Raw genomic sequence first — 144,179 nt, 5'->3', positions numbered from 1 at the left:
TTGTTAAAATTCACATGTTATGTGAACCTTCTAGCTTTCTTTCTTTAACTCGGGGAAAGGATTAATTTATCCTGCTGGGATCATAATGAGCCCTGAAAGGATGAGGATGTAGAAAACGTGAATTGAAAAGGGGTAAAAAGGTGAAGAACAATGGCAGTCCTGAAGTCGAATGTTAAAAATATAGTCTGTGGATCACCTGGAATAGGTGCCTGGGTATGGGAAAGCCCAAATGAAAAAGCAGCTTCAAACTGAGGAGACTCAAAAGACATATCTGACCACAATTTTGATTTTTAGGCATCCAGATACCTTCCTGATTCTCTTTCTTTCTTATAGACCGCCTCCTCCCCAATTATCCAAATTAATTAATTTAAAAAAATTTAATGCATATGAGTTTTCTCCTTGAAGGTCAAGGCATTTTTCTCTTTCTTTCCTTCTTTTTTCCTTTCCCTTCCTTCGTTCCTTCGTTCCTTCCTTCCTTCCTTCCTTCCTTCCTTCCTTCCTTCTTCCTTCCTTCCTTCCTTCCTTCCTTCCTTCCTTTCCTTCCTTCCTTCCTTCCTTCCTTCCTTCCTCCCTCCCTCCCTTCCTTCCTTCCTTCCTTCCTTCCTTCCTTCCTTCTTCCTTCCTCCTTCCTTCCTTCTTCCTTCTTTCTTTCTTTCTTTCTTTCTTTCTTTCTTTCTTTCTTTCTTTCTTTCTTTCTCTTCTTTCTTTTCTTTCTTTCTTTCTTTCTTTCTTTCTTTCTTTCTTTCTTTCTTTCTTTCTTTCTTTCTTTCTTTCTTTCTTTCTTTCTTTCTTTCTTTCTTTCTTTCTTTCTTTCTTCCTTCCTTTCTTCCTTCCTTTCTTCCTTCCTTTCTTCCTTCCTTTCTTCCTTTCTTCCTTCTCTTCCTTTCTTCCTTTCTTCCTCTCTTCCTCTCTTCCTCTCTTCCTCTCTTCCTCTCTTCCTCTCTTCCTCTCTTTCTCTCTTTCTCTCCTTTCTCCTCTTCTCTCTCTTTCTCTCCTTCTCTCCTTCTCTCCCTTTCTCTCTCTTTTTCCCTTCCTTCCCTCTCTGCCTTCCTTCCTTTATCTCTCTCTTTCTTTCCTGAACATTTAGCCTGTATCACAAGATGTGATTATAAGACCTAAATTCAAAATCAGCCAAAGATACTTACTATGTGACCCTAAACAAATCTCTTAATCTCTGTTTCCTTCAGTTTCTTCTTCTATAATATTGGGGACATAATAACATCTCCCAGGAATATTTTGAGGATGAAATGAAATAATAATTTAAAAATGTTCAATCGATAAATAATTTTGACTACATCAAATTAAAAAGTTTTTGTATAAACAAAACAATGTAACTAAAATCAGAATGGAAGCAACAGATTGGGAAACAATCTTCATAAAAACCTCTGACAAAGGTTTATTTACTCAAATTTACAAAGAGCTAAATCAATTGTACAAAAATCAAGCCATTCTCCAATAGATAAATGGGCAAGGGACATGAATAGGCAGTTTTCAGATAAAGAAATCAAAACTATAATAAGCACATGAAAAAGTGTCCTAAATCTCTGATAATCAGAGAGATGGAAATCAAAACAACTCTGAGTTATCACCTCACACCTGGCAGATTGGCTATCAGGACAGCAAAGGAAAGCAATAAATATTGGAGGGGATGTGGCAAAATTGGGACATTAATGCATTGCTGGTGGAGTTGTGAATTGATCAACCATTCTGGAAGGCAATTTGGAACTATGCCCAAAGGGCTTTAAATCTTTGTCTGCCCTTTGATCCAGCCATAGCACTGCTGGGTTTGTACCCCAAAGAGATAGTAAGGAAAAAGACTTGTACAAGAATATTCATAGCTGTGTTCTTTGTGGTGGCCAAAAATTGGAAAATGAGGGATGCCCTTCAATTGGAGAATGGCTGAACAAATTGTGGTATATGTTGGTGATGGAATACTATTGTGCTAAAAGGAATAATAAAGTGGAGGAATTCCATGGAGACTGGAACAACCTCCAGGAAGTGATGCAGAGCGAGAGGAGCAGAACCAGGAAAACATTGTACACAGAGACTGATACACTGTGGTACAATCGAACGTAATGGACTTCTCCATTAGTGTCAATGCAATGTCCCTGAACAATCTGCAGGGATCTAGGAGAAAAAACATTATCCACAAGCAGAGGACAAACTATGGGAATAAAAACACCTATGAAAAGCAACTGCTTGACTACAGGGGTTGAGGGGATATGATTGAGGAGAATCTCTAAATGAACATCCTAATGCAAATACCAACAGCATGGAAATGTGTTCGAATCAAGGACACATGTGATACCCAGTGGAATCGTGCGTTGGCTAGGGGAGAGGTGGCGGGGGGGGGGGGGGGGGGAATGGGGGGGAGGGGAGGAAAAGAAAATGATCTTTGTTTCCAATGAATAATGTTTGGAAATGAACAAATAAAATAATGTTTAAAAGGAAAAAAAAAATTTTTAAATGCAAAAAAAATGTTACTTAGTAAACACTACATGATTTTAAGTTATTTTTATTACTTTTTTAAATAATAGCTTATTCTTCAATTGATTATTGATCTGTTTCATAAAATTGGTTTACTCAAAGGAAGAGGTGGGAGGATTGAGAGCATGGATAGAGAGAGGAAGCTAGAATGACTGAAATATATCTACATGTGTATATGTATGTGATGTATATACATGTGTGAAAGTCCTGCATTGAAGAATTCCAAGGTCTATATTTAACCTTACATGTCCTACTGAAGATTGGGGTATTTGTAGGAAAGTTAAGCTTTTTGTCTGCTGTAGCCTTTCTTTTCAACCTTATTTTATGTTAATCCTCTTCACTCACTCTATAATCCAAACAAAGTATCCTTTTTAGAAAAAGTTACACACAATATTCCCATCTCTGCATTCCATATCTTTGTGTCTCCTAAGACACTGGTTGTCTTCCAAGTCTGAAATGCATTACCTCTCTCCCTTCCTCCTTTACCTCAGCCTCTTAAAATGCCTAGTTTCCTTCAAAACTAGGTTCAAGAACCACTTCCTACAAAAAACCTTCTCTGATGCCCACAACTCCCAGGGTCACTCTTTCTTTTTTTTTAACCTTGTATTTATTTAATTAGCTGGCCCCTAACTTCTACAAGTCATCTGGTGGCAGGGCCCTCTATGAAAGGAGTGACTTCCTGGGAGCTCCTAATGAGTAGTTTCATTTTGCTGAATTTAGAAAGCTGAGTACTAATCAAGAGGCCATGAAGCACAATGCATATGTCTTCTTGAATCCTTACATGAATGAATATGTACTTGAAAACTGTATTTAGACAGTTGATAAATACCAACTAGGGTGGATTTATTCCCAAACTACTCAGGGTATTCTAGCTTAATAACTTCTTCTGATTCCTCAGTTTTAAAGAAATGAAGGTGTTGCTTTACTCATTTCCTAATCTCATCCAGGAACAGTTAATTTCTTTTAAAATTTAAATCCTGCCCTACAATTGAATAAAGTAAGGAAAGGAAAATACTCATATAAGATATGCAAAACCCAGGAAAGAAAAAGTCTCTCATTGGCCATCTCATTCTTCATTTTAAGTTAATCACCTCTGTGGCAAAGTGTGGGCATTATGGTTCATCTTTGGTCCTCTGGAATCCTGCTTTGTCACTGCACTGATCAGAGGAAAATATTATATTTTTCAAGGGCTATCCTCAGAATGTTCCTACGTGATAAAAATTAGTGAGAACTGTATTAGGTATTTGCCCTTTCGCAGGATCAGGGATCAGATCCTGCCTGATAGGAATTAATTGCATGTTGTCATATCTGAAAGAGATAATCACAAAGCAGTTGAGTCAAAAGTAAAATATACTTTACCTACTCCCAAATATTTACGGGAAATATATCCTTAGACTACATTTAATTCATTTTTCTGCTATGATAAAGAAGAAATGCTGCCAGATGGTATTTGTAGGTTTCTGTGTTAATGGGAGGTTATTGTACAGTAACATGATTACTAGCTTTATATAGTCTGAGGATCTAGGTTTGAATCCTAGTTCTTCTATTTACTAGATACATGAACTTGAGTCTCAGGTGCTTGTCTTGGGTCCAACTTTCTTATCTGTAAAATGAAGAGATTTAATCCAATGACTTTTAATATTCCTCCACCTCCCAACCTGTGTTAACAATTGAGAGGTGTTAAATAGAAAGAGTCTTGTGACTGAAATTCTTAACCTGTTATCTGCAAACCTTTTTTTTAATTTTAATTTCTTACCAGATTACATTTTGATTATTCATTTTCTGACATTTTGCAATCCATTTTCTCTCCCTCCTTTCTACCCATTCCCAAGAAGGTAGGTGATATGATAGAGATTATACATATTTCCTTGTGAATATATTAAAAAAAAACTTTTGACAACTGTATTTCAAAACAGTCATTTTCCCTTATATTCCAATGTACTTTATTTTATGCATTTAAGTTTAAAAAATATTATTCTGCAAAGGGGTTCAGAGGCTTTGTGGTAGCACCAAAAGGATCCATTACAGAAAAATCAAAGCAAAACAAAACAAAAACAAAAATGTTATTTTAAAAAAAAGACCTGCTCTACAATCACACTGGTTAATTTAATTTGGAATATATCACAAGGATTCAGTTATAAAATTAGAAGAGATTTTAGAGGCCATCTAGTCCAAAGCCCTTCCACAAAATCCTTGACAAAAAGGTCATGGAACCTTTGAATACCTCCAGCAACACATACGCCTATTTAGAATATGAGGTCTAATACTTTTTAAGTCTTTGATTCGTAAGGTGATTTCCTTTTTATGGGTTCTTTCAGGGTAGACTGGATATTGTATTAAATTTAAAGCTATCAGACTTAAATTCTTCTGTGATTTAGATATTTTTCTTTCATGCAGAAACTAATAAACAGGTGGACCTTTGAAGAAGCTAGTGCCAAGAAAAAAAGGGACAGTACCTGCTGGTTGTGACTAAAACAGAGACCTCCTGTTTCAAGTACTTCCCAGATAGCATGTGGGCTTTTTTCAATGCAAGACTCTGCTTTCAGCAAAATTGTTAATTATAGATCATAATAAGCTGTTAGGAGCAAAACACACACATAATTTGAAAGTGAAATGAGGCACAGTACATAGATAAAGCAATTGTTTGTTTAAGAGGTGATTAGCAGCAACAAAACAAGCAAACTGATACTTGAACCTGAAAGAAAAGACACACATTTGGAAATGTTTTACTATTTGGCTGCTTGTGCTTTGCAGCCTGTTGTAAAGGTAAGTGTGTGCTGTATATATGTCTGTTATATGCAGACTACTGAAAAAGTAAGCATTTCTGGTATATGATGGAAGGAAGGGCTATGCCATTTATTCTCTTCCTTCCCAACAAACTCCAGTGGCTCCCTTTTATCCTAATATCAGATATGATCTCTGACATTTAATGTTCTTCGCATTCTGTCTTCTTCCTATTTTTCTAGTATTCTTACAGTGGTCATTCTAGTCAAACTGACCTCATCACTATTTTGCACAAATGATGCTCCGTCTCTTCTCCATGACTGTGCTGACTGTCCATCATGGCTGGAACATTCTCCCTTATCACCTTTGCTTCATGGAATATCCTGATTTCTTTCAAGACTTAGCTCAATTACCACTTTGTTTATGAAACCTTTCCTGTACTTTCCTAGGTCCTCCAGTGATGGTGAACCTTTTAGAGACTGAGTGCCCAAACTGTAACCTCATGCCACATGGAATGCCCATTCCTTACCCCAGAGAGGAGAGGGAGGAAGTGTTCCCATTGGGCTGCTCAGTAGAGGTAAAGGGTGATGTGAAAAATGTCCTCAGGTATGGGGGGGGGAGAGGAGCAGCCCCCTCTGGCAGTTGTGTCATAGGTTTATCAACATGGTCTTAGGCTATTATGTCCCCAAACTACCTTGTATTTTTTTTAATTTTAACATAGATTCTGTATATTCTTCTCTCTCTCCCTCTCTCTCTCTCTCTCTCTCTCTTTCCCCCTATTAGAATGTAAGCTTTTAGAAGGTGGGGGACTGTTTCACTTTTATCTTTTTATCTCCAATTTAAGCCCGCTGCCTGACCCAAGGCACTTAATAAATTCTTACTGAGCGATTTTAGAACTAAGATGATATTAAAAGAATTGTCTGACAGCAGGCAAGAGGGAAGAAAGAGAAGTATCCTAGCTTCTTAAAAACACACACAACTGAGATTTAAATTGTTCTGAACTATGATAAATTATAAGCCTTTAAAACCACAGTAATCACTGAATGAACAAAACAGTTTGCCTTGGGTAATTATGCCTTTTTAGATTCCTTCATGTTCAAATTTCTTTTTTTAACCCTTCTTCCTAAATGTTATACTTTCATTGTGTGCTGTGTCAAAGAGTGTTAATCTCAATGTAGAAACATTGTGGTTATCTGCAAGCGGTGCTGAGCCCAGAAATCCTCCGTTCAGAAGAAAGTTAGACTAAAATTCCATTAACATTTTAAAATGACATTTTCTGACAACAGTCTCTAAGTAACCACTCAACAGCAGGCTTTGGGGATTGGACCATGATATTATATAGGAGTTCTACCTGAGTCGTCATTATTGTCTCAAGTCCTACCCTTAAATTTTATAGAGAAGGGAGGGCGTCTTGAATTTCTGTCATTTAATGATCAAGGACATACTTGCTGAGATAAATAACTTCATTCTTAGGACTGATTACATAGATCAAAATGGGAGGTTTGGTAAGCACCGAAGGTAATAGGAATAATAATCATAATGCATATTTATCTAGTGCTTTCCAATGACAAAGTACGTTGCTTAACAACACATTTGATTTCCACAACAACTTTTCAGGAAGGTAGAGCCTAATAATATTACCCCTCTTTTAGAGTTGAGAAAACTGAGCTTCAGGGAAGTTGAGTGATTGACTCAGGCCAACACAGTTGCTAAGTGAGTGGAACCAGGACTAGACCCCAAACATTTTCACCCCAAGCCTAGTTCTGAGGTTTTCTGCCTCTAAATCATGGTTCTTTCCCAACTAATCTCTAGTTTCCTTAACTATTATGCAATAATGCACTCAAAGTTCACATTCTACTTATCTGTTCAAATTAAGAGGTGAGGTCATTGGGATTTATCAATCACTATAGAAAAAGGCTAGGTTTCAAGCCCAAGGGCTATCTGACTTTCAGAGTTGTTCCCAGTATTGGGGGCAGAAGAGAAGAGGACAACTTCTGTTCTTTACTGTTAGTTTTGGAAAAGTCAGTACCTAAAGTCTTTATTCTATATCTTAAGTGACTTAAAAAACCCCCCAAAACAAACCCTTACCTTCTGTCTTAGAATCAATACTGTATGTTGGTTCTAAGGCAAAAGAGTAGTAGGGATAGGCAATGGGGGTTAAGTGACTTGCCCAGGGTCACACAGCCAGGAATTGCCTGAGACCAGAGTTGAACCTAGGACCTCCTATTTCCAGGATTGGTCCACAATCTATTGAACCACTTCACTGCCCCTTTATGTGATTTTTGTAGTCTGAGAATGTAAAGACAGCAGTCATTTTTAGCTCTAACTGCATGTCCCAGGTTTTTGTGTTGTCTCAATCAATAATGTCAGTAAATCATTTAAGAGCAGAACCCCCTGATTAGTAAGTAGAAAGTAAAGAAATAACAGTTAAGCAAAGCATCTAACTCTGTGGCCGTATCTGATAATGTATGTGACTTTCTGCCCTAGCAGTCTACTACTTCTCTGCCAAGAGGAAACTCATCTTAGGCACTCAATAAATATTTGTTGGTCAATGATGTTTCAATATTTGTTCTGTAGGGTTATTTTTAGTTCTATTTTTACATATCAAAATTCCAGGAATTGGTGGAAAAGAACCTATCGATGCAAAAATATTTAGAGCATCTCTTTTTCTTGTGGCAAAGAACTGGTAACTGAAGAGACGTCCATCGATGGGGGAATGGCCAAACAAGTTGTGGTACATGCACGTAATGGAATATTATTGTGCCATAAGAAATGACAATCAAGATGACACAAAAAAGCATGTAAAAATGTATATGAAGTGATGCAAAGTGAAGTGAATAGAATAAGGAGAACATCATACACAGTGACAGCAATAATGCATGATGATCAACTGTGAATGATTTAATTATTATCTATAAGGGTCCAGGACAACTCTAAGAGACTCATGACCAAAGAGGATATCTGCAGCCATAGAAGGAACAGATAGAGTCTAAATGCAAATTGAAATATAGCATTCTTTACTTTATTTCTTTCATGAATTTTTATCTAGTATGAGCAATATGTGTCTTGTTTAATGAGATGACGAACGTGGAAATATGTATTATATGATGTTATATGTATAACCAATATCATATCACCTGCCTTCTTGAGAAAGGGTGGGAGGGATAGAGAGAACATGGGTTGCGAAATATCATAAAACAGTGTGGAAAAGAAACTAGACTAACTAACTCTCAGCAGGAGGCATCTCTCTCCTTTGCTTCACCAAGCAATATTCCCTCTCTCCCCTCAACTCCTCCATACCCTACTACAAACCTCACATTATTCCCCATTTTTCCAATCCTCCATTTCCTTTCCCAATAAATACTACAACAGTCATAAAACAAATATTAAGAAATTGTATTGATATATAATATGAAAAAATAAAGTTTATAAATAAAAAAAATTCAAGGAATTAGAAAGTTTGAGGTGTTAAAGAGTCCCCTTCCTCTCCCTACACCTGTTCTGCTTGCTTCCCTCAGGGGCACTGAGGGTTGGTCTAGGTGTAGAAGTAGATGCAGTGCCAGACCTGGAGGCAGGAAGACTCATCTTGCTGAGTTCAAATCTGACCTCACATACTCACTAACTATGTGACCCTGGTCTGGTCACTTAACTCTGCTTGTTTTAATACTCTTATATATAAAATAAACTAGAAAAGGAAATGACAAAGCACGCCAGCATCTTTGCCAAGAAAACCCCAAAGGGGTCGACTACTGCACAACAGCAAGAGATAGAATTGCATGCTCTGGTTTGATTTAGAGTTGTAGCTGGGTCCTTCTAGGATTGACTTTCTGGTTATGTATTCTACTGGTGAGTATGTAGAACTCAGAGCCATTTTTTCCTTATCTCTAGATTGATTAACTAAAGAATATGAATAAGTATTGACTGCAACCTCGTAAGACACCTCCCAGCTGTACCAATTTGATCAGCAGTCTTCTAGGATTGACTATTGGCAGCTAGATGATGCAGTTGATAGAGTTCCAGGACTGGAGTCAGGAAGATCTGAGGCAAAATCTGGCCTCAGACACTTAATAGCTGTGTGACTCTGGGTAAGTCACTTAACCCTGCTTGCCTCAACTTCCCCTTTTGTTGAATGAGCTGGAGAAGGAAATAGCAAAGCACTCCAGTCTCTTTCCCAAGAAAACCACAAATTGGGTCATGAAGAGTCAGACAGCTGAAAAATGACTTGAACAACCTTCACACAAAAGTCAATAGACCTTTCTAATTCCTCTTGAATCAACAAAAAAGTCCTACTAAAAAAAAAGTTCTACTAAGTTTTTCTCTTCCTTTTCTGGGAAATAAAAGCATTTCGCTATTCTTACTTCAGAAAACTAGTCTTTCCAAGGGCTGCTTATTATGTTTCTCTAATGTTTGGCCTTGGACCTTGGAATTTATGGAGCTGTTTGGGAGCTGAGGACTTAAGGGAGAGCTAGCAGACTCCATACCTTTCTGTAACTTCCTTAGATGATGTAATGCTGCATCCCCTCCAAAGGGTTGTCTGTGGCTAAGTCTCATGCCAGTTGTAAATGGTACAACAGGCTAGGGGAATTAAAAATCCAAACCTATAACAATTGGAGCTGCAAATATATAGCCCCAGAGGCAAGGAGGGAGCTGAATGTAGTATTAGGGCGGCCAATAATCCTATAAACAGAATCAGGCCGTTAGCCATGGTTGTTAGTGATTGGATACCAGGTCACATGTGTTATTCACTCTAACTGGCCAGAAGTTCAATGATTATGATCTATAAAATAGACTGGGGGCAAGAAGAAGCACTAAAATTCTGAGGCCATTTATTCGACAGCAGACTTTTGTAGGTAGGTTCTTTGAGGGAGACTCATGAAAAAGTTTCCACTTACCTTGTGCTGGCTTCCAGGGGAACACTAATGAGTTTTTTTTTTCAAAAAGTTTTTAGAAAATTCATAGCAGATCTTGAATGTCTAAATTTATAGGACTGCCTATAACAGCGACTCTTGCATTTACATATGCAACAACTGGTTCTTATAATACTTCATCCATTTAACCACTTTCCAATAGTTTGTTTTAAAAAATCCATTCCTACTTCCACTTCTTCTCATTATTATTGAACACCTCACTGTGAGCATCTTGGAGACATCCAAGGGCTTCTGGGAAGGACAGAAAAACTGTAGGCCTGTCCACGGAGGAGTCCCCTGGCCCCAACCATTCATCTAGTGACCATGTGGGCCTGATAAACAATGTGAAGCTTCCCAGCTCTGTGGCTTTTGTGTTCATATGTGTGTTTCTCCCAGGACAGTTGCAAAAGACACCAAAACTTGTCTTCATTAGGGCTTGTCTGACTCATAACCCAATTAATGGTGTCAAGAAGTGAAACATAGTCCCAGAGCTCAGCTGCCTTTTGAAAGCAAGTCCCAACCTGTTTGGAGCAGTAACAAATGAGACACCAGAGAGGGCAACTCTGAATTCACTCGCCCATGCACATGCAAATGGGGATTTCAGAAAAGCAGCAGTGGGTGTGGGGGATGTCAGTTCTCATTTCTGAGGTGGGGTGACATGTTCTTGTTCATGAAAGCAGGAGGGATCAAAGTCACCCAGCAGACTGACTCTGCAGGAGTCTGCTGCTGCCCCTCTGGTCCTGCTGTATTTTGGGCTTGGACTTTTCTTGAACTTTTCCCGAACCAAAGATGTTAAAGCCTTGAGGACAGTAATCATTTATGTTCATCTCTTTGTCCCCTACATTGTTAGACCAGAATAGGTACTTTATACATATTTGTATTAAATAAGATGACAAAACTATTGGAAAATGGGAACTAAAATTTCTTTTGGGAGAGGTTATTGAACTTATTTGGACAGAAGATGAGATAGTTCTGTAACTTGGGATTGCTTGTTTTAATTGGATTTGATTATTATCATATTCCTCAACATCATCATTATTGTTAGTTTTATTGATGTGTTTTGTTCTGTATCACTATGATTTCTCCTTCCCTACTATAACTATGTCTATTAATGTACCCAAAGTTCACATTCTCTTATTTGATGAATTTAAGAAGTAATATAATAGATATTTATTAGTCTTTATTGTTGAATCTAAATTTCAAGAGCAAGGTAATGGTATCTAATTTCAGGGCATATTCTGGGGGTTATGGAAGAAAGAAAAGGAAACTTCTATTCATCTAGTATTATAAGATTTGGAAAGAATAGCAACTGAAGTCTTTATTCCACATCTTAAATGCCTTATTTAAAAGCTGTGGATGTAAAGACAACAATAATTTTTGGCTGTCAGTTGAACATTTCCTTGTAATAAAGAAAAACAGTTAAATAAAAATATCTCAAATGGGTGGAGCCAAGATGGTGAAGGGATAATAAACTGTGATGAGCTCCTGTCCATAAATACCTTTAAATAGATCTAGAAAATATATCAGATCTAATCCTGATGGGGAAAACCAGAAAATATCACAATCAGTCATTTGTCCAGGCTACCTCAGTATAAAGCAATATACAGGAAGACTTGTGGACACCGAGGATGAGTCAGGCTGGGAGCACACCCACCTGTGCAACACTCAAGACTGTGCACCATGTCCATTGGAGGTTTCAGACTTATACCTGGCACTGTGACAGGACAAATTTAAACTGGCACATTTATTGAGCAGTATTGAGTTCTGGGTCAAAAATCCAAGATAATCTAAGATGGATATCTGTGCAGGGGAGTGCATAGGGAGGTACTGGGCTGTATAAGGAGAAAGGAGTTAGTTTAGAAGTCACCAGCTTCAGCAGTGTGACCCAGACACCAATGTTTAGCCTAATCTGCAGATGGATAGCTAGGACAGGAGTCTAGACCAAAGGGAAGCCTATAGTTCTGTCAATGACCCATCAGAGCTTTCTAGCTATCTGTAGGGATAGAGTCCAATTGGTCTTTTCTTTCAGACTCAAATCTAAGTCAGGAACTTGTAGAACTTAGACCAAAAGGGCAGCAATCAGACTTTTCCCTGAATTAGACCATTTGAGGAGCACTGGAAGTTTGCAAGTCTCCAGTCTGTCTCTGAGATTCTGGATTAAGGCAACATTCAGTATCCTAAGAAAGCAACAACAGGATCAGTTCACACCTTCCCTTAAGAAGTGTTGCAGAACTCAGCCTTAATATCCACTTTGAAGTCAGTAAGTAGGCTGGAAGAAAGGAGGAACAAACAGACAAGAACTCCACCATAATGAACTATAACAGTAGTAGGAATTCTCAAAACCAAACCCAGAAAAAGAGAAGGGTTCTGAAAATACTTATAAGCAAAGTCTCAGAGAAAACCATAGCTTGGGCACAAATTCACCTAGGATTCCTAGAAGAGATGAAGCAGGAGTTAAAACAAATCAAAAAGGTTTTTATAAGTGGGAAAGAGAATATTTGAGGAAAAAGTTGGAAAAGAAATGAGAGCTATGGAAGACAGAATTGGAAAGGGAATTAACACATTGGCAAAAGAGGCTTAAAGCTTTGCCTAAGCAACAAACCCTTTGAAAATTAGAACTCATCAAATAGAAGTCAGGCACTCCACAAGAAATAAGAAATGTCAAACTAAGTTAAAAGACTGAAAAAAAGTAAAAAAAAAAGTTGAAGATATCTCATAGCAAAAAGAACTGACCTGGAAAATAGATTGAGGAGGAAAAAATCAAGAATTTTTGAACTATCTGAATCTCATGACCAAAACAATTTTTAAAAAAAGGCTAGTTGTTCATAGTTCAAGAAATCTTAAAAGAAAACTGCCTAGATCTCTTGGAACTACAGGATAAAGTGAAAATGGAAAGAATCTATAGATCATTTCCTGAAGAAGTTCTAAAAAGCAAACTCCTAGGAACTTCAAAGCCAAAATCCAGAGCCTTTTGATCAAAGAGAAGAAAACACTACAAATAGAAAGAATTCAAGTACCAAGGAGTTACAGTCAAAATCACACATGAGTTAGTGACCAGCACTATGGAAAGGAAAACTAAAGCAAGTTTTGGACTTTCTGCCAATCAGGTCTAACTAACAGTAGTTGGAATGTTAGAGAGAAGATATTGACAAGAATGACAGTTGGGGGGAGAGACAACTGGGAGTGGCAGTTGGTCTTGTGGAGGCACTCGCTTCCTGGTCCTGGAAATGGAAGGAGCCTCTCTCCCTGCCTCTGGATAGAAAAGCCTCTATTCCTGAATTTCCTACCTGTGTGCTCTACTTCGATGCCTGTGATCATGTAAATCAGACAGAAGGACTTAAGGGAAGCAGTTTGGACTGTAAGGCCAGTCTTTAGGGGTCTCAGCCTAAAGAGACAGGCTCAGCCAGCTCTGAAGTCAGAACTTTTCTTCCTCTTGCTATCTACTTCTAAGACGTTGAACTTAAGAAAGCTAGCATAGATTAACATGGACAGGAATAAAGAAACCCTCCACCAGCCTGTGAGGCCTGGCCTCAGTTCAAAAGCTGAGATAGACTCAACCCTCATCTAGGGAAATCCTTCTTCCCTCTTCCCTGATACCTCCCCAATACAAACTTGTTTTTAAAATTTATTTTTATTTAAATAATTGGCATCAGATAAGAGGATTATCATTTCAGGGGACATAGAGGGAGCTGAACCTCTGGATAGCCAGTCAACTATAAATGGTCCTTATTGGACCCCTGCTGGGTGACCTCAGTCTGAGGGGAGGCTTGTCCCTCAGGAGGGTCTGTTCTTCTCTGCTCTGGGGTATCTTCCACATCAATCCAATAGAGAAGATGTCACCTCAGGCCCATGTCTCAGGAACCCCATTTTTTAAAAATAGCCTCTCGGCAGGGGGCATCTCCTTTTACTTCACCGGCAACCATATTCCCTCTCTCCCTTCAACTCCTCCATTCCCTGTTACAAAACCTTCCATATTCCCTATTCTTCAATCCTACCCATTTCCACAATAAATATTACAGCACTATGGCAAAGGACATGGACTTACAGCTAAGAATGAGTTATCCAGCAAACCTGAGAATAATACTGGATGGAGGGAATGGGGGAAATGAATCTTTAAAGCAATAGAGAATTTTTAAGCATTTCTGATGAAAAGACCAAAGGTATAGAGAAACTTTGAAGTTCAAATATAGGAATGAAAAGAAACACAAAAAAGGTAAACATGAATGAACAACAATAAAGAACTTAAACAAAGGTTCTTTAAAGTTCACTTCTTCAACCAGAAAAGTAATAAAACATAGCACACCTGTGTATAACACACTAAAAGCTTGATTTCCATAAAAAGTATATCCTACCTAAAAGAAGCTAGAAGCAAAAGGGGAAATCTTTTGGCGTCTCCTCTGCCCCAAATACCATTTCTACAATTGTCAACTCATCCAGAAATAAGAAGTATCAAGTTTATTGGTCAAAGGAAGAGACTTTCTACAGTATCTGCTTCTGAGGAATGTAATGCAGAGGTACAAAATATCTTGAAATTCTCTTCAATTAAGCAGGAACATCAAGTTCCTGATCCAGTGACTAAGAAATGGAGTAAAATAGCCTTCAGAAAATTGCACAGTTATGGATTACATGGAATAAAGGATCCTGGTGAAAGAAAAGGCCATATGAAGAAGAGACATAGGACAAACAAGACAAGTTGATGGGAAATTTTATCAACTCCAAAACACTGAACAAGCTATGCATCATGAATTAATTGTTGAAGTCACTTGATTGTTGAAGTCACTTGATGATCTTCTAAACAAGCCTTTAAATTGATTCTCGTTGAAAATTCTATAACTTCTTTACATATTAAGATTTTAAATGAATATTGTATTGCTATACCTGCACAAATAAGTCTTGTATTTTGTAGTGTGAGGCATGTTTTTCACCATAGAGATTTAATTGAATAAATTGGTTGACCGAATAAAAAAAAAACCTAAGATGTTTTCATTCAACTATGAGATGACACTGATGTCCCTACTGATCCCTAGCAAGATCAAGTTTGGTAGAAATGGTTCAATTAAATAAAGTCTGAGAGTGGTTCTGCTCTGATGAGGTCTTAAGAATAGAGAGAGAATAGGAATTAATACATTATTGGGAGGAGTAAAGGAAAAGAAGATTAGGGGAAATTCTCCAATATAATCAGAGTATACAAGAAACTATCTATCCAAACAAAAAAAAAGGGGGGGGGTTGTGGGGACTGTAATTAACACTTGAATCTTACTCTCATCTGGACTGGTCAAAGGAAGAATTAACACATACACAAAGAGTTGGATATTATAAGGATGATATTGGAAATTAAGTCTTGTTACATTAGTTTAGAGATAAGAGTGAAGAAGCTGTCTTGAGAAAGAACTGGAATTTGAAACATCTGAGACAGTGTCGGTTTAAAATGTTGACAGTGTGTGTGGGAGGTATAATGGTTTTTCTGTGGCAGTTACTGTGGCTGTTGCTCTGAGGGAGTTGGCAATGGCTCTTTTGGAGTGCTGGGAGCAGGTGACATCTTTTCTCTTTTTCCTCACTGTCTGAGGTAAAAGGAAAGAAGGGAAAAACCTAAAGGAGCTAAGTGATTTCCTTTTCCAACTTGGGAAACACTAGTGACTATCTATTGCTGTTTCATAAATTGTTTTATCTCTGAGAAGACCAAAGAAAAATCTGGTCTTTGGTTTGGACTCTAGTCTGCTGAGGTTCAGAGTTCTAACTTTGTTCTTGCTGAGGCTCAGTCAGCTGGCTTTTGTTAGTTTTATAACTTGGAGATAAAGTTAAGAATTATATACTTCTTATAAGGGTAATAGTATTAGTTTATTGTAGAATAGGAAAAATTTGGGTAAGTTAGATCAGGAAGGATCAGTGTAGCCTGTGGAAACAGGAGAAGCAGTTCCTTGCAGCACCATGGAGTTTTATTTGAGTGGAGTTAGAATACCTTAGAGTTAGAAATCCTTTAAATCCTTCTATTCTCAATAAACAGTTTATTTTTGTATAACAAGAGTCTACTTAGGATCCTTGAGCCTGGCCCTGAAGAGAAGTTCACCTATGAGCTTCACTTCACTTATATAAACTGAAGATACTTTGTAAGCACAGCAAGCAGAGTATCTAAATCAGTTTATATCCATAATCAATTCATTGACATATCATTTTTACAATTTAGAAAACTATTTCACTCAATAGGGCAATAGGAGGGAAAGAGAAAAAGGTAAGAAGCAAAATTAGAGGAAAGATACATTAAGAGAATTAGTACTAAGCAAAATAAATTATAAGGATGTACAAAAACATAATATTTGTTTCAGGTGGCAAAGAACAGGAAGCTGCATGGGGGTTCCTATACATTATAAAATAGATGAACAAGTAATGGTATATAAATGCAATGAAATATTATGGTGTTAAAAGTCTTATCAGCATAATGAACCAGGATTCCAGAGGACTAATGAGAAAACAATCTAAGTACCTCCTGACAGAAAGGTGAAGGACTTAGAATGCAGAATGAGACATACCTTTTTAGGACATGAACAATTTAGAAATTTGTTTTAATCAATTAAACATGTTTTTAAAAGAGTGTACTTTTCATGTGTTCTCAGTGGTGGTGGAGAGTTGGGATAAAAGAGTGAGAATGTAGATTATTGGTTGATTAAAACAAAACATGTCTATGTTATATATTTGTATTCATAAATATTATAAAATATTTTAGAAATATAATGTTAATATAGAAAAATCATATTTTATGATAATTAAGATATAATGCATAATGATGTAAGATACATAAATATAAGATATATTAGAAAGTCTGGAAACTCTGACTAACACAATGAGCAAGCACAATTCCTGTGCTTATCCTGTGATAGAACATGATGCTCACTTCCTGATAGAGAGGTAACAGATCCAAAGTGTAGACTGAGACATTTTTATTAGACATAGCCAATGTAAAATTTTGTTTTGCTTGACTAAATATGTTCGTAACAGGATTTTAATTTTCTTTTTCAATGCGGGAAAATGCAGGAGAAGGAGAGTAGGAAGAAAAAACCTGATCTTTGAAAATGAAATGAAATTTGAAAAATAAAAAATACGTCATGAAAGAACTATATCTGGCTGGGTATATAATATTCTGCCCTATAATACTCTCCCAAAAGAAGGAAGGGATGTTTTGTAATAACTTCTCTGGGAACATTATTGGTTTTTCAGTTTCTCAGAGTTCACATTCTTTATAGTTTTAATCAATATACTTATTTTTTAAAAACTGAATAAAAAAGGTTTAAGAAATTCTTCTAGTGTTTGTCAATTAATTTATATCTCCTCTAGTTGAAAGATTATCACCAAATACTTAATTTTCCTGTTCTGTTACAGAGATTATTTATCTGTTTCAACTATGTGTGTGTTCTTTACATTGGAATGTGCTAGTAAAAAAGCTATCATTGGAAATAAGATGTCTAGTTCCTTCAAATTCCATAATTTTTTAGAAGTTACTTAGGCTAATTGAATTATTTTATTGGTTACTCAGAGGAATCCATCTTCAGATCTTTTTTTTTTTAAATCATCAGAAACAGCTTTCTTTTAATAAAGAAAACTGCTTAACAGTTTAAGCCAAGGTTGAGGTGAGAGAAAAGGGAAAAAATCAGAAACTATAATGTCATTTTTTTAAAGAGGCATTGAAAAAAACATCCCCAAACTTTCTCTAATCTTGACTTGTGTTCTGTAGTTAATATCCCTCCTGGAAATGGCTCCTAGAATCCTTAATATAACAGGTGGTCTGAAGCTCAGCTTTCTGTCTCACCCTGGCCAGACAGCAGCATCTCTGGGAGGGCGTGGTTCTCCGGGTAGAGCCTGAGATCCCTGTAGGCTGAGAGGGAAAGGGGGAGAGCTCCATTGTATCCCGCCATCACATCTGCAGAGTCTTAAGTTTTCCTCAGAGGCCTCTTTCCCTGGTGCTGACGAGGCCCAATCCTGTTTGGTTTATGGGCTCTTGACAAGATGACAGCCTATGGTGATGAGGGAGCCAGTTGAATACCCCAGACCCCCAGGGATCCCTTTCTTATGTTGCAGCCAAGTGCTGCTCAGTTGTGAGCTCAGGAAACAAAACATTCTTTGTTGCTTAAACTGAAATCATTCTCATGGCTGAGTGTTCTCCCAGTGGTCTTGTTATTAACAATACTTCCTCCTCCCCTTCCCCCACCACGGCCTCTCTCCCCACTTTTCATCTCCCCTTCCCCTGTAAATCCCTTCCACTCCTCCCAATTCCTTATTTCCTTGCTCTCTACGATTCCATCATGTTATACCTTTGAAGCCTAATGTAGCTAACAGGATCTAGGCAAACCTGTAGCCCTGGAAAGTCCCTGGGAATAACGAAAGGCTAAGCAAACAGACTTGGAAATATTTGGCATCTGTGGTTGCCATGAAAAATGTGGACATACTAAAGATTCTTGCAAACCACCAGTCTGAAATAGCATCCTGTCCACCTCACAAGCGAGGGAAACAAGCATTCAGCCTTTGGTGGATAATGAGTGATTCAGGGAGAACTTGGGAGATGCCAGTGGGGTGGATCTTTTCCCTCTGCCAAAGGACAGATTTATGAATCTGGAATATGCTCAGTGTCTCTCAAAGTAACTGATACATTGTTATTAATGATCATTATTTGTGGAGCACCCACAGTTTACGTGGGCCTTACCAGGTACTGAAGAAGGGATGTACTCCCTTGTCTTGAGGCCCTCAGCTGTAAATCAGACAGGAAAAACAACCCAGAGTTAAAAATACACCAGCTGGGAAAGTGGCGAAATCCCAGAGTGCCTGCTTGCAGTTGTGTTGGGGCCCAGGTGTCGGGGTAATTTGGAGGTAATTCTGGCATCAGTATTTCCCCAGTCACCCTGTGCATCTCTAATAAACAGGAATCGGAATGATTAAAAGCAGCGATGGGCCTGACTGCAGGAGGAGCTGAGTGGTGGGGCAGAAAGGGCACTGGCCTCAGGACAGAAGGCATGCCACATGTCATTTATTCAGCTTTCTGCTATCGATCATTGGGGGTGGGAGGGACAGGAATTGACTTTAGATCTATTGAGGTCTCACTTTCCTCCTCCTGTTCACCACACTGGGTGAGACTTAATAAATGACCATTATAAAGTCCAGGCATTCAGAAATGACTTGAAGAAAATGTAACGATGGTTGGGTAATGGGAGAGGGAGATTGTCTGTGTTAAGAAAACGTAAATGGACAGTTCTGAGCAACCGTGCAAAGAAGGCAAGGAATAACCTCTCGACTCAGGGGTTAAGTCATTTCAGAGAGAGGGGAGAAGGGAGAGGAGAGAAAGAGAGGGGATGAAAGAGGGTAAGAATAGGATGGAAAAGAGGAAAGGGAGAAGGGGGAAAAGAGGGAAGGCAAGAGGGAAATAGGGAAATGGGAATTAGAGTAAGGAAAGAGGGCAAAAGGTTAGTAATAGAGAGAGGGAGAAGGAGAAAGAGCAGGGATAAAGAGAATAGGGGAAATATGGAACAAGGTAGGGATAGAGGGAGGGAGAGGAGGGAAAGAGGAAAGAGAGGAGGTGGAGAAGAAAAGAGGAGGAAGTGAGGAATGAGAGAAAGGGGGGTAGAAAGAGAAAACATCCACACTAAATCAAGATGCTTGACAACCTGTGCCTACCATTACTGGGCAACATTAGGTCCTGTCTGTCTGAAAGCTGAGTGCTTCTCTGTTCTGTTCTTCTGGTGCCTCGTTTGGTTATTTACCCCAGCAGATTACCCAGGAGTATGAAACAGCATTCTTGATGGCTAAACTGAAGAGAGTAGCCCTGGGGGATGAGGCACCTTGTGTTGTAAATCAATCTTCCCCATACAGAAACTTCAGCAGTTAAACATTACAAGGTGAAGAGTTGCATCCCCTTGTGGGACATCCAGCAGTGATTACCATGTTAGCAGAGGATATTGTGTTTCTGTAAATGCTCTGAAGGAAGACAGGGATTTTCCTCTTGGGATTTTGTTTCCTGCCTACACAAGCACCTGTTAGTTAACCGGGAAGGTTCCTGCTTACATTCTGTGAATGTTCTGAGGGTGGCCAATTTAGGAAGACAAAGGGACAAATGCCTGGATTGAAAGGATTTCTTGGTAATTCTATTTCTTATTCAAACAACAAGACAACAATAAAACACTCTCCTTCAATAAATGGAGGACGGTTTGCAGTGCTTGAAATGAATCAGAGTCCTAGTATGGGGACTAATTATTTCTCCTCAATTTTATTTTCTTTGAGTATTCCTGAACTAAGGCAAGGTAGATTGCTCATCTCCACAGTACAGTGGAGTTACACCTGCAAGGAATCACTCTGTGCAACTGTGTTAATGAGCTGAGAGCACTGTGTGTCCCAAGATGATATCTTGAGAAAATACAGACTCGAAATGAGCAAATCAAGAGTTGATTTTCATTTTGTCTACCCTGAATTGTTAGTTTTCATTTTTGCTCAAGCCAAACCACAGGTAGTTTTGGTTTTATTTTCTGATGAATGGCCAATGGATTTGCTCAGTATTTTACATTTCCCAGGCTTGCCCTGTTCACTTGTGGGGCTCCAACTCTCAAAAAATAATTTCTGTTTCCCTCCTATATAATTCTTGCTTAGCTGCTTGGAATACCAGGGGGCCAAATAAAAGGCAGGCGGTGTTACCATTGCAGAAATCCATATAAAAGCTAATGATGTGGGAGCCTCCAAAGGTTTCAGAATCTGTGTTTAGTTTGGATGGGCATCCCTCAATTAAAATGCTTATCCAAAGCTCATCTACTAAGCACTTCACAAATCCCTTCTCACCAACTGACCCACTTGCTCTGTACTCATCAACCCCTATGTCCTTTAAAAGCTTTTTTTTTTTTCACTTTTCCACTGCATGATTTCTGCCTCTCTCAATTCAGCCAATGCTTTCTACAGATCTTCCAGGGCAAGGATTCTTAATCTATTTTTGTTTTTGTGTCTTGGAGTCCTCTGTCAATATGATAAAACCTATGAATCCCTTCTTAGAATAATTTTTAAAGGCAAAAGAATACACAGGAGGGCAAAGGAAGCAAATTATTTTTAAATGTACTTATCAACATGTTTTTCAAAGAAATTCAAGGACCCCAGGTTAAGAAATTCTCTTTAGAAGATCGGCCCTAACGTATGAGACTATTTTCTCTCTCTTTTATCTATAATCCATGCCTGGAATGATCATTTCACAGTCTCCAAGGGAGACTTTTCCCAAATCACAAAGGGAGACTGATATCTGTTGAAATCTCGTATGGAATGAGTGAATTTTTATATGCTCAGATCCAGTGCCTGATTGTGCTCCTTCATGAAGCCTTCTCTAAAAATAACAGAACAATCTCTTCTTAATTGGGTTCTTTATAGCAATTTCTTTGTAAATTTCCTATATGTACATCTTGTTTGGAGAGCACCCTAGGTCCTCATAGGCAATACCTGCTGACTAAGTTCTGTCAGTTTCTGCCATATTGGACAGGCTTCAAATAGGATCTGAATAATTGAATACATTTGTTGGTTTTGGGTCATACCTCAGAGGATGTAACAGAAACTTTCTTCCTGTATTTGAAAAATCACTTCTGAGGTCCAAGAAACCAGGAATAACCGATAGAAATTAGTGTTATTGGAGAGTCTTTCTTGTATCTGAGTTGAATTAGATGGCCATTGAAGTTGCTTCCAACTGAACATTCTAGTTCTATGATTTGCATTTATAAATACAGATAAGTTCATAACTAGTTTGTTAGATTCAAGGTGATTAATTCTTTGCTCCTGGTAACCCACAGTATAAAGGAAAGACAAAAAATGGTCCCTGGTTCTACGAAGCATCTTTAGCTTTCACAGTGATGGTACTAGGGTGTTGAAAAAAAGAGGCATAGGGCATTAGGAATCTTACAGGGTTTACACTATTTTTACATAACTTAACTCTTGGTATTCTACATGAGAGACCTTTGATGGCCATGAATTCAGATACTCTGGGAGGTAAGTGAATTACATAAACACCAATATTCTCATGATGAATGAAACTAGAAGGCAAAAGGAAGCTAAGGGAAAGAATCCTTGGAGAATCAGACAAAGGACTTGGTAGAATTTGTTTAATAACATGCCAAAACATAGCAACAATAAAAATGTTCAAAGGCCACTTGATCATCTTGCCAAATGACCACCTCAAAAATAATTGTACCCCATGCTTTAATATCCATCAGAGAGGATAAACTAAAGATAGAGAAAAATTTTCTTCAGAATATCACAAAATAATCAAATCAAGTTAACATATATTTAGAAACCTTATGATGCTGATACAAAAGTGTGCAAGGGGAGGACGGAGAAAAGTATGTTTGAAAATAGTTCTTTTTTAAGAAGTAAAAGAAACCAGAGCCTTGTTGTCTAGTGTGAAATCTCACCCTTGTGCCTAATAAATGAATTATTTAGCTTAGAAAAGAGTTAGAATGTAATAAGTTTGGCATATGATGAGTAGTACCAAACAATATTATAGAAAAATGAAAATAACTGTCATAAGATAAAAAAATGATCAATGAAGGAGGGGGAGTTTAATAGAATCTAAGTGAAAAAATTACTTATAGATTATGAAGTCATTTAGATGATTCTCTTTACAAATATTTTGCTGAGTATATCTAGAACCAATATTGATTCAAACTTGAAAAAAAACTAAGTGGCTAAAAAGTCTATAATCCAAAGATTCATGGTGAATGGCCAGATAAATTTGAGACAGATTCTTTAAATAGACATGAATTTGGGTACAAAATTATAAATATTCCTTAGTACTTCTCTTTAAATCCCACCCCTAGCTCCTGCCAAACAAACACATATATACATTTTAGCATAAATATCCTCTAGATGATGCTAAATAGTTGTCAATTTTGGAATATCACTGTCTTTGAAAAGTCAAAATTTCTATTGATCCAAAGAACATTAAGTATATTTAAGTGCTGTGTGCCAGGTGTTGGGGATACAAAAAAAGGAAAAAAAAACATAATTAATGCTCTTAAGGAGCTCACAGTCTAATGTGGGAAATAACAAATATGTGTAAACTATCTCTATATCTACATCTATGATAAATTGGAGACCATCAACAAAAAAGGAGGCACCAGCATTGAGGGAGATGAAGAAAGAGTTCTTTGTTACCTTCTTCTGAGAAACAATATTAAGTATTGGTTCTGAGACAGAAGTGCACTAAGGGCTAGGCATTTGGGGTTAAGAGATTTGCCCAGGGTCACTCAGCTGGGAAGTGCCTGAGGTCACATTTGAACTCAGGACCTCATATTTCTCAATCTACTGAGCCACTTAGCTGCACCCAAGAAAGTCTTCACGTTAAAAATGAGATTTTATCTAGGACTTGGAGGAAGCCAGAAAAATCAGGAGATGAAGATGAGGAAGGAGAATATTTCAGGCAGGGGAAAAGCCAGCAACAATGCCTAGTCTAGAAATTTAGTAGCCATATAGTCTATGTAAATAGATTGTAGTGTATTTCTATTATTGACCTATAACAAAAAATCCAATTCAATAAATATTAACTGGTATAAAAGATGCCATTGAGGAATATTATGATCTGAAAAGAAGTTGAGCCAATTATTCAGTTCTATAGTACAAATAAAGCTGGCTCAGAGGATGGAGTACCAGGTCTGTAGTTGGTAGGCCCTGGGTTCAAATCTTACTTCCTAGGTCTTATGGTGAAGGTGTGATTTAAGCTGAGTATTGAAGGAAGCTAAGAGTCAGGTAAGGAAGAACATAACAGGTATGGTGGGGACAATTAGTATAATGTATTGAGTTGGGAAGTAGAATGCCATGTTTGAGAATTAGCAAGTACTCCAGTGTATGGACTACTTCCATAGCCATAATCCACATCTTTGAAATCACAGAGCCATTGAAATATTAAAGTACTTTTTATTGGCACATTTGTCTCATTTGTTCTTTTAGATCATAAGTTCCTTGATGGTAGGGATATTAGCTTATTCTTCTTTGTATGTCCCTTAGACCCCCAAAACAGTATTTAATAAATGCATTTATTCATTCAACTAGTATTTATTAAGCACTAGATGCTGATAAAAGGTATGGGGGATTCAAAGATAAGGAGTGCCTATCTTCACTATCTTTACATTCTATTGTGGGAGGGGATAATGTCTGGTCTGACTATAATGTGGTGTATGTATATGAAGGGAACTAATATATGATATGCCTGGAAAGGTAGTTTAGAATCATTATTAGAGGCTTTAAATACTACAGGGAACAGTTTATATTGATCTGAGAGGCAAAAAGGAACCAAAGAATGTCAATGGTCAGACCTATATTTTAGTAAGTCATTTTGGCAACTGTGTGGACAATGGATTAGAGTGACCAGAGGAGACAAATTAAAACTATTTCAATACTTTGGATAACACCTGATGAAGGTTTGATTTAGGGTGGTGATCATGGGAGTGGAGAGAAAGGGATGGGTATAATAAATTGGAGATAAAATCTCTAAGACTTAGGAACCAATTGGATAATGGAATTGGGGCAGTTAGGGAAAGGAAAGAGATGAGAATGATTCTAAAAATGTTAGGAAAGGAGAGAAAGATAATGATAATTCATATTGGATATGTTGAGTTGGAGGTGCTTAGAAGATATCCATTGGTACTGTATCAATGGAGCTCAAGAATGATATTGGAGGGGCAGTTAGGTGGCTCAGTAGATAAAGAGCCAAGCCTGGAGATGGGAGGACATGGATTTAAATATGACTGCAGATACTGTAGCAGTGTGACCATAGACAGGTCACTTAACCCCAGTTGCCTAGCTCTTACCACTCTTCTGTCTTAGAACTGAAAGTAAAACAGGAAGTAAGAATTAATTAAAAAAATACTAGGACTGGATGTATCTATCTGGGAGTCATCAGCATAGACATAATAGCTGAATTATCCAAAAAAGAGTTGAGCTAAGATAGGAGAGAATGGGTTCAGGCCAGAGCATTAAGGGACACTTATAGTAAGAGATGGGACATGGATGAGACTGAGGAGTGGCCAAACAGGTAGGAAGAGAGCCAAGAAAAACTTATGACACAGATCTCTAGACAATAGAAAACATCTAGAAAAAGGAATTGCTCAACAGTGTCAAATGTAGCAGAGAGGTCAGAGGAGGATAAGGACTAAGAAAAGTCACTTGATTTGGCAATTAAGAAAGAGATCACTGGGAATCCTGGAGAGAGCAGTTTTAATTTGTAATGAAATCAGAAGCTAAATTGCAAGAAAAGTGAGAGGAAGGTAAGTGGGGATAGAGTAAAAAGGTTTTTTTTTTCTTCCTAAAAGCTTCTCTGAAAAAGAGAGAAATATAAGATATATTTATGGAATGATACGGTCTTGGGAATGATATGTATTTTAAAATTTTTATGATAGGAGAGACTTGGACATATTTGAAGGCAATAGGGAAAGAAGTAATAGAAAAGGCAAGACTCAAAATTAGAGGAGAGCAAAAGGATTAGCCAGTGACAGTGAGGGCTTAATTAAGATCAGATCAGATTAATTTGTAATGTCAACATATAAAGTACACATGGATGTATGATTTCCTTCAACACCCTTCAGCTGCATTTAAATAAGAGTAGAAAAAGCAGATGGTGAGGATAATCCAACACTAGAAATTTAGAAAAGTGGTGACAAGACAAGGGGCAAAGGATTTGAGGACAGAGAATAGTGTATAGTTGAACCAGTTAACTATAACATCCAGATGGAGAGGAGAGGAAAGGGAAGCCCGGACATGACTGATGTCCTGAGAAATCACACAGAGGAAGAAGTGGAGATCAGTGAATTTGTGTAAAAGAAGTGAGGCGTAAGGAGAGATGAAAGAGTAGATGCTGATGGTCAGAAGGACTAAAGATTTCTTGATCATTTGTGGTGAAGATAAAGAATGCATTGAACTGAATTGAATCTTTAATCTACTGAACACAGACAAAAGAACAATTGTGTCCCTCTCCAATCATCTGTTTTTGCCTCAGAGATGAGTAAGGAAATGAGAATTAGAACTGATTCAAACTTTTAGCTGGGCTCTAACATCAGCAGTTAGTGGCTTAGGACTAGAGAATCCTCTGACCTTTTCTTGTCTTTTCTGATTTAGTCATATCCTCCCCATAACTCTATTTACTCTTTTCAGCTGAGGCCCAAATACTTGGGTAAGATAGGCTCATGAAAGTAGGTAAAAGCCCTCCATAGGCCTAAAGTCAAAAGAACAACTTGCTTTTTAATCATCAGTCCCCCATCCCAGCTATGCCCTTAACTAGTTGGACATGCCCCTGGGAGCCACTTGGGCTTCATGTACACAGAGCTTGGCTCTGCTGGTGGCAATAGTTGTGCAGGTGGAAGTAATATTTCCCCTTAAGATGTTTCTAGGGACCAAGGAATTAGAGGAATCTAATTGCTCTTTATGTTTGCTAAGAAGAGTTCTTCTGAATTGAAATCAAGTACATTTAGAAAGCAGTCATCTGTTATCCTCTGTTTACAATAGTTGTATTAACTCTGCTCTCATAGCTTTAGGAACAAAATCTCAGAATTGATTTGGACTGGAACTCTATAGAAGAGAGCTTGGAGGTCAGGAAAACAGGACAGATTTGGTCCTACTTCTGACACTTGATGGAAAAATCCCCAACAAAACCCAACCTTGAATATTTTAAACTGACTAGTTAAGAATACAGGGTTTTTTCCGGAGGTATCTTAAGAGTAAATCTAGTATGATCAGCAATAAAATTCAACAGGATTAAACTCTATCATTGAGCATAATATGGCACATAATCCATGTTAGATCCTTAAATTATCCTCTTTGTGAACTGCCATTATTTACTTTAACCTGTAACAATACAGATGGATATACATGTATAAATCAACAAATAAAACCAGAACCAAAAGTTCATGCTGGTTCATCAACCAGTTACATTAGTTAATTGCCAGTGAATTAAAATTTTTTTTTTGAAAATTGAATTGAAATTTAATTGGCTTCCTTAGGATCTTATGTTTTTTTATCATATGCATTTAAACACATTATTCTGAGAAGGGATCCATGGACTTGACCCATCTTCTAAAGTGGTTCATGATGACACAAAAAAGTATTAAGAACCTCTGCCCTGGTGTGTTTTATTCTAGTTGGAGTCAGAAATAACACCAACTAATCAACGAAGGTTCTGTTGGGCATTGGTGGTAGGGGATTATAAGTACTTTTAATTTAAAAGAACCTCAAGAATCTGGGGTGACTGAGTGAATCAAACTAGTTAGAATCTTTGATTTTAGTCATTCATATATATCCTTCCCTTGGCTCACATGCAGCAGTGACAGGGACAGTAGGTTTCCTTTATGGAAATATCTACTTGGAGCATGTATTGAATTACATTCCCGAAACATTTTATTTGCCAACTAAGGAATTCATTCATGTTTTTCTTCCAGTCAGAACAAAATCACATAACTCTGAGGTTCAATTCTAAAATCTGACCTCTGACCCTTACAATTTGTGTGACCTTGGGCAGATATGTAATAACTGGGTCTTATTTTCTTCATATGTGAAATGAGAAGTTTGGACTATGTTTCTTCTAAAGTTTCTTTCAGCTCCAGATCTATGATCTTATGAATTTACATGCTAATGTGAGTTCTTACACATAAAATTTTATTTTCTTTGGAGAGGGAACTGAAACAAAAATTCTTTGGGAGTGAAAATTTGGACTTTCAAAGTACTTTAATAAAAGGAAATGATTTTTAATGCCACTAATATGCTTTGTAATGTTTAATGAAAGGATGAATGAATGAGAAAGCACTTATTAAACACTTTCTATATACCAAACATTAGGCAGATCGCTGGCAATATAAAAAGAATATTGCTAAAATCCCTGTTCTTAAGGTGCTCACATTCTAATTGAGGAAGGCAACACATATAGGAAGGTCCAAGTTCAGGGTTGATGGCAAGATACAGGGCTCAATAAGGGGCATTGGCAGGTCAAATAATAGTTCCTGAGAGTCAGTAGGATATAATTTCAGACAAGATGGTAAGATCTGATCATCCTCCATCTAGGTCTCTTAACATGAAAAAAAAGTACCCTCTAAAGACAAAAAGAAAACTATTCTCTGTGTCTCTCTTTGTCACTGTGTATGAAAATAGTAATATGACCTGTTGTTATGAAGAAATTTCTTTGAAAACTTTTGTTAAAAGAATAGTGATATCAAGAGGCATTTATATAGGGCTTTTTTCCTGAAGTGAATTATTAAATTTAACCACTATGTGTCTTGAAATTTGAAGTCTTCTATAGTAATCCTGTCTGAAGATGGTCTATTAATACTATCAATTTATATTTCATTTTCTATGTTCAGAAGATCTGAGCAATTCTATTCCAGAATTTCCTTCATGTTGGCTTTAAGGTTTTTTTGGTCCTATCCTATTTTTCTGGAAGACTTGTGATCTTCAGGTTGTCTCTATGTAACCTGTCTTTGAGATGAATATGTTTTGCTTGCATAGTGAGTATATTTTCTGTTAATATTATTACTATTATTGTTTTTTTTGTTCCTCCCAGTTTGTTCTTCATTTATATGCATTTTTGCTCCCAATTTATTGTTCTCTCTTTTGTTTCTTTGGTGAAATTTGTACTGCAAATTACAGTTTCTATTCTGTCATTATTTTTGCTGCATAGGACATAAATTCTGCTCTTGTAATTCTCATTTCTCTTTTAAACCACTCAGGAACCTAATCTTATGGTTCCATGTTCTTTTCAAATTCCACAGGGTCTGTCTCATCAAGTGTTAGATCATTTTTCTTTGTTTTGCAGTATTCATTCATAGATGCCTGAACATATTAAATCTGAAGACCACATTTCTTTCTCCTGTTAATGTTTCTTTGTTGATTTATCTACTTATGTTCACAGTCTTTGAGTTTTCTTTCTCCTGAGGTCTTTGGTAATTTTAGTCTTTTTTTCTCTTATTTTCTCTATTGTTCACTCTTTGTCTAACTTCCCTCTGATGGACGTTTCCTACAGAACTGAGTCTCAATATCTTGACCTCCTTCTATGTTTGGCATTTCACCATTTACTAGTCTAGGCCCTTGCCCCAAGTGACTTCTGTTTGAATGGGACTAGTGCTAGGATACTGAATACTTTCTCTGAATATAACTCTCATATACCATATCCTGACTCCAGTGTCTTCTCTTGCTACCTTGTCTTCAGTTCTCTAGCCTGCCAACAGTAGTTCAAAAATCTTACATGGTGATGCTAGAGGGCTAATTTTTGTAGTTTGGGTTTCCAAGGTTCTGGGAAGAAAGTGGAATGCAATGGGACCAAGTTTTGAGTTCTATTGCACATTTCCATATGCCTCCTCTCCTTTTACCCTCTGTTCCTGACTCTCCAGAAGAGATCTTTAGCAAAACAGAATAATGAACACTATGGTACTGGTTGTTTGACCCTAGAGAGGTGCAGTCTGGAAGGAGAGACCATGGAGTAGGATTTGGTTTTGTTGCAGCCTCTTGCCAGTAGCATAGGCCTTTTTTAGGATGGGAGGAGTGCTAAGTGAGCTCAGTATACATGCCATTTCATGGGTTTTTTGTTGTCTTATTTTAGCCTTCCTTTGGATTCCAGGTGTTCTAATTCAAGGAGATATAATTTATCTTTGATGCATAGTTTCTATTTTGGAGAGTTTGAAAGGTCAAGAGGAATAAGAGAAAATGTTTAATCCTTTAGCTTTATTATCAGGTTTATACAACAACTTTGTGTGGTAGATATTAAAACTAAAGTAACTATCCTTGTCCTCATTTTACAGATGAGGAAACTGAGACCAGAGAGTTTCAATGTCTTTTCCACAGATATACAGTCAATAAATAAGTATTTGAAGTTTCTCCTTATTCCAAGTTCAACCTTCTTTACAGGTACTAATTTTAAATAAACAAACTAAAACTTATCCATGTAATGAATATATATTCCACAATTAGAATGATTTTAGTATATGAAAACATAGGAAAAGAAGTCTCCCCACCCCTATGAAATGCTGAAAATGTTCTGTTAGAAGGTTCAAATATATTTTCAGGAGATGAGAGGAAATGGGTTATTTGGGAGAATGGCTCCTATTTGATTATCTTTGATCCCATAGGTATAATTTCATTAGATTATAGGATTTCCAGAAATCAATCAAGCACTTGTGTGGGTGGGGAAGAAAGAACCAAGACAAAATGAAGGATGTAGAGTGGGAGGAGTCTTGGACTAGGAGGTAGACAACTATGTTCAAGTTCCAAGTCTGGCAATGTACTTAGCCCTGTGGGGCCTTGTTTTCCTCATCTGTAAAGGGAGAGGCTTGGAATAGAGGATTTTTAAGGTCTCTTCCAGATCTTATAGTCACTGATTCTATAATTGAATATCAACCTAAAATTCATGACTTCTATATGTCTTCAGAACAATTAAAATAGACAGAAGTCTGGACTTTTGGCTTTAGTGACAAGACTCTGTTGTGAGATAGAAAACAAAAAGAAATATTTGAGTTTGAAAGTAAATGTGTGCTTCTTAGAAAATTTGAAATGTTTAGTTAATAGGGATTCCATAATATGTTAGGTACGATTAAAATTTCTCCCTTTATTGATGCATTTAGAATTTTCTCTAACCTATAGTCTCAGATAGTTATCTACACCTCTGAGGCATTGAGTAATTTGCCTATGGTCACACAACCAGTGTGTGTTGAAGGCAAAAAAAACCCAACAAAAAACCAAGGGTTTAATTAATCTAAGACCTATTTTCCATACACCATGCCATCAAATATAATAATATAAATATATGTATATATGATTTTACAGGTATAGGGAACTCTTTAGATCAGTGCAGGCTGATATTTTCTTTGTTACTTATATTTTAGAAATATATTTCTATTTGCCTAGAGCAATGGTGTCAAATAGAAACGAGGAGCCCTGAAAGCATACAGAAGGATTCCTATCTGTCACATACTGACTTAAAAAATCACATATTACCTATGTTCTGTTGTATTTTTATTTAGCAATTATATTTTAATATGGTTCTGGTTGCCCTGGGGAGTTTTAAGGATGAAATGAGGCCCAAGGACTTTGTGTTTGATGTCTGTGGCCTAGAACACTGAGAAGTTAAAATAACTTGCTCAATGTCACACAACCAATATTATTCTATTAATAACATATTGCCTCTCCTCAAGGAGCTGTCCATTGAATGCTGTCCAAGGAAACATTAGTTAAACACATATCAAATAAGCTTTATAGGAGTCTGAGCAGGGAAGAACCCAAGTTATTGAGTAATAGCATCACATATTTAGGTTGGGAAGAGAACTCAGAGGCCATCCATTTCTTTCTTTCTTTCTTTCTTTCTTTCTTTCTTTCTTTCTTTCTTTCTTTCTTTCTTTCTTTCTTTCTTTCTTTCTTTCTTTCTTTCTTTCTTTCTTTCTTTCTTTCCTTCCTTCCTTCCTTCCTTCCTTCCTTCCTTCCTTCCTTCCTTCCTTCCTTCCTTCCTTCCTTCCTTCCTTCCTTCCTTCCTTCCTTCCTTCCTTCCTTCCTTCCTTCCTTCCTTCCTTCCTTCCTTTCTTTCTTTCTTTCTTTCTTTCTTTCTTTCTTTCTTTCTTTCTTTCTTTCTTTCTTTCTTTCTTTCTTTCTTTCTTTCTTTCTTTCTTTCTTTCTTTCTTTCTTTCTTTCTTTCTTTCTTTCTTTCTTCTCTCTAGAGCTTAGCATAGTGTCTGGCACATAGTAGGGACTTAAAAAGTGTTTATTGACAGACAAATCCCTGTGCAAACATGGGCAAATCAGCCCCTCTTTTGTGGTCTTGGTTTTCCTATCTATAATAAAGGAATTGGTAAGTGTAACCTTTAACAAATGAAGAAACTGAGTGTCAATCAGGTTTGGTGACTTGTCTAAATTCACATGAATAGTAAATAGCAGAGCTGAGACTGTATGCACATTCTTAAAAAGTTTGAGTCTCATTGGAAGTCCCAAAAGTTTAGATTATGTGGTAAATGCAACACCTTTATATGTGGTATTTGGACTATTTCCATTAACTATTTTCCCCCATTCTCCTTGATCCAGACAAAAAGAACCAAACCCTCTTCTAAGAAATAATAATGATTTGAAGATTATTCATTTATAGTTGTGGGAGATGAGACATAATCATCAGAGAGTCTCTCAAAATGGAGGTCTAAGAAATGGGAATGTCACTTTCCTGGAATTTTTCAAAACCACTTTTGAAGTTTGGCTTCAAACAGTCACCCCAATCACACAAGGGATTGGTTAGCCCTTAGCTGGAAAAGAGCTCTGCCCAGAGCCACAGGATGCTGCCAGTAGCTGAGGAAGATTAGATCCATTTTTAGGAAATAGCCATCCCTGGCTCCTTTTCCATTGAAAATGAATTGCTGTCTTTGAACAAGTCTTCCTCCAGCCCTGCCTGTATTTTGTGGCCTGGCTTTACTTTAACCTACATGATGGCTTGAAAATCAGGGGCTGATAGGGTGTGAAATGTACACTTGCAGGCTGGTCGACAAACTGTGTGGTGCCAGGAACCCCCTAGGAACAGGTTGGCACTTTCATTACCCTGGAATCCTTAGTGACAATGGACTGGAAATTACTGATGGCTCAAATACAATAGCCTAGCCATCATGAGCAATTAAAGCACAGTGGTGTAATTGACCTGATTTGAGGATGCAGGGCAGCTGAGTACTTCTCCCTGGGGCTAGCTCTCCCACATGAGCAGAACAGATGGCCATCTGAAGGATTACAATAATAAGGGCAGCTGAGTGTTCAAGTGACCAGTTACTGTCTGAATAACTAAGGGGTTGAAGGCAGCCAGCTAAACCACAGATGGGCATGCAATCTGATTTTAACTGGGCCTCCCTTATGGTGCTCCAAAGCAGGGCTTCTTTAAGTGTGCTCTGTATATGCTTCAGTGAAGGTCCTAGAGTCTAGAGCTGAAAGAGGACTTAGATATCTTATGATATAAGCCCCTCATGTTAGAGATGTGGCAACTGAGGCCCACAGAGATCACCTAAGCAAGGCCAAACAGGTACTAACTAGGGGAAACAGAATTCAAATCCCAATCTTTTGAGTCTAGATTCATTGCTTTATTCACTATATCACACATTCAGCTCCCTTGACTTGGAAACAAAACAAAACATGTATCAGGTGCCTATTCTATTTGTGTCAAGCACTATGTTAAATGCTGGTGGATACAAACATGAAACATGTCAAGGTCCTTGAAATGAAGGAGCTTAAACTAGTAGAGAGTTGAGGCATGGTCTTAGAACTTAGTAACTTAGAATAAAAGTTAGGATATGATTAAGTTTATAGAATAAGACAATAGGAGTGGACTGAAAAAATTAAAGCTGATAGGATCACTTCTAACTTGAATGATCAGAGAAGGCAGAAAGATCTCATTCTTCTCTAATTTGAACTCAAAACTTTCTACCATGTCCCTAAAGTCTCTTCCTCCTTTAAGTTCACTTCAGCATTGGATTTCATATAATGGAAGCCCTTAGCCCCCTAAAGCCATGGAGGTAAACCTATGGCACATATGCCAGAGGAGGCACTCAGAGCCCTCTCTGTGGGCATCACCCTTGCCCCAGCACAGAGTCCACCAGAGTTTGTTACTAGAAAACCAGAGGGACATGGGGGCAGTCTGCTCCTCTCATCCTTTCCACACACACCTGAAGACATTTCTCACATGTCTAAAAAGTTTGCCATCACTGCCCTATAGTCTCAGCCCTTCTGGTTGGAAAGCTCCTCCCAGAACCGAGATAAAGTTTTTTTTTTAATTCTTTTTCAGTCTGCCCTCTGGACTATCTTGGCCATGCTCCCTATATTAAGTATCATTACTCCTCCACTTCTTTCCCATCTCCCCTGTTGGCTTTGTCTATTATTGTATCCTTCTGTTTATGTTTATTTTTACATTTCTAGCTTTTATCATAGTGTGTGGCATATAGTGAATACTTAATAAATGCTTCTTGACTGACTGGCAGACTGACTTAACATATTAGTTGGACCTTGAATGAAGAGATGAATTTCAGAAAGCAGAATTGAAGGATAGGGGAAGCCTGGCATATGGCAGGAGAAAGTGAAAGACTCAGAAGCTAGGAGTAGAAGGGAGAGATAGGGACTCTGTTAGTTTTACCAGAGTGTTGAAGGCATAAACATAAAAGAAAAGCAGAATTGTATTGTATTTTACTTGGTACTCAAAAGGAGAACTAAACAAAAAAGGTTTTTGAGCAGAAAGTAATTTCACTATGTCTCCAAGCGAGAAAGATTATTTTTCCAGTTTTGTGAAGGATGGATTAGAAAAGAAAGAGATTTGAGGCAAGAGGATCAATTAGGTAGCTAACAGGATGACTAGGGTGAGAAGTGATAGTCCTGATCATAATGCAATGGTTGCAGTGAGATTGTAAATTAGAAAAGGAGCTTCCTTATGAACCTATACAAATATATACTTCTATCTCAGTTTTCCCTTCCTCTCTCTCTGTGTTGTGAAATGACAAACATTCAAGAATGTCTTCACCTCTATAATGACCAGCTTAAGCACCACTTCCTCCCTCATCTCCCAGTTGAAAATTTCTTTTCTATCCCCAAATTTTCTTACTGTATTCATCTAATTTATACCTACATGACATTGCTTTTAATTCTACTTTTTTTTTGTGAGTCATATATTTCCCTATTACTAGAGGATAAAAATGGTTTTTAAAAAAATTTGTATATTCCCAGTACTTCATACATAGTAAATCTTTAATAAATAAAATCAAAATTTGGGAGAAGGGGAGATTCCTCCCCACCTTATGCTAAGAGGGAGTACATGGGATGGATAATTTCTAAGGTCCTTTGTCCTAATAATATGACCTAGGGATCCACTGTTCTCTGTTCTCTGTTCTAGTGCACCACTGTTCTGCAGGAACTATGAGTTTTAGACTTGCCTTATGGGCCAGGTTATTGGCGGATTTAGACATTAACTTACTGGCAAAACCACTGGAATTAGATATAAATTAATGGGGTAGAACCTGGTAGGCAAGTAAACTACTCCCAAGCTTGTGAGGCATTTTTGGAGCCTCATTAAATCTACCAGACTATTGTAGTGTATATCACTAACTGTAATGGATCAGTAATTTCCTGAATTTTCATACTTAGTGTTATTGACAAAATCAGCTAACCTCTACTCAGATAGGGATAGATATAGACAAAATACAAAGCAGAGCCAATTTTCACTGAGCATTTATCTTCCCTTTCATTGCTTCTTTTCCCCTTCTCATCCGTGTCTTTCTATTCCTATTATATAGGAACCAAATGCTGACAATTATAGACCCCACCAAATTGTGTTACCATTTGGGCGGCGATCTATGCTTCAAAAAGAACCTTCCTTATGCCTCTATGAGTAATTTCAGTCTTTAAGTACTATGATAATGGATATGAATGAATGAATCATAACACCAAAATAGAAACCAATGGGGTGAACTATTAGAGAATGGTTAAGTGAATTGTTGTGTTTGAATGTAATGGAGTATTGTGCCATAAGAAATTATGAAATAGACAGTTTTAGAGGAAACTTGGAAAACTTCTTTGAACTTACACAGAACAAAGTGAGAAGAGCTAGAAGAGTTTTTATATGATGATTATAAAATTATAGAGAAAAACAACTTTGAAAGAAAAAAAATTGGAAAAGAATTAGAGCCATGCCAGAAAATTATGACAAGAGAATAAATAGGTTTTTTAGGAGGTAAAAAATTATTGAAGAAAAGAACTTAAAAATCAGAATTGGCCAAATAGTAAAAGAGGTACAAAACTTCATTGAAGAAAATAAGCCCTTGAAAATAAGAATTGGTCAAGTAGAAGCTAATGTTTACATGAGACATCAAGAAAAAATAAAACAAAACTAAAAGGCTGAAAAAAGAAGAAAATATGAAATATTTTCAGAGGAAAAGTACTTGATGTGGAAAAGAGATTTATAAGATATAATTTAAAAGTTATTGGATTATCTGAAAGAAATGGACAGAAATAATTTTTATTTTTAAGAAAACTTTAATATGTGATATTTTAAGAAATTATAGTCACTTCAAGGGGTGTAGCCAAGATGGAAGAGTAAATCAGAGTAGCTCCAAATCACCAAAAGAATCCTATCCAGCCAATATTAAAATATTGCCACAAAATAAATACAGGAGTGAAAGAATCAACAATGAGACAAAGTGAAAAAAAAAAACTTTCAAGAAAAGAAAAACTCAGAAGGTAGGCAGAGAACATCTGGGGCACTGGGGTCAAAGGAGAGCAGAGCCAGCAAGAGGCTATAGCAAGGAGTGAAGAACAAGCCAAGAGTAAGCCACACCCCAACACCACATATCTGTTGTCCCAGGTTATGAGCCTAAGTCTAAGCCAACATTTAGATCTTGAGACCCTGACTAGGCAAATTATGGTACAAGGCAATCCACATCCCTTGAAATTTAAAACCTGTGGATAAGTCTAGAGCCCCAGCACAGGGCAGCATGGCCTGAAGTGGGCAGATCTGTGTGGGCCTACAGTGAAGCCAGGAATCCCAGTCTGGGCTTGGGATGAGGACACAGTTCACAATTTGGGGTGGGGGATAGTACTAAGAGGTGGCCTGTATTACTTTGCCTAAAGCTCAGGGTAGAGTTCCAGGATAGGGCAATCAAGAGTGTGTCTGATTAGAACAAGTACACAGTAAAACCAACAACTTATACCTAATCCTAAGACTACAATATAAGTAGCACCTGACTTGATCAAGATCGAAGTAAGACCAAAAGCTTATAGCCAAGTCTAAGGCAAGTCTTTGAGTTGTCAGAATCTCAAGGGTCAATTGAATAAGCAAGAGGAGGGGAGTTTCAGAGCTCTTAGTCCTCAGACAATCATATAATCCTCCAAGAACTAAAACTGGTAAAAACCTAGAAAATAAGCTGAGAATACCATCAAGGAAGGACTGAAGTTTAAGAGGGTACCCCAACTTCCCAGAAAACAGAGTCTACCTATAATTATATAAGAAAAAATGAGCAAACAAGCAAAAATCACTTAAATCTAAAGAATTTTTATGAAGACAAAGATCAAAGTACAGACATAGACAAGGACAGTGAAAGCAAAGAAGACACATGCAAAGTCCAAAAGAAAAATATGGATTGGTCACAGATTATGGAAGAGCTCAAAAAAGACTTCAAAATCCAATTAAGAGAGGCAGAGGAAAACTGGGAAAGCGAAATGAAAGTGATGTAAGAAGAAATGAGCCAATTGAAAAAAAAAAACTGACAGAGGAAAATCAGGTCTTAAAAATCAGAATTGACCATCTAGAAACTAATGATTTCATTAGAAATCAAGAAACAATAAAGCAGAAATGGAAAAAAAAACAGAGGAAAAGTGAAATATCTTATTGAAAAAACAAGTGACCTAGAAAGTAGATCTTGGAGAGACAATTTGAGAATTATTGGTCTCACTTGAAAGCCATGATCAAGAAAAAACCTTGGACAACATATTACAAGAAATTATCAAAGAAACTGCCCAGAAATCCTTGAATAAGTAAATAAAATAGAAATTGAAAGAATTCACAAATCACCTCCAGAAAAAAAATTCTCAAATGACAATTTCCAGGAGTTTAATAGCTAAATTTAAGAGCCACCAAGTCAAGGAGAAGAATATTTCAAGCAGTCAGAAAGAAACTATTCCAATACCATAGAACTACAACCAGAATCACACAGGACATAGTGGTTTCTACATTAAAGGATTGAAAAGTTTTGAATATGATATTCAGGAAGGTGAAAGTTTTGGATTTGCAAGCCAGAGTTATTTATCCAGAAAAAAAATGGGTATATTCTTTTAGGGGGAAAATGAACATTCAATAAGATAGAATATTTCCAAGCATTCCTGAGGAATAAACCAGACTTTAACAAAAAAAAAATTGAATCCCAAATGGGAGACCCAAAAAAAGCCCCAAAAGGTAAATAAAAAGAGAAAATTTAAGGGACTCATTCAGGTCAAAATGTTTATATGTCTACATGGAAAGAGGTAATCTGAAAATCTCAAAAATTACTCTTAGTAGAGAAGATAGAAGGGATTTACTGAGAAAGAGAGTGGAAAATGTAATCTGGTTATGATGATATTATGTATATGTAAATGTGATGATATAAAACAATATATATGCATGATATGATAAGTATGATATGAATTATATGCAAAAATGTAAAAGGGTGAAAGTAAGGGTTATACTGAGAGAAAAGGGAGGGGAGAGATAGAATGGGGTAAATTATATAACATAAAGAGACATGAAAATTATAATAGTGAGAGGAGATAAGGTGGTGACGGACAATGCTTAGACTTTACTATCATTGTATCTGGCTCGGATAGGGAAAAACAAGTATACTCAGTGGGGGTATAGAATTCTATCTTACCCTAAAGAGAAGTAAAAGGGGAATAAGACAAGGGAAGGGGGTGATAATTGGAGAGATGAAGAAGTGTGGAAGGGTGACAAAAAGCAAAATACTAGTGAGGAGGAACAGAGTAAAAGGGAATAGAATAGAGTCTAAAGAGGATAATATGATGGAGGGCAAAACACAGTTAGTAATCATAACATTCAATGCAAATGGGATAAACTCATCCATAAAATGGAAGTGGATAGCAGAGTGAATTAAAAAACAGAATTCTACTATAGGTTGCTTACAAGAAACACATTTGAGACAAGGTGACACACAGATTCAAGGTAAAAGACTGGAGCAGAATTTATTATGCATCATCTAAAGTAAAAACAAACAAACAAACAAAAAAAAACAGGAGTAGCAATCATGAAACCAGACAAAGCTAAAGTAGAAATTGATCAAATTAAAAGAGATAGGAAGGAAATTGCATTTTGCTAAAAGGTACTATAAACAATGAAGTAATATCATTACTAAACATTTATGACCAATCTCCACATAGATGCAAAAATATTAAATAAAATACTAGAAGAAAGACTACATCAAGATATCACAAGAATTATTCACTATGACCAGGTAGGATTTATACCAGGAATGCAAGGTTCATTTAGCATTAGGAAAACCATACCCATGATTAACCATATCAATGTCCAAACTAAGAGAAACCCCATTATTGTCTCGATAGATGCAGAAAAAGCCTTTGACAAAAATACAACATCCATTCCTATTAAAAATTCTAGAAAATATAGGAATAGAAGGGCCTTTCCTCAAAATAACACAGTATTTATGTAAAACCATCAGCAAGTATCATCTTCAAAGGGGATAAGTTAGGAGCCTTCCCAATAAGATCAGGAGTGAAGCAAGGAAGCCCATTATCACCACTATTATTTAATATTGTACTAGAAACTCTAGCTATAGCAAAGAAAAAGAAATCAAATGGATTAAAGTAGGCAGTGAGAAAACTAAACTATCACTCTTTGCAAATTATATGATGGTATACCTAGAGAACCTGAGAAAATCAACTAAAAATCTCATAGAAATAACTTTATCAAAGTTTCAGGATTCAAAATAAAGTCACATAAATCATCAGCATTTCTATTTATTTCAGCAGCAAGAATTAGAAAGTGAAACTCCATTTGAAATCACTCTTAGTAATATAAAATATTTGGGAATCTATCTGTCAAGACAAACTAAAGAATTATATAAACACAACTACAAAACACTTTTCACACAAATAAAACTAGATATAAACAATTGGAAAGAAACATTAATTGTTCATAGGCAGGACAAGATAATATAATAAAAATGACAATCCTACCTAAAATAATTTACTTATTCAGTGCCAGACCTATAAAACTCCTAAAAAACTTTTTGTATAGAATTAGAAAAAAATATAATGAAATTCATTTGTAAGAACAAAAGATTAAGAATATAAAGAGAACTAATGAGAATAGCTGTTCTAGTTTTTAAACTGTACTATAAAGCTGTAGGTATCAAAACAATATGGTACTGGCTAAGAGATAGAAGGGAGGATCAATGGAATAGATTTGGGGTAAATGTTCTCAACAAGATAGTGCTTGATAAACCCAAATATCCTACCTTTTAGGTCAAGAACTCAGTATTTGACAAAAACTGCTGGGAAAATTGGAAAACAGTATGGGATAGATTAATTTTGCATCAACATCTCACATCCTATACAAAGATAAATTCAGAATGGGTAAATGACTTAAATATAAAGAGAGAAATTATAAATAAATTGGGTGAACATAGAATAGTATATCTGTCAGCTCTATGGAAAGGAAAGAATTTAAGACCAAGCAAGAGAGAGAGAACATTATAAAATATGAAATTAATAATTTTGATTATATTAAATTAAAAAGGTTTTGTACAAACAAAACCAATGCAACCAAAATTAGAAGGGAGGCAAGAAGTTGGAAAATAATTTTTATAAGTAAAACAATAGACAAAAGAACAATTTCTTAAATTTATAAGGAGCTAAATCAATTGTACAAAAAAACACGCCATTTCCCCAATTGACAAATGGTTAAGGGACATGAATAGACAGTTGTCGCATGAAGAAATCAAAGCTATCAATAAACACATGAAAAAGTGTTCTAAATTTCTCATAATTAGAGGAATGCAAATCAAAACAATGCTGAGGTTCCATCTCATACCTAACAGATTGGCTAATATGGAAATAAAGGAAAATAATGAATGTTGGAGGGGTTGTGGCAAAAATGGGACACTGATTCATTGATAATAGAGTTGTGAATTGATTCATCCAATCTGGAAGGCAATCTATAACTATGCCCAAAGGGCTTTAAAATGTTTACCCTTTGATTTAGCAATACCACTACTAGGTTTGTATCCTAAAGAGATAATAATGAAAAAATTTTGTACAAAAATATTCATAGCTGTACTCTTTGTGGTGGCAAAAAATTGGAAAATGAGGGGATATCCCTTGACTAGGGAATGGCTGAACAAATTGTGGTATCTGATGGTGATGGAATATTATTGTGCTGAAAGGAATAATGAAGTGGAGGATTTCTATATGAAATGGAAGAACGTCCAGGAACTGATGCAGAGTGAAATGAGCAGAACCAAGAGAACATTATACACAGAAAGCAAAACATTGTGGAACAATACAATGTAATGGACTTTTGCTAATATAATACAATCCCAAGGGACTTGTGAGAATGAATGAAATCTACATCAAAAGAAAGAACTGTGGGAATAGAAATCCAGAAGAAAAATAAATGACTTATCATTCATTTATATGATTTGAGATTTTGGTTTTAATGATTGCTTTATTGCAAAAGTAAATAATATGGAAATAGGCAAAATTGCTAACATTTGTATAATCCAGTTGAAGTGCTTATTGGATCTGGGAGGGGGAGGGTAGAGGAGAAGGAAAGAAAATAAAATATGTAAACATTGAAAACTATCTAAAATTAAAAATTAATGAAAAATAAAGAAATTATAAAGGACATTTTTCAAGACATCTTAGAACCAGAGGGTGAAGAATTAAAAGAATTCATCATTCAACTCCTGAAAGAAATAAAAAAATGAAAAATCCCAGCATAATTATAGATGAAATCCAGAGCTCCCTGGTCAAGGGGGGGAAAAACACTGAAAGCAACCAGAAATAAATAATTTAAAAACTGTAGAGCCATAGTCCAGATCACATAAGATTTTTCAGGAAACACCATAAAGAAATAGAGAACTTGGAATATGATGTTCTGGAAAACAAAGTAGTTAGGATTCCAACCAAGACTAACCTTCCCAGCAAAATTGACATACTATAGGGGAAAACAGTCATTTAATTAAATATAATATTTTCAAGTATTTCTGATAAAGCCATAACTGAATAAAAACTTGATATTCAAACAGAAGACTCAAGATAAGCACAAAACTGAAAGCATAAATATGAAAGAGAAATTATATGGTACTGAATGAAACTAAACTATTTACATCCCCATATGGAAAGATTTAATTACCCTTCAGAATTTTATCATCATTAGGTTTGATATAGGGAATCTACTTAGAGAGCTTAAGTTGTGATTCTCTTATATTAGAATAAACTCAAAAGCAGAATATAAGGGTGATAAAGAGAGATACTCTAGGAGAGTGGAGAAGAAAGAAGGGGAAATGATCTCACGTAAATGGAGCATGTGATGAAGAAGAATTTTTACAATGGAGAAAAGAATAGGATTACAAGTGGCTAATATTGAACCTCATTCTGAATGAAACTTTCCATAGTAGGGAAGATTATACACACACATTATTGGTTACGGAAATTCGTCTTACCTAACAAATAAGTAAGAATGAAAAGAAGTTAAGAGAAAGGATAAGAGGGAGGAGAATAGTTTAAGGAAGAGCAGTAGTCTGAAGCAGAACAGATTCTTGAGGAGAGGACAGGGTGAAAAAGAGGTCAGATATAAAAGAATAGAATGGTAAGACATACACAGTAATGAAAACAGTAAATGTGAAAGGGATCAGCTCACCCACAAAATGGAAGGTGTTAGCAGAATAGATTAGAAATCAGAATACATTAATATGTTTTTTATAAGAAATATACTTGAAACATAAAAATACAGAGAGTTAAAATAAGGAACTAGAGCAGAATTCAATATGTTTCAGTTGAACTAGAAAAAGGAAGGGATAACAATCATGATCTCAGACAAAGCAAAATAAAATAGACCTAATTAAAAGAGATAATCAGGGAAATTACATTTTGTGAAAAGACACAATAGAAAATAAATTCATTTCAGTAGAGGTTAAGTGACCTGTCCAGAGAAACAAAAATAGTAAATTTTCAAGGCTGAATTTGAACTCAAATCTTCCTGACTCCAGGCCCATCACTTTACTATATCAGCTAGGAGGAGATGGCAAAATCTGAAGCAGGGAAGCAGAAAGGAAGGTTTAGAAGTAAGAGAGAATGGGAAGAACTGGCAATAACTGACAAATGCTTGTGTATAGAAGGTAGAGGAGGAATAAAATAACTTTAAAGTCTTTAACGACTTCATGACTGTATGGATAGATAGAAATAGAAATTTGGGTGAATATAATAATTTGAAGAGAAGAGAATGAATTAAATTAAAGAGAGATCTAAGTGGAGTTATCTACCAGGGAGCTGTCATAAGCCTGGGTAATATAGATCCAGTGTTAGAACCAGAAGATCTGATTCCTAGTTCTGTCACTTGGCTAGCTGAGTGACCGTGGTAAAATCACATTTCCCTGGATGTTAGTTTCCTCATCTATAAAATTAGGAGAGAGAATTAAATAATAGCGAAATTTCATTTTAGCTTTGACAGTCTGGGATTCAGTTGGTAATGTGTGAGTGTAGCTCCTGGAGAGAATTCTGGTGAAGGAAAGATAGCTTTGGAAATCACATGTGGAATAATTTGGTTTTATTTTCCTTTGGAATTTTGCCACAGAGAATATTCTAATATCTTTCTAGATATAGTTTCCTTTGAAGAATGTTTGGTAAACGTATCTTATTCATCCTTTTCCTGAATTCTTTGAAATCTCTTCTCTCAAAATCTAGTACATACATTAGATTATGCCTGGACTATCACCCCTATTTATTGAAAACTGAAAGATAAACATTCTTTTCCTTTTCCTCCGTTGCCCCATCCCTGTTCCCACTCCTACCCCCTTTGCTTTTCTTCTTTCCTTTTTAAAATTTAAATTAATTCATTTATTCAATTTAGAACATTGTCCTTGGTTAAAAGAATCATATTATTTCCCTCCCTCCTCCCCTGCCTTACCATACTTGACATACAATTTCACTGGGTATTACATGTGTGCTTGATCAAAACCTATTTCCATGTTGTTGGTGTTTGCATTAGGATATTCATTTAGAGTCTTCTTCCCCAACCATATCCCCTCAACCCATGTATTCAAGCAGTTGTTTTTCTTTAGTGTTTCTACTCCCATAGCTTTTTCTCTGAATGTGGACAGTATTTTTTCTTGTAGATCCCTCCAAGTTGTTCAGGATCACTGCATTGCCATTAATGGAGAAATCAATTACATTCTATTGTACCACAGTGTATCAGTCTCTGTTTACAATGTTCTTCTGGTTCTGCTCCTTTTACTCTGCATCAATTCCTGGAGGTCATTCCAGTTCCCAAGGAATTCCTGTAGTTTATTATTCTTTTGAGCACAATAGTATTCTATCACCTTGTTCAGCCATTCCCCAATTGGAGGGCATCCCCTCATTTCCAATTTCTTGCCACCACAAAGAGCACAGCTATGAATATTCTTGTACAAGTCTTTTTTTTTATTATCTCTTTGGGATACAAACCCAGCAGTGCTATGGCTGGATCAAAGGGCAGACAGTCTTTTAGCACCCTTTGGGAATAGTTCCAAATTGCCTTCCAGAATGGTTGGATTAATTCACAACTCCACCAGCAATGCATTACTGTCTCGATTTTGCCACATCTCCTCCAGCATTCATTATTTTCTGTTGCTGTCAAGTTAGGCAATCTGCTAGGTGTTGTAGTGATTAAAATAGTGGAAGACATAAATTGTGGCAGATAATAGAGTGGTTGTTAAAATTGTGACCACAGAAAATATGGTTTCAAGGCAGTGTCTTGTTTTAAAACAAATATAAGGGGAAAATTCCCAATTATTAAATATACCCAAGTCACCTGGGTTTTATAGAGATTTTAATTCATACAAATGAGGAATTAATGTAAGGGAGAATGTAGCAGTCCAGCCCATATGAATATTTAAGAGACAAGGATTGTGTGTGGGCACATGGCCATTCTGCGCATGGCAATGAACTCTGTTTCCAGCATGGCTAAGGTTAGGGCACGAAACCTGGCTTCCCTTTGTCTTACTCACCTGGAATAAAAACCCACCTTCACCATGTCATAATTTGCAATTATCCAATGGCAATACACTATATAACTCATCAATATGTATTGAGTACATTTGCGTATCAAAGAGATTAAAAAGGGAGCTTGTAGCCATCTTGATCCTTCTCTTGGAGATCTGACAGGATTGCTTAACACTGTCTTTCCACTTTTCTCTCCTCTCTATCTTTACCTGAAACCTGGCCTTCGGCCAGGTGTCTCTTTCTTTTCCAATGCTAATACCTAGTGCTCTCTAATTCTTCCTACTATTCTCTGTTCATTCTCCTAGCTAAGCTATATCATCCTCTGTCCAGTGAAGTGTTAAATTGGGATTTTTTTGGACGGGAATTAGCCTTTCTGAGACGTTCACTGATCTGGGCATGGCTGCGGCTCCATGATAATGAATAAGACCTGTTCTCTGACTCATTTCTGACATCTTGAACTTGGCTCCAACACATCCTTCGCGGAATCCAAAACTTCTATCCTTTTTCTATCTTCCTACCTTGTGGCTTCTTGCGGGTCAGGAAGCCACAGAGAGAGAGAAAAAAAGGAAATAATGAGAAAAAGATAGCTAGGCCAGCCCAGGTCCAAGCCCTAAGAGAAAGATCAGTCAGTCTTTTATCCACTCATGACAAGATTTGTCCAAGCAAGGATTCTAATGTTCAGAGAGACACCAGGTGCAATTCAGCTTTTCCCACTGACTGTTCTGAGAGAGACCTGAGAGAGACAGGGTCTCCTCAGAGGGACTTGCAGCGAGAGCGTTCTTTGAGAGAGACCTCCTGAGATTGTCCTCAGAGGGAGTTCCAGCAAGAGACTTGAGAGAGAGTCCTGAGACTGAGCTTTTCATCTCCTTTTAAAGGGAATTTTCTCCTATGTCTCCTCCCCTAAGTTCTCACATCTGCCAATCACCTTTATAGGTACTTAGCACCCTTTTGTATTAGATCTAAAAATAGGCACAGCTTAAGAACTTTTGCCTTACTATAAGTATGGGTTTAAGTATTTTTCATTGTTCAGCAAGGAGTTTCTTCCCCTAAAGCAGGCTTAAGTAGGGGTGGAGTAGAGGTCTCACATTCCTGATATAAGCTCCTTCATTGTTTAAATTGGGAATGGTCTTAACCAAACCTTATGAAGTAGGGTCTGAGAACTTTTAAGGTTCACAGTGTGAGGTGATACCTCAGAGTTGTTTTGATTTGCATCTCTCTGATTATTAGAAATTTAAAACACTTTTTCATGTGCTTATTAATAGTTTTGATTTCTTTAACTGAAAATTGTCTATTCATGTCCCTTGCCCATTTATCAATTTGAGAATGGCTTGATTTTTTGTACAATTGATTCAGCTCCTTATAAATTTGAGTAATTAGAACTTCGTCAGATGTTTTTGTTATGAAGATTGTTTCCCAATTTGTTGCTTCCCTTCTAATTTTGGTTGCATTGATTTTATTTGAACAAAAACCTTTTGATTTGATGTAATCAAAATGAATGATTTTATATTTTGTAATTTTTCCCAGCTCTTCCTTGGTTTTGAAGTCTTTCCTTTCCCAAAGGTGTTCAGCTAATTTGCTTATAGTTTCCTTCTTTATATTCACCCATTCTGTGTTTATTTTGGTGTAGGGTGTGAGATATTGATCCAAACCTAATCTCTCCCATACTGTTTTCCAGTTTTCCCAGCAGTTTTTATCAAATAGTGGATTTTTGTCCCAAAAGCTGGAATCTTTGGGCTTATCATAGACTGTATTGCTAAGGTCACTTACCCCAAGTCTATTCAACTGATCCTCCTTTCTGTCTCTTAGCCAATACCAAATTGTTTTAATTACCACTGATTTTTGGTATAGTTTGAGATCTGGGACTGCAAGTCCTCCTTCCTTCACATTTTTTCATTATTTCCCTGGATATCCTTGACCTTTTGTTCTTCCAAATTAACGTTGTTATGGTTTTTTCTCATTCAGTAAAAAAGTTTTTTGGTAGTTCAATCGGTATGGCACTAAATAGCTAAATTAATTTGGGTAGGATGGTCATTTTTATTATGTTAGCTCGTCCTATCCATGAGCAATCAATGTTTTTCCAATTGTTTAGATCTAGTTTTAATTGTGTGGAGAGTGTTTTGTAGTTGTGTTCATATAGTTCCTGTGTTTGTCTCAGCAGATAGATTCCTAAGTATTTTATGTTGTCAAGGGTGATTTTAAATGGAATTTCTCTTTCTAATTCTTGCTGCTGAGATGTGTTGGAGACATAAATGCTGATGACTTATGTGGGTTTATTTTGTATCCTGCAACTTTTGCTAAATTCGTTGATTATTTCGACTAGCTTTTTGGTTGATTCTCTAGGATTCTTTAAGTAGATCATCATATAATTTGCAAGAAGTGATAGCTTAGTCTCCTCATTGCCTGTTTTAATACCTTCAATTTCTTTTTCTTCTCTAATAGCTATAGCTAGTGTTTCTAGTACAATGTTAAATAATAGAGGTGATAATGGGCATCCCTGTTTCACTCCTGATCTTATTGGGAAGTCTTCTAGTTTATCCCCATTGCAGATGATGTTTGCTGATGGTTTTAGATATTTACTGTTTATTACTTTTAGCAAAGGCCCTTCTATTCCTATGCTTTCTAGCATTTTCAATAGGAATGGGTGTTGTATTTTATCAAAGGCTTTTTCTGCATCTATTGAGATAATCATGTGATTTTTGTCAGTTTGCTTGTTAATATGAGCAATTATGTGGATGGTTTTCCTAATATTGAACCATCCTTGCATTCCTGGTATGAATCCTACCTGGCCATAGTGAATAACTCTCGTGATCACCTGCTGGAGTCTTTTTGCTAGTATCCTATTTAAGATTTTTGCATCTATATTTATTAAGGATGATTGGTCTATAGTTTTTTTTTCTCTGTTTTTGACCTGCCTGGCTTTAGCTCCCGCTTGTATAGTTTTTCTTTCTCTTTCATCCTTGAGCTCCACTAGTTTCTCCTTTAGAAATTTGGATGCTATGCCATTTGGTGCATACATGTTGAGTACTGATATTTCCTCATTGTCTATACTGCCTTTTATCAGGATGTAATTACCTTCCCTATCTCTTTTAACTAGATCTATTTTTACTTCGGCTTTGTCAGATATCATGATTGTGACTCCTGCCTTCTTTTTATCAATTGATGCCTAATATATTTGGCTCCATCCTCTTACTTTTACACTATGCATATCTACCTTGCACTTGTGTGTTTATTGTAGACAGCATATGGTAGGGTTTTTAATTCTAATCCATTCTGCTATTCACTTGCATTTTATGGGTCAGTTCATTCCATTCACATTCAGAGTTCTGAATACCATCTGTGTATTTCCCAGCATTTTGATTTCCACTCCTAGTCCTTCCTTTTCTTCTTTCACTATTTCCTTCTACACCGATGTTTTGTTTTTAATCAGTCCCCCTAGTCCCCACCCTTATTTTACTTCCCTTTCTATCCCCCTCCCTTCTTATTCCCCCCTTATTTTCTTTATAGTCTTTTTAAACTACCCCCACCTTCTCCCTCTCTTTTACTGCTTCCCTCCCCACCAGTCTTTTTGTTACCCTTCTACTTCCCTATAGGGCACAAATCAATTGTCTGTCCCAATAGATTTGATTGTTCTTCCCTCTTTGAGTCAATTTTAATGCATGTAAGAGTTGAGTATTTCCTATCTCCAACCTCTTTACCCTTCTCCCCCTTCCTGCCATGAACTTCTTTATGATATATAAATTTACCTCCTTTTGTTTCTTTTCCCATTTCTTTTAGTATTAACCTCTTTTTTAGCTCTAATTATATATATATGCATATACACACACACATATATATGTATTTATGCATATATATTTATGTCTTGACATTTCATCCTATACAGTTTTTCACTGTTCCCTCTATGTGTAATTCTTCTAGCTGCCCAGGTAATAATAACAAAATTTTTAAACTCCTACCTTCCATCTTGGAGTCAATACTGTGTATTGGTTCCAAGGCAGAAGAGTGGTAAGGACTAGGACATGGGGGTCAAGTGACTTGCCCATGGTCACACAGTTGGGAAGTGTCTGAGGCCAGATTTGAACCCAGGACCTCCTGTCTCTAGGCCTCACTCTCAATTCACTGAGCCACCCAGCTGCCCCTGATAATAACAATTTTTAAGAGTTACCAATGACCTCTTTTCTTATAGGGATACATATCATTTTAACTTATTGGGTCTCTTAAAAAAGGTTTCTTTTTTATTTTGTTTTTGTTTTTCCCTCTTTTTAAATTACATTTAATGATTCTCTTGAAATCTGTGCTTGGGCATCAAATTTTCTGTTCAGGTCTGGTCTTTTCTTTACAAATGCTTGGAATTCTTCTATTTTGTTAAGTGACCAAACTTTACCCAGTAAGAATATAGTCAGTTTTGCTGGGTAATTGATTCTTGGTTCTGGACCTTTGGAATATTCTATTCCATGCCTTTCGGCCATTAAGTGTAGATGCAGCCAGATCCTGCTTTATTCTCACTGTGGTTCCATGGTATCTGAATGGCTTCTCCTTAGTAGCTTGCAATATTTTTTCCGTGGTCTGAACTATCAGTTCTTGAATTTGGCTATAACATTCCTGTGTGTTGTTAGTTGGGGATTAAGTACAGGACGTAATCTGTGGATTCTTTCAATTTCCACTTTTCCCTCTTGTTCTAGAATACCACAGCAGTTTTCTTTGATAATTTCCTGTAGTATTATGTCCAGGCTTTTTCTTTTGTCATGGTCTTTCGGTAGACCAATGATTATTAAGTTGTCTCTCCTGGAAAGATCTTCTAAATCTTCTGTTTTGTGAATGAGGTACTTCAAATATTTTCCTCAGTTATTTCATTCTTTTGATTTTGTTTAATAGTGTCCTGCTGCCTTGTGAAGTCACTTGTTTCTAGTTGTTTTATTCTGGTTTTTTAAAGTCTGGATTTCATCCCTGCATTTTTGGTCATCCTTCTCCTTCTGGTCTGATTTTCTTTGGAGGTCATCTTTCATTTTCTTTGCCTCATCTTTCATTTTCTTTGCCTCATCTTTCATTTTCTTTGCCTCATCTTTCATCCCCTTTCCCTCATTTCCAAGCTGATTAATCTTAGCTTTCAAGGCACTATTTTCTTATTCTAGTTCAAGTGCCTCTATTTTCAGATGACTCATCTTACTTTTTACATTCTTTTCCCAGTTGTCTCCAGCCTCTCTTAATTGTGTTTTGAATTGTATTTTGAGTTCTTCTAGAGCCTGTATCCAATTTTCTGGGGTTTCTGTTTTTTTGCTTGGTATTCCTTCATCCTTCTCTGTTCCATTTGCTCTTTGTTCATTGCCTGTATAGAAGCTGTTGGTTGTAATTTCTTTTTTCTTTTTCTGTTGTTTGCTCATATTTACCCCTTCTTTACTCCCTGCAGTTGTTCCTTGTTCTTCTCATTTTTTTTTTTTTGTGGTTTTGGGCTTTTCCTTCAGCCTTTACCCTTGGAGCTTTGTCAGAAAATCTCTCAGCACAGTCTTTGAGGGAGGGGTGTTGGAGCTTGAGCTTCCCTGCTCTCTGAAGGATTTAATAGGATTAATTCCAGCTGGGCTGAGTTGGATATGCCCTGAGGCCAAAACCTCGGGAAGGGGGGGGGGGAGGAATATGGAGTGTCTCCACTGCAGCAACTAGGCTTTCTGCTCTGTGCTCTGTGCTTCTTCTCTAACTGCTTCCCCCTGCTTGTGTTCGATGCTCTGAGCCTGGCACAGCTTTGCCAGAAAGGTAATCCCTCCAGACCAACAGCTTTGCCTGCCCAGAGGTTCCAGCTGCTCTGGCAGCTTAGCATTCCAGGTGGGGGATGGGTCCAAGGACCTTCCTTCTTCCTTCCCCTTAAACCTGAGTGTTCTCGAATTCTGACTGTTAGGGGTGTAACTTTTAAGTTGAGACCAGCAGGATGGTTCCTTGGCTCTGTCTTGTTGTAAGGTTTGATTTTCAGTCCCCTAGGATCATTTAGTTTGTAATTGCTAAGGAAGGGTTTTCAGAGATCTGTACTTTCACTGACTCTATGCTGCCATTTTGACTCTGGCTATCCTTTTCTTCTTTCTTCTTTTCTTCTTTATATAAAAAAATTCACACTGTCTTTTACTGGTAAAATAAATCAGTTTACATATGTCAATAGAAATTGAATCTATTTGCTTCACATCATTCCTAATTTGGCAACTAAATTTTCCCTATTATCCAGAGCCACGTGAATACCAGTTGTTTAATTGTTTCCTCTATGTTCTGAAGATCAAAATTATCATCTAGAGAAATAAGTTCCGAAAGGTTTCTCAAGTATAAAAATCGCTCATTGCTACTATATCTCACTTCTTTGTCAAATATGTGACTTGTTTTTTGAGCTAGTTTAGCATTTCTTCCCTCTGGTTGTATATTCTGTCCTATTCTTCCTCTACTATAATCCCTGAGTGCTTTATATCCCTTCTATGTCTCCTTTCATTGATTCTTCTCTGCATGTTCCTCATGTTTCTCCCCACCCCACCCACACCTCCTCACTTTTGGTTAATAGATTTCCTCATGTCAGAAATACTTGACAACAAACTCAAAGTCATATATTTCTACACATGAGTAAATTTATCCTCATGTCAACATCTCAAATTTTCTTTGTTGCCTGTGAATTTGTGTTTTTCTATATTGTCATCCAAATCCATGAATATAATTGCTGTCCTTTTCTTAATGATAACAGCTAATATTTTATATTGAACTTTTAGATTTCCAAAACACCTTACATATACTATTTACATTGGTTCTCACAATAACCCTGTGATAGGATTGATATTTTCAATCACCATTACAGATGGAAAAGCTGAGACAAACAGAGGTTGTGTCTTACCTAAGGTCATACAACTAATAAATCTCTAAGGTCAGATTTGAATCCAAATTTTCCTCATTCCAAGTCCAGTACTTCTATCCACTGGCACCACCTACCTCCTGCCTGTAAGATTTAAGAATACAGATTATAGATTTATGCTATTTTACTAAAGAAAACCTATATTTAATTTACATTTTAAAGGTGATTAAGCCTTTGAAAAAAAGGACCACAGAAGGATAGGACCAGAAATCAGGAAAGTTATGTCTTCATTTTCTCATCAGTCAAACGGCCTATATTAATATAATATTAGAATTAGGCCTGTCTACCACAAATGGTTGTATGAAGATAGAAATGAAGCTGATGTGAAAGTTTTCTTAAAGTAAGAGGAAGCACTATAAAATACATATTCACTATCACAAATGACAAAAATAATGGTAAAAAGCACTTCCTCCCTACCCTTCACCAAAGGACTGATGATGAAGTATGCAATTCACTTTGTTAGAGAGAGATGATCTAAATAGTGTATAGAGTGAGAAATAGCTTTTGGGATGTGACTAATGTGAGGATTTGTTTGGTTTGACTATGAGTATTTATTACCAGGATTTTCTTTTCCTTTTTCCTTCTCATGGGAGATAGAGTAGAAAGGAGAGAAAATAAATTCTTGATTTTTTTAAAATTAAAAAATAAGCATTTCTCTAGGTACTAAGTGAAAACTGTAATTTCAGAGGCAGCCTATTGTGTTGATCTCTTGTGAGAGGATATTACCATACATGTTCTTTGGAAAAGTTATATTGTTATATATCTTTGGAAAAGCCCAATTATTGAATTCAATCCTCCATATTGTGTACTATCTAGAGAATATCAGATATAGTAGAGGGTAATCAGCTGTCAACTTAAACTTATGCTATGCTTTAGTAATTTTTATTTTTTTTAATTAACAAATTTTGTTTTTATACCACCTTTACTTCCCAAATCATCCCTCAGCTGACCAGGCCATCCCCTATAAGAAAGAATAGAAAAGAAAAGAAAAAGAATACAATAAGATTAACCAATGTAGCCACTATGACATCAAATGCAATGATCCATAGTGTATAGAGTGATAGATAGTGATAGACCCCACTTCTGAAAAAAAAAAAAGAACAGAGTTTTCTCATCACTATTTTTGAGGCCACTTATAGTATATATATAATGTTGGTATTATTGTCCTTTCTGTTTGCATCATGATAATTAATGGGGATGTTGTTTTCCTAATTTTGTTTACTACACTTTATATCCATTCATATAAATCTTCCCATGCTTCTCTGTATATTTCATATCCACTCTTTCTTATAGTGCAAAAATATTCTGTTTAAATGATTAAAATGAATTTTGCCATTTCCCCCAATAAATGGGCACTGACTTTATTTCCAGTTGTTTGCTAGTATAAAAAATGCTGTTCTAAATAGTTCCTATAAATAATTCAAGAAAATCTTTCTTTTCCTTTGACCTTGGAGGTGTTAGTGATTTTTCAATGTTTTGTATATATTCTACAATTTACTTTTAAGGATGTCCATAGTGATGGCAAAGGAAATTTGTTCTTTCTGATAGCATTCATTGAGTGTATATAAAATCTCATTCTTAATAGTTGTGTTTGAGGAAGAATATATTTGGGCTTTGTTTTGTCATTTTGAAAATATTTAGTAGTTCAAAGTAGTTACTAATGGCAGCATTCACCACCTCCTGGTGTAGTTACAGGAAGTCAGAGTGAGTTGAACTATACATACAGTATTATGTTTCTGATTACTTATGAATGTTCAATAGAAGAGGCTAGATGAATGACTGAGAATCCTTTTATTTTTATACATTTTCTATAGGAGCTGCAACCTATGTTAACATGACATCAAAACAAATAATTTAGACCTCATCAATCAAGGTCTTGGAAAAAGTCAGCCAAACCAGGTTGGCGTCATGTAGAGAAACAGTTCATTGGTTAAATGGATTTTACCATGTTTTAATTGCTTGTTTTCATGATATGATTTTATGTATTAGAGAGGGAGAGACATTGAACATAAACAAGGAGGAAATGAAGATTTGTTGTTCCTTAAAACAGCATCTTTGTAATCAGAATGAAGCAGATGTCAGTTATTAATCATCAAATATTTATGATGTTTCTGTTATGTATAAGGCTCTATGTTAGAGGCTGAGCTGTCTACAAAGGAAGACTGTCTTAGGTATGATCAAAAAGCAAATTTACAAGGTGTTCTGAAGGAAATGGTTTTTTAGTTAGGCAAGTAATTATTCTAGTATTTAAACTACTTTTTATTACTTTTCTACATAAACATTTGTTGAGAGTCAAACATTTGGCATAATCTGCTGAGTGAAACTTATGAGCTAGCAGTGGAAATGGTAATAGATTTGGAGTTAGCCATATAGGTTCAAATCAGCATTGCCTCTTAAGATCTCCCTGACATTGGGCAAGCCACTAATATTTTTATTTTAAAATTTCAGTTTACATAATTGTAAAATTATGGGATTTGACTAGATGACCTTGAAGGTCCCTTTCAACTCTACATCTGTGATTTACTGGACTCATATTTACCACAGCACCTAACAACTCATCTTAAAATATCACATCACTTTAATATGAGCAACTGAAAAATTCTCTCTTTAACTTTCAGCAAGTCAACAATGCATTTCTTCAGTGGAAATACTTTTATTTGTGTTTAAAAATCAAATCATGGGACATATTTTGTCAGGAATTATGTGTCAAAAATAGATATCCATTTTTCTTTAAATATTTACCAACCCCAAAAGAGTTACAGATAATCTACTTCCCAGTACTACCACATATGCCTAACAAAGGGCTTATCTCTTAACAGGATGATTGTATTTCATACAATTTACTAGTATTTAACTTAGTAAACTTACTTTGGGAAACAGCTCTACTCTAAGAAACAGACCTGGCCCTTTAGGAGTATATGTTAGTTCAGGAGAGAAAATAAAGATATAATAAATAAAGTAAAGATAACTATAACAGTACTAGACAGTAAGTGATGGGTGCTAAAGGTTCAGGATAGACAATAAGAGCTAGAGGAATTTAGAAAAGAGACAAATCATTTCTGGCTGTTGTGGTCAGGAAGGGTTAGTTACACAAAGAATACTGGGATTTCAAGGATGGATATGATTAAGATAGGCAGAAAAAAGGTAGCTCACGCTGGAGGAATGAACATAGCCAAAACATCAAATCAGTCAATTTTCAAGCATTTATTAAATACCTACAATGTGCCAGGTATTGTTTTAGGTTCTAGGACTACAAAGACAACAATTAAATAATCCCTGTTACCCAAGACCTTACATTCTATCGAGGAAATAACATGCACACATTTAAGTATATATGAAAGAAAATCAAGCTATTTTTGTTAAGGAGTCAATAGCCACTGGAGGATGATGAACTCCCTTATATAGGGGGAATTTGAGGGAAATGGAGGATTCTAGGAGGAAAAGGTGAAGAAGGGTACATTCCAGGAAAGTGGGACAGCCTCTGTAAGAACAGAGTTGGAAGACAATTTCATGGATGAAGGACAACATGAAGCTGGTTTGGCTGGACAACAGAGAACATGAAGAATAGTAATCTATAGCAAGCCTGGAAAAGGTTAGAGACAGCATAAGGGCTGGCTCTTAGTGATTTGTGATAGCCAACAGGTAAATGTTTAGTGTGAATGTCTGCCTTTAAGAAACTAGCAAATGCTATAAATCTGGGTTTACTTTATTTTTTTCAGTGTCTAAACTTCAGAAAGTGATGTGGGAAATGTTAATAATGTAAATTAAGCTTAAAAGTGTGTTTGGTGTACATTTTTTGAGATCTGATCCTTAAACATTCACCTGCATACCCCTGGTTGGCTTCAACAAAAACACAGAAAAAGGAATTTACAAGGGTCTGGTGAGTAGATATTTCTAGCTGTAGACATGTAGGGCTGGACTTGGGCTGAGGGTGGTGATGTTAGGAAAGGACCAAGAAATCATCTCATTTGTTCATAGACGTAGAATTGAAAAACAATGTAGTCATTTAGTTCAATCCCAGGTTCTACACATAAGTGACTCAGACAAGATTTAAACACAAGTCCATTAACTTCACATCCAACTCACTTTCTACTCTACCACAATTCATAAGTATGCTTGTGCAGCAAATCATGAAAGAAGTATTGAAGGTCTGAACTATGGTTGTGGTACAGGGAATGGTCTGCTAGCTTTTCTCCATTCATGACTGTCAATCTCCTACCTGCATGCATTTTCATGAGTCTGTAATGTGTTCTCTCCTCACTTCTGCCTCTTAGAGTACCTGACTTCCTTCAAAGCACAGTCCAGGTGTCACTTCTAGCTTCTTTCCTGAATTGCTCTGCTGTAGGTGCCTTGAAATTATTTTGAATTCCTTCACACATATCTCATATTTACTTGTCTAGGTACAGATTATTTACCTTAGTACAGAGGTTGCTCAGAGACCACCTATGTATATTAACTTAGCTCTTGGTACACTAAATTGAGGACTTTGTCCAATGACTAAGCAGGTAGACTGTTAGAGCAGCTGAATCATACCATTCTTGACACTAGGGTAATAAAACAAACAAACAAACAAAACCAATCTAGAATACAGAGAGCCACTGTAGCTGAATGAGATGATTCATAGGTTATTTTTAAAGAAGGAAATAAAGGGATTGGCAGTTTGTTTTATCATGAGTACAAAGATAAGAAGAAACATCAATTCATGGGGCATTTGGTTGTCTCATATTATAGTGCTCATAAGTATTTGAAAAAGATGATCAACATTAAAATTATTATAACGTATTCCTCAATATAAGTGGCAAAAGACAAAGACATAGAGAAATTCTAGGAATTCAGTAAGATACTTTGAATTTCTGGAAAAATAGTGTTCAGAAGTAAGAAATGAGACTAAGACATATATAGAATACCCAGAAGTCTAATATCTAGATATTATGAAATTTCTCTTCAAGAAAGAAATTAGAATAAAAAATATATATACATATAAAATACATACATATACATATAAAATCAAACAAAGTAAGAATACAATTTATTGTAGTTTAACATACAAGAAATGACTGATTACTCTTAACTCTCTCCTTACCCTAACTTTTCTATATTTGTTAAAAATGCCATGATCTTTCTCATCACTTAGGTTTGTGATCTTTTAATCATCCTCAACTCTTTATTGTACATCACCCAACATGTCTAATCAGCTGTCAAATCTTGTTGATTCTACCTGTGCTACATCTTTCACATGTATCCTCTTCTCACTCTCCTTGTTCAAGCCCTTATCACTTGCACTAATGCAATAGACTTCTCATTGATCTCCTTGCCTAAATTTTCTCCACTCCTCAACTCATATTCCATGCAGTTGCCAAACTGATATTTTAAAAACAATGGTCTGCCAATGGCACTGTATAATAATAATAGCTAACACTTATGTAGTATTTAATATATTTCAGGCACTGTGTTAAGCACTTTACAATTATTATCTTCTTTGATCCTCACAACAGCCCCATGGGATAGATGCTATTATTACCTCTATTTTACAGATGAGAAAACTGAGGTTAAGTGACTTGTCCAGGGTCTCCAGCTAGTAAATGACCAAGACCAGATTTTAACTCAGGTCTTCTTAACTCTAGCCCAGAACTCCATTCACTATACCCTCTAGTTGATTAAGAATCTCCTATTATTTCAGGCTGAAATATATACCACTCTGTTTGGCATTTAAAGCACTTCAAAATTGGCTCCTACCTGTCTTTTAAAAAGTTATTTCACACTACACCTCCCTCCTGCACCTGGAGCTATAATCAAATTAGACTTTCATATTCCCTACACATTATACTTCATCTCCTATCTCTGAATCTTTACACTGGTATTTTACCATATCTGGAATTCATTTCTACCTCACCTCTGCCTCATAGAACTCTTTTATTTCTTTCAGATATGTTAAGTATCATTTCTCCATGAAGTCTTTGCTTATATAAGCTGCTAGGGCATTGACTCTCATGCTATGTTATATTTTATCACTACCTATTAAGTTATATTAATTTGCATTTTGGGGATCTATTCTATATGAAATTCCATTTGTTTTTATTGTCTTCCTCATTTGAATGGAAGTACTAGGTAAATATTATTTCATTCATTTTCTTCCCAGCATGCAATAATGATAATAGCTAATATTTATTATGTACTATAACAATTACATATTTTATAATAATAACTAGTATAGCACTCATGTTTACAAAATGCTTTAGATGTCATTTCATTTGATCCTTATTACAAAGTCTAATGGCAGGTGCTATTATTATCTCTTTTTTGCAGAGGAGGAGTTACTCATTTGGTAAGTATTCAAGGAAGGACTTGAATTCAGGACTTCTTTAAACACAAAAGCTAGAAAAGTCTGCAAATATTAAAAAAAATTATTATCACAGTCAAGGACAATGGAACTACCTGTACCATGCCTAGGTTTGCTCATTACCATTGGCAATACATTCCTTGAAGAAAGGGAAGTGCATTTCTTTAAAATGAGAAAAAAGCTAGATCAAGTATATGCTGAGAAGTGCGTATACCTGTATCATAAGTGACACAATTTTGAAGACATTAGGTGAATGAATCTTTAATTACCCAAAGGAGGATACATATAAATGATATGAATAAAAAACATAGAGCTTATTATAGAAAAAAAGCAGTTAAGAGAACATTAAAAACTTTTGTCCATGGAGTTTTTTTCCATTGATATACATTTTATAAGAATAATTTCCATTTAAATCATCCTTGATGATGGTATTTCAAGAAATAACCCCTCTTTGGAAAGCTATATATATTCCATCGAGAGCCATTATAGTTTTATCATTTTTTTAAAATTCCAATTAGAAGTTTTAGAGAATACAAGATCCCATTGTGTTTGTTGTTCATTGACTATAAAAAACATTTATTTCATAAAAGAGGAATGACACATTAAAGGTCCTCTTCCAACAAAGTATCTTCGCATGTAAATGTCAAAATAATAAAATATTTTTTGAATTATTTAACAATATAGAGATAAACATATTTGGTAATGCTCTGATCATTAATATCAAATGAGACATAAAATAACCGATACAAATAACTATCTGCTTTCCAATGGTGTTTACTGGTAACCTATATAAAATCCAGTGCAAAGCTCAAACCAAAGAGAGATTCCTCATAGACATCAAGGTCCTCCAATTGTTCTTATTTGTTGTTTACATTTTGCTGATTGCAGGAAGTCCAGTAAAATGCAGAGCTTCCTAAATGAGACCCATAATTGCCTGCCACATTTTGGCTTAAGTATTCACACAGGAAAAAGTAAGTAGATGAAGGATGTTTATGGATGGAGGCATTTGGTTGAGCTATTTACACACTATTCAACCACGTAGATCTCACATAGATACTACCAATGCCAAGAGCTGGACAAGAAATTGAAAAAGAGTAGGCGAGCAGGATGGAGCCTTTGGGAAATTGCAAAGTTACTTTGATGACTCCAAACTTCTTCCTGAAATAAAGACCCATATTTTTAACACTAGCAAAATCATAGCCCCGGATCACTTTTTCTGGTGATATATGGCTGTCAATCATGGAACATTGCAGTTTCTGAAGAAATAAGGTAGAAAATCACTCCAAAGGGAATGGATAACTAAGAAGTGAGTATGTCCATGTAGCAACATATTATAAACAAATAATTACAAAGGAAAAGTGGTACAAAGGATGACATTAAAAATCCTATGATTAAAAAAGTAAATGCAAAGTGAAGTAAGCAGGACTGGGAAAACATTGTACACACTAACAACAATAATAAATGATGATCAATTGTGATTTAATTATTTTCAGTAAGGCAAGGATCTAGGACAACTCCAAAAGATTCATGATGAAAAAGGATAGACTGAATGCAGATTGAAACATACCATTCACATAATTTACTTCATGAATTTTTCTCTAGTGTAAGCAAGGTATATCATATTTCATGACATGATCAACAGGGAAATATGTACTATATAATAATACATGTATGACCTATAATACATTATATGCCTTCTTGAATAGGGCTGGCAGAGAGAAGAAAAAAAAAGAATAGGACATAGATTTTTGAGTGTAACCAATGTGAAAATTTGTTTCTCTTGGATAAGCATATTTATTATAATTTATTATATATTTATAACCAGTCATATACATAATTTTATATAGTACATTTTACAATATGTATTAAATTCAAAATAAATGGTAACAAAAAAGGTAAATGGAACAGTCATAAAGATTAGTCATGGAGTCAGTTACATGCTGGGGTTTTTTGGGGGGGTATTTTCTTTTGCAACTTGGTTAATGAGAAAATGCTTTACATGAGTGCACATGTATAATTTATATTAAATTGCTTGCCTTCTCAAGGAGAGACGACAGAAGGGGAGGCAAGGAAGCAAATATATGGAACTCAAAATTTAAAAAATTAATGTTGAAAATTTTTGTTTACCTGTAATTGAGTAAATAAAAAGAAAAAGGGGGAAAATATAAGGAGAGTTCAGACCACTTAACAGCTTCTGAGAAAAAAAATCTCTCTCTTTTATCTCTTTTTCAGGTCAGTTGTTTCTCTGATGAGATATTTCATATTTTCTTCTATTTTTTCTTTCCTCTCACTTTGTTTTATTGTTTCTTGATGTCTCATGGAGTGATTAACTTCCATTTGCTCAATTATAATTTTAAGGAATTGTTGTTTTGGTAAGCTTTTATACCTCTTTTTCCCCATTTAGTCAATTCTGCTTTTTTAAAGAGTTATTTTTTAACCATGAATTTTTGTATTCTTTTTTTATTTCATCAATTCTAGTTTTTGTTCCTCTTTTACCAAATTGTTATTGTCTTTTCCTAGTTGTCTTTGTTCTGATTTTTTAATTTAATTTTTCCTCTTCCACTTTTATTTGACTTTGAAAATATTTTTCATTGTCTGGTTCTGAGTTTGTGACTTGAGCTTTCCTGTCACCATAGTAGGTTTTATGATTAGGTTCTCTTTTTTTTTTTGTCACTTGCTCATGTTATTTCTTGATTTTGAACTTTATGTTAAAGTTGGGCTCTGATGCCAGCATGGAGTGGGGTGAGAGGGGCAATTTTTTAAACTTCAGATTTTTTTTGACAGTTGTTTTTAAAGCTAGTTCTGGATGTTTGGAAGGTTTTTAGTGTTTCCAAGATGGTGTCATATGAGGGGAGGTGTGGTCATTGACCTCTTGGTCTGTATTCTTATTCAGGAAGGGCCCTCGATCCCTTGGTATTGCAATGAATACTGATATGAAGGGTCCTTTATCCTTTTGGACTAGAAGTGATACTGTTACTCAGGGTTCCTTGTGATCGTAAGCAATACTGCTTCTCATGACTCCTGTTTCCTCTTGACTAAAAGGGCTTCTCATTGACGTTAAAACTACCCAGACATGGTTATAGACAGTGTATTTGACAAATAGCCTCTGACAGTTCATTCAGTGCTAGTACAGGTGTCTCCTGTAATCTCTTTCTGACCAGTGTCATCTCTTTACTATCTGGCTTGAGAATTCCTGAAATCATTGTCTTTTCTGTCACCACCATCTAGTCCCACTCTATTGGTGTTACATTTATGTGGACTATGGGTCAGCCTTCACACCTGTGCCACAGATCTTTCCTTCCAACATTCTAATTTGACTTTGGTTGGAAGAACATCTCACTCTGACATTTTGTTGTCTCTGCCATTCCAGAATTCTATATGATCAATTATTTTAAAGTTATTAGGAGAAGAGTGTAGGGAGAAGTTGGCTGAGCACTTTCTGTACTCCTTCATCTTGATTTTGCTCCTGGAAATCCAGTTGTATGTACTTTTAATGAAAAAAAAATAATGGATATTAAGTATGTAATCTTCAGAGCGTTATTAGGTCTGTTCTTATGACTGTGTTATGAAGGATTTCAAACTCTTAGGCAGCAAGTATTATTACAAGTAAAGTCTTTCTTTATTCAGTTCTTCTAAGTGTTGGATGGCAATGCAAGTTTTAAAGTTTTTCTGAGATCAGCTCTGTTATGAGCTCTATTTTTCTGAATTTGGCATAAGCCAAAGCATGGTCTATTTATTGAGGTCACTTACTTGTGTCTTATGGTAATAAACTATAATTTACATTTCTGTCATATATATCATAACTAGGTAATATATGTGTGTCTCATAGTCTTCAAACAGTTTTAAAGGCCAAAATTTCTCATTTATTGAACTTTAAAGTGCTTATTATGTCAGTCACATACAGATTAATTCCGGGAAAACATTTTTTTTGCCATCTTTGCCCTGATTAGAGACACTTTCTCTGTGTGGTTGCTTTCTAAATATATCTCTCATAACTATCTTTGTTCCTGCCACTTTTCAGTTATGAAAGAGATACTTCCTTGCACTTAATTTACAATTGAGGGAACTAAGGCCAAGAGAGATGAAATGAATTGCACAAAGCTCCACAGCCACTTAATGGGAGAACTAAGATTAGAACCTAACCTTTAGAAGGTCTCTTAAATTATACCATACTGCATATGGTTCTCTGTCCTTGACCATGAAATCTGACCAACATTTATTATCATAACATGAAATTACTTGAAATTATACTTGATTATCTCTACTTAAACTTTTCAGCAATTTAGTAATTTGCTCTTATCTCCCTCCCTTTCTCTTCTTGCTTCATTCAAAGATTTTGTAAATAATTCCATAAATTTGAATTATTACTTTATTACATATCCAATATGAGTAGAATATAATGAGAGGTATTCAATGTTTAGAGAAGATACACATCTCTAGGTCTTCTTCGAGTCTGGTAGAACACTGAGTCCACTGCATGTTATCAACATTAAGTTTAAAAAATTTTTTTTTCCTAAAGAGTGGATGAATAGAATCTCATTGAAAATGCAATCAACATTATATACATTCAAATTCCAACTCTCACTTAGTAAAAAGAATAAAGGAATAGGATCTCATTGGACTTGAAATCAGAAAAATCTTTGTTCAAATTCTACTTTTAATTTAATAATTATAGTAAGTCATTTTATATCCCTCAATCTCAGTTTCTTCATCTGTAAAGTATGGATAACATGAATCAGTCAGTAAGTATGTATTAGGTACCTGCTATGGACCAGTCCCTGTGTTAAGCATTGAGATCTTTTCTATTTGGGGTTATTGTGAAGCTCGAATGAGATATGTAAAACTTTCTGCAAACTTTTAAGAACTATATGAATGGTAGGTGCTACTATTATTATTACTACCTCAAAAGCTATGTTTTTGAATAAAAACATTAGAACGTAAAACGATAATCCTTAATTTTCTTCATTATATATACATGGGCATGTTTGTTTTATATAATACATGCACACATACATATACATACATGTATACATGCATATACACATATACATGTTCTGTATTTCTCTGACACTCACAGAATTATTGCCATAAGTCATATTGGCCTTTCACATTTTAGATTTGTCATTACTTTGGAGTTCCTCAGTAATCTTATATTCTTATTAACATAATCACTATTAATAACAACAACCTTATTTTGCCCTCTTATGGTGCCTTTCATCCAGTGATCTCAAAGTGCATTTCAAATATTAATTAAAATCCTCTCATTATCTCTCTGAGTTCCTGGTGTGGGAAGAGAGGGGGAAATCATAACTGCTCTGACATTAATTAAGTTCTCCCTAGGCTTGCAAACTAGATAAATAGCTTTCTTCCCCCCCCATTAACAAACAAGCCTGCTCTCTAGTGAGCTTGGAGATTATTTCTTTGGGGTGCTGAAGGGTCCAAGGACCCTTCTGAGTTTGGGCTACTGATATTACACTTAATCAAAGAGAGGATCAGGCTTTGAGCTATAACTGCAGAGTCTATCTGATTTCAATGTATTACTTTCCTGTGATGAAATGAAGTATAAGAAAATGTGTAAGAAAAGGTATAAGAAATGAAGTATAAGAAAAAGAATATTTGATTTGGTATTAGGAGATCTAGGTTGAAATCTTGGCCATGACATTTATGAGGGATAATTTCCTTGACAAATGAGGCAAATTCCATAGGTTCAATTTACTCATATATAAAATAAGAGAATTGGACAAACTGATATCTGATGTTGCTTCCCATGCTAAACCTCATGATTCTGTCACTAAAGTCTTGTTTATTTCTCTTTTGAGTGTTCTTTATCTTTATAGTTTATAGAAATGCCCTCTGACAAACAAACTATATTAATATACAAAGTTCAGCAAGAGAAATCTATGGAGGAGAACTCAGTTAATAGTAATACCACTTAGTATTTAGATAATGCTATAAGGTTTGCAAAGAACTTTATACCCATTATTTCACTTTATCCTCATGATAACCCTAGAAAATAGGTGCTGTTAGTGTTCCCAGTTGACAGATGAGAAAACTGAGCCACAGAGTATTTTAAGAGACTTGCCCAGGGTCACATATCTACTAAGTGTCTGAATCTGAATTTGAACTCAGGATTTCCTGACTCCAAGTTCAATATTCTGTTCCTCGTATCGAGTGGCTGCCCATTTCAGGAGCTATGCCATATGGCAAAATTTGTTGAAGGTTTATGTCACATTGAAAACTCTTAAATAAAAGCTAGATGACTACCTAGGGGAAATGCTGTGGAGGAAACTAACATGGCATAGGAGAAAAGGACTGGGTAACCTCTAAGGTTCCTTTCAGCTTGAAGATTCTATGGTCTGTTGGCACATCACACAAATCCTAGGTAACTACTACCAGGAATATTATCTTTTAAAATGCATTAATTTATTTTGTTTTTATTGTAACTCTATTCTTTCCTTTTAGGCATCCCTTAGAACAAATAATCAAAAAGAAAAAAATGAGTTCCACCAAACCAAGAAACAAATAAAAAAGTCTCATAGGTATTGTTCCAGCCTAGAGTCCCTTAGATCTTAAAAAAATGTGGCAAGAAATATTCTGGAATATTGGAACCCCACCCCCTTTTTTTTAGACATTGATCTCTTTGGGTTTTTAGAGCTAAGATGGGCTTTCTAGATTAAAGAGTCCCTTTAGTTACTTAATATGATTCCAACTGCTTTCCAGAATGGTGGGTTCTTTCTGAAAGTGACTAAGATAATTTCTATTTTCACCTTACTCTTTGATTCTAATAGATCTGGGCAGTATTGAATTTTTGAAATCCAATATCCAATTTATTTTTTATTTTGCTCATGACTTTCAGGTAGTTTGACAATTCTTAGATTTCTTTGGTTATTGACTTGTTTGCAAGTCAATTGCACTTGATATGCATTACATTTCTTTCCATGTCTTTTTTCTTTTGATTTTATCTTTCTTAGTACTTGTAATTGTCTTATCGAATTTATTATATTCTAAATTTTATACACTCTTTTACTTCCAGAAGTTTTACTACCTCTCATAATAAGATTTAATGCTCCCTCCAAATCTTAAGTTGAGATGTAATTTCTTTTCCTATTCTTTCTATTAGAGATTTCATTTCATTTATATCATTTTAAAACCCCTGCCTCATTTAATCTAGGAATTTTAATTGGCCTTGTAGCTAAGCTGGGATTTTGTTTGAGGATTTACTTGTAGTTGTTTTGGATTCATCTTCTGTGTTTGTGTCAGATCAGAGAGACACATCTGTTGGCTTATTCCTGCTCAGTGTGTCCAACCATGTACATAGACACAGATTCATCTTCATCAGCACACTAAAAGGTTTTTGGACTTTTCTCGCTGGACTCTTTCCCAGGATTTGGCTTTTTCACTTGTGCCAACCTGGATTGAAAAAAAAAAAAAGATCTACCGTGTTTCTTCTTTGGTTTCCTTTTCATCACATGGTCTGATGTGCTTCCTCTTCTTGGTTGAAGTAGTTATGGGAGAAAGCTCAGCTAAACTGTTTTTTCCCCCCACTGCTCTTTTGCTGGCTCTGATTCATAGCTCTTTAGTACATCAGCCTGCCTGTCTGCCTTTCCACATTTTTTTCAACATTTGTTATTCCTATCACTTGTCAATTTTTTCAATTTGCAGAATGTGAGGTGAAACCCCAGAGTTATTTTGATTTGTATTTCTCTTGTTATTAGTGATTTGGGATAATGTTTCATATGTTTGTTAACATTGTGTCATTCATTTCTTGAGAATCATTTTGTTCATATTCTTTGACCATTTATCTTTTGGCATTAGTTGCCTACATACTTTAGATAACAGAATTTTATCAGAGATATTTGATATAAAACTTTCCCAATTGACCAATTCCCTTTTTAATTCATTTGCATTCATTTTGTTTATGCTAAAGCTTTTCAATTTCATGTAATTGAAATGATCTATTTTATATTTTGTGATTGCCTTCTTCCCTTGTTTGTTATGACTTCTCCCTCTAGCCATTATCTATAAAATCTACTTAATCTGGCTGCTTCTAATTTTTATGGTATGAATGTTAATATTGAGGCCATATTAAATTTGTGTTTATTGGGATAGATGATTTAAGGTATTAATCTAAACCTAATTTCTTCTAGACTGCTTTCAAGTTTTCCCAATAATCCTGAGCAAATGGGAAAATCTTCAGGTAATTTCTTTTCATTTTTTTCATACTAGGTCTTTGAGATCAATTTTTCTGAAACCCTTACCTTATCTCTTAGAATTGATACCAGGTTTTGATTCCAAAGCAGAAGAGTGGTGAGGACTAGGCAACAGTAGTTAAGTGACTTGCCCAGCATCATACAGCTAGGAAGTATCTGAGGCCATATTTGTACTGAGGGCTATTCAGCTCTACTCCTTGCTCTCTAACCATTGAAACTCCTAGCTGCCCCTAAGATCCAATTTTTTTTTGTTCTTCAGTGCCTAAAGCTTTTCTTACCTATTCTTTCCATCTTTCCTTCTCTAATACACTACAAATGAAATAAAAATTGTGACTAATTATAGATGCATTTCCTTTCAGTTTGCCAGTTGACAAGTTCTTATTCAATGCCTGTCATGTGCCAGGCTAACTGTACTAATTCCTGAAAAAGGCGGAATGTAGTTCCTGTTGTCAAGGAGGTCACAGTGTAATACATTCAAAAAGCTATGTACAAATGGGATATTGACAGGCTAAATGGGATCATCTAAAAGGGAAGGCACTAGCAACAGGGGTTAGAATGTGGGAATGGGAAAGGCTCCTTGTAGAACTTGGGATTTGACCCAAGTGTTAAAGGGAGCCAGAGAATCCAGGTGACAAGGGTGATGGGGGAAGACATTATAGGCATGGAGGGAACAACCAATGAAAATGAAAAATTGGAGGATAAGATATTTATTGTGTGAGGAACAACACAGAGGATAATGCCACTGATTCTTAGAGAAAATGATGTAAGGTAAGGTATAAGATGACTGGAAAAGTAGAAAGAACTGTTATTTTTAAAAAAATTTAAACCCTTACCTTCTGTCTTGGAGTCAATACTCTATAATGGGTCCAAGGCAAAAGAGTGGTAAGGGACACTTCCGGGTAAACATGGCTTCAATCTAGATGCCACATGCTTCCTCTCCCCGGCACCAAACAAAATAGACTACATCAAAGGAGCATAAAAATCACCTTTGGAGGAACAGAAGGACTCCCCAGTACTCCACAGAGGCGAAGGTATGTGGGGTTTGAACATTTCCACACCATAATAAGAAGGATGAAAAACTTGCACAGAAACATGAACTGAGCCGCCTTCCACCCCCCACACCTCCCCCACCAAACCAGAGTGAGCTACTGGAGTGCTCACTGGGACAGTGAGTGAGTGGGGAACTTCTCTGTCTGGGGGACACTACAGGGTCCTTGAGATCTGGGGACTGCCAGGAAACAACATCTCAGGGTGGTTTCACGGGAGAATCCTGAGCTGAGCACAGGGGGCCCAGGGAGCTGTACTCGAGGCCATTGCACTGAGTATCTGGGCGGAGCTACACAACAGGGGCAGACCACGCACTGATTATCTGGGCAGAGCTGAACACCTGGGAAGTTTGGCTGTGATCAGGGGCCCAGCTCTCTAAGCAACCTTGAAGACTGGGAAGAACTAGTCTGAGGCAACCTAAATTCACAGAAAACCCGCCCACATCACCCAGACCCCAGACCAAAAAAGAAAGTGGAATAAAACCACCAAAGGGATGGCTCACATGGCCCAAAATCAAGCCTCCAGGAAGAAAGGGAAAAAGGTGACTATTGAAAACTTTTATGGTGGGAGTACCCAAGGAAAAGAAGAGAATGAGGATGAAATCCCCCCCCCCCCAAAATCAGAACATGCCTCCCAAAAAGGAAACTATCCACAATCTCTGGAAGATCTCAAACTAGAGCTTACCCAAAAGATGGAAACCTTCTGGAAAGAAAAATGGGAGAAGGAGATCAGCAGTCTGATAGATAAGACTGCACAATTGGAGAAAGAGCGGGAAGAATCCAATAGAAGGGCAGACAAAGCTAGAAAAGCAAAACCAGTCCCTAATGACCAGAATTAAGCAACTCGAAGAAAGTGAGATCATAAAACAGCAAGAATCAATAAAGCAAAGCCAAAAAATTAATGAATTAGAAGAAAACATAAACTATCTCACTGAAAAGGTCACAGACTTGGAAAACAGAGGAAGAAGAGACAACCTCCGAATTATCAGTCTCCCAGAAAAAACAGAGATCAACAATAACCTCGATGTTATTCTACAGGTGATTATTGAAGAAAATTGCCCACACTTTGTAGAGCAAGGGGGCAAAATAGAAATAGAAAAGGTTCATAGAACACCCTCTATTCTAAATCCCCAAAAGACAACCCCCACAAATGTAATTGCCAAATACAAGAGCTTCCAAGAAAAGGAGAAAATCCTAAAAGAAGCCAAGAAGAGGAGCTTGAGATATAGGGGGGCTCCCATAAAGATCACACATGACTTGGCAGCTAACACACTAAGAGACCGCAAAGCATGGAAACGATATTTAGAAAGGCAAGAGAGCTGGGTCTCCAACCAAGAATCAACTACCCAGCAAAACTGACTATATACTTCCAGGGTAAAGTATGGGCATTCAACAAAATAGAAGATTTCCAAGCATTTGCTAAGAAAAGACCAGAACTTAGTGGAAAATTTGATATCCAAGCACAGAAAGCAAGAGAAACATGAAACGGTAAATATGAAAAAAAGGGAAAAGGAGATAAATCTTATCTTTTTCTTTAAGTCAAACTCTCTTCTATAAGGACTATATTTACATCAAATTATATATATATTAACATGTGGGGAAAATGTTTTGTGTAACTCTCAAAAATTGTATGCATTATAAGAGTAGTTAGAATAAACATGCAAAGGGAAAGATTGGGGCATTAAGAAGATTTGGGGAAAGTGGGGGCAAAGAAAGGAAAAGGGAGGGGGGAACCGTCGATAATACTAAGATTTACTTCAAGAAATAGGGGGGGGGACTTAATAGAATAATCTTTCCCATGTAAAGATACACATGGGAAGGGGAGGGGAAGAACTCTCATATGAGAAGGAGAGGAAGAGAGTGTGAAGTGGAATTACTTCAACCTTACTCTCAGTGAAATCAGATCTGAGAGGGAAGAACATCTAGATCCAGTGGGATCCTGAAATCTATCTTATCCAACAGGGCAAGAAAGAAAGGAAAATTAAGGAGGGGGAGGGGAGAGAGAATATAAAAAGGGAGGGAGGAGAGGGGGGATGGGAAGGGAACATAAAAAGGGAGGGGCTAGAAAGGGAAGCATCTCAAGGGAGGGAACTAGGGGGACTGACCCAAAGCAAATCACTGGTTCAAAAGGATATAGCTAAAGAAGAAAGGTCAGAACTAGGGGAAGATATCAAAATGCCAGCGAATCCACAAGTGACAATCATAACTTTGAATATGAATGGGATGAACTCACCCATAAAATGTAGACAAATAGCAGATTGGATTAGAACCCCAAATCCTACCATCTGTTGTCTTCAAGAAACACATATGAGGTGGGTCGATACTCACAAGGTTAGAATTAAAGGTTGGAGTAAGACCTTTTGGGCCTCAACTGATAGAAAGAAGGCAGGAGTTGCAATCATGATATCTGACAAAGCCAAAGCAAAAATAGACCTGATCAAAAGGGATAGAGAAGGTAAATATATTCTGTTAAAAGGGAGTATAGACAATGAGGAAATATCACTAATCAACATGTATGCACCAAATAGTATAGCATCCAAATTTTTAATGGAGAAACTAGGAGAATTGAAGGAGGAAATAGACAGTAAAACCATATTAGTGGGAGACTTGAACCAACCACTATCACATTTAGATAAATCAAACCAAAAAATAAACAAGAAAGAGGTAAAAGAGGTGAGTGAAATCTTAGAAAAATTAGAGTTAATAGACATATGGAGAAAAATAAATAGGGACAAAAAGGAATACACCTTCTTTTCAGCACCACATGGCACATTCACAAAAATAGATCATATCCTAGGTCACAGAAACATGGCACTCAAATGCAGAAAAGCAGAAATAATAAATGCAGCCTTTTCAGATCACAAGGCAATAAAAATATTGTTCAGTAAGGGTACATGGAGAGCCAAATCAAAAATTAATTGGAAATTAAATAATATGGTACTCCAAAATCTGTAAGATAGAGAAGAAATCATAGAAACTATTAATAATTTCTTTGAGGAAAATGACAATGGCGAGACATCCTTTCAAACCTTATGGGATGCAGCCAAGGCAGTACTTAGAGGAAAATTCATATCCCTGAGTGCATATATTAACAAATTAGGGAGGACAGAGACCAAGGAATTGGAAATGCAAATCAAAAAACTTGAGAATGAACAAATTAAAACCCCCCAGAAGAAAACCAAACTAGAGATCCTAAAAATTAAGGGAGAAATTAATAAAATCAAAAGTGATAAAAGTATTAAGCTAATAAACAAGACTAGAAGCAGCTGGTACTTTGAAAAAACAGACAAAATAGACAAAGTACTGGTCAATGTAATTGAAAAAAAGAAAGAAGAAAGGCAAATTAACAGCATCAAGGATGAAAAGGGGGATCTCACCTCCAATGAAGAGGAAATTAAGGCAATCATTAAAAACTACTTTGCCCAACTATATGGCAATAAATATACCAACCTAGGTGATATGGATGAATATTTACAAAAATATAAATTGCCTAGACTAACAGAAGAAGAAATAGAATTCTTAAATAATCCCATATCAGAAAATGAAATCCAACAGGCCATCAAAGAACTTCCTATGAAAAAATCCCCAGGGCCTGAAGGATTCACCAGTGAATTCTATCAAACATTCAAAGAACAGCTAACTCCAATACTATACAAACTATTTGACATAATAAGCAAAGAGGGAGTTCTACCAAACTCCTTTTATGACACAAACATGGTACTAATTCCAAAGCCAGGCAGGCCAAAAACAGAGAAAGAAAACTATAGACCAATCTCCCTAATGAATATAGATGCAAAAATCTTAAATAGGATACTAGCAAAATGACTCCAGCAAGTGATCAGAAGGGTAATTCACCATGATCAAGTAGGATTTATACCAGGGATGCAGGGCTGGTTCAATATTAGGAAAACCATCCACATAATTGACCACATCAACAAGCAAACCAATAAGAACCACATGATTATCTCAGTAGATGCAGAAAAAGCCTTTGATAAAATACAACACCCATTCCTATTGAAAACACTAGAAAGCATAGGAATAGAAGGGTCATTCCTAAAAATAATAAACAGTATATATCTAAAACCATCAGCTAATATCATCTGCAATGGGGATAAATTAGATGCATTCCCAATAAGATCAGGAGTGAAACAAGGATGCCCATTATTACCTTTATTATTTGACATTGTATTAGAAACACTAGCAGTAGCAATTAGCGAAGAAAAAGAAATTGAAGGCATTAAAATAGGCAAGGAGGAGACCAAATTATCGCTCTTTGCAGATGACATGATGGTCTACTTAAAGAATCCTAGAGATTCAACCAAAAAGCTAATTGAAATGATCAACAATTTTAGCAAAGTTGCAGGATACAAAATAAATCCACATATGTCATCAGCATTTCTACATAATTCCAACTCAGCTCAGCAGCAAGAACTAGAAAGAGAAATCCCATTCAAAATTACCCTAGACAAAGTAAAATACTTCGGAATCTATCTCCCTAGACAAACAAAGGAACTATATGAACACAACTACAAAACACTCTCCACACAACTAAAACTAGACTTGAACAATTGGAAAAACATTAACTGCTCATGGGTAGGATGAGCCAATATAATAAAAATCACCATCCTACCCAAACTTATCTATCTATTTAGTGCCATACCCATGGAACTTCAAAAAAATTTTTTTTACTGTTTTAGCAAAAACCATAACAAAGTTCATTTGGAAGAACAAAAGATCAAGGGTATCCAGGGAAATAATGAAAAAAAAATACAAAGGAAGGGGGCCTTGCAGTCCCAGATCTCAGACTATATTATAAAGCAGCAGTCACCAAAACAATCTGGTACTGGCTAAGAGATAGAAAGGAGGATCAGCGGAATAGACTTGGGATAAGTGACCTCAGCAAGACAGTATATGACAAACCCAAAGATCCCAGCTTTTGGGACAAAAATCCACTATTTCATAAAAACTGCTGGGAAAATTGGAGGACAGTGTGGGAAAGATTAGGTTTAAATCAATACCTCACACCCTACACCAAGATAAATTCAAAATGGTTGAATGACTTGAACATAAAGAAGGAAACTATAAGAAAATTAGGCGAACACAGAATAGTATACATGTCAGACCTTTGGGAAGGGAAAGACTTCAAAACCAAGCAAGACTTAGAAAAAGTTACAAAATACAAAATAAATAATCTAGAATACATCAAATTAAAAGTTTTTGTACAAACAAAACCAATGTAACTAAAATCAGAAGGATAGCAACAAATTGGGAAACAGTCTTCATAAAAACCTCTGACAAAGGTTTAATTACTCAAATTTACAAAGAGCTAAATCAATTGTACCAAAAATCAAGCCATTCTCCAATTGATAAATGGGCAATGTACATGAACAGGCAGTTCTCAGCCAAAGAAATCGCAACTATTAATAAGCACATGAAAAAGTGCTCTACATCTCTTATAATCAGAGAGATGCAAATCAAAACAACTCTGAGGTATCACCTCACACCTAGCAGATTGGCTAACATGACAGCTATGGAAAGTAATGAATGCTGGAGGGGATGTGGCAAAGTAGGGACACTAATTCATTGCTGGTGGAGTTGTTAACTGATCCAACCATTCTGGAGGGCAATTTGGAACTATGCCCAAAGGGTGATAAAAGACTGTCTGCCCTTTGATCCAGCTATAGCACTGCTGGGTTTGTTCCCCAAGAGATAATAAGAAAAAAGACTTGTACAAGAATATTCATAGCTGCACTCTTTGTGGTGGCCAAAAATTGGAAAACGAGGGGATGCCCATCAATTGGGTAATGGTTGAACAAATTGTGGTATATGTTGGTGATAGAATACTATTATGGTAAAAGGAATAATAAAGTGGAGGAATTCCATGGAGACTGGAACAATCTCCAGGAAGTGATGCAGAGTGAAAGGAACAGAACCAGGAACACATTGTACACAGAGACTGATACACTGTGGTACAATCGAAGGTAGTGGACTTCTCCAATGGTCTCAATGCAATGTCCCTGAATAATCTGCAGGGATCCAAAAAATACTATCCACAAGCAGAGGATAAACTGTGGGAGTAAAAACAATGAGGAAAAGCAACTGCCTGGCTACAGGGGTAGAGGTGATAGGACTGAGGAGAGATTCTAAATGAACACTCCAATGCAAATACCAACCACATGGAAATGGGTTAGAACCAAGAACACATGTGATACCCAGTGGAATTATGCGTCGGCTATGGGAGAGGTGGTGGGAAGGGGGGGGGGAAGAAAATGATCTTTGTTTCCAGTGAATAATGTTTGGAAATGACCAAATAAAATAATGTTAAAAAAATCCTATTACAAACATCTAGAGTGGAGCAGAAGATATTCCTGTATTAGCCATGTCCAAGAACACGTGGTTTAATCTGCACCCCAAGTCCATCCCTTCTCTTTCAGGAGGAGGCTTGGTCATTGGGGCCATTGGAGTTCCCAAGTCTTTCAAAGTTGATCATCAAGAATGAAACTTTGGAGGGTCCAAAGGTAAACAATTCTATTAAGGAAGAAGAGTGGGATTTGTTTAAAAGGCTGGACAGGGAGCTCACTAACCAATTTCAATGAAAAAAATCAATACATGGACAATGAAAGCAAAGCCCGGTGTTAGTAGATGAAGAGGACTGTAGCAGGATCCTTTAAAAATAGTTTTAGGAGTGCTAAAACTCAAGACAAGTTGAAGCTATTGGGGAGAGAGATGGTGAGGGAAAGCTCTATTAGGAGAAAAAGAAGGTTCAGGAAGGAAGAGGACCTTTGCTTAGAGGCACATGGCATCATGAGGACTGCCAACAGAGAGAAAGCTCACCGATTATTTTTCTGTTTTCTCTGCTAAGCAGAATGATCTTTATTCTGGGACTAACAGGGAAAGGATGCTTCACATGAGTGAGGAGACAGTAAGAGAGGAGGATGGAAGCACCCTTGATTTCAGCAACCCAGCCCAGATGAATTCCTTCACTGTGTCCCCAAAGCCCTGGCAAAGGCGATCCCTGAGCCACCAACAGTACGATTTGAAAGATTGTGAAAAATGGGAGGAGTAGCTTCAGCTTGGAGAAAGGCACATGGTCCAATCTCCCCAAAAGAAAAGAGAACTGAAGATTCAAGTTATAGGCCAGGGTACTTCAGCCATATTCCTGGGAAATCCCCAAGTGGATCATTAAAGAGATGGTTGGTAAATATCTAGAAAGGGAAGAGGTGATCAGAGAGAGCCAATCTGATTTCATCAATCAAAGGTCATGCCAAGTTACCCTCATTCCCTTTTGGGGAAAGATTAGTATGGACATAGTTGATGCAGATTTTATATTTTTAATTGTCTACATAATATTGAAGATTTCTAATTATACTTAATATAAATTTATATATTATGCTATTATAAAATTCAAAATCATATGTAACCACCATTTTATTACCTTAATTATTTTCCATTTAATATAATATTTAATTATCACATTAATTATTTAATAATTTAATAGGTTAGACAATCATTTTATTATTAAAGTTAAAATAATGTTTTATATTTTAAAAAAAAGCATGGTAAGGGCTAGGCAATGGGGGTCAAGTGACTTGCCCAGGATCACAAAGCTAGGAAGTGTCTGAGGCCAGATTTGAACTTAGGACCTCCCATCTCTAGGCTTGGCTCTCAATTCACTGAGCTACCCAGCTGCCCCCAAAAGAACTAAGTTATGAAGGGTTTTAGATACCACTCTTAGTTTTCCTTCCTCATGTGATCAGAGAAAAAGGAAAAGAATCTATATGTTCTAAAATAATATATTTTATTATGTTTGTTGTCATTGTTTATATTTATATTTTGTATAACAACTTTCTTTTTTGTGACAAAAGACTAGATATTGAAGAAGTGCCCATCAATTGGGGAATGGCAAATCATTGTGCTAGAATACTATTGTACCATAAGAAATGACAAGCTGGTTATTTTTGGAAATGCATGGAAAGACCTACATGAAGTTATGGAGTCAAATGAGCAGAACCAAGAAAACATTATATACAGCAATCAAGATATTGTTTGAAGAATAACTTCTGTTATGTTCACCTCCAGAAAAAGAAATGATGAGCATAAAAAGATAAGGTAGAGTTTCAAATATGCATATCTCAAATTTTTTTTTGTCAAAAGATGCTTTTTGTAATGGGGAGAGGGGAAAGAGAAAGACAGTTAACTTGGCATTTTAACCTAACAAACAAATAAATAAATAGTTGGGATTTTTTAAAGAGGGGGGAAAAGCCAGAGGATTTTATATTTGATCATGAATTTAATAGGGAGCCACTGTACTTTACTGAAAAGGAACATGACATGTTCAGTCTTATGCTTTAGGAATATCACTTTAAAAGCACAGTAGAGAATGGTCTGGAGTGAGGGTAGATTTGAAGCAGGAACTACTAGAAAGCTATTGGAGTAGTCCAAGTCTGAGGTGATGAGGAGCTACACCAAGGTACTGACATTGTCAGAGGAGACAAAGGTGTGAATAGAAAAGGTCTTATATAGATAAGTTAGAATACAGAGACAACTGATTGGAAATAAGAAGTGAGAAAGATTGAGGAATCAAAGATGACACTTATTTTTTGTAAAAATTAAAATTAACATGCAATAATAAAAATATATTTTAAGGGATTTATTAATTATTCGAAGTAAAGGAATAAAGAGGATACAGAATAAAGACCATGTGCCCATGGCTGATTAACTATTTCAAAATTCCCACTCATCACCATCACCACACTTGCTGCAAGAGAGAGAGAGAGACAGAGAGACAGAGAGACAGAGAGAGAGAGAGACAGACAGAGAGAGAGAGAGAGAGAGAGAGCGCGAGAGCCTCAACGCCCACTGACTTTATCCTCTGTCTATAAGAAGTACTTAATGACAGGAAGTCAGTGGATTCCCAGGAAATGTAGTTCTTTTTTAGGGTAACAGATTTTCAATTATATAGTTGTGAACCCAGGTATCTGAGGGTATTCTAAAAACTTAGGAAGATGTGTTTTTTTGGGGTGGGGAGAAAATGAGTCAATTTTTGGATATGAATTTAAGATGTCTAAATTTGAAATTTCTTGTAGGCAGCTGAAGATAACAAGGTAGGGGTTAGCAAAAAAAAGTGAGGGCTAGATAAATAGATCTGAGATCCATGTGTGTAGAGATGATAACTGAATCTAGGGGAGATGGTGAGATCACCAAGAAAAACAGTATAGAGCCTTGGAGACCAACCTACATGAACAAGTAACAAAGGAGACTGTGAAGCAGTAGTCAGATAATTTGAAGGAAATAAACACAAATGAGAATGGAAAGGAAAGAATAAGTCCTATTAGAGGCAGAACTGTGGATAGCAAAGGAAGAAGCAGAAAAATTTAGAAATAAAAACATATAAAGTACAACAGTATGTGGATATTTGCTGAAAAGACAAATAGCTCAACATATGTCAATTGTCCTTGGGGACATCATTGAACTGAAGCTTTCTTAATTTCATCAGTTTGGATATTTCATTTACCAATACATATTGTGATTTTTTCATACCTTCAATTTTTACCCATATTGATCCATGAATATTTCTACCCATTCTTCTAGAGGCTTTCCTCTACTTCTGTCTTATCTCAGGATCTCATTGTTACTGTCCATTTGTTTCTGGATAAATAGATCTCAGAATCAACTGCATAGGTATAATAATTAAACCCATGGGAATTGATTATCTTATCACCAAGTGAGATAGTATAGAATGAGAAAGAAGAGGACCTAGGATAGAGAATTAGGGAGCATACATAGTTAGTGACTATCATGTGGAGAAAGATCTAGCAAAGGAGGCTAAGAAGGAACAGTCAAGATGGATAGCAGGAATAAAAAGAGAAATCCCATGAAAAACTAAAGATTAAAAAAAACAGAATATTATCTAGGAGAAGAGGGAATTAATAGTATCAAAATATGCCCAGAGGTGAGGAAGAAGGAGGAATGGGGGAAAAAATAGACTTAGTGACTAAAAGATCATTGATAACTTTGGAGAGAGCAGTTTTAGTTGAATGTTGAGGCTTGAAACTAGGCTGAAGAAGTTTTCAGGGGTTCCTGCAGACTAGTAAAAACTGATTGTTAAGCAATCAATAAGAGAATCTAAACTGCAAAAAAGCAGCAAATATTAAAAACTAGCATTGATTTACATTCTTGTTGATTATATAGACTTAAGAAATTGATGGAAAATATGAATAATGTAGCTTAAATTTAAAAGTATGTTATATGTACATAGTTTTCCCAGAGAGCTGGTTTTTAAACATTTACCAGCTCACTATTAGTTTAGTGTGAGAGAAAAGGAAATGGAATAACCAATTCAGTATACCTTTCTTAGAAGTTTAGCCACAAAAAAAGGGAGATAAAGGTAAATAACTATTGAGGATGGTAAGATAAAATGAAAGTGTTTGTTCTAATTATTCTAAATGTTTACAAATCCAAACAAAAGATGCATTTCCATATGCAAAGAAAAAGAAGATATTACACAAATGAAATAAAAAATCTCCTATATGTTTAACTTACTTTTCTTCATAACTATGCTATGGCTTCCATTCATAAGTGTGCCAGTCCCACCCCACCTGCCCCACATCACATAGGATATCATCAAGGCAGACAACATGTTTATATAAAGTAAATCTTAAAGTTTTATCTTTCTGTTCACTTTCTGGAGGTATTCTCAGTTTATTCCTCCAATATTAGTCCTTTCTTGTATTGTTCTGATTCTACTCATTTCACTGTTTATTATCTTATATAGTTCTTTCTAGATTTTTTAAAAAATCAGTTTGTTCATCATTCCATTGTATGACATCACAATCATAAACCACAATTTGTTTAGTCATTCCCCAACTGATGGCCATCCACTTAGTTTCCAGTTTTTTGATACCACAAAGAGAGCTGCTATAAATATTTTGGAGCATATGGGTTCTTTTCCTCTTTTCCTAATCTCCTTGGGAAACAGACCTAGGATATACACAGTTTTATAGACAGATATGGGTCTCCTATCTAAAATATATAGTGAACTTTGTCAAATTTATAAGAAGAGTCATCCCTTAATTGACAAATGGGTAAAAGATGGGAATAGACAACTTTCATATGGAGTAATCAAAGTCATATATAGGTATATTAAAATGCTCTTACTACTGATTATAGAAATGCAAACCAAAGCAACTCTGAGATATTACCTCACAACCTCTAGATTGTCTAAAATGACAAAAGGTCAAGGTGACAAATGTAGAGGGGATGTGGAAAAATGGGGACACTAATGCACTATTGGTGGAGCTGTGAACTGATATAACCATTTTGAAGAGTTGTTTGGAATTATACCCAGATAGTTATAAAAGTGATAGTGTTTTAAGGAAGAAGAGAGATTAATGTGTTTTAAAGCAGCAGAGAAGAAGCCAGTATATAGTGAGAGACTAAAAACTAATGAGAGTATGGACAATCTGCTGGAGAAGATGAGAAGGGGGCAATTTGTTGGAGAAGTCATGATAGAATGGGAATAGGAGTTCACCTAGAGGAGTTAACCTTGGCAAACAGAAAGTTCACTTCTTCAAGTGAGATTGGAGTAAAGTGGGAGATATTGGTAGAAGATACCTGAGTGATGAGAAATGAAGAAATGGGAAGAAAAGCGAACTATTGGTGAATGGCTTCCATTTTTGTGATGGATTTCAAAGCAAAATTCTCAAATGAGAAGCTAGAGGCAGAGGGGTAAGATTAGATGCTTAAGAGAGATGAAAAGGCTAATAATAGCCATTGTGACAAGTGGGATATGACTTTATTAATTAGAAAGATATAAAAGGATTGTTTTGCTGCAGTAAGGGCCCAGTTGATACTTCATAATATAAATTTGTAGTAGACCCTTTCCATTCAATTTTAATAAGAATTTTTAAAATATCTCCCTGTGTAAGCATGGCCTGAGAAGAGTTCGTTCTAGAATCAACAGACTCAACTCCTCTCCTCTTAATCTATTGAAAAATCTCAAGTTCTCAGATATTTGTTATAGCTAAATCATGTTTCTTAGTTATGTGAGGACATGAGAACTCTGACATGGAGAAGGGAGGGATATTAAGAGTCTATATGATCCAGTATCTTCATCCTACAATGAAAGAAATTGAAGCTCAGAGAGGTAATCTGATTCTATTAATCTCCCACAATGCTATTCACTCATTTCAAAGGAGTTGAAAAGAAAACTTGGAAATATAAAAGGCTATTTGCTTTCCTGTAAACTGCCTTCCTTTCTCTTCTGGGTAGTCCCTTTTCCTCAGATACTGCCCATGTCTCTGTTGCCAATCTATGTTTGCTTATTTTCAGCTTCTGCCATAATTCCTTCTGGTGGAATGAGGAAACAGCTGTGCAAGTAAGCTGAGCTTGCTCTTCATATGGAAAAAAAGTTTGTTTTGTATTTAGTATGCCATACTGCTTTAAATAATGGTAGGTTTTTTTAGCCTGTGGCTTCTTTTTCCAAAGAGTTAATAAGCATTTTGTAGATCATGTCTCCTTTGTGCTCACATCATTCTGGTGAAGGATATGATTGGCAAATCTTATGGTTCCACTTTAGTACTCAGTCTAAAGTCAAACATTGATCCACCTGCAGTGAATCTTCATGAAAGCTGGCTCTGGGAATTCCCTGGGGTGAGATTTTCCTCAAGGATGGTAGATGATCTTCCCACAGATCTCTAGTAAAACAGACTTGGGGTATTATTTACAAATGGAGGTGGGGGGGGCTTGTAGGAGTAAAGAATGGTAAGAAGAAAGTGATTTCTCTTAAAACCCTTCCTGATGTTCTGACATCCGAAGTTTTTTCTAGATTACTTAAGCAGAAAAAAAATAAAACATCACATGTAGATTGCATTTTTTTTGCTTCAATGTACTTTACATACACTATTTCATTTTATCCTCACAATAATCTTGTGCGATGCATGTTCTTAGTAGTTAGCTAGCTAGTTAGCTAGAGAATTTATTAAACACTTATGATGAGCATAGCACTACGCCAAACACTGTAGATACAAATACCAGTAAGCAGAGCCATCTCTGCCCTCAAAAAGCTTGCATTCTAATGGGATAAGATACAGTATTAAAAAAAAAAAAAACTTCTTGCATTACAGCAATAGATGCAAAAAAAGCCTTTGGTAAAATACAACGCTCCTATTAAAAACATTGGAAAGCAGAGGTTTAAATGGAGTTTTTTTTAAATGACATGAAGTATCTATCTACTGATCTAACAATCAGTAAATATTGTGTGTAATGGGGATATACTAGAAGCCTTTCCAATAAGAACAGGAATGAAATAAGGATGCCCATTATCGCCAATATTATTTAACAGAGTATTAGAAATGTTAGCAATAGGAAGAAGGTAAGAAATAGCAATTGAAGGGATCAGAATGGGCAAAGAAGTAATAAAACCATCTCCTTATGCAGTTGATAACTATTATTCACATGGGAAAATCCTAGAGATTCAAGAAAAAGTTAGTTGAAACTATCAATAATTTTAGTAAAATAGCAAGATAAATGTAAATCCACATAAATCTATATAAATCCTGAACATTTTTATATATTTCCAACAAAGTCCTGCAAGAAGAGGTAGAAAACTATACCTCATTTAAAATCATCAAAGATAGAAAAAAATACCTGGGAGTATATGTGTCAAAAGGAATATATAAATGCTTTTTACATAAATCATATCTAAATAATGAGAGAAGCATTAATTATTCTTGAAAGGGCAGAGCCATTATAATTAAAATTACAATTCTACCTAAACTAATATTTTTATTCAATTCCATCCCAAATTACCAAAAAATTATCTTATTGGGCTAGAAAAAAAATAATGAAATTCATTTGGAAGAACTGAAGATCAAGAATAGCAAAAGAATTAAAGGGGAAAAAAGTAAAGGAAGGAGTCCTAGCAGTAACAGATTATAAACTATATTATAAAGTAGCAATATCAAAACTATCTGGTACCAGCTAAGAAATGGAAAGGTAAATCAGTAGAATAGAACAGACATACAGCAAACAAAGATAAAATATTATATTAATCTTTTATTTGACAGAAATATAGAGCCAAGTTATTGGGAGTAAAGATCATTGTTATTTGGTAAAAAATTTTGCTGGGACAACTGGAAAGTAGTTTGGCAGAAGTAGAAATAGACCAATATCTTACATCATTCAGTAAGATAAGTGTAAAATGGTACATGATCTAGATATAAACAATAAATAACATAAACAAATTAAAACAGGAAAAATATCACCTATTAGATTTATGGATAGGAGATGAATTTGTTAGTAAACAAAGGAATGGAGAATATTGTGAAATATAAAACTGATATTTTGAGTACATTACTTTAAAAGTTTTTGTACAAATAAAACAAATGTTGCCAAGATTAGAAGGAAAGCAGAAAATTGAGGGGGAAATTTCCTAGTCTTTCAGATAAAGGTCTCCGATTGAAAATATACAGAGAAAATGATCATCCTAGTGCAAACATCAACAACATGGAAATAGGTTCTGGTCAAAGACACATGTAAAACCCAGTGGAATTGGTAGGTTACAGGAAGGGGTAGTGGGAGAGGAGGGAGGGAAAGAATATGACTCTTGTAACAAGGGAATAATGTTCTAAATTGACCAAATACAATTTTCAAAGAAAATAAATAAATATACTTAAGTGTTTTAAAAGACAATATGTATATGTGTGTGTGTGTGTGTGTGTGTGTGTGTGTGTGTGTGTGTGTGTGTGTGTATAATCATCTGGCTAAAAAAGAAAATATATAGAGAATTAGAGAATTTCTGGGCAAAAGATATGGACAGTTTTTGGATTAAAAAAATCAGACATATATAGGGACATATATAGGGACATTTAAAAAATGCTCTAAATCACTACTGATTAGGGTAGTATAAACCAAAACAATTCTGGAGTATCATCACACATCTGTTTCAAAGCACCACCACTCAGCGATGACTTCAGATCACAGGTAGCTAAGACTGTTTTTAATCCTTTGTGTTCAATCTGCAGAAGTATTTCATATAAAAGCTAGAGGAAAATATGAGGATTTTTTATGATCATCCAGTTGTGCTGGGTAGACGGGTGTAGTCTCCCACTGAACCCTATCTAACCCAATTGTCAAGACTACCACCTTCATTATATATTGTTCTGGAAGAAAGGAAAATTTTCCTCTTCATTGGTCATCTAAGAAAAGACAAAGTAGAAACCATAGTCATATGAGGGATGAGCCTCAAAGAGCTTCCTCTTATCCCATGACTATTATTTTCCCTTCAAATTTCCCACCTCTAGGTATTTATGTAATCAGAGGCCATGCAGATGTGATGCCATTATTTGTATTGTGTCTTATACTAGTAAATGGTAAATCGGAATTCTTCCTACTTGAGCACCATTAAAGTGCCATCTCTAACCTAATTTCTCTTCTAAACCAATGGCAGTCCTCTAGATCCTTTCAGGCTTTCTGTGAGGTCAAAACCACTTTTATAATAATACAGACTAAATTTTTTTAATATGGCCAATACCCATAGATACAACCCATGTAACATTCTTTGAGGGATCCTTGATAATTTTTAAAAGTGTAAAGGGGTCCTACCTAAGCCTTAAGGCTGAAGAATCACCACTCTAATTAGTTGCTTCATACAAGTTCCATGGTCTTTCTCTCCACCTCATTCCTTGTACTTAGAGACATCAATATACATGTTGATACTTCTGTAAGCAATTTTTTTCCATTTCATTGACTTCTCAAATCCTGTGACATGTATTTTCCCTGCAACTCAGCCGCACACAGAGATGGTAGTATCTTTGAGGTTATCATCAATCACTTTCAAAGTTTTTCACTTCCACCATCCTGAACTCTGAAATTCTTCTTTCTTACCATAAGCTCTTATCATTCCATTTCTTCCTGTGCCTCACCCCTCAATCCGATTCCTGCTTACTACAAATACAAACTACTTGATTCCTTATATTTTTCTAGTCCTTACCCTACCCTGTCCTCATTTCTCCTATTGTAATTTTGACCCTTTATTTTACCAGATCATCCTTACAGTGCCCCTTGCCCTAAATCCTTTGCTTCATTATCTTAATCATCACTCATTTTTTTCTCAAACCTTTTATTACCACTCCCCAAATTTCTTTCTTTCTTATTTGTTTGCTACTACACAACCCTGGAGAAAGTTAGATAACTGTGCTGCCTGGATCCACTACAAATTTATGTTCTCCAGTTTCAATTTGACTCTCAGCATGTCGTGGCAATTCTTTTAATTCCTCCCTGATTTTCTTTCACATTCCCATGGTATCTGTTCCAAATCTTCTCTTCTTCCCTCAAGACACCTAAACAACTGTTCTTCTCTTCCTCTCAGCAGAGTACCTTGTCTCCCATTTTATCAAGAAAGTTGAGGCCTTATGTTAACTTCTGTTACTTCTTAATGCTACACTTCAAATTCCCTCAATATTACATCCCACCTTTCTTGCATCATTTGCTACAATTTCTAATGAATAGATGGAACTTCTACCTGCCAAGTTTAGTCTCTATACTTCCCTTCTAATCCAATCCAGGAGCTTGCCTTATTCAATCTTTGACCTCCAATCTCCAATTTCTTTCACCATTGGCTCTTTCCCTGCTGCCTACAAACATTCCCAGCTCTCCTCTATTCTTAAGAAACTTTCATTTCACTACACTAACTCCTCAAACTATTATCTTGTATCTCTTCTTTTTCAAAGTCAGATACCAAGAGAAACCTCTAAACTTATCTTCACTCCCACATTTCTCATTCACTTCTCATTCACTGCATTATAGTCTGCCTTTTGATTGTAAATGAAATTGCTCTCACTAAAGTTACTAATGAACTCTTTAAATTCTAAATCCAGTGGCCTTCTCTCAATTTTCATCCTTTTTACACTCTCTTTAGTTTTACATTACAGATTCCCTCCACTTTTCTGTATCTTGAGTTCAATTGTGTTTGGCTATTTGTGACCCAATTAAGGGTTTTCTTGGAAAAGATAATGGAATGGTTTGCCATTTCCTTCACTAGTTCATTTTACAGGTGGGGAAACTGAGACAAACAGGGTTAAGTGACTTGGCCTGATTGACACAGCCAGTAGTGTCTCAGGTCAAATTTGAACTCAAGAAGATGATTCTTCCTGATTCCACTATCCCACCTTGATGCCCTTTCTGCATCCTACATATACTCTATTTCCTCATTTCTCAGGACACTCCTCTTTCCCGGCTCTCCTACTTGTCTGAGTACTCCTATACAGCCTTCTTAGTTTAAACATCATTGATATCCCACTTTATATGCATGGAAGGGATAACCTCAGGATTCTGTCCTGGGTCCTTTCCTTTTCTTCCTCTATATACCCTTTCAATGGTCTTATCAGCATCCCATTCCCTCTTCACTTTTGAGTTCCAGATTGACATTGGAAACTTCAGGCTTGTCATCTCTAACTGAATATCTTAGTGGTGTCTAAAATTTAACCTGTACAAAGTGGAACTCCTATTCCCTGTAAAACATTTTTCTTTATACACTCCCTATTGTTGTTGAGAGCACCATCATCCTGCTGCTCATTTAAATTTGTGACTTTGGAGTCATTCTTAACCTCATCTTCCTTCTCCAATAAGTAGCCAAGATCTCTAGATTCTAAATGGACAACATCTTTTACATGTTCTTCTTTCTGCCTACTCAAATGACCCCATTCTAATTCAAGTAATTTTCTTCTCTTGCCTAAAGTAATGCAATGGCATCCGGTCTCCTCTCCAAGTTGATTTTTTATCAGTTGCTCACATAAAAATTTGACCCCATCACTTTCCAGTTGAAGAATCTTCAACAGCTCCCAAATGCCTTTATGATTAATATATATGGATATATATATTTATGTTTGATATTTAGAATCCTTCACAATCTGGTTCCCATTTATATTTCCATTCTCTACATTATTGCCTTTTTTGGTCTCTAGTCTAATTTCCTGACTTATTGACTTGTTTATTGTTCCCTTTATTAGAGGACACGATTTGGATGAGGATCCAGCAAAAGAGACTGAGAAGATAGATAGGAACAGAGCCAGGTGAGAATAATATCTTGAAACCTAGAGAAGGTGTACACTGCATCAAAGGTTAAAGATAGATCAAGAAAAGTGAAGATCCAGAAAAAGCCATCGGATTTGAAAATTAGAGATCATTAGTGACTTTGGATAGAATAGTTTCTATGGAATAAATGAGGTCAGAGGACTCATTATAAAGGATTAAGAAGTGAATAAAAGAAGAGAGTGGAGGAACCAATTAAAGATTTTTTTTTAAGGAGTTGAGATACAAAGGGAAAAAGAAATAAAGGATGATAGTGGGAATGGAAGACCTACATGAGGGGTTTTTGATGATACAAAAGAGATGGGCAAGTTTGTAAGTAGTAGGGAAAGAGTCAGCAGGGAGAAAGAGATGATAGATAAGTAATACAGTAGGGATGACAGAGGGGAAATCTGTTGGAGAGGACAGGATGAAATGGGATCATTTTAACAGCTTCAGGGGTTAACTTTGGTAAAGAATAAGGTCACTTCTTCACATGAGAATTACCTAGCAACAATGAGGTCCCAGTTGAGATTGTGTAACATATATTTGCAGTGGACCCAGTCAAAATTATTACTTGACTTCCTCTACCTTGATTAAGGAGCATTTGATTAATCTTTCTAAAATGCAGACACCTATGCAGTAAACTCCAGGGGCAAGTAGGTGTCACAAGAGCCCCAGGCTTGGAGTCAGAAGTGCATGCCATGCTCTCTTCTATGCTCTTCTGAGAGAATATGAATAGGTTACCCTTGTGGCCAGAAAGTTTAAGGTTCCATACTTGGCCTGACCATCTAGGAACCAGGAACTGAGATTTCAGCTTCTCTTTAAAAAGTTCTTGTAGTCCAGAACTCATATCTGACCCCACCTTCCCATCCCCCATTGTTCATAGATACTTGAAGGCCAGGGATAGAGAAGCAAGAGCAGGAGAACATGCTGGGTAAGGGGCAATCATGGAGGTCCCAGCCTAATTGAGAGGTGGAGGGCAGACATGTGGGGCCAGAGACAGACATATGTTACCCAGGCAAGGTCAGACAAGCATTAGTTCTGCTTTTGCTTGAAGAAGTTTTGGTTTTTTAGTTTAGTTTTGTTTTCATGGGATAGAGTACGAGAAGTGAAGGCTAGAGGCTGGAGCAGAGACAGAGAAACAGAGAGACAGAGACAGATACACACATCTGAAGAGAGAAGAGACAGAGAGAGAGAGAGAGAGAGAGAGAGAGAGAGAGAGAGAGAGAGAGAGAGAGAGAGAGAGAGAGAGAGAGAGAGAGAGAGAGAAAGAGAATAGTACACAAAATCAAGTTAACATAGGTGTTCTTTTGGAATGCTGATTTCTTTCAGAATGTTTTACATAAAGCCAATGGCTGTAATGTGAATTTACACAAAACTAAAGTTGTCTGTAGTTGTCCACATGGCTATGGGCTCCCTGGAGAGTTTTTCCTTTCATTTCTTTGAATTCCCAGTTCTTACTTAGCACAGTGCCTGGAACACAGTAGGTGCTGAATAACTGCATATTGATTGACTGAAAATTATGAAAAAAAATCTGAAATAACCTGAAGGTGGCCAGTGTGCTCCTGTGTGTTAACAAACTTGAATTAAAAAACTAAATAGAATTTTGATCCCAGCCCCACCATTGTTTTTAGTCGACAGTTGGTGAATCACTTAATTATTCTGTGACTTTCTTCCTTCTCCTGCAAAGCAGAAGTAATTAATGTTTGTCACTTGCCCATGTCACGGGGTTATTGTGAGGGTAAATTCATAATTATGAAGTCTTATGCAAATGTAGAAATAATAAACAGCCATAATATTGCTTCTGTTCATCCCATCCCCACTATTGTTTGAACACATATATCTGAATCTGCCTTCAGAGTATACTTACTATCTCACAATTGCAGTATGTTTGAGATAGAAGGGACTTCAGGGATTCAGACCCCTCATTTAAAGAGAAGGAAGCCAAGGCTAAGTTTCTTGCCCAAAGGATCACAACATTTTAGTACCAGAGTTGGGACTAAGGTCCAGGCCTTTTGTCCGGTTCTTTTCCCTATTCCTTGGACTTGCCCCTCATCAGACTGCTGCCAGTTGGTTGCCGTGACTTGGCTCCAGTCTAGAGTCAGTGGCTTAGGATGGAGGCAATCACATGACAGAAGACCACAGGAGACTGTGTTTCAGGTTGGACACACACAGTTCACTTTCAGCTGAGCAACTTCATTCAAGTCAAGCTGGGAAAGCCAGAAAAAAAAGCCAGATGGGTAATTGCCTGGAGTGTTCAGGGAGATGGTGGATAGTGTGGTTCACTGACTACCCAAGGAGGTTTGGCACATTATCGTTTCAAACCATCCAGAATCTGAGTGACCAAAACCCAGTGGTCTGATTCTGTCAGCTTAATTTTATTTAACACAGTCACATTTCTGGACTTCAGCTGTGCTCTGTACTTTGGATCAGCTTCCTGAGCTGAAATGCACTTGGGGGATATCTGGAAGGAATGGTGTTAGAAAGACAGGAGTTGAGAAAAACATAATAGTTAGAATTCTAGTAAGAAACCTGGGCATTTTAGAATTGAGAAAGCTCCAAATGATCCCCTAGGTTTGGGGTTTTTAACCTAGGGTCCACGAATTTGTTTGAAAAAAAATCGATAAATATATTTCAATGCAACTAAATTCCTTTTAATCTGATATATTTAACGTATGCATTTAATTATTCTGAGGAGTACATAACTTTCATCAGATTGCTAAAAACTTAAGAACCTCTGTCCTAATTCAACTCTAATTTTATAGATGGAGAAACTAAAGCACAGAAAAGTGAACTGATTTGTCTAGTATTTCATAGCTAGTTAGTTGTGAATTTGAGGTTAGAACCCAGGTCTCCCGATCTCCAGTCCAGTGCTGTTCATATTGTTATAGCTGAAGTCATGATGACCTGGATGTGAAACATGCCTCGTGTACTCACTAGCTGGGCAACCCTGAGCAAACCTTAACCTAAGTAGATGGAAAGCTGAATCAGGAAGTCAGGAAGATCCAAGTTCAAATCTGACCTTAGATACTTCTAACAATAAGACCTTCTAACAAAGGGAAGTTCACTTTACCCCTTCCTCAGTTTTCCCAACTATAAAATGAGGATAATAATAGCATCTACTTCTCAGCATTGTTTGAGGATCAGATGAGATAATATTTGTGAAAAGCACTTAGCATGGGCATCTGACACAATGTAGCATTCAAATGATTATTTCCTTCCTTTTCTGGGCTTCAGTTTTCTCATCTGTAAAATGGTGGAGGTAGGGGTAGGAGGGAAGACACTAGGGTCTCTTTTAACTTCAATCTATAGTCCTAGATCCTAATCCTACATTAATCTAGATTTCAGGTTAAATATCTGAATTGAGAAAATCTGGATTTTCCATAACAGTGTCAATAGTCATGTTTTATTTTGTAGAGCACTTAAAAAGGTTTTAAAGAAATTGGATTCCTATCTGTACTTGAATAATTTTTAATAGAATGAACTTAACATCACAAGGTTTTAATAATGGGCTGTTGAGAAGATCATCTCAAATGGCTATAATTTATCTTAAAAAGACAGGGAGGGCTTTTGGCTTAAATCCCAATTTCTGAATCCTTTTGATACAATCAACTCTAAAACCTCAAATAACCATCCAAATACTTGGCCGAATGTATAATGTAGCATTCCTGCTTTGTGTTGACATAAGGCTGTGTTGCTTTTTATTATCTTTAAAAGACACATCTAATATTGGTCCCTGTGATAGTTCCAGCACATTATTTCATGATAAAACTGTTGGCATGCCATTTATTGAAGTTGATTCCTGGGAAATAGGTCAGTAGATATGATATAATGAATATTGTCTCCTAGAGCGTATGGTCAATATACCTGCTTCTTCCTAATGTGAGAGTGAATCCTGTTTAATGCAGTCCTTTCCTTGGGTGGAAATATGCTTAGCATATCAGTCTCATAAAAATCCAATCTCTTTGCAATAAGGAACAGCTCTTCAATATTGTAACAGCTACAGGGGGAAAAATAAAAGATGCTACAATTATATTTTCTTACCGGGGGTGACCTCTAGTGTGAAACAATGGCATTTTTAGCATGCTTGTGAGCTTGAATTAACTGCACTTTCCCAATTAGGGCAGATTTCACGTGCTTTTTCTCTGTCCTAAAGATCCCAGGCAGTTTGTCTTGATAGGGTTTTCATGAATAGGTATTTGATTTTGGAAGACTAGAAACTTTCTGCTCTGTTTCTTTTATTATTTTGCCTTTATTGCTCCACTAAGAAGTCATGATACTTAGAATTTTAAGAAAGCAACCTATTCTATATTACCTATTTTACCATATGCAAAATTATCCTGAGATTTAAAACTTCAATATTATATTCACCCATCCTTCTTCCTTTGGTCCTGGTTGTCCATTGCCACATAATACACATAATAAAAACCCTAAGTGAAATTGGACTGTAGGACTCTTCTGTTTGCTGATTTTGTAACACTTCAGTTTTTAACTCCTCTCTCAGTTTTAGCAAAACCTACAGGGAATGATGTTCTTAAAGTATACACGTGAACTCACATGCACATATACGCCCCTTGTCATCAATGGTTTGCCAATATGTGCTTTAAATTAGCAATGTTTAAAGAAATTGTTAGAATTTAAGATGTTTATTGCCTACAAAAGAATAGAAGATACTAAGATAGATCTAAGGAGTCAGAGTTAAGCATCTACTACTTCCCCCGAAAATTACTTTTCAGTTGGCTGTGTCCAATATAATTGGTGCTTTAATTTGGTTTTGCCCCACTCCCTCACACAAAGGTAGTATACATCATTTGGGAAGGGAATATGTTATAAAAATATGCCCTCCTACTTTCTAGGAGAATACTCATATTTTCTAATACTGGTGAAAGGTCATATAGCCTAATGGTTTAATTCAGCTTGGAAATGATCAGTCTAACAGCTTGGTATGGTAATTATGTTTTATTCAGAAGATCTCTCATGACAACCTGTCTGATTCCACTCACATTCTTTAACTGTGCATCTCAGTTCATTTTATTTGTTCAGTTTTTCAGTCTTGTCCAATTCTTTGTGACACCGATATTGGAACAGTTTGCCATTTCCTTCTTTAGTGTGTTCTCATTTTACAGATGAGGAACTGAAGCAAGTTAAGTGACTTGCTTAGGGACACACAGAACTAGTAAGTGTCTGAGACTCAGATATGAACTCAAATTTTTGACCCAGTGCTCTATCTACCTATCTACCAATGAGCTGCCAAGGACCTCTACAATATGGTGCTTGTTGTTCAGTTGTTCAGGCATGTCTGACTTTTTGTTGCTCCACAGACCAAACTGTCAGCAAAGTTTTCTTGGCAAAGATAGGGGGGTGGTTTGTCATTTCTTTCTCCAGTGGATTAAAGCAAACAAAGATGAAGTGATTTGTCCAGGGCCATATATCTAGTAAGGGTCTAAGGCTGGAATTTGTGAGAATTAAAATGAATATACAGTAACTCAAGTACTGGATTTATAAGATTTAATAATAACAACTTGAAATAAAAAATTAGAATAAAACCTGTCTATCTCAACCTCAAGAGAAGAAGAAAGAAGAAAAAAGAGAGGTGTAAAAATTAAATTAGTGTCTAGCAATAGAAATATTATATTTTATGAGGTTTATTAAGGATTATTAGGAATCAAGGAATAAAGAAAATACAAATAAGAGAACCATTTGCCTAGGGCTGATTAGCTCATTCAAAACCCTTGCGCTTAGCTTAATTACTACATCACTGTAATGGAAGAGCAGAGCGAGCGCAAGCATAGAAGAGGTCAAGGTAGGCATTACCACCAGTTTAAATACTAATTTTGATCTTGCCCAGGTGGAGACTCAGGTGAGATTATAGGGAATTCTGGGAAGTACCAAGGACTTCTAGGGATTGAAGTCTAGGGTTCAAAATCCCCATTTTACATTCCCCCAAGGACTGAGGAAGACTAGTCTCTCCACTGAGTCTTGTAAACATACCAACTTTAAAATTGCAACAATTTGAGGATAGGAGGAAAAGAGAACAAAACCAATAATTGCTAGACACATTGACAAAAGTTAGTGGGCAGTCCCCTTTGGCATGAAAGTATGCATACAAATAAATGTTCAATCAACCCCAACCAAAGTTCATTCTTGATCTTCTTGTGCAGCTTGTGGTCTGTGGAGGCATCTTCATGGTGTCTTCTCCAAAGAGTTTGCTTTCTGGATTTGGAGAGGTAGCATGTTTCTTAACCTAAAAAGGAATTTAAACTTTGTAATTTAAAATAATAGTAATTATATATCCTCCCCCCCCCCCCCCGAGGGTGACTGAAAAACACAGGTATCATTTAGAGATGCATGGCTGAGTTATGAGGTATATGAATAAATTGGCAAGAGAAATCAAAAATATTTTTAAAAATCCAAATAAAAAAATAATTTCTGGATGAAATATAGACTATCATAGTGTTATGTGTAAAAATCCCAAGTAAAGGAAAAAATAAATCTATGATAGGTCCTTGAATCAGGGCCCAATTAAAATGATATAAGCAATTAAGCATACCCAGTCAGTAGCTAGGACTGCAGAAAGTTGCCACATTATGAAAGACAGACTAGGGACTAGATTATAGGAGCCAGGTAGGAGCCAAATTTTGGTACTTGTCTGTAAGTATTTTCATGAAGAGTGTGGATACAAGGAAGGCCTATGTCTTAACATATATTAAGTGCCGCAACCTTGAGTCTTCACACTAGGTTCAAGTCCTTTGTATTGGCTTAGAAGTGCATCGATCCTACCTGGATTGGTTTATTCTTTTTTTTTAACCTGTGGGCTCTTTTGGCACAATTCAGGTTTAGCTTTATGCTTTTTTGGCCCTGTGCAATGGCTCTTTTGTATCTCTTGTCCTGGAATCAGACAGAATCATTAAGCAAAGTCCCATCATTTTTATAGTCTCAAGCTTTTAGGGCATGCATTGACATTATAGAAAATGTATTTTAAACTTATATTACTGCTAAATCAAAAAAAGTTAAAGAAAAAATATATATACATATATAACTATATCCTGCTTATTTGTATTTATTGGTTTTTTTTTCAGGGGATAGATTTATACAAGTCATTTATCAATAAGCACCAATTAGGTGCTGGAAATCCTTTATGTCAGTTGAAAAAAATCACTCATAAGCATACCTCACTTGATTATTACAGTATAATTAGACAGAATTTTTCTTTAGTAACATCTATGAAGGAATCTCCTATGTTATTAACATACATAAGTTACTTTGTCGGAGGAGGGGCTTAGTGGTGATAATGGTCTTAATGGTCTTTCCAGATAAGATGCTCCTTTGTAATACACAAGAAATACAAAGGGATATTTTTATATTTTCCATATCTTTTAATTGTATAACTTTGAAGACATACCATGCTACGGAAAACTATCAACAAAATCCCACTTTTCTTTCTTTTTTTTTTTAACATTATTTTATTTGGTCATTTCCAAACATTATTCACTGGAAACAAAGATCATTTTCTTTTCCTCCCCCTCCCCCCCTCCCACCACCCTTCCCTCTCCCATAGCCGATGCACGATTCCACTGGTTATCACATGTGTTCCTGTTTCTAACTCATTTACATGTTGGTATTTGCATTAGAGTGTTCATTTAGAGTCTCTCCTCAGTCCTATCACCTCCACCCCTGTAGTCAGGCAGTTGCTTTACCTCATTGTTTTTACTCCCACAGTTTATCCTCTGCTTGTGGATAGTATTTTTTAGATCCCTGCAGATTGTTCAGGGACATTGCATTGATACCAATGGAGAAGTCCACTACCTTCAATTGTACCACAGTGTATCAGTCTCTCTGTATAATGATTTCCTGGTTCTGCTCCTTTCACTCTGCATCACTTCCTGGAGATTGTTCCAGTCTCAATGGAATTCCTCTACTTTATTATTCCTTTTAGCACAATAGGATTCCATCACCAACATATACCACAATTTGTTCAAACATTTCCCAATTGATGGGCATCCCCTCGTTTTCCAATTTTTGGCCACCACAAAGAGTGCAGCTATGAATATTCTTGTACAAGTTTTTTTCCTTATTATCTCTTGGGGTACAAACCCAGCAGTGCTATGGCTGGATCAAAGGGCAGACAGTCTTTTATCACCTTTTGGGCATAGTTTCAAATTGCCCTCCAGAATGGTTGGATCAATTCACAATTCCACCAGCAATGAATTAGTGTCCCTACTTTGCCACATTCCCTCCAGCATTCATTACTTTCCATAGTTGTCATGTTAGCCAATCTGCTAGGTGTGAGGTGATACCTCAGAGTTGTTTTGATTTGCATCTCTCTGATTATAAGAGATTTAGAGCACTTTTCATGTGCTTATTAATAGTTGCGATTTCTTGCCCATTTATCAATTGGAGACTGGCTTGATTTTTTTGTACAATTGATTTAGTTCTTTGTATATTTGAGTAATTAAACCTTTGTCAGAGGTTTTTATGAAGATTGTTTCCCAATTTGTTGCTTCCCTTCTGATTTTAGTTACATTGGTTTTGTTTGTACAAAAACTTTTTAATTAGATGTATTCCAGATTATTTATTTTGCATTTTGTAACTCTTTCTAAATCTTGCTTGGTTTTGAAGTCTTTCCCTTCCCAAAGGTCTGACATGTGTACTATTCTGTGTTCGCCTAATTTTCTTATAGTTTCCTTCTTTATGTTCAAGTCATTCACCCATTTTGAATTTATCTTGGTGTAGGGAGTGAGGTGTTGATTTAAACCTAATCTTTCCCACACTGTCCTCAAATTTTCCCAGCAGTTTTTATGAAATAGTAGATTTTTGTCCCAAATGCTGGGATCTTTGGGTTTGTCATATACTGTCTTCCTGGGGTCACTTATCCTGAGTCTATTCCACTGATCCTCCAGATTGTTTTAGTGGCTGCTGCTTTATAATATAGTCTGAGATCTGAGACTGCAAGGCACCCTACCTTTGTATTTTTTTTCATTATTTCCCTGGATATCCTTGATCTTTTGTTCTTCCAAATGAATTTTGTTATGGTTTTTTCTAAAACAGTAAAAAAATTTTTTTTGAAGTTCCATGGGTATGGCACTAAATAGATAGATGAGTTTGGGTAGGATGGTCATTTTTATTATATTGGCTCATCCTATCCATGAGCAGTTAATGTTTTTCCAATTGTTCAAGTCTAGTTTTAGTTGTGTGGAGAGTGTTTTGTAGTTGTGTTCATATAGTTCCTGTGTTTGTCTTGGGAGATAGATTCCTAAGTATTTTATTTTGTCTAAGGTAATTTTAAATGGGATTTCTCTTTCTAGTTCTTGCTGCTGAGCTGTGTTGGAATTATATAGAAATGCTGATGACTTATGTGGGTTTATTTTGTATCCTGTAACTTTGCTAAAGTTGTTGATTATTTCGATTAGCTTTTTGGTTGAATCTCTAGGATTCTTTAAGTAGACCATCATGTCATCTGCAAAGAGCAATAATTTGGTCTCCTCCTTGCCTATTTTAATGCCTTCAATTTCTTTTTCTTCGCTAATTGCTACTGCTAGTGTTTCTAATACAATGTCAAATAATAAAGGTGATAATGGGCATCCTTGTTTCACTCTTGATCTTAATGGGAATGGATTTAGTTTATCCCCATTGCAGATGATATTAGTTGATGGTTGTAGATATAAACTGTTTATTATTTTTAGGAATGGCCCTTCTATTCCTATGCTTTCCAGTGTTTTTAATAGGAATGGGTGTTGTATTTTATCAAAAGATTTTTCTGCATCTATTGAAATAATCATGTGATTGTTGTTGGTTTGCTTGTTGATGTGGTCAATTATGTGGATGGTTTTCCTAATATTGAACCAGCCCTGCATCCCTGGTATGAATCCTACTTGATCATGGTGGATGACCCTTCTGATCACTTGCTGGAGTCTTTTTGCTAGTATCCTATTTAAGATTTTTGCATCTATATTCATTAGGGAGATTTGGTCTATAATTTTCTTATCTGTTTTTGGCCTGCTTGGTTTTGGAATCAGTACCATGTTTGTGTCATGAAAGGAGTTTGGTAGAACTCCCTCTTTGCTTATTATGTCAAATAGTTTGTATAGTATTGGAGTTAGCTGTTCTTTGAATGTTTGATAGAATTCACTGGTGAATCCTTCAGGTGCTGGGGATTTTTTCTTAGGAAGTTCTTTGATGGCCTGTTGGATTTCTTTTTCTGATATGGGATTATTTAAGAAATCTATTTCTTCTTCTGTTAGTCTAGGCAATTTATATTTTTGTAAATATTCATCCATATCACTAGGTTGATATATTTATTCCCATATAGTTGGGAAAAGTAGTTTTTAATGTTTGCCTTAATTTCCTCTTTATTGGAGGGGAGATCCCCCTTTTCATCCTTGATGCTATTAATTTGCCTTTCTTCTTTCCTTTTTTTAATTAGATTGACCAGTACTTTGTCTATTTTGTTTGTTTTTTCAAAGTACCAGCTTCTAGACTTGTTTATTAGCTCAATAGTTCTGTCACTTTCGATTTTATTAATTTCTCCCTTAATTTTTAAGATCTCTAGTTTGGCTTTCTTCTGGGGGTTTTTAATTTGTTCTTTCTCAAGTGTTTTGATTTGCATTTCCAATTCCTTGATCTCTGTCCTCCCTAATTTGTTAATATATGCACTCAGGGATATGAATTTTTCTCTAAGTACTGCCTTGGCTGCATCCCATAAGGTTTGAAAGGATGTCTCGCCGTCGTCATTTTCCTCAATGAAATTATTAATTGTTTCTATGATTTCTTCTCTAACTAACTGATTTTGGAGTACCATATTATTTAATTTCCAATTAATTTTTGATTTGGCTCTCCATGTACCCTTACCGATCAATATTTTTATTGCCTTGTGATCTGAAAAGGCTGCATTTATTATTTCTGCTTTTCTGCATTTGAGTGCCATGTTTCTGTGACCTAGTGTATGATCTATTTTTGTGAATGTGCCATGTGGTGCTGAAAAGAAGGTGTATTCCTTTTTGTCCCTATTTATTTTTCTCCATATGTCTATTAACTCTAATTTTTCTAAGATTTCACTCACCTCTTTTACCTCTTTCTTGTTAATTTTTTGGTTTGGTTTATCTAAATGTGATAGTGGTTGGTTCAAGTCTCCCACTAATATTGTTTTACTGTGTATTTCCTCCTTCAATTCTCCTAGTTTCTCCATTAAAAATTTGGATGCTATACCATTTGGTGCATACATGTTGATTAGTGATATTTCCTCATTGTCTATACTCCCTTTTAACAGAATATATTTACCTTCCCTATCCCTTTTGATCAGGTCTATTTGTGCTTTGGCTTTGTCAGATATCATGATTGCAACTCCTGCCTTCTTTCTATCAGTTGAGGCCCAAAAGGTCTTACTCCAACCTTTAATTCTAACCTTGTGAGTATCAACCCGCTTCATATGTGTTTCTTGAAGACAACAGATGGTAGGGTTTTGGGTTCTAATCCAATCTCCTATTTGTCTACATTTTATGGGTGAGTTCATCCCATTCACGTTCAAAGTTATGATTGTCATTTGTGGATTCGCTGGCATTTTGATATCTTCCCCTAGTTCTGACCTTTCTTCTTTAGCTATTTCCTTTTGAACCAGTGATTTACTTTGGGTCAGTCCCCCTAGTCAGCTCCCTTGTGATGCTTCCCTTTCTAGCCCCTCCCTTTTTATGTTCACTTCCCCTCCCCTCTCTCTTTCCCTCCCTTTTTATACTCTCCCCTTTCCCCTCCTTAATTTTCCTTTCTTTCTTGCCCTGTTGGATAAGATAGATTTCAGGATCCCACTGGATCTAGATGTTCTTCTCTCTCAGATTTGATTTCACTGAGAGTAAGGTTTAAGTAATTCCACTTCACACTCTCTTCCTCTCCTTCTCATATGAGAGTTCTTCCCCTCCCCTTCCCATGTGTATCTTTATATGGGAAATATTATTCTATTAATCCCCCCCATTTCTTGATGTAAATCTTTGTATTATCAATGGTCCCCCCACCTCCCTTTTCCTTTCTTTGCCCCCACTTTCACCAAATCTTCTTAATGCCCCAATCTTTCCCTATGCATGTTTCTTCTAACTACTTCTAACTACTCTTATGATGCATACAATTTTTGAGAGTTACACAAAAAATTTTCCCCACATGTTAATATATATATATATATATATATATATAATTTGATGTAAATATAGTCCTTATAGAAGAGAGTTTGACTTAAAGAAAAAGATAAGATTTATCTCCTTTTCCCTTTCTTTCATATTTACCTTTTCATGTTTCTCTTGCTTTCTGTGCTTGGATATCAAATTTTCCACTAAGTTCTGGTCTTTTCTTAGCAAATGCTTGGAAATCGTCTATTTTGTTGAATGCCCATACTTTACCCTGGAAGTATATAATCAGTTTTGCTGGGTAGTTGATTCTTGGTTGGAAACCCAGCTCTCTTGCCTTTCTAAATATCGTGTTCCATGCTTTGCAGTCTCTTAGTGTGTTGCCGTTAAGTCATGTGTGATCCTTATGGGAAGCCCCCTATATCTGAAACTCCTCTTCTTGGCTTCTTGTAGGATTTTCTCCTTTTCTTGGAAGCTCTTCAATTTGGCAATTATATTCCTAGGGGTTTTCTTTTGGGGATTTAGTATAGAGGGTGTTCTATGAACCCTTTCTATTTCTATTTTGCCCCCTTGCTCCACAAAGTGTGGGCAATTTTCTTCAATAATCTCTTATAGAATAACATCGAGATTATCGTTTATCTCTGTTTTTTCTGGGAGACCGATAATTCGGAGGTTGTCTCTTCTTCCTCTGTTTTCCAAGTCTGTGACCTTTTCAGTAAGATAGTTTATGTTTTCTTCTAATTCATTAATTTTTTGGCTTTGCTTTATTGATTCTTGCTGTTTTATGATCTCACTTTCTTCGAGTTGCTTAATTCTGGCCATTAGGGACTGGTTTTGCTTTTCAGCTTTGTCTGCCCTTCTATTGGATGCTTCCCGCTCTTTCTCCAATTGTGCAGTCTTATCTATCAGACTGCTGATCTCCTTTTCCCATTTTTCTTTCCAGAAGGTTTCCATCTTTTGGGTAAACTCCAATTTGAGATCTTCCAGAGCTTGTTGATAATTTCCATTTTGGGAGGCATGTTCTGATTTTGTTTGGATTTCATCCTCATTCTCTTTTCCTTGGGTACTCCCACCATAAAAGTTTTCAATAGTCATGTTTTTCCCTTTCTTCCTGGAGGCTTTATTTTGGGCCATGTGAGCCATCCCTTTGGTGGTTTTATTCCACTTTCTTTTTTGGTCTGGGTTCTGGGTGATGTGGGTGGGTTTTCTATGAATTTAGGTTGCCTCAGACTAGTTCTTCCCAGCCTTCAAGGTTGCTTAGAGAGCTGGGCCCCTGATCACAGCCAAACTGCCCAGGTGTTCAGCTCCGCCAAGATAATCAGCGCCTGTTCCTTCCCTGGTGTTTAGCTCCACCCAGATACTCAGCGCAACCACCCTGAGTACAGCTCCATGGCCCCTGTGCTCAGCGCAGAATTCTCCTGTGAAACTGCCCTGAGATGTTGTTACCTGGCCGCCCCCATCCCAAGGACCCTGGAGTGCCCCCCCAGACAGAGATGTTCCCCACTCACTCGCTGTCCTAGTGAGTACTCCGGTAGCTCACTCTGTTTTGGTGGGGGAGGTATGTGTGGGGGAAGGGCAGCTCAGTTCACGTTTCTGTGCAAGCTTTTCATCCTTATTTTAGTGTGGAAATGTTCAAACACCATGTACCTTCACCTCTTTGGGGGTACTGGGGAGTCCTTCTGTTCCTCCAAAGGTGATTTTTATGCTCCTTTGATGTATTCTATTTCGTTTGGTGCCGGGGAGAGGAAGCGTGTGGTGTCTAGATTCCAGCCATGTTTACTCGGAAGTAGGACCTTTTCTTAATTGCTTATAAAGTGTTGTCTTTTAAATCTTTTGATCCAGGTCCTGGAGGAGTGTTCCCGGGGTCTATTCTGTTGTTTGTTCTAAACTTCGGTGGCCTAGGAGCATTCAGTTTGAGATCGGTAAGGAAGGGTTTCTGGAGCTCTGAACTTTAGCTTTCTCTAAGCTGCCATCTTGACCAGAAGTTCCAAAATCCCACTTTTCTTAAGGAAACCATTGATATAGGTTATAATTATTTTTAAAAATTACTTACGGGCAGCTGGGTGGTTCAGTAGATTGAGATCCAGGCTTATGGAGGTCCTGGGTTCAAAGATGTCCTCAGAAACTTCCTAGTAGTATGACTTTGGATGAATTACTTAACCGTCATTACCTAGTCCTTTTCACTTTTCTGCCTTGGAACCAATACACAATATTGAGTCTTAGATGGAAGGTAAGAGTTTAAAAAAATTAATTGAAATGAGAAAATAGATAGCTTGGATAACAGATCAATTTTATAAATCAGGCTTGAATAATTTAAGATGATTCTATACACATTTGTTAGGAAATTCAATTTGCTTAATTTTATTTCCTGGCTTCCATATCTAACTAAGCTAAATGAGAAGAAAACTTCTCTTTTGCAAAAACAATGCAAGAAATCCCCAAAATAGCTTTCTCTCTGTATTCTCAAAATTTTATGCACTGCCTGGTATATTTCAGAGCTAAAAAAAATGTTGGTCAATTGATGGAAAAGGGAAGTAAGGGGAAAAAAAAGTTGAAAAAAGAGGCAGAATATTTTCATTTGCTTTTTGACTGGGAGTTCTTCAGAGTTCACATATTCCACAAAGGTCTAAGAATAGATTTTGATGAGGGAAGTCAAATTGGACTTAGATAGGAAAAAATATATATTTATATTCATTAACCTCTAGGTGAAATGGACCCTTTCCTTTAATTATGGATATAGGCAAGAAAACTTGTTCCAAGAATGGGTCATAAGCTTTTTCACATTGTCCAATGGGTCTATGGTAGTGACTGCAAACGTTTTAAAGAAGGGGTTCTGGGCCCCACCTCCACCCCACCCTTCAAAATGAGTAATGTGCCTGCTCCCCCCAGACACCAAATGCCTCACCCTGCCACACCTCCTGTCCCCAGACCCTCCTCTCTTTACCCCCAACAGGGGAGCGGGGAAGTGTTCTCATTGGGTTGCTGGGCAGTGGGGTAGGTTATTAGAAGGGCATATGGAGAGGGAGAGGCGAGTGTTCCAAGAACTCTGCTCCACTCCAGCTCTTCTCCCCTCCAGCTATGTACCACACTGTGAAATATGCTCCCCTCAAAACTAGCTCCTCTCCAACCCCACCAGAGGAATCACATCTGCTACAGACTCAATGGGCTGCCATCGGTACCATACACTCACACAGCATGAGAGCCCTATCCCCTACCCCCAGCATCTTACCTCAGACAGGGGAAGGAGGAAGCACTCCCATTGGGCTGCTGGACAGAGGAGAGAGTTAAGTGAAGAATGTCCTCAGGTCCATGGAGATGAGGAGGGGAACAGCTCCACCCTGAATCCCTCTGGCTCTATAGAGGGATATAGACTCTAGAAGCAACTGCAGGCATGCTCACAAAGAGGGTGCTGTGTGCCCCTTTTGGCACATGTTTCATAGGATCACCATCATTGGTCTATGGCATACACAAAGATTAAGGACCCCTGATTTAGCTTGTCTGATTTTCGATAGTTTTGTTGCCTGTTCTCCTTTCTTCATGTCTAATAGTCAATAAAATGTTATCACATCCTGTAACTTATGTATGTAACTTATAACATGTAATTTGTGGCCTCAACACTGTTCTGTTTTTATTGTTGTTGCCATTTTGTAACTTAAACAGAGTATGTTTAATATATACTATGACTTTGACCATGACACATTCTTATTCTGTTTTCATCTTCTGTACTTTAGACAATTTAATGGGTACAAATTATTACTAGATCTATGCTAAATCTGTGGGGAATGTAAAATTATTATCAAAAATTAATTTCTCCTTTGTGTAGAAAAATATATGAAATCATTATAATTCCAAATGGTACTATCAGTTTCAATAGAAGGATCATTATTGTGAATGTTCTAAATTCATTTACAAAGACGATTTTATTATGAAGACAGCTTAGTTTTAGCCATATTAAAAATAATTTACTGTATGTTTTTATTCTCTAATTAGGCTTTTAACCAATGTAGGCTTTACAGAGAAGGCAACATCAAGGAAAGAAAGAAGGAATATAAAAGCATAATATTAATCTTTAATCCAAAAAATTAAAGAATAATCTGATATGAATAGAATTCTCTAAGCTTCTGAAATGAATCTAACACACATTAAAAACCATTTTTATTTTCGTTTACTTCACTTGTTCTGTTTCCTTCATTTTAGAGTATCTTCTGAGCTCATAATATTTTGCATACTAAATTTTATCAAGTATAGCCAACAGGAATATTTTGGGGAAGCAGAAAGTATAGAGGGTATTCTACTATCTGAAAAGTTGGAGCAGGGACAAAATTTTTCCAGGGAAAAGAAATTCCAGTTGCCTCAAATTGATGACAATAGAGTTACCAGTATGAGGGGAAGGGCACCACTTCAATAATCTATTGGACAATTAATAATAGTTACTGATATTCTACTCCCTGAAGAGTACAATAATAATTGGCAAGAACTATGCTACTTGACAGAATGTACTCCCCAATTAATCTCCATTAGAAGTTTATAGCATAGCTAGGAAAACAGAATATACAAAAAGAACTTCAAATTTTTTCAAAGAAGCAGATGAACAAATAGAAATTAATATTTTGGAAAGTCCCACTTAGTTTATTATCAAACTTGTGGCAGCTTCACCTACATAAGACATGGCAGAGACACTATCAGGGAATAAATCAAAGTTTCTGAACTGTCCAAATCATTTCACAAAATCCATATTATTCCCCCTATAGGAAAAGTACCCTACTCAGAGTTACTCAGAACTTTTATTCTTCAGATATATAGTTCTAATGGGTTTCATTATCAACCTTTCTAGCTTGTAAGTCAATGAACATTATTAAGTACCTATTTACTCTATGCCAGGCCTGGTGATCAGCACTGGAGATATACAGAAAGGAAAGAACAATCTCTGCCTTCAAGAAGCTTACTTTCTAACAAAGAAAGCAACTTGTAAACCACTACATACAAACAAAATATCTACTTGACAAACTGGGGGAAAATTTTCAGAGGAAATGCACTCACATGAAGAGGAATTATTAAAGGCTTCATGCAGAAGATGAGATTTTAGGTAAAACTTGAAGGAAAGCAGGGACCAGGGAGTAAGAGAGAATTCTAGACCTGGGGGAAAGAGTGAAGATACATGTAGTTGAAAGAATGTTTTATCTAAAGAATAGTCTGAATACAAATTGAAACATACTATTTTTCACTTTATTTCCTCCATGAATTTTTCTCCTGCATAAGCACTATGTATCTTCTTTAGCAACATTATGAACAGGAAAATATGTATTATATGATAATATATGTACAAACTGTATCATATTACATGCTCTCTTAGGGAGTGGGGAGAAATAGGGTTGGGGAAAAAAATGAGGAATACTTTTGGGCATAACTAATGGGAGAATTTGTTTCTCTTAGATAAGAAAGTTTGTTATATTTTATAACATATAACAAATCATATCTATTATTGCTATAATTTTATGTATTTATAACTCATTTATTATTGATATGCACATATTATATTGTTATATATACATATGAATGTATATACATATATACATGAGATATTTAAATGGCAACAACAAAAGACAGAACAGCATTGAAACCAATGTCACTGGACTGTGTAGTATATGGAAGGGAATAATGTTTAAGAGAACTGGAAAGATAAGAAGGGGCTAGGTTATTAAGACTTTTAAATGTCAGAGAAAGGATTTTATATTTGATCTTGGAGGTAACAGGAAGCTATTGGAATTTATGGAATGGGGATCTTTTCTAAAGCACAGGTCATGACACGGTCAGAAGTATACTTTAGGAAGATTATAACTGAGAAGAAGATGGACCCAAGCTGATTTTAGACTTGAGGCAAGTTACCAACTAAAAGTTTGTTGTAACATAATAGTCTAGATATCAAGTGATCAAGGTCTTCACCAATATGGAGACATTCTCAGAGGAGATAAGGAGTATATAGGAGAGATTTTGTGAAGGTAGATTCTATAGAACAGAGAAAATGAGGAGGACAGGATAAGATCTAGTCTGTGAACCTGGTGACTGAGAGGATGGTGATAACTTGAACAGTAATAGGGAAGTTAAGAAGAAGGGAGGGGTTTGGGGAAATAGAATGAATTCATTTTAAGATGTTCAATGGACACCTAATTTGATACATCTATATCCAAATGGAGATGTAAGACTGAAGGTCAGGACAGAGATTAGGGCTGGATTAAGAGATCTAAAAATCATAAACAGAGAGATGATAATTGCATTTTATGGGACCTAATAAGATCACCAAGCATAATAATGTGGAGTGAGAGGAGTAAAGAGCCTAGTACATAGCTTTGGAGGATATATACAGTTAGTTGATGTGACCTGAATGAAGGTATAGCTAACGAAACTTGTTAAAAGAACCGTCTGACAGTTTAAAGAAATAGATACAAATGGCATAGTAAAAAGGAAAGTGGAAAGGAGAGGAATGAATTCCATTAGTAGCAGAACTGTGGATAGCAAAGGAAGTGGCAAAAAATGTTAAAAATCAGACATAAAAACTTACAAAAGCACAGCAGTATGGGGATATTTAATGAAAGGGCAAATAGCTCAACATACTTCAATAGTCCTTGAGGGCATTGCTGAACTACAGTTTCTTGATGGATTCAGGATTTCATCAGTTTGGGTGCTCTCTTCACCAATACAGATTGTAATTCTTCTATGCTTTCTGATCTCATTCAATTCTTACCCATAAATATTTCATAGAGGACCTGCCCAATGTACTAGACACTTTTTTCTCATTCTGCCTTGTCTTTATCATTTTGTCTTTCTCTTTGTCATTCAGTAACAGTGTAGCTATCCATTTCCCCTCAGTCTTGCTATTTAGCACAACTACTTTTTTCTGTCATATATATACTCAATCCTGTCTTTTATTTTTTTTATCATTTCTCATGCTCATATCATTATTAATATTATACTATAACCCATTTATATTCACCATGTAGCTTTACATTGTTCTTGGAGTAGAAGTGTCAAACTTGGGGCTCATGGCTACTGAGTAAAACTCTTTCTTGGTACAGAGAAACAGATTAAAAATGTAACTGGGGAATGTTTTAAAAAGTAAAAAATACATACTATAACATGGATTAGATGTGGTTTTCTCTATCAATATGCAGCCTTTAGGTATTCATTTGTATTTGAGTTTGATACTACTACATTGGAGTATTATAATTTTGAGTTGTCTAAGTCTATGACTTTTCTTCATCCACAACTATACACATTGTCAGGGTAACATTAATGTTTATAAAACAGGTTTTTGTGGCAGTGAGAAGTCTGGAATCATTGGAATCATAGCGCATTCTCAATTTTTTTTTCTGGAATTAATTCCATAAATAATGGTTGAATTGAAATGAATATGTATTTAGCCCAATTTTATTCTTGTATAATTTGGGCTTCAATTCATTGTCCATATACAATACCTGTATAGCCAGGGGTTTCCTAGACCTAGTTCAAAATACCTCACAAGAGCATATAGTTAAATTAAATTTTCATTGTAAGCATTCACACTGTGGAATCTGCAAAAGCTACAAATAGGGGCTTGCTTTATTTTTTTTTGTTAATTGTCTAGTCTTAAAAAAGTGATAGAAGGACTTCCAGTTAACATGGCTATAGTTTAGATGCAGGAATCTACATCGCCTAATAGCCTACCAATGTAAACTACTTCAAAAGGCCAAAAAACAAAAAACAAAAAACAAATTCATATGAATGAAGGGACTCCACAGTAGGGCACAGCATTGAAGGTATGTAGGTTTTGGGCATTTCCATACTATATGGGGGTGAAATAGCTTCCACCAAAATGTGAGCTTCTCTACTCTCCCACAACCCCACCTACATAGCCAGTGTGCTAGACTCGGAGCCAGCATGTGCTAGAATCAGTGAGTGAGTGAGGGGCACCTCTAGGTCCTTGGAAGCAGACTAAGACCACCAAAGACCTACCCCTGAGAGCAGCTAGACTTGAGGCCCCAAAGGACAGAAGAGTACAGACCATGGGCATAGAAATAGTGCAGGCAAGGGCTGCAAACATTAGAAACTGTGGAGAGTTGAGAGGTGGCCTCAGGCAAAACCATTGCTCCTAAGCTCCATATACAGAGAGCCTGCCCTCCTCACTCAGACTTCTGACTGGAAAGGGAAAGAAAAACCTGCATAATTATGGCAAACAATGCCAAGGAAAAACAATTTCCCAAGTCCAAGAAGAATAAGAGGAAGGCTTTGACCCTGGATAATTTTTATGGAGGAAAAATCCAGACTACAGAGGAAACAGCAGAAGAGGACAAACAAATAAATGTATCCAAATCTTCCAAAATGAAAATTGGCCACAAGCTCTTGAAGAATTAAAATCATAGCTTATGAAAAAAATGGAAGAATGTTGGCAATAAAAGTGGGAAATAGAAAAAGAAAATAACAGTTTAAAAGATAGGAACTCCCAATTGGAGACCAAAATTAAACAGATAGATGCCATGAAAAGCAGGATAGACCAAAACAAAAAGGAAACTCAAAACATTATAGTGGAAAACCAGTCTTTAAAGACCAGAATTGGGCAATTGGAAGTTAATGATCTTTCAAAACAGCAAGAATTAAAGCAAAGTCAAAATACTGACAAAATAGAAGGAAACATAAAATATCTCACTGAAAAGATGATAGACCATGAAAACTGGTCTTGAAGAGATAATTTGAGAATAATTGAGTACCTGAAAACCCAGAAATGAACAGACATCTTAACATGAAACTACAAGAAATTATCCAAGAAAACTACCCTGATGTTCTTGAACATGAGGGCAAAATAGATATTGAAAGAGTTCATAGAACATCCTCTACATTAAATCCTCAAAAGACAACCCCCAGAAATGTAATTGCCAAATTTAAGAGCTTCCAAGTTAAGGAAAAAAAAATTTACAAGAAGCCAAAAAGAGACAATTCAGATATCGAGGACATATCTGGCAGCTTCCACACTAAAGGACCTCAAGACTTGGAATATGATATTCAGAAAGGCAAGAGAATTGGGACTTCAACCAGGGATCACTTTCCCATCAAAACTGACTATATACTTCTAGGGTAAAGTATGGATAGTCAACAAAAAATAGAAGATTTACAAGTATTTGTAAAGAAAAGACCAGAGCTAAGTGGAAAGTTTGATATCCAAACACAAAGATCAAGAGAAACATGAAAAGGTAAATAAGAGAGAGGAAAAGGAAAAATGTTTTTTTTATTTAAAATTTCTTCTTTAAGTGCTTCAATAATATCAAATTGTTTTCATTAATATATGGGAAATGTTATTTGTAACTCTCAAAAATTATATTTACTATTATAGTAACTAGAAGACTCATCCATAGGTAAAGACTGGGGTAATAATTGGTCTAAGATGATATTCAAAAAAACAGAAAAGGGAGGGGAGAATAGAAGATGGTACCAAGAGAAACTTGAAGGAATAAGATAAATCGGATTGATATCACACAAAGAGGCTCATGAGAAGGGAAGGGGATGAATACTGTTATAAGAAGGAGAGGAAGATAGTGCTAATAGAAATACTAAAACCTGACTCTCAATGAAATTAATTCTGAGAGGGAAGAGCATCTAGATCAATTGAGGTGAGACAGGAAAAACTAAAGGGGGGAGTGAGGCAGGAAGTACAAAAATGATGGAAAGGGGGAGGGAATTTAACAGACACTAAAAAATAAGAAGGAAACAAAAAGGGAGGGGGAAGAAAGGGAAGTATAATAAGGGTGGGTATTTGGGGGACTGAGTAAAAGGAAACCACTGGTTTAAAAAGATATAGCAAAAGATGAAAGGGCAGAACTAGGAGAGGATATCAAAATGTTGGGGAATATGGATGTGGTTATCAAAATTCTGAATGTGAATGGAATTAACTCATCCATTAAACAAAAGCAAATAGCGGAGTGAATTAAAAACTAAAATCCTACAATATATTGTCTACAAGAAACACATATGAGGCAGGCAGACTCTCAGAGTATAAGTATCAAAGGCTGGAGCAAAATCTACTAGGCCTCAACTGAGAAAAAGAAGGCAGGAGTTACACTCATAATATCTGACAAAGCCAAAGTAAAAATAGATCTGATGAAAAGAAATAGGGAAGGTAATTACATCCTGATAAAAGGCAGTATAGACAATGAGTAAATATCAGTAATCAACATGTATGCACCAAATGGCATAGCATCCAAATTTCTAAAGGAGAAACTACTGGAGTTGAATAGGAAGTAGATAGTAAAACTGTACTAGTGGGAGACCTGAAACTTCCTCTATCAGATCTAGATAAATCAAACCAAAAAATAAATAAGAAATAGGTAAGAGATGTGAATAAAATCTTTGAAAAATTATAGTTAATAGATATGTGGAGAAAAATAAATAGGGACAAAGAGGACTAGACATTTCTTTGGTACCCCAAAGAGATAATAAGGAAAAACACTTGTACAAGAGTATTCATAGCTGTGCTGTTTGTGGTGGCAAAAAAAGTTGGAAAATGAGGGAATGCCCTCTGATTGGGGAATGGCTAAACAAATTGTGGTATATGTTGGTGATAGAATACTATTGTGCTGAAAAAAATAATGAACTGGAGGAATTCCATGTGACCTGGTATGACCTCCAGGAATTGATGCAGGGTGAAAGGAGCAGAACCAGGAGAACATTATACAAAGAGACTGATACACTGTGGCACAATCGAACATAATGGACTTCTCTATGAGTAGCAATGCAATGATTCAGGACATTTCTGAAGGATTTATGATAAAGAACATTATCCACATTCAGAGGAAGAACTGTGAGAGTAGAAACACAAAAGAAAAACAACTGCTTGATCACATGGGTCAATGGGGATATGATGGGGGTTATAGATGCTACATGATCATCTTAGTGCAAATATCAATAATATGTCAATAGATCTTAACCAATGACATATGTAAAACCCAGTGCAATTTTGTGTCAGGTATGGGAGGAGGTTGTGGGGAGGGGAGGGAAAGAATATGATTTTCGTAATCCTGGAAAAATACTCTAAATTAATCAATTAAATAAAAATTTTAAAAACAAAATTTTAAAAAAGTGATAGAGGAAATGCCAGTTATGAAGATTAAACTTTAAAATGTGTACATTTTTTTGGGGAAAGTTATTATCCTTTACTAGCAACAAAATATTGTATGGTGATCAGCTATGAAGGATTAAACTATTATCAGCAAAACAAGTTTTGAAGATATACACAGGAGACTCATGATGAAAAATGCTATCCTTAGCCAAAGAAGGAACTGTTGGAGTCCAATTACAGGTCAAAGCATGACATTTTTCACTTTATTTCCTTCATGATTTTTTTTATTATATGTGTGATATTTGTCTTCTGTCAGGAATGTATTGCATGAAAGTACTGGTATAACCCATATCAGACTATTTACTGTCTTAGAAGAGAGGTGAAGGGAAGGAAAGAATCAAAATTGTAAAATGTCAGAAAATAACTGTCAAAAATTGTTGGTAGATATAATTGAAAAGAAAAACATTCACCAGTACTTCTCTGGATATATTTTCATCTATGAAAAGTAAGAACTAGTTAAAGTGAACTATAGATGTTTAGCTCAATAGGCAGCCTATCAGAATATGGGAAATATTTAGCCATTTTGTTTTTCAATGTGAATAGTTAAACTAATTTCTTTTGGAAAACTGTAAATTTTACTGAGAATCTTTTTTAGTGTTCCAGGCTTAGTGCAATTGTTATTATGTTATCCATCAATAGTAGCATTTTGAAAATTTCAAAGTGAATTAATCCTTGATTTGAACTCTGCAGGACATTCTTCATGACCCTAGCCAACTTCTTGAATGAGTATACATGCTCACATTTTATATATTGATATAACACTTTTCAGATCATTGAAGAGTTATTTTTGTGTTCCATCTGCTATGATTCTTATATAAATTGAGCACATGTCTGGGAAATACCATGTTGAGGAAGAACCTTCAAGGTTATGTTCTATACTACCAAAAAGAATAGGGAGAGGGAATAGACATATGTTTTCACTGATTTAGTAAACTTGTCTATCAATGCAAGTTATACTTTCTTTATAACATTATAATCAAAAAGCTTAAAGCATTGAGAGACTAAATGACTTGTCCAGGACCATATGGCCTATTTGCGTCAGAGGCAGGACTTCAACATAGATTTCCCCAGTTCTTAGGTTGGCTCTTTATCCACCATGTAATGGCTGTTTCTAACTAAATAAAAAAAAATTTTATGAAAAAAAATACTACCCTATAATAAATAATAAATACAGTGAGATCTTAAATTATCTACATCTCCCAGTCAGATGAAATTGTAATGATATGTTTTGCAGCTAAAAACAAAAACAAAAAGTCAACTCATCTTAAGAAGATGAAGTCAGGGAGAGCAGCTGGATCATTTTTCCAGACAATTTACAAGGTTTCATCTGGGTGATAGGCAATATGTGTATAGACTATTCTCACCAATATTTTACAGAGATGAGAAAGCAAGCAAATTAATTGGTAATTATTGATGTAGTTACCTTTCTTCTCTGCCTTCCGGTCCTTGAAACTTTGAAATTTGATCTCTAAATGTCTTTAAAATTGTGCTGTCTTCAGCATTGACTTTTTGCTAAAGATAAGAAATTTGGAGGTCATGCAATGGATAAATTCCAGCCTCTCTTCCTATTTCACTTTATATTCTGGTCAAATTTGTCCATTCCATGTTTCAAAATCAGTAGAATATTTAAATAGGTTAGTAGTGTGATTATGAAAAAAATCATGGAAGCAAGAGAAGACATTTGAACTGATACGGAGTTAAATAAGCAGAGTCTGGAAGAGAATATACACAATAATAACTACAACAATGTAAATGAAATGAATAAAACTAGAATTCAAACTCCATATAATTACAATGAAAAAACTTATTCCTGGTAAAGAGTTAAGATACACATTTCCTTTCATTTCAGAGGTGAGAAGGCTATGAATGTGGAATATTGCATATGCTATCAGAACAGTGAGTGTGTTGTTAGTTTTGCTGAATTCTTTTTTTTCGCCTCTTTTTAAAATAATATTTTAAGGGATGACTTAATAGGTAGGGGGGGAAATTAATTTGAAAGTTGGTGTAATAAAAAATAAGCCATCAATAAAATGATTAATTGAAAAGATAAATAGAATGATTTGAAACTGCTAGAATTATACCTTATTTTCTTCTAATTTGGCAATTACTTTAATAACAGCTCTAAATGGTTGAAGAAAGAGTCAAAAAAAAGATTCTGAAATGACTGCTATGTTTGTAATCATACTTTTCCTGTTCATTAGCATATAGGTAATTTCATTTTAAAAAATAATATTATTTAATTCTGGTCATTTTTGGTACTTAAATTTTCTTATTGAAGGGGATATTTATGTGTTATATGTGTGACAAGCCCCTATGGATTTGAAAGCTATATAGGTCTAGATTTGTTTCATCTTTTTTCATTTCTTAATGTCAAACCATGTTTTCCAACATAATTTTCACTATCTTCCCATGTCTACATTTGAGAAGTCACTGAATAACAAAATACATTTTGATTTAATTTGGAACATCAATTTTATAGAACTTTATTCTTTGTATTACTGTATAATACAATAATTGATATCCATAATGATGATTATAGGTCATCCAACAAAAGTTAAATTATGTTTAGGAAAGCAGACATGGGTATCATAGTTCCTATACTATCCAGTTATATCTATTCCAAAGAGGAAATGTTGCCTATACTTGAATGTATTTTTTTTAATTACCTTCTGTCTTATAACAGATACTAGGTATCAGTTCTAAGGCAGGAGAATGGTAAGAACTAGACAATTAGAGTAAGTGACTTGCCTGTGCTTATACATCTTGAAAGTGTTTGAACTCAAGACCTCCTGTCTCTAGGCCTGACTCTCTATTCACTGAGCCATCTCACTGCCTTTTGGGGGGAATGAAGAGTAATGAGATTGATGAGATGTTAGAGAGACAGCCTTGGACTTCTATTTTATTGAGTTGGCTCTAGTTTGCTGCTTGTTTCACACAACATGTGTATGAATAACAAATGGGTTAGAGTTTCTTAAGTTATAAGCATTCAATTTAACAACAAAAAAAAACTACTAAGGGACTATTATGCATAGGGCAGTACTGTCTGGACTGGAGAAAAAAATTTTGATAAAAAAGGATCTCTATTTCTATGGCTCATATTCCAGATTTATAATCTACTAATATATAGGTTTTTAACCTTTTGTTGTTGTGGATCCCTCTGGTAGTGTGGGCCTATGAACCCCTTTTAAGAGTCATGTTTTTTAAATGCATAAAATAAAATACATAATGATATCAAGGAAACCCAGCTATATTGAAATATAGTTATTAAAACATTATATATGTTTGTGTATATGTATAGATATAATACAGACATATGGTTAAGAAGCTCTCTAATAGAGATAACACAAACATACAAAAACTACAAAATGTTATGTAGAATGAAGACAAAGTCAGAGAACTAAGACTAGGTGCAACAATTAACCAAAAAACCCAGATCAGGCATGCCCTGTTCCTCAATTTCTACCTCATAGCATCCCTTATTTTCTTCATTATTCTGTCACAGGCTACTTTCTGCTTAAGGCCTTTTCCCAGTCCCATAGCTACTAATGCTTTTCCCTTCTAAAAATACCTTTTGTCTTTTCTGTATTTATCTTATACATACTCATTTTTGAAATGCTGTCTTCTCTCTTAGGATAGAAAATACTTTTAGGAAAAAAGATGATTTTTGCCCTTTCTTTGTATCCTTTGTGCTTAACACAATGCCTGGTAGAAAACAGACATTAAATAAAAACGTTTTTGTAGACTGAATCTTCACTTGCTGTTCCCAAGAAGAATTGATAGCATGGGATGCTGATTGCTATGTTCAAGATCTTTTGAAAATATTCCTTTTTCTTCTTCCTTCCTTCCTCCCTCCCTCCCTCCCTCCCCCATCTTTCTATAAAAGGTGACCCACTCTTTTACACAACAAGAGACTAGGTTGTAAAGAAAGTATGTAAGCTATTATGTAACCCTCTCCAAAAAAATTCACCCGACATTAAATTAGTCTGATTAGTCTGGCTTCATTGAAAGTGTGCCTTTTCCTACTTTAGTCATTTTTATCTGGCTGTCCCAGAGCTCTTCTTTCTCATGTCCTTCTTCCTTTTACATAGATAGCCTTTCCATATTTCTCTGGAGTAATGTGAAGAGGACAAAAGTTGTGAAATCTGGAAAAGGTCCTGGCTGTTGTTATTATTTTTTTTGGTTTTAAATGCATCTTGTCTGTTGAAAAGCCTGGTTTTCAAATTAATAAGGCAATAATGGGGCTAGAAATCTAGGAAACATCTTGGGGTCAAAGTTTGAGTTGGCCAAGTATTTGTTAAGGGAATAGTAAGGCTGGAGCTAGCTGAGCTTCTAGAGAAGGTGAGTGCTTCTGGGAACTGCCTCTGGCTTTGCTGGATTTGAGGTCTTGTCAGTTTATTTGTTTTAATATTTGGTTACTAGAGAAACATCGGTTGATGAGAAGTAAAGAGAGTTGGCTGAAAAAAAATTGACCCACACCTTACTGAAATTTAGATGAAGCTAGAAAAGAAAAAGCAACTTCCATATCTCTAAGGCATTATGCCAGTGTCTCAGGATACCTTTGAAAAATACATTGATCCTTTCCAAATTTTCTTACAAACTCATACACACAACTGTTTAAGTGTTGATTTCTCATCCTGTGAAATTTTTATAGTGAGTATTCCCACATGGGTGATCATTATTGAGCACTGTTCATCACAAGATGCTTGTTAAGCCTCGTAAAGCTTTGCACAAAATTCAATAGCTTTACCATTCCTTTGAACAAACCTTTGTTAAATGGGTATAGTTGCTCACATTTTCCAAGTTTAAAACAATAACACAAACACAACAAACTGAGGCATATGATAACATGAGAATTTGTTGATTATTTACAATGTGAGGTTCTTCTTGAGCTCCTATGTACTTAGTACATTGTTCCTCTCCTGGACATTACAAAGTGACATAGCTTGTAGGGCACTGTACTTCAAGGTAGGAAGAAGTGAGTTCAGTTTTGTTTTAGATATTTTCTATCTGTGCAACCTTGGGTAAGTCATTGAACCTTTTTGAATCTGGGATTCCCTATCTGTAAAATGATGGGGATGGACTTCATGGTTTCTAAAGCCCCTTTGACTCTACAGCTATTATCCTTAGATTTTGTGTTTAATCTATGTACTCATGCTTGTTTTTGTATCCCTAAGGTCTCATAGTGGGCCTTGATGAATGCCTATTTTCTAAAATTTAGAGGATACTTATGTATTCACTTAACATTGCATTATAAAAGAAGAATAAATCATAGTCCCTGATTTCACAGGCTTAAATTTGCTTTGAGAAGGCAAAACTTCCTCATACAAAGAAATTAAACAATATTGCAACTCAGCAGATGAAGGGCCAAAGGAGTATGGCAAAAATATTATAGACATTCATACAAAAATTGACATTTACACAATACTTTAAGGTGTGATAGATGTCAATATTAGGAGATTTATGGTAATAGGACAGGGACACCAGGAAGCCATCTAGAGGGAAGGCTGGATCTTACACTCCTCCCCCATACCTTTTCCTGTCCCTTTCTGAACAGATCTAAAGGTTCTTCTCAGGTATGGTAAGCTTGAAGGATTTCCCCAATAACCAATCCCACAATTTAGATCTTTTAACTAAAAGGGTTTTATTCTTTAAGGTAGAGAAAGCAGGGAGATGGGAGGGGGTGAAAGGAAAATAGGTTTCCCAAATCTTATAAATTATCCCTGTTGATTAGAAGATTGAGATATAAATTTGAATTTAAGAAACTCAGTTTCCCTAAAGAGAGATTTTGATCACAAGAGGCTGACAAGATTTCTCTTGAATTGAAACCAAAAGTCTCCACAGCACTCAGCCTCCTGAATAGGTAATGCCCAAAGAAAGTTTGTTTTCCCAACCCTCCTTTCCACAGTCAGAAAAGGAAGTGAGTTCAAACTGCTGGGCTTTCCAATTGCCTTCTTCAAAATTCCACTGGAACCTTGTCTTCATCTGGTTGATTGACAGTTCACCAAAATTCCAAGTCTTGCTTTTTCTCGCAAATCTCTTTTGTGTTGCAGTCTCATCTTTACAAAGGTCCACAAAGTTTCCCTTTACTTTTATAAATACATTATCTCATCTGACCCTCATAGATACTCTATAATGCATGTACTACAAATACTTAGTATTTTCCCTTTTTTACAGATGAGGAAATTGAAGAGGAGAGAGGTAAAATGATATACCTAAAGTCACAGAAGATGGCAGAGACAGGATTCAAATCCACATCTCTGTGGCATCCAGCTCCAGCATTCTTTCCATTACATCATATTGCCTTTAATAATAACTCATATTTATAAAGTACTTTGACATTTATAAAATGCTTTCCTCAGAATCCCATGAGCTAGGTAGCATAAGTATTGTTATCCTCAATTTACAAATGAAGCAACTGAGGCTCATATTGATAAAGTGACCTGCTCAAGTCTTCTAATTTATAAGTAGCAGAGTTGAGAATCCAGTCCAGGTTTCCTGACTCTAGATCCAGGTCTCTTGACCCCAAATCCAAGGTGTTCACCCCCAAAGTACACTTCCACAAGGGTTGTAGGAGTTTGGGAAAGGGAGAGAACAACGTAGGTTGGAGAAGTTAGTGAAGGATTCATGGAGGTGATAGGATTTAAGCTGGGCCCCATCATTTCTTTTGGTCACCTAAGGGTAAGGACTCCCTTGAGGTTACAGTTTGTTCTTTAGTTCACTGGGCTCTGTCACCTCCTTAGATGAGGAATACAAACAGCTCTCTTCCTATGAACCATCAACGCCCTTAGCCCTGCGTGCCCCAGATTCTTTGCTCCTCTTTTTCCTTTTTCTCCTATTCCCCGGGTGCAGGTTCGATTAAATTCAAGAGCACACAGCCAGACAGTCAAAACCAAGGCTTTATGTTCAAACCACCTGTGAGTTGAGTCTGACAGCATCCACTCCTTTGTAACCTGCTCAGCCTCTGGCTGCTGAGAAGGCATATCATTGATCTCAACAGCATTGCTCCCAAGAGGATCTTGTATCAGTGCCTGAAATAATAACAGAGAAAGGGATTTTCAAAAGATACTAACATCATTTTCTTAGATATTCCATTTGTATATTAAGTCTCTCCTCTTTTTAAAAAAAAGCTTATTCCTCTTGATTATTTTTCTGCTTCTTCCAATTATTTTTCTCTCATCTCTTTGTGGGGTCAGATAAAGATGAAAGGGATGAGAATATGTTCTCCCTTCCTTCCTTTCTTTCCCCTTCTCCCCAACCAAGAACAGCTTTAGCATTCGGCATCTCATAACTTCTGTGACCTCATATAAAATCTTTTTTAGGGCCTTAATGGCTCTAACAGATTGAAATAAAAAACTTGTCCAAAGAATAGCAGCTTGCTAATGATGAACTAGCCTGGTCTTCAATCATCTTTTTTTAAATTGTTATTCTTCCTCTGTTCTACAAAGGCAATAATTTTTTTGGTTGGTTTCATTTGTTGTTTATTCTATTTTTTTCAATTTCAATAAAGAATAGTCTTTTCTGTAGATATTCCTTATGGCCTTTATCGTAGGAATAAAGATGTATCATTTTATGCATGCTTGCATTTAAAGCATATTTCAACCTTGATGGAACATTCAACTAGTCATATGTTGTAGTTATAGAAGTACAGGGCATTTTTTGAACCATGAGAACTTCAGGAGACACACATGGATTCATATATGTCAAGTGATCAAATCAGACTAAATGTTCTGAAGAATTATGGATGTAATTGTATATACCTTTAATTCACTGCTCATTCTTTTTTACTAAAAACAAAACAAACTAAAGGAATTGGGAGGCACTGTGATGTAGTAAGAAGCACATTGGATTTGATAACCAATATAAGCCAGCTCTATTGGCTTCTGAGAGTGGGCTTTTATACCTTAGAAACTGGTAAGTGATACAAATAAGAACTTGACTTACTGTTTTGCTTATTGTCTAGTCTTATGAAAGTAATCAATAAAATAGTAAAAATATTGATTAAACTGAAAATGTTTGCCCTCAAAGAGAGTCCATTGTTAAATATTTAACAGCACTCCCCTGTGTGTGATTTTGAGCAAATCACTGAACTCTCTGGACTTTAGTTTTCTCATCTGTTCAGGACCATTTAAACTCTATATTTATGACTATATTTTGGCACTGCCTATAAGAGTTGTAAAATCTTAGAAGAGTTTTCCTGGGAAAGTTTTAGAAACTTTAACACTATAACATCTAATAATAGGATGGTCAACTCATTGTCTGAAATCATTTATATTTAATTCTGATTCAGGAGAATGATCTTTGGATTTGTAGACTCTTAGATAAATTGGAAAGAACTTTAAAGGCATCTAATCTTGGTCTTTGACAAAAGCAGGGGGTCTTTTCTATAAAATCTCTGACAAGGTCCATCCAGTTTTAATATTTCTATTTAAAGGTAGCTCATTACCTCACAAAACTTACATTTTTGGGACTCATTTAATGACACATGAATAATATAATGAGATAATGGTTAAAAACTAGTGCTCAACATTTAGTTTTGTTCATCTTAAAAACAAACAGATAGTTTAAAGAAATATTTTACACAGATCTTAGGTAATACATAGACATTAATCTATTGCTATTGCATCAAAAGATGTTTGAGCCTCATGTAGTTCCTTCAGCTATGCAGTGAGGAAACTTATAACTAGATACTTCTCTTGAGGCAGTTATATTGTCTAAGTCATGAATTTATACTTCAATTAATCATATTATCAATAGAATATAAACCTATGTACAGAATATGGTCACTGTAGGCTTTTCCCTTGTCTAAGTCCGGTGCAATATGAGATATTATTGCCTTAAATGATAATTTGGACAATATGAAGAAGGAATAAATGGAGAACCTAACAAATTTAAAATCTTGCCTTAACTAAGTTAATATATAACTATAATAAAGTCTCATATTAAAACTAAGTAGCTTTAAATGGAATTTCCTTAAGATGAGTGCTCCAAAAGAGTGGGAATAAATATATTTATTCCCACTCTTTTGGAGCACCCTGAGGCAAAGTGTTGGTTGCCCTGCCCTAGTTATAGCTTTGGTGAAGTGCCAATTAGTAGGAATGCTGGTAAAACAGTTCTTTTACAATCAAATCCAGATGTAACTGTGGTAATGCGCTTACCATGCCTAAATAATAAACATTTGAGTTTTCCACTTGCTGCTACAACATGGAAAAAGGAACAAAGTATCTTGAACCAGATCATAGCAATTTTCTTTTTTTGTTACTTTTTAGTTAATGAAAAATGTGATCTATACATACATGCACATATACACAGTCTAGTATATATTTATAATATACATATTGCATATATGTATACATAATCTAGATATAGTGTATATATATATATAAAACTATATATCTATAATTCTGCTTCTACATAGTTATCCTCCATATTTTAAAGAAACTTTGCTTTAAAGAAGCAAAAACTGGATATAAGCTATACTCATTAAAGAATGATTAATTCAAGTAAATTTATATAAACAGATATCTTAAAGAAATATTTTATCCAAATTGTAGTGTAATTTTGGGGGGACTCACACTCCTTAGATGGAGAAATGAGAGTTAAAGGCAGTGAGGAAAGAGTTGATGAAAATGGCTTCCCTTACTACTCCCTCCTAGAGTCCCTGAATTACTTGAGGGAGACAAAAATGGAGATCTCCCTGCTGTGAAGGCTCGGTGGCCGGGCGTGCTGGCCCTGAAGGACAGTGGGGAAGTCTTCTCTACAAGGAGATGTATGAGGGACCTCAATCTGGATATGAGCTGGTTTGGGGAGCTCACAAGCCTCCCCTTAGTGTCTTCTTGAAAACTGGCAACAAGATTGAATCTGCCAATGGGCTTACTCTCTAGATGTAAATAAACGAGATTGAATTCACTATCTGACTGCTTATTTGATTTAATTGTTGATTTGGGCAAAGGGTAAAGGTTAGTGGGGTTCTGGATCGCCTTAAATCTCTTTCTAAATAAAACTAATTTCTGAAGTACAAGGTTTTCTTGTAGCCAGGGGAGAGGTAGGAAAAGGGGAGAGCACTGCTCACCAATTTGAGTCCAATATCTCAATAGTTCATGGAATGAAAGTCTTTGAAGAAATTAGATTTCTTGACAGGAACCAGTGATGTTTAAACAGGAATACTCATTTTTAGTATTTCTGTCAATGACAGAAATCTCCTCAGGTGTCTTGAAATGGCCCAGAGAAACAGTTCCTCCTTCTACTCTCCTGCATCTCAGTACCCAAGACCCTGCTCCTCCAGGAGAATTTCCCAGATCTCCTTGTTTAGTTTCCAACTGTTATTCCTACATTCCATTTTTCCCAACAGTTCCTTTGTCCTACTCCACATCATTACAGTAGGTAAAAACAGACACTAAATATAATGAACCAAAATCAATTTGCCTTTTATTTTACTACTGCTTTTAAATGTGTTTTCTGGAAATAGGTAAGATACCCTGTCCATGAGACTTATTAAAGTACTAATAGTCCATCAGCAATTTCATAAGTTTACAATACTCTGAGTGTGGTAAATACCTCAACTGAGGCATATTGTGATATATATATATATATATATATATATATATATATGTCTTAAAAGATGAGCCCTTTGGAGTTCCTGGAAACATATAAATATTAAGTTACTTGCTCAGAGTAATAGTTAGCAAATAACAGATACAAGATATGAACCAAGGATTCCCAAGTATGAAGTATGAACTCCCAAGTTCAGTATTCTCTTCACTTGCTGTCCAAACAACATGGTGTGCAAAGTTTAAAATTCTTCTTCTTTCTTTTTCATCATCTTCATTTTCTTCATCTTTTTTCTTCTTCCCCTTTCCCTTCCACTTCTCCTTCCCCTCTCCCTTCTTCCCTTACTTCTCCTCTTCCTCTACCTTCTCCTTTTCTTCTTCCTCAACAATAGGAGTTAAGTGATTTGCCCAGGGTCACACAGAAAGTTTCTGAAGGCAGATTTGATAAACTAGTGTTCTTGACCAGATTTGTGGTTGCTATAGATTTAAACAAGGTGAATCATTAGATATATGAAATACAATGATCCTGTCCCAGGACTTTTGAAGCCCTTGACATGCTTTGACATTAACTACTTCACAATGTCTAATAAACAATTTTTAAAAAATATTTTATTTGATTATTTCCAAGCATTATTCATTAAAGACATAGATCATTTTCTTTTCCTCCCCCCCACCCCCCATAGCCGATGCCTAAATCCACTGGGCATTACATGTTTTCTTGATTTGAACCCATTGCTATGTTGATAATATTTGCATTAGAGTGTTCATTTAGAGTCTCTCCTCTGTCATGTCCCCTCAACCGCTGTATTCAGGCAGTTGCTTTTCCTCGGTGTTTCTACTCCCACAGTTTATCCTCTGCTGATGAATGGTGTTTTTTTCTCCTAGATCTCTGCAAATTGTTCAGGGATATTACATCGCCACTAATGGAGAAGTCCATTATGTTCTATTGTACCACAGTGTATTAGTCTCTGTGTACAATGTTCTCCTGGTTCTGCTCCTTTCACTCTGCATCACTTCCTGGAGGTTGTTCCAGTCTCCATGGAACTCCTCCACTTTATTATTCCTTTTAGCACAATAGTATTCCATCACCAACATACCACAATTTGCTCAGCCATTCCCCAATTGATGGGCATCCCCTCGTTTTCCAGTTTTGGGCCACCACAAAGAGCACAGCTATGAATATTTTTGTACAAGTCTTTTTGTCCATTATCTCTTTGGGGTACAGACCCAGCAGTGCTATGGCTGAATCAAAGGGTAGATATTCTTTTGTCGCCCTTTGGGCATAGTTCCAAATTGCCCTCCAGAATGGTTGGATCAGTTCACAACTCCACCAGCAATGAATTAATGTCCCTACTTTGCCACATCCCCTCCAGCATTCATTACTTTCCTTTGCTATCATGTTAGCCAATCTGCTAGGTGTGAGGTGATACCTCAGAGTTGTTTTTATTTGCATCTCTCTGATTATAAGAGATTTAGAACACTTCTTCATGTGCTTATTAATAGTTTTGATTTCTTTATCTGAGAACTGCCTATCCATGTCCCTTGCCCATTTATCAATTGGAGAATGGCTTGATTTTTTGTACAGTTGATTTAGCTCTTTATAAATTTGAGTAATTAAACCTTTGCCAGAGGTTTCTATGAAGATTTTTTCCCAGTTTGTTGTTTCCCTTCTGATTTTAGTTACATTGGTTTTGTTTGTGCAAAAGCTTTTTAATTTGATGTAGTCAAAATTTTTTATTTTACATTTTGTGATTTTTTCTATGTCTTGCTTGGTTTTAAAGTCTTTCCCCTCCCAAAGGTCTGACATGTATACTATTCTGTGTTTACCCAATTTGCTTATGGTTTCCTTCTTTATGTTTAAGTCACTCACCCATTTTGAATTTATCTTGGTGTAGGGTGTGAGGTATTGATCTATTACTAGTCTCTCCCACACTGTCTTCCAATTTTCCCAGCAGTTTTTTATCGAACAGTGGATTTTTGTCCCAAAAGCTGGGATCTTTGGGTTTATCGTATACTGTCTTGCTGAGGTCGCTTGCCCCCAGTCTATTCCACTGATCTTCCTTTCTGTTTCTTAGCCAGTACCAAATTGTTTTGATGACTGCTGCTTCGTAATATAGTTTAAGGTCAGGGACTGCAAGGCCCCGATCATATGTGGTTTTTTTCATTATTTCCCTGGATATCCTTGATCTTTTGTTGTTCCAAATGAATTTTGTTATGGTTTTTTCTAAAGTGAAGAAGTCTTTTGGTAGTTCAATGGGTATGGCACTAAATAGATAAATAAGTTCGGGTAGGATGGTCATTTTTATTATATTGGCTCGTCCTATCCATGAGCAGTTAATGTTTTTCCAATTGCTCAAGTCTAGTTTTAGTTGTGTGGAGAGTGTTTTGTAGTTGTGTTCATATAGTTCCTGTGTTTGTCTCGGGAGGTAGATTCCTAGGTATTTTATTTTGTCTAAGGTGATTTTGAATGGGATTTCTCTTTCTAGTTCTTGCTGCTGAGCTGTGTTGGAGATATATAGAAAAGCTGATGATTTATGTGGGTTTATTTTGTATCCTGCAACTTTGCTAAAGTTGTTGATTATTTCAATTAGCTTTTTGGTTGAATCTCTAGGATTCTTTAAGTAGACCATCATGTCATCTGCAAAGAGTGATAAATTGGTCTCCTCCTTGCCTATTTTGATGCCTTTGATTTCTTTTTCTTCTCTAATTGCTACTGCTAGTGTTTCTAGTACAATGTCAAATAGTAGAGGTGATAATGGGCATCCTTGTTTCACTCCTGATCTTATTGGGAATTCATCTAGTTTATCCCCATTGCAGATGATATTAGCTGTTGGTTTTAGATATATACTGTTTATTATTTATAGGAATGACCCTTCTATTCCTATGCTTTCTAGTGTTTTTAATAGGAATGGGTGTTGTATTTTATCAAATGCTTTTTCTGCATCTATTGAGATAATCATGTGGTTCTTGTTGGTTTGTTTGTTGATGTGCTCAATTATGTGGATGGTTTTCCTAATATTGAGCCAGCCCTGCATCCCTGGTATAAACCCTACTTGATCATGGTGAATGACTCTTCTGATCACTTGCTGGAGTCTTTTTGCTAGTATCCTATTTAAGAGTTTTGCATCTATATTCATTAGGGAGATTGGTCTATAATTTTCTTTCTCTGTTTATGGCATGCCTGGCTTTGGAATCAGTACCATGTTTGTGTCATAAAAGGAGTTTGGTAGAATTCCCTCTTTGCTTATTATGTCAAATAGTTTGTATAGTATTGGGGTTAGTTGTTCTTTGAATGTTTGATAGTATTCACTAGTGAATCCATCAGGCCCTGGGGATTTTTTTCTTAGGAAGTTCTTTGATGGCTTGTTGGATTTCATTTTCTGATATGGGATTATTTAAGAATTCTATTTCTTCTTCTGTTAGTCTAGGCAGTTTGTATTTTTGTATATATTCATCCATATCACCTAAATTGGTGTATTTATTGCCATATAATTGGGCAAAGTAATTTTTAATGATTGCCTTAATTTCCTCTTCATCGGAGGTGCTGTCCCCCTTTTCATCTTTGATGCTGTGAATTTGCTTTTCTTCCTTCTTTTTTTAAATTAGATTGACTAGTACTTTGTGTATTTTGTTTGTTTTTTCAAAGTACCAGCTTCTTGTCTTATTTATTAAATCAATAGTTCTATCACTTTCAATTTTATTAATTTCTCCCTTAATTTTTAGGATTTCTAGTTTGGTTTTCTGCTGTGGGTTTTTAATTTGATTGCTTTTGAGTTTTTTTATTTGCACTTCCAATTGATTGATCTCTGCTCTCCCTAGTTTGTTAATATAAGCATTCAGGGATATGAATTTACCTCTGATTACCGCTTTGGCTGTATCCCAAAAGGTTTGAAAGGATGTCTCGCCATTGTCATTTTCCTCGATGAAATTATTAATTGTTTCTATGATTTCTTCTTTAACTAATAAACAATTTTTGAAGAGGGAGTTACCAGAGGGAATATTATTTTTTATTTTGAGGTTGTGAAATCTGAAGGGTTAAATTCTCCAACAGCATAGGTGATATCCATGTACAATGGTTGTTGGTAGCAAAGTATTGTGTGGATAGAAATTTTCTCTTTGAACATCTTTCATTAAGCTTGCAAGAAGGAAGTATGTGAAATGTTGAAGTAGCCTTTACTCCACTCCTGACTCTTTGACCCCTTAGAACTTCATTTAGAAGAGAGCCCTTATGCAAGGGAAGCTATGTTGCTTATGGATAGGAGGCAAAGAACTTTAATGTTTCTGCAGCTGCAAGTAAGAGAAGACTTGTGTCTTTCTAATAGGAACATGTACCAATACCCAAACCACTGATGTCTACAAAAGTCCAAGTGTCAGTTATGGTTAAAAACTGGATTTAAGTTTATCCTGCCAGATTGTGAATGAAAAAGAAGTTTTCACATTTCATGTTTCAAATATTGTTCCTATTTTGCCAATATTGATAAGGCACAATGTCACAAATCAACTTTAATTCTGAGTCTTTAATTCTCTGTATTGGATTATCTATAAGAAATAAAATTCAATAGGAATAGCCCTCAGATTGAAACAGCATAAAATGTGTAAATTGAGGAAATAATTTGGAGAGGGAGACAAAGGCTTTTTTTCTTTCTTCTTTAAAAAAAACAGACATATTGCTTAAGTTAAGTTATCAGGGGTCTCCTTTCATCATATCTAGAGTGTTCAAGTCTCTTGGAAGTCCCCAAGTTTTCAAAAAAGTGCTTTGAAGCATTCTAAAATCATAGTTCCATCTGAAGTATAGCCTATGCCAAGAGCATAGGGAATAGGAAAGGTGAATGCTAAGCTGAGAGATCCAAAACTTGTCTCTGAATTAGTAAATAGACCCAAACTTCATTATCATCATCTAAAGAATTACCTCATTTTGGTGTGGGGATGTAAAATAACCCATTGAAAATAAACCAAGCAAAACATGAATACAGATGTTGACTGTGAAAGAGGTGTCCCTTTTATAAGTTCCACAAACCACTATTTCATAGATGGGGGACCTTAAGGTTAGAATTTTCAAAACACATATATGAGAAAAGATGATGAAGTAATAGAGGGGTAGTCAATTAATATAATAGATGAAATACAACAAAAGACACAACACAACACAATCGCTCCTCCCAAGGCTATCTAGGGATAAAAGGAGATAATCTTTTTTAAGCACTGCAAATTTTAAAGTGCTATATAAATGCTAGTTATTATTATAAAGCAATGTGTTCAGTCATTTTCCAGTTGTGTCTGACTCTTCATGACCCCATTTGAGGCTTTTTTGGCAAAGATACTGCCGTGGCTTGCCATTTTGTTCTTCAGTTCACATTACAGATAATAAAATGGAGGCAAACAGAGTTAAATGACTTATCCAGGGTCACAAAGTTAGCAAAGGTCTGAAACCAGATTTAAATTCAGGAAGGAGATTCATCTATCCACTGGTCCTCTTATAATACAACATAAAACAAAAATATTTATTAAGTATTCCTTGGATTGGGGGAATGTTACTGGTCCTTAGGGAAGATACAAAATTTCATTTAGATTTAGCCCATACCTTCAGTGAGCTTATAGTCTAAGAGAGTAATGAGATCTTAGCATAGATAAACATAATATACAGTATCACTCAATACATGCCTAGAACAAGGGGTTTTAACATAATATACTTTAGGGGTCTATAAACTTGGATAGGAAAATAATCACATCTTTATTTCTAGTATAACTGGTTTTCTTTATAATCCTATGCATTTTATTTTATACCCTTAAACCATTAGTAATAGTGATAATAGCATTTATGTTTATATATAGCAAATTGCCTTAAAACGTTATCGTATTTTATCCTCACAACAACCATGGGAATAATTATTTTTGGAATGGGGTGAATAGGCTTCACCAGACTGTTAAAGGAGACCATGATGCAAACCTCCCCCCACCAAAATCTGAAGAACTCTTGGCCTATAGAATTACAAATTATTTTATTATAATATAGTGCTATGTAATAGTTGAGAGGGAAGCTGATTATCAATTTGAGGTAATAAAGAAGAATGCAACAATGCCTCAGAAAGAATGAAATAAATATGGAGTTGAAGTAAAAAATGATTTTCACTTTATTATAGAATCATAAAACCATAGTATCATTGACTTGAAGAGAATCCTAGGCATCACCTTGTCAAAACTTTCGCCCATACAGGAATACCTGACAAGTGATTATCTAGGTGCTGCTGGAATGCTTTCAATGACAGGTAGCTGATAGTATGCTTCTCCATCATTGTCGGGCATTGATAGATGTTAGAAACTTTCCATATATTGTGTTGAAATCTGGCTCTTCCTAACTTTTATCCACTCTTTTTTATCTTTCTTGTTCTGCTCTCTGAGGCACCAACAAGCAGGTTTAATTCTGCTTTGTGTAATATCCCATCACATATTTAAAGACAGTGTCATGCCCTGAAAATGTTCTTTTCTCCATATTAAATATACATACTTCTTCACACAAACAGAGTTTCCAACCCTTTACTATTTCATTTTACCTAGTTTTCTAATGCCTTTAAAAATGTAGCACTTGAAACTGAATACAGCACAGGTAAGACCTGACTAGGGCACAACATAGTAAAATGATTGCTGTTCATGATTTAGACATATAAAAATGGAATTAAGGAGTGCCTTAATTTTTTAAGCAGCTGCCTCATACAGTTATTTGAGTTTGTGGCAAGCTCAAATCCTTCCATTATTTTCACGGGGACTACTAATAGTTTTTGTCTCCTTATTTATACGTTTGCTTGTTTTTATATTTTTATATTATATGTATTTATACGTTTGCTTACCAATGTAAGATTTTGCATTGATCTTTATATAATTTATTTTGTTGATTTGGGGCTGAAAATTACAACCCTTGATTTCAAAATATTTCTGATGCAGAATATTGATTTTGCCATTTTAAATCATTATCATATCAGAGCACTTGGGGAAATGTGGGATCCAAATGGAAGTTTTCTATATTTCAAATGCCTCAACTACTTTTGGGTTCCGTGAGAATAATATTCCTATAGACTTGACATCATCTAGGGTTTTTAACTATCTCTTTCAGTACTGTGTTAGCGATAAATTTTAAGTTTAATGCTTATGTCTTAATTCACTGACAAATACTGTGTGTGGAATAAAATTGGCTGTAAGACAGAGGTTTGTGGTACAGTTCAAAATGGATAAATGCTCTACATAGAGTAAAAAAGACCCAAGTTGAATTTTCTACTCTGATACTTATTATCTGTGGGACCTTGGGTAAGTTATTTAACTTCTCTGAGTTCTATAGTCTTCCTTTGGAAAATGAAGATAATGATACCTGTGGTACCTACCTCACAGATTGTTATGATGCTCAAGTGAAAGAACATATAAAGAGTTTTTAAAAGCACTACATAATTGTTAGTTGTTATTCAAATTGATTTATTATGTAATTTTTTAAAAGAATAATTGGTTGTTCAGCCAGCAGCAAATCTTTTCCACAATCTCTCTAGTTTTTTCCTCCAGTGCTAGGCAAAAATTAAAATATATTATCTTTGCATTCCCCCAATCTACCTCTTCTGCAACCCTAAAAAAATGGAAATCACATTTAGTTTCATGTGGCTTTTTCTTAAAAAACTATAGAAGTTAAGACAGCTTGCTGGTATTATGGGTAGAATCCTGAATCTGGAATCAAGAAGTCATGAATTTAAATCTCAATTCAGCCATTTGTTAGCTTTTTGACCCTGGGTAAATCATTTAATCTCTCTGGGATTTAGTTCCCTCATTTGTGAAGGATAATAGTAGCACCTACTATTAATAAGTTAATTAGTTAATTAATAAGTTAATAATAGAGTTATTATAAGGTAACATGTAAAAGTACTTTGTAAAGCTTCATGTATTTTTTAAATCAAGCTATTATTTAGATGCATGGAAATCAGTTGAAATTGTGTAAGAATCTGGCATGGAAGAATCTTCTGCTACAAACAGAAAGCAGGAGATACATCATAGACTAGGGTCACAATTTTTGGGAAAAGAATGAATGTGTAGGAGAAAGAGAAGAGACTAGTGTTAAGACCTGTGTTCAAATTCCATCTCTGCCCCCTGTGTGACCTTGGGCAAGTCATTTAACTTTTATGGACTTCAATTTCATTGTATATAAAATGAAGGAATTGATGATCTACTTAGATTCTGAGTTCCCTCCCATCTCTAGAACTAGGATCTTATTTATTTCTCCCTATTCTACTCTTCAAGTGGTTTAAGACTCTCTCCTAAAGCCATCCAGTTTTGTTTCTTGGGAAAGTTGGGGAATTAATTTATTTTATTTTTTAATTAGTCATAAATTTAAACACAATAAATATGTGGATAATAGAGGGAAGTGGTCACTTCTAGGTTTCTTAAGATTCACCAGGAGGGGATTTGACTGAACAGAAGTTCTTTTATCACATCACTGCCCCTAAATAGATTTCTGATACGCCATAAGACCAATAAGGCAAGCATCTTACCTTAATGTTAAGTTGTTTTCCCTGAATATAAGCTCTCATAGCAACTGTACCCTGTCACAAGTAATAACATTCGTTAGTTTAAATATTACAAAAACTACTTACTATTCAAAGCAAGCATTTTGGCTTAGAATGGGCTCTAGTGCATTTAAGATCCTTTCTAGAGACATCCTATTGATCAGACAGTCCAATTAGGATTGTAAAATAAGTCAGGATGCTCTGTCTTTATAGAGATTCTGTTAATAGCTCTTAAGATACCATTAAAGTTCTTTATATCCAATAGCTGCTTCTGTATGGAGAAATGGAAATTAGTATATTATAGCATATCTAGAGAATATCACTTTCAAGTCTCGGTCTTTTTTTTACAATACTTAAATGCATAGCAGCTGTCATTTTAGCTATTTTTCTAAAGCCATTTTCTTGGTACTATCTTCCCTTTTGCTAGAACTCCAGTAATTGAAAAGGGTGCTGTTAGGCCATCTTGGAAATCTGCCTGAATCATTTGGAATGGAAACACGTCTTAGCCCTGACTTTGCAAGACACGTTAACAGTACAGCATGAAAAGCTTTGGTTCTTTCTGATCATACAGTACAACTGCATAGAATATTAGGGAGGCTGAACACTTTGCAACCTGGGTAAAGCACTCAAAGGATAACTATCAAGTCAGGGGTTGCAGATTATCCAGTGAGATATTATAACATCATTTAACACCCAAGTTGGTAAGTTCTGTCCATTGAGGTACCACACCTCACTCTTGGACAAAAGTGTCATTCCTTCCTTGTTGGTCTTTGACCATGACTTCCAAGGGGGAAAAACTTCCATGTTTATTTTCTTCTTTGGATGTTGAAAGCTGATTGAGGAATTTGTTTTTTTTTTGTTTTTGTTTTTTAAAAACCCTTACCTTCCATCTTGGAGTCAATACTGTGTAGGCAGAAGAGTGGTAAGGGCTAGGCAATGGGGGTTAAGTAACTTGCTCAGGCTCACACAGCTGGGAAGTGTCTGAGTTCAGATTTGAACCCAGGACCTCCCGTCTCTAGGCCTGCCTCTCAATCCACTGAGCTACCCAGCTGCCCCCAAGAATTTGGTTTGATTGAGAAATATTTCAATTTTTTAAATCCTAGAGAAATAGGTCCTAGGGAGACCAGCTTAATGTAATAGTACCAAGATGAAACATTGTGGTTCACCTCCTATGATACTCCTTTGTCTTTTCCTCATGCATTTTGAGATTAGGATTAACAAAATTATTTTACCCATTCTTGAATCTTTTGGCCCATTTAAACTACCTGTTGTATGGAAAGTGGCTACTTTAGCTAGTTTCTCTACTTGGCCCTGGAGGTAAAACAGGTCCATGGTGGGACTCCATGGAAAAAGGGAGAGAAATGTTTCCGGGAGAGGTGTCCAAGTAGACAGAATTCTAGATCTAGAATTGGAAGGAACCTCAGAAGCCATTTTATGCAAACCTCTAATTTGAAAAAATTAGAGTGAAAAATTAGGTGAAAAAAGGAAGTCAAGGGAAGATAAATTACTCACCCCTGGTTACACTAGTATTGAATGTTAAAAGTATCACAATTGCAAAATATCAAAATCAAGGTATTTTTTCCTGATTAAAATGTAAATTTATTGCACATAAATTCTGCAATTTTTATGTAAAATTTGATTTATACCCATATGTTCCCAAACAAACCCAATGGATTCTGATATTTAGGATTAAATCTATAGCATAATTGCCACCTTCCCCCACTCACCAAATAAAGGGCAGAAAAATCACTAATGATCCATCATAGGGAGCACTGTAAGATTATTGAGAAATTATTAAAGAAGAAAATCGGGTAAAATTATAAAGATATTGTCATCAACAATACCTTAGCTCAGATTTTATCATTTAAGTTTTCTTCACGATATATATGCTTTTTCTTCATCATCATCCCTCATTCATCATTAAATCATTACATTTGAGAGGAATATGGGGGAGCAGTGAAGACTGAGGTAAAAAAAAATCTATTTAAAGACAACAGAAAGTATTGCTCTTATAGTCTGCCTGCTGTGTCCCTGGCTGGTAAGAAGTATTCTGTAAGAAAGACATTGGTTTATCAAACTATAGCGCCCAAATAAGTGATAAGTACTTATATTTTGAATTCAGGTCATATGGGAAAAAATGACACACTTATAATATAATCTGGAGATATTGTATAGTTGACAGGAAGCAGGAGTCTGAAAGCGCCTGGATCCAAATCCCTTCTCTTTCACATACTGTCTTTGTTACCTTGTGTAAGTCACTTAACTTAACAAATCTCAAGCAACTCTCTATGATGATAAGCTACAGAATAGATATTAAGATTTATCCAAAATGTACTTACAAGTCCCCTCTACTTATGAAATCTCAGATTTATTTAAAATATACATGTATACATATATTCTCTTCCCTGATCTCCTAATATCACCTTAATTTGGCATATTTTATTTTTTTAAATAGACCACTAATGTCTTCTTTTTCTTGGCCTAGAGAAAATCTGTATCTTTTTTTCAGTAATATTTTATTTTTCCCAATTATATATAAAACCAATTTTGAGTATTAATTTTCTAACATTTTAAGTTCAAAATTGTGTCCCTTTGTTTATCCCACTCTCCTTGAAACAGTAAGCAATTTGATAAAAGTTATATACCTGCATGATCATGAAAAACATATTTCCATATTAATCATGTTCTGGAAGAAGATACATAAGAAACCCAGAGGGAAATAAAGTGAAAAATAGTATTATTCAGAGTCTTATCAGTTCTTCTCTGAAAGTAGATAGTATTCTTCATCATTAGCCCTTTGTAATGACCTTGGATCACTGTATTTCTGAGAAAAGCTGTCTTTCCCACTTGATCATTTTTGCAATATTATTGTGGCTGTGTACAATGATCACCTGGTTCTACTCCTCACTTCACTTTGCATCAGTTCATGTAAATTTTCCATGTTAATATCCTGAAATAATACTGCTCATCAATACTTATAACCCAATAATATTCTATTATAATCACAGATGATAACTTGTTCAACCATTCCCCAATTGAAGGGCATCCCCTTAATTTCTAATTTTTTGCCACTTCAAAAAGGGTTGCTATAAATATTTTTGTACAAAAAAGTCCTTTCCACCTTTCTTTTTAAAATCTCTTTGGTGAATTCTATCAAACATTCAAAGAACAACTAATACACTGTGGTACAATCGAATATAATGGACTTCTCCATTAGTGGCAATGCAGTGATCCTGAACAACCTGGAGGAATCTATAAGAAAAACTACTATCTACATCCAGAGGAAACACTGCAGAGGTAAAAAACACCAAGAAAAACAACTGCTTGATTACATGGGTCGAGGGGGATACGATTGGGGATGTAGACTCTAAATGAACATCCTGTTGCAAACATCAACAACATGGAAATAGGTTCTAATCAAGGACACAAGTAATACCCAATGAAATTGAGCATCAGCTGTGGGAAGGGTGGGGGATGTAATATTTAAAATAGTTAAAGCCATAAACTGTGGTAATTAAAATAGTGGGAGACATAAACTGTAATAATTAAAATGGTTGAGGTTGTAAACTGTAGTGAGTAAAATAGTTGAAGATATAAATTGTAATAGATATAAGAGTGGGTGAGTAGATTTGTAACCACAGAAAATATGTTTTCACTAGTGTCTTGTTTTAAATCAAATATAAGGTGGTCGCCAGGGAAATATTCCCAATTATGAATATACCCAAGTCAACTGGGTTTTATAGAGAATTTAATTAATAATACAATGAGGAATTAAAGAAAAGAGAGAAAGAGAGAAAAAAGGAAATAAGTATTAAGCCAACATGGTCTAGACTTGAGTCTTAAGAGAGAAAGATCAGTCAGTCAGTCTTTTATCACTCACCACAAGGTCTGTCTAAGCAAGGATTCTAGTGACAGTCTCCTCAGAGGAGCTCCAGCAAGACCTCCTTAGAGATTGTCCTCCAAGAGCTTCCCTTCTTCAGAGCCTCTCCCAAGAGATTCTTCCCAAGCAATCCTCATCAGAGATCCTCCAAAAGGATTCTCTCTCAAGAGATTCTGCTTTTTCTTATATAGGGGGTTTTCTCCTATGTCACCTCCCCTAAGTCCTTACATCTACCAATCACAGGAGACATTTTCCAAAGGACAACCCATTCTAAAAACACTGCTGGGTTGACTAATCCCCTCAAGAGAAAACCTCTAAGTAAGTTTTCACCTCTTTGCTCCTGGCAAGTTTACAAGTTGCCTGACCTTTATAGGTACCTAGCATCTCATTGTATCAATTCTAAAAACAGGCATGGCTCAAAGAACTCCCTGCATCATCATAAGCATGGGTCCAAGTACTTTCATTGTTTAGCAAGGAGTTTTCTCCCCTAAAGCAGTCTTAAGTACGGGTGGAGTAGAGGTCCTCCCATTTCTGATCCTGGCGAGTTCTCATAGTCAAAATGGGGAATGTTCCTAGTAGGGAATTATTCCAATTGAGAATTCCCCGATGGGGAATTTTTTAACATTCACAAGTCTGAGAAATTTCAAGACTTACAGGGAAGAGGAGGGAGGGAAATAAAGTGATTATTGTAATCAAGGAATAATGTTCTAAATTGACTAAATAAACTAATTCAAATGAGAAAAAATTAAAAATCTCTTTGGGATACAGACCTAGTAGTGATATTTCTGGATCAAAGGGCATGCACAAGTGTTATAGACTGATCACATATGTCTTGAAGAAAAAATCATGGAGTGAAAAAGTTTAAGTAGGTCCTCCCAAGCTGGATAGACTTTGAGTATGGGCCCATTGATGAACTATGCTGTTGGTTTTTAAACTTTATTTTCTCTGCCTTAGTTTTTATATCATTCATTTATAGATATATCCTTCCTTTTCCCCAACCCCAACTAGAGAGCCTTCCCTAGGAGCAAATAAATATAGCTACATAAACCCAATCAATATAGCAACTGAGGCTGATGATATATCTTAATAAATTTAGTGAATAAGTGTTTGTTAAATAGTCTTCCAACTCTCTAAGGAAAAGGAAGTAGCTCATTTCTTCATTCATTCTCCCATGCTGTTACAATTATATCTCACTGGGCTTGACTTTAGTGGGCTTCTTTATTTATAGCAATATAGTCATTGAATAAGTTATTTATTTCACTCTGCATCAGTTTCTAAAAGTCTTTTTATGTTTCTCTAAATTACTCAGTTTTATTTCCTAAAATTTAATGATATTTAAGTACATTTATATAACAAAGACTTTTAAACCATTCCTTAGATGGTAGATATTCACTTTTTTCCATATTTTTGCTTCTGTAAGTGTGTTATTATGACTGTTGTGATACATAAAGATTTTATGTCTTTTATGAAGCCAAGCCAACAAATGTTTATTCAGTACCTTTCAAACACCAGGAAGAGGGTATATAACAATGATGGCAAACCTTTTAGAGATGGAGTGCCTATCCCCTTCTTAGACTTAGTGCTATACTCTGCCCCCCAAGAGACCAAATGCCATGCCCTGCCCCCCAGAGGCTAAGTGCCATGCCTGTCTACTGCCCCCCACCTCACCCTCCCAGCTTCTCCATTACCCCAGACAGGGGAGGGAGGAAAAGCTCCCATTGGACTGCTGGGCAGAGGCGTGTGTGATGAAAGGTACATGTGGAGAGGAGGAAGAGAGCTCTCCATTCTCCTCCAGCTCTGCTCACAATCAATATGTTACACTGTAAACTATGCTCCTTTCAAACATAGCTTCTCTCCAACCCCACCATGGGAATCACCTTCACCACATACTCAACAGGCTGCCATCTGCACCATACCTTCATGTAGCATGTGATCCTCCCCGTAACCAAGCACTTTACCCAGACAGGGGAGGGAGGAAGTGCTTCCATTGGGTTAGTTGGCAGAGGGGCTGGGAAAATGAGGGATGTCCTCAGGCCAATGGAAAGGGGGAGGGTAACAGCTACTCCCCAAACCCCTTTGGCTTTCTAGTAATGATCTCTGGTGGGTGACTGCAGGTATGTCCACAGAGAGGTCTCTGTGTGCCATCTTTGGCATACATTCCATAGATTCACCATCACTGGTATATAAAAAGGTAAAAAAACAACCATTGTCCTCTAGGAGTTTACAATCTAACAGAGGAGACAATTTTATTTGTGAGGAGTGGCCAAACAAGAACCAGGAGCTTATTACTAAAATGTTGGTCATTGATATTCTTGGGTAGAGGAGGGGACTAAATTGTTGCTAAGGTAGAAAGGTGGTTTAGTGGAAGGAAGTATTATCCACAATGTTGAAGTGATAGGTCCTTAAAGTTCTAAAACTATACTTTGTGTTCTGTATTTTCAAATGAGTGCCACTATCTAATTTTTTTAATACATAAAGATTCACTTACAGGGAATGTAAGCATGATGCCCTTATACAAAAGTCTAATTCTAAGAATTCTTTCTCATTCATACATTATAAGTTTGCATCTAGTCAATAAAACAAATAACTCAATAGAATGAACTACTATCTTCAGGTTAAAATATAACAAAAATACCTTTGATTAAAATTCAGAAAGATTTTTTTCTAGTTTCCTAAATTTGTTTCTTCTCCATATGTCTCAATTTTTCTTTTGGAATTTGAAATGTCTGTAGTGTAAAGCACACAGGTGTTGATATTGAATGACTTGAACAGGGTTTTAGGTCTGTTTCTGCCACTAATTGCTTTGTGATGCCGGGAAAATAATTTCACCTCTCTCTTTTTTTTAAAAGAACTTATTAATTGATTTTAGAGAGTGGACAGAGAGGTGATTTTGAAACCTGGAAAACCTAATTTCAAGTCTTTTCTCTTATACATTCTGGAGTATATGAAGTATTCAGAGAAGACTAGCACCTCTGATATTGGGGCTTGTTGAGCCCTTTTCAGGGCTGCTCATTGACCTTCCCACCTATTGGTCACTCAACTCTTACTTGTGGCTCCAGGAAGCTCCAGTATGAGTAGTGGCCAAACTATGGTAAAACCCATGAGGCAGACAGGCTAAACCAGACTGATGGTAACCTGTAAGCCTCAAACCTGTTGGTGTGTTGGAGGGATGTCTGCTCCAGGCATGTGAAGACTTCTGCCAGTAGAATGGATATATGGAAACAATTTCTTCAGTGACCACGAAGACAGAACCAGGAACTGTGGGGGTACTTAGAGGTTAGATAGACATTGAAGAGGCAAAGGTCATCCATTGCAGTCTGGACCATCACCAGTAATCCTGACTTTTTTCTTGCCACTAGACTTTGATGACTCTGTAGAGAAAGTGAGACTGATTTTAAAGAGGAACTCTTAAAATTCTTGCAAAATGTATCTTAAATCTGATTCATGCCCAAGTGAAAACATCATCCCATGATAGTTTTGGTCCGCCTTGAAAACTAAGGACAAACAGCTATGTGTGATCCTCTGATTACTTGAGTTTCCAGTATACCTTTTTTTTTTTTGGTATATACATCATTTTTAGTATAACTTTTTAAGCTCTAGGTCACTGGGGGCAAACTCAGATCAAAACTGGTGCTAAAGGGTGCACAAGGATTCTTATGGGCTATATATTTACTAAGCAAGCCATAAATTACCATTATCTGATTATTGTACTTTTATTTATTTTGTTAAATAGTTTCTAATTACGTTTTAGTGATTTCTGCCCTACTTGGGAATGTGACTCATATGCTTCCTAATGACCCATGTTTGACACCTCTGCTCCAGGTAAACCTAAAATAAACTATGTTGTAGAGAATGAGATAATCTGCATTAGTAGAGGGAGCTATCTCATCTGGAAATTCCCTGTCCCATTAAAATCACAGACCTACTTCTTATGTCTCAATTTAGTTTAAAATGTATTTTTAAATGAAATATTTTATAAAAGACATAATATTAATCATTATGAGCAACTACACTTGCTTTTTAACTATTACACTTAAATTAATTTCAATGCAAAGAAATCAAAATACCATTTTAGTTTCTCTCTTTAAGTTCCCAATAGGATTCTTCTCTATTTTCAATTTCATTTCCTTTAGGAGTATAGTTAATATGCACTTCACTCTTCTGTTTTTTGCTATGTAATATTTCATAAAGTTATTTACAGATTTATCTGTTTTTGTTAGGCTTATTCATCTTATTTTGGTTTTTAATATTAAATTATATTAATATACTATAATTTGTTTAACCATTTCTCTATTATTGGATATTTTAGATACTTCTAACTTTTCAATTACATATAATGGCACTAAAAATCTTTGAACTGGCAACTTTAAAAATGTATAGTATACTACTTAAATGGAAATTTTTAGGTTAAAAGACATGTTTATTTTTACAGATTTTATAGTGTACAATCAGGCTGCATTCCAGAAAAATGTGATAAACTTGCAATGCCATACACAAGTACATGACTATTTCTTCAAATTTTTTTTCCAGCATTGAATTTCATTGCTTATAATTATTTTGCAAATGATATGCTTTTCCAGTGGTGTCTCAAAATTTGCAAGTGATCATTAGTGAAATTGAGCATTGTTTCACATAATTATTTACACTATATTTCCTCTTTTGAAAATAGTCTTTTCCTGTCCCCTGACCACTCATCTATTGAGGCCTGAGAATTACAAACATACAACAAATGACTTTTTAAAAGTTCTTACTATACCTGTTTTTTTTTAATATATTTTATTTCCCCCCTTAATTATATGAAAAAAAAACGTTTTTAACCTTTATTTTTAAAAGTTTGAGCCAAATTCTCATTCTCCCTCCCACCCATTCCTGAGATGGCAAGCAAGCAGATATAGATTTTACAGGTGTAATAATATTTAAAAAATCTTTCCATATTAGTAATTTTGTGAAAGAAAACTTTAGGGGAAAAAGAAAAATGAAGAAATAAAGTGAAATATAGGAAGTCTTGGTCTGCATTCAGACTTCTTCAGCAATTTCTCTCAAGGTAGATGACATTTTTCACCATGAGACTTTAAGGTTTTCCTTGTATCAATGTATTGCTAGAAATAACTAAGTTATTCATAAGTGTTCTTCATATAATATTGCTGTTACTGCATATAATGTTCTTCTGGTTCTACTCACTTGACTTTGCATCAGTTCATGTAGGTCTTTCCAAGTTTTTCTTAAATCATCCTTACCATTTCTTATGGCACAGTAGTATTCTATTACAATCATATACTACATTTTGTTCTGCCATTCCCTGAATAATGAACATCTGCTCAGTTTCCAATTCTTTGTCACCACAAAAAGAGTTTCTATAAATATTTTTGTACAAAAAAAGATAAAATATCTTTGGGATATAGACCTAGTGATGGTATTGCTGGATCAAAGGGTATGTACAGTTTTAAAGCCCCTTGGGCATAGTTCCAAATTGTTCTCCAGATTGGCTGGATTAGTTCACAATTCCACCAGCAGTGCATTAATGTCCCAGTTTTCCTGCATTCCCTCCAGCATTTATTGTTATCCTTTATTCTCATATTATCCGACTAATAGGTTGTTTTAATTTCTATTTTTCCTAATCAAGAGTAATTTAGAACATTTTTTCTTGTGATTATGTATTGTCTTGATTTTTTATCTGAAAACTACCTATTCATATATTTTGACCATTTATCAATTAGGGAATAATTTTATTTTTATACATTTGACTCAGTTCTTTATATATTTGACAAATAATCCCAGATTTCTCCTTTTTTTTCTAATCTTGTTGCACTGGTTTTATAACAGGTACTTTAAAACAGTTTATTGTGTACTTTAGATGTTATGCTTTTATTTGCAATATTGATATTTTCTATTGGTTTTAATTAAAATTTTAAAATGTTTGAATATTTTATTATAGTTTAGGACATCTGTCTTGTACCACCCCAAATTTCTTCCATTTGTTGAATCCAAAAAAATAATCTTTCTTCTGCATTTCAGATAAATTTTTTTTTCATATTTTATCACATGCAGGTACATATAGAGGTTCATGTACAGGTGCTATCATGATAGATTAGGGATTCTGAGAGTTACAAAGAGGAAGCATGTTATAGTGGAAAGGGCTCTTGGCTCTAGAATCAGAGGACCTGGTTTCCAATCTTGCTTCTGATTCTGATCAGTTGCATGATCTTGGGTAAGTCACTAAAATTCCCTGGCCTTTAAAGTCCTCTTCTATAAAATGAAGGGGTTGGATAGATGGTCTCTGAATCCTTTCTGTTTCTATATCCAGGATCCTACTATGCTATAACCCTTTACACAGAGATGGAAAGTCATAGGAGAAGGGTTGCTTTTTGTACTGTAATATTATAGGGAGAAAGATGATAAATGAAACAACAGGGGATGAGGAAGGTTTGTAGCAGGGAATGGAGGAGTTTAAGGGAGAGAGGGGATATTACTCAGTGGTGAGGCAAAGGTGAGAGATGCCCCCTGCCGAGAGGCAGCAGCAGGGGTCCGATAAGGACCATTTATTGTTGAATGACTGAGCTGATGTTCAGCTCCCTCTATGCCCAAGAAAACATAGTCCACTTATCTGACTGCGAATTCAAATAAGATAAAGTTTAATAACCAATTTGGATTGGAGAGGTATCAGGAAAGAGGGGAGAGGGATATCCCTAAATAAGGTTGGAGTTTTTCTCAGCTTCAGAGCTGAGGTCAGGCCTCACAGGCTAGTGGAGGATTTCTCCCACTCCTGTCTACTCTATATCTGTCCTAACTTTGTCAAATTCAGAATCTTAGCAGTAGACAGCAAGCAACCAAAGAAAGTTCTAACATTCAGAGCTGGTTGGGCCTGAATCTTCAGGCTGAACCAGGTAGAGGCACTCCTCATCCAGACTGGGCTGAACAAACTCCTCCCACCTCCAATACCAGGAAGGAAGTAAGCTGGCAGGAAGGAAGTGCAAGTCACAATACCCAACTGCCACTCCCAGTTACCCCTTCCCCCACCAACTGTCAGTCTTGACAATTTCTTCTCTCTTGATATTCCCACTGTTGCTTGTTCCAACACAGTGGCAGAAAGTTCAGAACTTATTTCTAGTTTCCTTTCCACAGTACCAAGCACAGGTGTATTCTAGTAGCACAGTTTAATAATATTTCTTTATCTTGTTGGATTCTTTTCTATGTCTTCTCATAAAACCTCCATAAAGGACCTTGCTAGTCTCCCGTGGACTTTCCTCCAGATCTTTTCAAATTCTTCCCTGTTCAAATTCTTCCCTGTTACATCAATCTTCCCTTACCCCCAGGACTCACATAGGAAGAAGCCTCTATTGACACTAAGGATCCTTTGTTAGCACCAAGTCTTGAATTTTCCATTAGCTCTCCATTGGTGCTAATGAGCCCTAGTTCTTTCCTTCCTTTCTGATCTATTATTGCTGTCCTGCTCTTGCTTTCCTACCTTCACAGTGCTGAATAGTTTATTTAGTCCTTGTCCAGTTGTCCAATCATCACTCTCACCTACTAGAAGGTGGAAGACATACTTCATCATCAGTACTCTCAAGTCAAGATTTGTCATTGCATTAATATGAATTTTAATATTTTTAGTTTTGTTTACCTTTCTGGTACTGCAATCCTTGTTATGTCATTGTTATGTTATCTTGGTTCTGCATTTTACATGAATTCATATTTTTCAAGTTTCTCTGAATTTCTTAATTTCATTGCTTTTTGTGGCTCAATAATATTCCATTACATTAATATATCAAAACATATTTAACCATTCCTTATTTAATGGACATTTACACTGCTTTAATATTTTTGTGACCACAAAAGGTGCTATAATAATTATTTTCATTTATGGGAATATTTCCTTCTCCACTTAATTCCTCTTCCTCTTAAAATTATATGCCTAGTTTCATAGTTTCCTACATCTATCTATCTATCTCTTTCTTCCTTCCTCTTTCTTCCTTTCTCTTTCTTTCTTTCTCCCTCTTTCTCTCTCTTTCTTGTTTTTTCTCTCTTCCTTTTTCTTTCTCCCCCTCCCCTCCCCCCTCCCCCTCCCCCTCCCCCTCCCCCTCCCCCTCCCCCCCGTCTGTCTCTGCCTCTCTCTTTTTCTTAGTTTATTATATGTGATGCTGGATAGACTTAATTCTGCCAAGTTGCTTTATAGGTTTCCCAGTAATTCTTTTCAAATGATAAGTTCTTTCACTAGTTCTTTGTTGTTTTTATTGTTGTTATCGCCATTCATGGGTTTAATGAACATTAGATTACTATGTATAATTACTTTAGGGTCATGATTTTCTATTCTATTCTACTTATATATTTATTAATTTTTAGACTAGTAAGTAATAAGTATTTTTGAAGGTTAGTGTTTTATAAGATTGTTTGAAATCTGACAGCTTTTATCTCAGTCTTTTTTTATTATTCTCCTCAGTGTTTTTGACCTAATGCTGGATTTTGTTATTTTGTTCAGTTTCATATATTAACCCCTTATTAGTTTTGAAGAGAAAAAAATTAGGTTGTATTGTAATTTTTATTATAGTGATACTGGCCTACCACGAATAATGAGCTTCTGGGTCAAGTGAGCAACAAAATGGCAAATTAAATATTTTCCTCTACTGATTCTCAATCTCTTCAAAATAGACATAAGGTGCCAAAGGAAAAACAACTTCAGCTGATGTAGTGGTCTAGGATACCCAGAGTCCTAAAGAAGGTTAAAAAATATCCTCCCCCAATGAAAGAATTGGCACTCACTGACCTTGAAGTTACTCAGCACCTCTCCTTCTACCTTTCACACCACCAGCAAAGAGATTGCATGAATAGACCTAAAGATACAACACTGGCATACAAAAAAAAATCACCTCTCCACTCAGATCCCTGCTTCCTCTTTTCCAGTGCTATAGATACCCAACTCCAGTTTGTGGGAGTTTGCTTGGGTTTAGATAGTCAGCTTGACCCTAGTTAGCCAGCTTCACCACAACCCTTCAGAAACCAAAGCCTGATTGGATCTGTAACCTAAAGGCTCTGGTTCTGGTGAAAGTAGGCTTTGCTATCCTGGGAAAGCAGGCCCAGAATGGCAAGGATAGAGGGCATAGAACTAAGGAACAGAGGGAGGGGAATAAATTACTTAGGATGGAACATTTTACATGTGGGGAGCTGCACAGCATTCTACCAAGTCTGAAGGAAAACAACTAGCTGGGACCAGTTTTGATAACTAATCAAAAGTCAGTTGTGGCATTTGACCCCAAAAGTAAGTTGACTGGCAAACCATGAAATACTCATTGTCAGAGGAAGCTGAGACACTTTTGGTTCCAGCCCCGAAAGAAGCTACAATCACAGAGTAAGGAGTCAGGGAGGAAGGAGAAGGAGAATAAGGAGAGAAATAAGATTGGAAGTACCAAAATTTTGGGGAAAAGAAAACTCAAAGACCTTGAGCATAAACAGATAAATGATCAGAAAAAAATAGTAACAATAGAGGTAAACAGGGTCTCCAGATCTCTTAAACAAGTTCAGGCAACTATAAATAATTTTTTATGTTCAGTCATTGAATTGCATCTGACTCTTCAGACCCTGTGAACCATATTGTCCATGAGGTTTTCTTGGCAAAGATATTGGAATATTTTTGCCTCTTCCTTCAGAGCATTAAATATAAAAACATATAGGAATAAATACTTCAAAAAGGAAAATGTTGCAACACTTGATGAAATAGAGGACCCTATGGAATTTGAAGAGAACAGAAAATCATGGAAATTGCATGGAAAAAAAGAGATAATGAAGTGGCATAATAGATAAAGGACTGGACTTGGAGTCAGGGAAATATGAGTTCAAATCCGACTCATGTATTTACTATGTGAACCTGGGCAAGTCAGTAATTTTTCTTAGTTTCACTTTCTTCACCTATAAAATGAGCATCATTGGCCTTCTAGGTCTCTTCCTGCTCTAAGTCTGAAATTTTATGATCTAATAATAGTTTCTGTGCAGAGGACAAGGGATTGACCACACTAAATATGAAGCAAACACTGCTTTCACTTTGAGTTATTAGGCAGAATGTGCTTTGAGGAGTAGATCTTCCACTCAGAGCTCATGGTACTGCCAATGCTATATAATCAAGCTCTTCTATAAGTCCTTAACATGCTTGTCAATCCTCCAACCACATACCTTGGCAGAAATTGGGACATACTAAGTAGAGAGAATTAATCAAGACTTGTGGATTTAATGGTAGGTCACTTCCCCACCAGCCCACAAATGAAAATGGGACTGCAAGTGAGCATCTTTTGAATTAGTCTGGGATCAAGGTAAGTGGATATTAAAATATGTGACCCCTCTGGCAGCCCCAGGCTGCTTTTCAGAAAGCCCAACTTCTGGGCTGGCATGATAATTAATGTCAAGAAGCTGTTATTCCCTGACATTACTCTAAATGTACTAAGTCTGAAAGAAAGCAAGCATATTTCTGGAAATTGTATTTTTCAGGCAGTTTTTAGTAGGCTGTGGTATCTCGGCAGGTGGCACTTTATGCTGCCACATTAATCAAGGGGTGTTCATTAAGCACCCACAAGTGCATGGTGCTGCACTAAAGGATTCATAAAGAAAGTTAAACAGACACTAAATTGTACTCCTACTTTGAAGTATAGACTAGCAGGTATGCAGTACTCATGGTTGTCTGACTAATCCTTTGCTTGGAAAGACCTACAATTGCTTTCCCTTAAGCTTATTTCTAGTTCTGATTAATGCAATGTTCTTCAGGGTTCTCAGAGACTTGAAAGATGCACTCAGGGACAAAATAGACAATAATAAATGAAAATTACTTATGTATACATGCAGGTACATGTTGCTATCTGTGTTGAGAATTATGAAATGCCACCACGTCTATTATTTGTTGATTAAAAAAAAGGAAATGAGTTGCCTTTTGATCTAGAAACAAGATGTCTGCCATGTAAATGTTAATATACAAAGGAGAAGAGAGAGAAAGGAAGGAAAGGGATTAAGCAATTATATGATACCTACTATGCAGCAGGCACTGTGCTAAGCACTTTGTGAATATCTTATTTGATCTTCACAACAAACTTGTAAGGAAAGGGCTGTTTTTACCAACATTTTTACAGCTGAGGTCCATGATCAAGGATCAGGCTAATAAACCACTCAAGAAAAACTAAACTTATGATATATATCCATTGTCCTTACAGTGACATGCAGTTAGATGAATAGTTCGTTGAGCAAGTTTATCTATCCATCCATTTATCTATCTATCTGTCTGTCTGTCTGTCTGTCTGTGTCTGTCTATGTATGCATGTATGTAGGTATCTATCTATCTATCTATCTGTCTATCTGTCAGTCTGTCTATCTATGTATCTATCTATCATCTATGAATCTATGTATCATCTATATACCTATGTATCTATGTGTCTCTCCATCCATGTATCCATCTAGCTAGCTAGCTTTTTATCTTTCCATCTATTATGTCTCTCTTTCTCTCTCTCTCTCTCTCTCTCTCTCTCTCTCTCTCTCTCTCTCTCTTTCTCTCTCTCTCTCTCTCTCAGACAGACTATTTCTCTTAGATAGACTAATTTTGTGTAAGCAGTTATTTGTCACAGCCTTGGCAATAGACATTTTCAACCATTTGGTTTCTCTTACATGCATCATTAGCCTAGTCTCCCATCCAACTGTTATCACACACCTATGTAGATATACTTACATACTTATGTCCATAAACACACACATATAAGCTTAATTATTACCATTTTATTGTACTTTAGAGTTTGAAAAATGCTCTCCACACATATATACATATTTTCTCTCTGTATATAATCTAATTTGCTTCTTTCAACAACCCTGTAGTCTAGGTACTATAATTATCTCCATTTTATAGATAAGGAAACTGGGGGTGAGAAAAATTAAGTGACTCTCCAAACATCATATAGCTAGCAGGTGTTTGAATCAGTACTCAAACTCAGGTCTTACTGCTTTAAGTTCTATTGTTTTGTCTACTGTTTCTCTTAGCTTTATATCTATTATATCTGCCTATCAATCTATGTATAATGTTAGGTTCTCCAGGAGAAATACCTATATATCTGTTTGTCTGTATACACATATTTATAGGCACAATAGATAGACAAGGAGCTATACCCAAAATTGAATAAGCAGCATGGAGGAGGCTAGATCACATTTTGGAAAATTGCATGGTGCTTTCAGCAATCCCATAAAAGCTCTTGGCTATAAGCACCCACCTTTTTAATATCCATATTCTCATAGTGTTGTTATATGTTGGTGAATCATGGAATATTGTAATCTTTTGAATAAAATTGTAGTTGATACAAAAGGTCAGGGAAAGATGGAAAGCTATATGGTGGTTATAAATAGATTGAGTCATGTTATTGATGGTGATATGTTCTGGAAAGTAGTCTAAAGGACATTACCAAAAACCAGACAAGGAGGTGGGTCAGTTCCTTAGTAAGAGTGGGTATCCTAGGGGGTATGCCTGGTTATTTACAAACATATGAAAAAGAACTAGAGGAAGATCCACAGTATCTCACGTGCATTCTCTGTCGAGGATTTATGGATAGTCATGGTTATGAGT

Source organism: Monodelphis domestica, chromosome 7 (assembly GCF_027887165.1).
Source record: "Monodelphis domestica isolate mMonDom1 chromosome 7, mMonDom1.pri, whole genome shotgun sequence".
NCBI classification, from domain to species: domain Eukaryota; kingdom Metazoa; phylum Chordata; class Mammalia; order Didelphimorphia; family Didelphidae; genus Monodelphis; species Monodelphis domestica.
Note: the sequence above shows the minus strand (reverse complement) of the source record.